The sequence below is a fragment of the Natrix helvetica genome (genome assembly GCF_964273705.1).
Source record: "Natrix helvetica genome assembly, chromosome: 11".
Taxonomy (NCBI): domain Eukaryota; kingdom Metazoa; phylum Chordata; class Lepidosauria; order Squamata; family Natricidae; genus Natrix; species Natrix helvetica.
In genome coordinates this window covers 6063261-6193919 of record NC_138562.1, presented here as the reverse complement: position 1 = coordinate 6193919, position 130659 = coordinate 6063261, and the positions used below count along the sequence as shown (strand labels likewise).

General features: G+C 43.4%; 1 protein-coding gene across 2 annotated transcripts; it reads right to left on the bottom strand.

Annotated features, from left to right (window-relative positions):
* Positions 1-30608: 30608 nt before the first annotated feature.
* Positions 30609-129382, bottom strand: DCX (doublecortin). Of its 2 annotated transcripts, none has more exons than XM_081964026.1 (8): positions 129310-129382; positions 126848-127074; positions 125595-125985; positions 102950-103290; positions 51005-51107; positions 47999-48139; positions 36703-36797; positions 30609-31812 (listed from the first exon to the last, which is right to left on the bottom strand). In XM_081964026.1, the coding sequence occupies exons 3-8, from the start codon at positions 125956-125958 to the stop codon at positions 31756-31758; spliced, it is 1101 nt and encodes a 366-aa protein (XP_081820152.1). In that variant the 5' UTR covers positions 125959-125985; positions 126848-127074; positions 129310-129382; the 3' UTR covers positions 30609-31755. The 2 variants fall into 2 exon arrangements, with proteins under 2 accessions (XP_081820152.1, XP_081820153.1); XM_081964027.1 differs by having other exon boundaries at positions 48014-48139.
* Between the last annotated feature and the right edge of the window lie 1277 nt (positions 129383-130659).

Sequence of the window (130659 nt, the reverse complement as noted above, 5' to 3'; positions counted from 1 at the left end):
ATTATGTTTGGAGCTGCAGTGTTTCTTTCAAACTGGAGGAGGAGGAGGAGATTCTTAGTCACAATGGATTAAAAATAAGTCTGTCGGTTAGCCTGTTTTGCTGTCCACGTTAACAGAATATTACCCCAGTAAATGATTTTAATAGATTATAATAAAGATTTGCAAAAATCTATTTGTTTTCTTTTTTCCTTCCTTGTTTTGATCCTACATTTTAAACAGTCCTTCAGTTGGAATGTTCAACTAGTAAAAGCAAGAATGTGTAAATTAAGTCATGGCTACTACACAAAGGTGGTATTCAACAGGTTCTGACCAGTTCTAGAGAACCAGTAACAGAGGTTTTGAGTAGTTTGGAGAACCGGTAAATGCCGCTCTGACTGGCCCCACCCCATCTATTCTCTGCCTTCCGAGTCACAGCTGATCGCGAGGAAATGGGGATTTTGCAGTATCCTTCCCCTGGAGTGGGGAGGGAATGGAGATTTTACAGTTATCCTTCCCTTGGAGTGGGGAGGGAATGGAGATTTTGCAGTATCCTTCCCCTGGAGTGGGGAGGGAATGGGGATTTTACAGTTATCCTTCCCTTGGAATGGGGAGGGAATGGGGATTTTGCAGTATCCTTCCCCTGGAGTGGGGAGGGAATGGAGATTTTGCAGGATCCTTCCCCTGGAGTGGGGAGGGAATGGGGATTTTGCAGTATCCTTCCCTTGGAGTGGGGAGGGAATGGAGATTTTACAGTATCCTTCCCCTGGAGTGGGGAGGGAATGGAGATTTTACAGTTATCCTTCCCTTGGAGTGGGGAGGGAATGGAGATTTTACAGTATCCTTCCCCTGGAGTGGGGAGGGAATGGGGATTTTGCAGTATCCTTCTCCTGGAGTGGGGAGTGAATGGGGATTTTGCAGTATCCTTCCCCTGGAGTGGGGAGGGAATGGAGATTTTGCAGGATCCTTCCCCTGGAGTGGGGAGGGAATGGGGATTTTGCAGTATCCTTCTCCTGGAGTGGGGAGTGAATGGGGATTTTGCAGTATCCTTCCCTTGGAGTGGGGAGGGAATGGAGATTTTACAGTATCCTTCCCCTGGAGTGGGGAGGGAATGGAGATTTTACAGTTATCCTTCCCTTGGAGTGGGGAGGGAATGGAGATTTTACAGTATCCTTCCCCTGGAGTGGGGAGGGAATGGGGATTTTACAGTTATCCTTCCCTTGGAATGGGGAGGGAATGGGGATTTTGCAGTATCCTTCCCCTGGAGTGGGGAGGGAATGGAGATTTTGCAGGATCCTTCCCCTGGAGTGGGGAGGGAATGGGGATTTTGCAGTATCCTTCTCCTGGAGTGGGGAGTGAATGGGGATTTTGCGGTATCCTTCCCCTGGAGTGGGGAGTGAATGGAGATTTTGTAGTATCCTTCTCCTGGAGTGGGGAGGGAATGGGGTTTTTGCAGTATCCTTCCTCTGGAGTGGGGAGGGAACGGAGATTTTGCAGTATCCTTCCCCTGGAGTGGGGAGGGAATGGAAATTTTGCAGTATCCTTCTCCTGGAGTGGGGAGTGAATGGGGATTTTGCGGTATCCTTCCCCTGGAGTGGGGAGGGAATGGAGATTTTGCAGTATCCTTCCCCTGGATTAGGGAGGGAATAGGGATTTTGCGGTATCCTTCCCCTGGATTGGGGAGGGAATGGGGTTTTTGCAGTATCCTTCCTCTGGAGTGGGGAGGGAATGGAGATTTTGCAGTATCCTTCCCCTGGAGTGGGGAGGGAATGGGGATTTTGCAGTATCCTTCCCCTGGAGTGAGGAGGGAATGGGGAGGAAATGGGGATTTGCAGTAATCTTCCCCTGCCATGCCCACAAAGCCACGCCCACCAAGCCAGGTTACGCCTACCAAGCCATGCCACAGAACCTGTAGTAAAAAAAAATTGAATCCCACCACTGATACCATGTGATATAACCAGTTGTGTTTATGCATTATGCTTGCTCAGTTTAGGCTTCCTGCCTTCAATCCATCTTGGTCTTTATGAGGGCGTTCTGAAGCATCTGAGAGAAATGGAACTTCTTCCTTCTTATAACACGGTTGTACTCCTACAACACAGTTTGATTTTAAAATCTTAACTGATGCATTGCCAACACATGAAAAAAAATGTTTAGCGTTAACTGGGGTTGTTTGCTTGGATTTTTGCTGTTTTTATGCATTTGTGTCTGAATATATAGGGTGAACCCAGGAGAAAGAGTTAATTTAATGACCAGGTAACTTACCTTGCATGAACTTCCTGATGGCTCTCTCTCTCTCTCTCTGATGCAGTATTCTATTCCTTCTTGGTGATTTTTCTCCTCTTAAGGAGGCAGAATGGGGGTGGGGACAGAGGTGGTATTCAACTATATGGTATTCGGGCTAACTCTAGTGAACAGAAGGACCAGAGGTGGCATGATAGCAGTGCCAGGCCTGCATCCATCTTTTCTTTTGGATCTTTGGCGTGCCACACTTTCTATTATTCTGCCATGCATTTTCTATTGTGGGAAAATGGGAGGGGGCACTGTGGGATGTAGCCTTAACAAAATTCTTTCTAGAAAGCCAAGGTCATCCTTTGTCTTTGCACCTCTGCACCTGACCCGAGCTGGATGGGTGGAACTGCCAGCATGGCAGTGGAAGGTTGGACCATGGGATGGACTTGTGGGTGTGGGGATGCAAGATCTTGAACTTTCAACTGGGTGGGGAAAACCGGGAAGCTTTCAGATTCGGGTTTTCCCAGATGTGCCAACGTGGCTCTCTTCATAAATTGAAACTTTGAGCAATACTTTGCCTTGGACTCTGATTTACTTTTGGATGCTATTTGGAACCCTGACAAGCAGTCTTCCAATATTTGAGGGGCTGCAAAAAAAAGTGGGGATCAACCTATTTTCCAAAGCACTCGAAGGCCAACGATGGATGGAAACTGATCAAGGAGAGATTTAACCTAGAAAGAAGAAGAAATTTCTGACAGTGAGAGCAAACAACCAGTGGAATAGCTTGCCTCCAGAAGTTGTGGGTGCTTCAGCACTGGAGATTTCTAAGAAGAGGCTGGACTGCCATCTGTCAGAAATGGTGTAGGGTCTCCTGCTTGGGCAAGGGGTTGGACTAGATGACCTACAAGGTGCTTTCCAACTCTATTTTCTATACTATCCTATAACCAATGGAGCAGCTTGCCTCCAGAAGTTGTGGGTGCTCCATCCCTGAAGGCTTTTAAGAAGAAAGTGGACAGCCACTTGTCTGGGATAGTATACGGTCTCCTGCTTGAGCAGGGGGTTGGACTAGATGACCTACAAGGTCCCTTCCAGCTCTGTTATTCTAAGTAGTGGGTATAAAATGGAAGAGTCGCTACAAAGGCAGTGCTTATGTTATATGTAGAGAGCACTGGTTTCTCCGAGATTAGTTAGATGCAAAGGCTGCCCCCCCTCCCCCTAAAAAGAGACGGAGAATTATGGGGCTAGAGAAAACTCCCAGCAGGCTGTGTTATGTGGGAATGACTGGATCAGCAGTTTTGCTCCATCTTGTCAGAATGGGCTGGCTCCAGGGACTGATTTGCAAATCAGCTGAAGCTTTGGAAGGGTGATTAGAAACAGCCTGGCCCCCAGACCCTTGAAGTGGCTGCTGCCGTGCTGCTTAATCCCATTGACCTACTGGAGATGCATTCGAAGGACAGAACAAGTCAGGGAATTGCTGCGGATCCTTCCCTTTGTCGTTGCCTGCTTGGAGAAAGCAGATAAGCTGCCAATGACAGAAATAAGGAGGAGAGTTCCAAAAGGGTCAACACTGGAGCTCGGTCTGGGGATTACAGGCCTTTGCAAGTCTTCAACAGGCTCTCCGTTGCTCCATTTCAGGCATTTTTTATATGGAAGGGTTGCATTGATCAGTGCCAAGGTCTTGTATCCATACAGTGCCATGGGGTGGGTGGGTGGGGGGGAGTGGGTTCTTTAGGTGCCTGAAAACTGAACCAGTTAATGTAACTTTGAAAGTGTTTTTTCCCCCCCAAATTATAAATTACTAGTCGGTTGGATACCCGTGCTTCGCTATGGAACTATGTGATTGGGCTTGACAAATTGACAGTTAAAGCTTGAACATTAATGAATAGTTACTGTTGGTTCTCCTCTCCCCTTCTCTTCCTCAGATTTGCCCCATTGATTCTCTCCTATCCCCTTTTCTCCCTTTCAGGTGGGGAGAGGAAGTATAATGTCTAACTCCTTAGCATCAGAGCATTTTTCAGGTGGGGAAGGGGAGGAGAATGTCTAAAGCCCCAGCCTGGAGGCCAGATGAATCATGCACTGGCCACGCCCACACCCATGGCAGTTGGAACAGAGTTCTTTTCAGGTGGGGAGGGGGAGTAGAGCATCTAACTCCTTAGCTTCAGAGTGTGTTAATAATAATATAAGAAATACTAATGATCTGATGGTCATTTTGAAAAATCCTTTCTTAGCAAGCATCTAGAGGCCAAGAGGAACATATGTATGTGCCAGATTTCAAGTTTGTAGGCTTTACGGTTCTGGAGATTTCATAATGATGCATGAGTGGTATTTCGTTTTTATATATATATAGATTTTCCTTGAAAAGGCAACATTGCAATGATATTTTTGCACCAATCAAAGGTAATATTTGTAAATCAGGGCTGAATTGTGGGGTCCTTGTGGTCTCTGGGCATGGTTGTTTTCTTGAAGATGTTTTATTACCAAACTAGATAATATTGTCAGTGCAAGGAGGAGGAGGAGCAGGAGGAAGACTGTGGGATCCTTGGTGCTCTCTGAGTTTGGTTGTTTTCTTGCAGATGTTTCATGATCCAACTAGGCAACATCATCAGTACTGGAAGGGAGGGGTTTGCTCTCCATCTATCTACAAGTTGCTGGTTTTATCAGTGTTGGTGGGAGTAGTGTTGGTAGTTCCTTCATTAGGCTGTTGCTTACTGTTTGTCTGAGTTGGTAGTTCATTCAAGGAACTGCCACTTGTATATAAACAGAGAGCAAACCCCACTCCCTTTTAGAACTGATGATGTTACCTAGTTGGGTTATGAGATGTCTGCAAGAAAACAATGAAGCCCAGAGAGCACAAATGACCTACATATTTTGCAGTATTCCTTATACAGCTTATTGGTACATGCTTTCGCCAAATAAGAATTTATACCTTATCCTGTCTTATGGCTCCTAGGATTTCCAAGGACATATTCTCCTCCTGCCAGAATCCATTCCCCCTTGGTGTGTGTTTGTGTGTGTGTGTGTGTGTGTGTGTGTGTGTTTTCTTGCTCACTGGCAAATATATATATATATAACAAGGCAGCAAACAGAACACTAGGTAGAGGGTCAGTTTTTGCATTCTGCAATTAGCCAGCAACAATGAGGAAAGGAGCACTGGTCATCTCAAGATGATCTTCAAAAGCCAGAAAGGAAGGATGTTTGTTGGATGGCATGAGTTCAGTTATAATAATTTGGAGTTGAGAATGCGGCTGGCAGAAGTGGTATTCAGCAGGTTCTGACCGGTTCTGGAGAACCAGTAGCGGAAATTTTGAGTAGTTCGGAGAATCGGTAAATACCACCTCTGACTGGCCCCGCCCCCATCTATTCTCTGCCTCCTGAGTCCCAGCTGATCGGGAGGGAATGGGGATTTTGCAGTATCCTTCCCCTGCCACACCCACTAAGCCATGCTCACCAAGCCATGACAAACCACACCCACAGAACTGCTAATAAAAAAATGTGAATCCCACCACTGACGGCTGGGTAGAAGTATACTCAAACAGAGCATCCTTTCCAGTTTAAACATTCTTATTGAGTTATAAATTATTGTAAAATACAAAAGTAAATAAAAAAGCAGTGAGGAGGAAAAGGGGGAAGAGAAGTGCGGAAGGATAAGAAAAAAAGAAAAGAAAAAGAAACATTGACTTCCAACACTCTCTGTTGGCAGTAAAACCAGGCATCCTTCAGATATAAGGAATTTAATTCTCAAATTTCTCAGCACGGACGATGATATTTGAAGCATTCTGGAGTTGAAATCACCCTGGTGGGTTGGAAAAGATGGTGTCATCTCATCCATGTGCAGCTAACTTGTGTAGTGCTGTTCTTTTCATCACTTATTTAATATCTTCCAGGGGAAGAAGATCCAGCTGGAGAAAGGAATGAGGTTTTCAAGGACAGAATACAGATAAGACTGGAGATGCAGAAGAGAGTCGAATAACAGAATTGGAAGGGGCTTCTAACTCTGCTTTCTAGTGCAACCCCCTGTGGGAGCAGAAGATTCTATATCCGTGATGGCGAATGTATGGCACATGTGCCAGAGATGGCAAGCACCTCTCTGTAGGCAATGTGCCATCTCCAGCTGCTCTTCTGATTTCTGGTGCGCACATGGGCATCGGCCAGCTGGTCTTCATGGGCACCAGAGCACCAGAATATGGCCTGAAAAGGGGCACAAAACAGGCCATTTTGGGGTCATTTTCAGACCATTTTTCAGGCTGTTTTTGGGCTGAAAATGGCCTGAAAACAGAGCAAAGACAGCCTGAAAATGGTCTGAAAAATGGCCTAAAACAGCCCAAAAACAGGCATGCGCACACCAGCCAACTGGTCTTTGGGTTTTCAGGTCTCTGGCGCATGCACACACAAATACATGTGCATGTACATGCATTCCAGTTTGGGCACTTCGTGCCCAAAAATTCATCATCACTGTTCTGTATCATTCCAGACAAATGGCTGCTCAGTCCCTTCATAAAAGCCTCCAGTGTTGGGGCTTTCACAACTTCTGGAGGCAACTTCTGTTCCACTGATTAATTGTTCTAACTGTCAGGAAATTTCTCCTTCCTTCTAGGTTGCTTCTCTCCTTGATTAGTTTCCATCCTTTGCCCCAGGTGCTTTGGAGAATAGCTTCTTTGTGACAGCCCTTCAAATATTGGAACAGTGTTATCATGACATCCCCTAGTCCTTTTCTTTGTTAGGCCAGGCATGCCAGATCATTCCTTGCAGGATTTAGCTTTCATTCTTTTTATTCTTTCAGCTTAGGGAGACTCTCATGATTCTCCATACGCCATTGTCTCTTTAGTCTTGTCAGTGTCTGTCTTTCTTTGTCTGTCTCTCTCTCTCTCTCTCTGCGTCCAAGCTGATTTTCCCTGCTATTTTCCCCTCATCTATAGCCAGTGGTGGGATTCAGCCAGTTCGCACCTATTTGAGAGAACCGGTTGTTAACTTTCTAAGCAGTTTGGTTTTTGGAAGAAATCTCCTATTGTTTTTTCCCACTTTACAGGGCTAATCCTGTAAGGAAGGCAGGAAGGAAACATTCTGGTGTTGTTTCTAGCCTAATCTTTATTGCCCTGATGACAGAAACTGCCTCTCCGGTTAACCCTGATTACACTGTAACAGCAGTTGAGTTGGCTACGCCCACCCAGTCACATGACCACTGAGCCATGCCTACCCAGCTGGTCATTAGGGCAGAGAATCGGTTGTTAAATTATTTGAATCCCACCACTGTCTATATCCTTCCTTCCTTCCTTCCTTCCTTCCTTCCTTCCTTCCTTCCTTCCTTCCTTCCTTCCTTCCTTCCTTCCTTCCTTCCTTTTGGCTCAGTATTCCTCAGTCCTGTCCTATACTCCACATAACGTTGCTTGTCCAGAAAGGATGGGTATGTATGGATGCACAAGGCGTACAAATGTTATGTGCAATTTCTATTTGAAATGAAAAGAAAATAGATTTCTGGAATGATTTGGAAGTGCCAAGGCAAACAGAGATGGAAGTAGGAGAGGAAGAGACGCTGCTTTCATTTGAGCTTTCAAAAAGGAATAGCTGGGCAGCAGGAAGCGGTTATGAAATTAAATATTGTATGAAGTGGTTTCCAACGTAAGCAAACAATGCATTTCTATTCATTCAGCCTCCAGGTAGTCCTCGGCTTACGACCACAATGGGAACCAGAATTGCCATTGCTTAGCAAAGTGGTTGCCGAGTGAGGCAGGCCCAATTTTATGACCATTTTTGCTACAGTTGTAAAACAAATCACTGCAGTGGCCATTATGCGAATTCTGCTTCCCCCATTGAATTTGCTTGTCAGAAGATGATTGGGAAAGTTGCAGATGGGTATCACATCACCCTGGGATGCTGCAACTGTCAGTTGCCAAGCAATCAAATCTTAATCACATGTTCTGACCCCCCTTCTTCCCTCGCCCACACAGAACACGCTCCGGAACAATGCTACTTTAACAGGATTTATTGCACAGACAGACAGACAGATCCTTGGCAGTAAACCACCACGACAAGGCTCACAGACACGAGACATGATAGCAGCTGTCCAGCATGCTACGTTTCCAAGACCGAACTTCTTGAATAATTCCTTTGTTGACTACTGCAAAGGGCGTATGCTCAGTCAATCCTTTTATAGCCTGAAGGGGAGTCTACTTATCAGCAGCTGAGAGCCCTTACCGCCGATAACTGTGCCCTTGCTCTCTGCGTCTGTGGGCGCGGCGGTAACGAGCATCTAAGAACTCCCTGCTGATGTCTGAGTCACTGTCCCGTGACTCCTCCCCACTGCTCCAAGGCATGGCATCAGGAGCCCCCCTCCTTCGGCTCTCACCGCTGCTCCATACCTCAGGCGCCTCCTGGTGGCCGACCAGACTCTCAGATCCCTGCTCAGAGTCAGAACCCTGCCCAAGGTCCTCCTCATTCTCCAGAGCCGACTCATAGGGACCCTCACTCTCGGAGTCTGGTGGCAGCTCCAACGGCTCCTGCTGGGCCACAACAATCACATGACCATGAGGATACAGCACCAGTTGTAAGTGTGAGGACCAGTCATAATTCACTTTTTTCAATGCTGTTATAACTTTGAATGGTCGCTGAATGAATCATTGTGGGCTGAGAACTACCTGTACCTTGGTTCATAACACTGCTACAGCTGAAGCCTTGATTTTGTTACATGTGTGTTGTGGTCCAGCAGGATCCGGTTGAGCTGCTGATGGACTCGGATAGCGAGGGATCATTTGAGTCTGCCCTGGACAATATGGAGGACCCTGTGCAGGGTTCAGACTCAGAGCAGGGACCAGAGGGGTTGGTTGGCCACCAGGAGGCTCCTGAGGCATGGAGCAGTGGGGAGGATCAAAGGCAGTTTGTCCCTGATGCTAGATTGAGAAGGGCTGAGAAATGGAAGCAGCAACTCCATAGGCAGACTCGCAGAAGATGATTAAGCACAGGTGGTTGTGGATTGGCCCCTCCCAAGAGAGCTTATAGGTGAGGCATTGGGAGGGGACATTTGCAAGAAACAACCATTCGAATCAGCAGTGAAGAAAATCCATGTATTGTAGCTGTTTCTGTTCGTTGGGACTCTCTGGGTTGTTTTTCTTGAACGTGAATTGTCTGGGCCCTCAGCCAAAGGATTTGTTATCTCAACAAATTAAATAGTGGTAAACAGCCAAGCCTGTGTTCTGGTCTATTCACAGGTGTGGAGAGGGGGGTCAGAACACATGTGTAAGTGCTGACTGTTATGCGGTGAGTGTCTAACTTCTCTGTCTATACAACATTAAGACTTGTGGACTTCAACTCTCAAAATTCTATGCTGGCTGGGGAATTAGAATATAGAATATGGAATTACAGAGTTGGAATAGACCTTGGAGGTCTTCTAGTCCAACCCCCTGCTCAGGCAGGAAACCCTACATCACTTCGGACAAATGGTTATCCAACATCTTAAAACATTCAGTGTTGGGGCTTTCACAACTTCTGGAGACAAGCTGTTCCACTGATTAATTGTTCTAACTGTCAGGAAATTTCTCCTCAGTTCTAAGTTGCTTCTCTCCTTGATTAGTTTCCACCCATTGCTTCTTGTCCTACCCTCGGGTGCTTTGGAGAATAGTTTGACTCCCTTTTCTTTGTGGCAGCCTCTGAGATATTGGAACACTGTTATCATGTCTCTCCTAGTCCTTCTTTTCATTAAACTAGACATACCCAGTTCCTGCAATTCTGGGAGGTGAAGTCCACAAGTCTTAAAGATGCCAAGGTTAGACATTCCTGCAATACATCTTATTATACATGCTATACATCGTACTTTCATTCTCTTTTTTCCCCAGCCTTGTCAGATAATAAGTCTGTTTTTTAGTCTTTTTGTCCAGCAACTGATTCCTTTTGGAGCTACACCATCTTTACAATTATAATAGGATTGAAGCAATTTCACATACCTCAGTTGTCAGATAGGATGAGTTTTCTGCAGACGAATGTTTATGCTTTGGATTCAAGAGTAAAGAAGAAATACAAACTAGATTCCATATGTTTCATGTTTGATAAAGAAGCTAGCCCAAGAATAAAGACACAAATGAAGAAAACCCCATGCAGTGATTTTGTGATGAGCAGAGCTAATTAATGCCCTTCATTCCTAAGAGACTGCAACATTTGTTATGGTTTAAGGGGTTAAACTAAGGCTAGATGGCAGATGGGATTTGAAATAGATGGGGAAAATTATGCAGTGCAAAGAGAATTGATGAAAATTAATGCATTAATCATGCCAACAAGGAAATGTATTAAATCATAGGAATATTCAAATATCCAAAGGAGATTCTTGTAGTTGATGAAAAGTTAAAAAAAACACACCTTCATGGGAATGGAATCATAGGCTGTTAGTTCAACAATTTATGCCAAAATCGGACCATGTGCATTTCAAACTAATACGAAGTGAGAATACAGGTAGTCCTCAACTTATAATGGTTTGTTTAGTGCCCATTCGAAGTTACAACTGCGCTGAAAAAAATGACATGACTATTTTTCACACTTATGACCATTGCAACATCGCCATGCTCTCATGATCATTAAAAGTTGGATGTTTGGCAACTGATTCATATTTATGACAGTTGCAATGTTCCAGGGTCGTATGATTACTGTCAGCCCTGGAGCAGAGAGGGGTTCCTACTGGTTTCGACCAGTTCGGCCGAGTAGATAGTAACTCGGCCTACACCCACCCCCACACCCGAATCAGTTCATCTTGTTTTTTGCTTGCGCAGAAGCATTTTTTTAGTACTGTGCATGTGCGCATAGCGCACATCAAGTGCACACACATGCAAAATGTGTCCCCTGAGTGAACCAGCAGTAGCAACAGCTGGAACCCACCCCTGCCCTGGAGGCCATCTTTTCTTTTGGATCTTCAGGACTGCCACACTTGGTGCTGTGGGAAACTGGGAGGAGGGTTTGCATGGAGTTGGTAGAGGTTTTTAGCCATAACAACATTCTTTTCCCTGGGAGTCAAGGACATTTCAACCTGCACCTGGAATGGCACGACTGGGAGGCATCTCCAGTTGAGCAGTGGATTGATTGGACCATGTGATGGACATGTGGATGCAGCAGGTGTGGGTTCCTGCCAGTTCTAACCTCTTCTATAGAAGAGGTTCCACAAATCTACAGTGCCGTTTAGAACAGGTTCCAGCTCCCTCCCCCCATCCGTCCGCACATCATCAAGCTGAAGAGCGAGAGGAGGAATTCTGGGAGTTGGAAGTCCACAAGTCTTAAAGCTGTCAAGTTTGAACACCCCTGGAGTTTTTTCTCTCTAAAGGGTTAGGGGTGCAAGGGTCTTGTAACTTAACAGCTTTAAGACTTGACACTTCAATGTCAGAGTTCCTGAGCCAACATGACTGGAGGAGGAATTCTGGGAGTTGAAGTCCACAAGTCTTAAAGCTGTCAAGTTTGAACACCCCTGGGGTTTTTTTTCTAAAGGGTTAGGGGTGCAAGGGTCTTGTAACTTGACAGCTTTAAGACTTGCATGCTTCAAATGCCAGAATTTCTGAGCCAACATGATTGGAGGAGGAATTCTGGGAGTTGAGGTCCACAAGTCTTAAAGCTGTCAAGTTTGAACACCTCTGTGGGTTTTTTCCCCAAAGGGTTAGGGGTGCAAGGGTCTTGTAACTTGACAGCTTTAAGACTTGCGTGCTTCAAATGCCAGAGTTTCTGAGCCAACATTTTGGTTGCTAAGCAAGAGCGTTGTTAAATGAATTTCACCACATTTTACAAGTTAGCCACGCCCACCCAGTCACATGACTGCCAAGCCACTCCCACCCGGTCACATGGCTGACAAGCCACTCCCACCCGGTCACATGGCTGGCAAGCCACTCCCACAAAGCAGGCCACACCTATAGAAGAGGTTCTAAAAAAATTTGAAACCCACCACTGGGGTGCAGGGGGAGCGACTTCAACTTTCCTTTGGGTGGGGAAAACCCAGAAGTTTTCAGATTCGGATTTTCCCAGATGTGCCAAAATGACATCTCTAATAAAATGGAACTTTGAGGAACTGCCTGCCTTGGAGTTTTCTTTGGTTGGGGGTGTTACTTGGAACCCTGACAATCCCCTTTTGTGATCTTTAGACAAGCAAAGCCAATGGGGAAGCCAGATCTACCTTACAACCGTGTTGTTAACAACTGCAGAAATTCACTTAAGAACAGCGGCAAGAAAAGTCGCAAAATGGGGCAAGCATCCATCTCGCTTAGCAACATAAACTTTGGGCTCACTTGTGGTCATGAGTATAATCTTTGAACCCTGATGATTCAAAGCCTGATATTTATATGGGAATGTATATCTTGCAAACTTAGCTTTATTTTATTATTTGTTTTGCATGTACCTTGTTTCCCTGAAAATAAAACCTCCCTGGATAATAAGCCCAATCCAGCTTTTGACCGCATGTGCTAAAATAAGCCCTCCCCAAAAATATTGCAACACAGCAGCAGCCATGAGGTGACCATGCTCGCCACCTCCCGCACCTCAAAAAGAATAAGACCTCCCCGAAAATAAAGCCAAGCGCTTATATCAGGGTTCACAAGAAAATAAGACCCTGTCTTATTTAGGGAAGCACGGTATGTGTTTATCAAATTTTAAGCCATCCATCTTGCTGAAGATGATTCTAGGTGGCTTGCAGACATTGAATAAAATATGCTAAAACATTATAACAATAAATATGGATCTTAAATTTAAATATCTATTTTACATTCTTCTCCTTGGGGTTGTGGTATTATCTTAGTAAAAAGAAAACATATTTTTTTTGTTCCGTGTGTCATTGGGATTTCTTGCCAATTGGGGAAAAAGGCATAATTTAGATGTAGGCTAGGAAAAAGATTTGCTAGCAGACATTTTCTTCGGTTGAAGCCTTTATCTTTATCTTATCTTAGAACTGAGGAGAAATTTCCTGACAGTTAAAAAAATTAATCAGTGGAACTCCAGAAGTAGTGAATGCTCCAACACTGGAAATCTTTAAGAAGATGTTGGATAGACATTTGTCTGGAATGGTATAGGGTTTCCTGCCTAGGCAGGAGGTTGGACTAGAAGACCTCCAAGATCCCTTCCAACTCTGCTCTTATATTGTATTGTATTTCCTCTTCTTTTTCTTACAGAAAAGCTTCAATGTATTTTCCCAATATAACTTTGAAATGTTAGCATAGTTTGAAAATAGTATTTGGTCATTGTTTAGACAGCTGCAAAGTTATTTCCCTCTCCTTATGTATTCAGTTTGATCATCTATCAAGGGGTACAATCATAAAAGTTTTTAACTAGGAATAAGGAACATGTGAGTGGTGTATTTCATCAGGAACGTTGTCTCTGTCTTCAGACAAGTAGAAGAGTGTTCAGGTATTCTAAGAGACAGAACCAGACTTAAAAAGCATCAAGGGATGAGCTAAAACTTTTGAGGAACAGGGAAAAATGAGATAGTAGCAGGTGGTATGTTTGGAAGAGCCAAGATTTTGAAACGAGGTGTGCTGGGAGATAAGACTGAAGGTGTAATAAAGGAAGTCACGAAGATCTTTAAAGAAATGGTCAAAGTGGTAAGCTGGTTCATAGATATAAAGGCATGAGGGGAACATGATGACAGTGACAGGTGAAGTGACCTATTTTGGTAGTACAGGTAGTCCTCAACCTACCCTGTTTCCCTAAAAATAAGACCTCCCCAGATAATAAGCCCAATCGGGCTTTTGAGTGCATGCGCTAAAATAAGCCCTCTCTTGAAAATAAGCCCTCCCAGAAAATATTGCAACACAGCAGCAGCCATGGGGTAACCATGCTCACCGCCTCCTGCACCTCAAAAACAATAAGACCTCCCCCAAAATAAGGCCAAGTGCTTATTTCGGGGTCAAAAGAAAATAAGATCCTGTCTAATTTTGAGGGAAACACTGTACGGCCATAACTGAGTCCAAAATTTATGTAGCAAGGTGAGAAATGTGTTTAGTGAGTTTTGCCCCATTTTACAACTTTCCTTGCCACATTTGTTTTGCCCCACCTCTGACTGGCCCCACCCCCATCTATTCTCTGCCTCCCGAGTCCCAGCTGATCGGGAGGGAATGGGGATTTTGCAGTATCCTTCCCCTGGAATGGGGATTTTTCAGTATCCTTCCCCTGGAGTGTGGAGGGAATGGGGATTTTGCAGTATCCTTCCCCTGGAATGGGGATTTTTCAGTATCCTTCCCCTGGAGTGGGGTGGGAATGGGGATTTTACAGTAACCTTCCCCTGGAGTGGGGTGGGAATGGGAATTTTGCAGTAACCTTCCCCTGGATGGGGAGGGAATGGGAATTTTGCAGTATCCTTCCCCTGGAATGGGGAGGGAATGGGGATTTTTCAGTATCCTTCCCCTGGAGTGGGGTGGGAATGGAGATTTTGCAGTATCCTTCCCCTGGAATGGAGAGGGAATGGGGATTTTTCAGTATCCTTCCCCTGGAGTGGGGTGGGAATGGGGATTCTGCAGTAACCTTCCCCTGGATGGACAGGAAATGGGGATTTTGCAGTAACCTTTCCCTGGAGTGGGGAGGGAATGGAGATTTTACAGCATCCTTCCCCTGCCATGCCCACAAAGCCATGCCACGCTTGCCAAGCCATGCCCACAGAACCGGAAGTAAAAACTTTTGAATCCCACCACTGGTTAGAATTACCAAGAGGAAAGATTGCATCTGTTCAAAGTTTAAAAGGAGAAGCAGCAAATAAATTACAGGGATAAATAAGGGAGAAGAATCCAGGTTGTTGTCTGAGTTTTTGTTGGTTTGTGTTTTTTATTAAAATAAAATGCCGTTTTCTCCTCTTCGGCATTTACCTCCGACGAGATCTTAAATATTTCTGAGATAGTAGCAAAGATGAAAGCCTTGTCTTCTGGCTATGAGAGTTTGATCCTATGATTTATGACCCAACGTCCTTGACAAATAAAATGCTAAGTTTTCATTCAGAAGTAGAATCTCGCCTAGATTATATAAACTCTACTATCAAGTGTTCAGATAGTAATGCAGTAATGTAACCAGCCAGTTGATGTGGATCAATAAACAGAAAAATAAAGAGCACAATTTACATCTGTTCTCTGTGTTCCCAGCAGTTACAACACACTTACAAAGGGTCTTCTAAAATCCTTTAACCTTGCAGGTTCTTCTAAATCTTCATAGCTAATAAGTGGACCAATTTATCTTCCGTAAAGGAGTTAAAAATCCAATTTTAAAATTGCTTCATTGTGTGGTTGTGATTATATCGTGCAGTGAAAATCAATTAATTGGAGTGAAATCAATTAATTTAAAAACAGCTGAGACCAGCACTTTAGAGACTGGGGAAACCCAATGAGAGTCTGGAAAGGCCCTATAATTTGCTTGTCTACCTGTAAAGTGCTGCCTTCCTATTTTATTGTTGTTAAAACGGTGGCACTCGATGGGGGGAAGGGAGTAAGCTGCATAATCACAACTCCATGAGAAATCAAGAACTCAAGGCTCAACAGAGCCTCCATTGGTTTTCTTCTACGTTTGTCTGAAATGTTATTGTTAACTCAATGGATTATGATCAGTCACTTCTTGATTCTCCTTTCTTAGGTGGAAGCCATTTCCACTTATCTCTGTATCACAATCTAAGCAGGAGAAACAACAGAGCCAGATAGGTAGACATTTCCAGGCTTCTCTGCACCTGGACAATTTTTCATTTACCTTTCTGGCCAAAAGCTCACTTGAAACCATCCCAGAGATTCTTCCCTGCAGATTTTGGCTGACCTCAAATTGATTTCTCTTTACTCCTCAATCTTTCTGGCCAGATAGTCTTGGAGAGGAGAAGTAAACACATCTGGAAAACAGAATGGCTACCAAAAAAAAGGGTAGTCAGATGGAGTGTGATCCCTTGGAGACTCACTTAACAACCATTACAAGTTACAACATAACAAGTGGGCTCAATTACTGTCATAAATTGAGGACTCCTTGTACCTACAACCAGTATGCAGCAATTGGAAGAGCTGGATTCAGATCCATATGTAGCCAGGCAGCTCTTGATGTAGCTGCGTGGACAAACATTTCAGCTATGAGTACATGCCTTCTTGATAATGCCAGACTACCAAAAATCTAAACAGGGTGAGTACTTAGATCCGTGATAGTGAAGCTACAGCACATGTGCCCAAAGTGGCACACGAAGCCACGTCGCCCGGCGCACGTGGCCTTGCCTGTTTCTCTTCCGGGTTTCTGGTGTGCATATGTGCGTGATGAACAGCTGTCCTTTGTGCATGGGGCAGTGCCGAAAACCGATGTGTGCATGCATGCCAGTCAGCTGATTGTCGGGTGTGCAAGTGCACCAGAACCCGGAAGTTGTGCTTTTCCGGAGCGTGATCCCTTTGCGTGCACAGAGGTGCTGAAAATCGGCCTGTGCATGCATGCTGATTGTTGGGTGTGCATGTGTGCTAGAACCCAGAGGTTTGGCTTTTCAGAAAAGTGGCCCTGACGAGCATGCGCACACGTGCGACGTTTCCATATGAACTTTTGGGTACTCAAGTGTCAAAAAGGTTCGCCCGCACTGACTTAGATGGTGGAGCATCCACAAATCCCAGGGATCTGAACTAGAGCAGGAAAATGAAAAGATCTCAGAAAGACTGCATGGAAAGCTATGTTGCTGCCAAGAAAATTGTGTCCCTGTGGCCTTCGGGAGCTGCACTCACTGCGAAGGAGCTTTTACCTTCTAACCTCAAGAACCAGCATCATCACTTGAGCCAGATTAGGCAATAAATGATGAAAAAGATCTTGGAATGAATCTGAGGTTAATTATAATTTTCTCTAGGCTTCAGAGCGGAGCTTATTAGGTAATGATCTGATAATGCACAAAACTATGACGATGAATCTTTTGCGCTCCATGTGTGAAAAATTTGGAATAGGTCTAACTTGAATTGCTGGTATGTCACACATGCACATCGGTGATGGGATTCATTTTTCTTTACTACCGGTTCTGTGGGCATGGCTTGGTGGGCGTGGCAGGGGAAGGATACTGCAAAATCGCCATTCCCTCCCCACTCCAGGGGAAGGATACTGTACAATCTCCATTCCTCCCCACTCTGGATAGCACAAGGCCTCCATTTATGAAGTGGCTTCAGAGAATGCTCTTCTGTTGTCTCTACTGCCCCTGAAAACTGTGAAAGCATGTCATATTCATGCACAATTTTCGGAGGCTCCAGAGACTCGATAACATGGCCCTCGTGCACGACTTCTGGAGAATCTTGCGTCTGCATTCACCTCATTTTCCTTGGCGTCTGTGGCCTCCAAAAATCGTATGAATGGAGTATGCTTTCAAAAATGGATACTAGGTGTTGGTGACACGCCAGTTTGTAGTGTGCCACCTTTGACACGCATGTCATAGGCAGAAAGCATTTACATTTTAATTACTCAGCTTAACTTCCTTTGGCAGCTGACTATTTTAGCAGCATATTTAGTAAAAAGCGAAAGATGGATACAAATTGAAGCAAATTCAGAGAATATAGAATGGGACTCATGTGAGACTCTTTTAGCTTCTTGGACAATCGCCACATCTAAATGCATTACATTGTTTGTGAATATTTCCCACTTGTGAGGCTGAATTTTTACTTATTTAGTCCAGTTTCATTTTACACATCATGACATCCACTTCTGGGGATGACCAACATCTCTACTGTATCCCCTTATACCAGTGGTGGGAGTCATTTTTTTTTTACTACCGGTTCTGTGGATATGGCTTGGTGGGCGTGGCAGGGGAAGGATACTGCAAAATCCTCATTCCCTCCCCACTCCAGGGGAAGGTTACTACAAAATCCCCATTCCCTCCCAATCAGCTGGGACTCGGGAGGCAGAGAATAGATGGGGGCAGAGCCAGTCAGAGGTGGTATTTAATGGTTCTCCGAACTACTCAAAATGTCCGCTACCGGTTCTCCAGAACTGGTCAGAGTTTGCTGATTACCACCTCTGCCTTATACTCTTGGAACTCCAGTTACAAAAACAAGCTGCCCCCTACCCAAAAGCTTTGCCCACTTCTTTCTGAAAGCCCCACCAACGGAACATAAAAAGACACTCTTTCGGTCCACCACATCTTTCTTCACCTAAGTATTGAAACCAAATTTTATTTTGGAAGATGACATTACACACACGTTGCCAATGTACATTGAGATGGGAGGGGGGAGGAAAACAATGCATAACAAATATTGAGAGCAAAGCTATCGCGTATACAAATTATTCTTGCTGCGTGTTACGGACCTCATCTGGTCGGGATTGGGTGGAGAGGAACAACGGGTGATTAAAAACAGTTCACACTATTTCACCATTGGAAAACCAAGAGCTTGAAAACATCAGGCCTCCAAACAGGGCCTTCCCAGTGGAGAGAAAAAGAGACTCAGAAAAGGTAAGTCTTCTGGGGTACGTCCATCCAGTTTGCTTTCTTTTCACTCAAAGTCACTGATTCGCAAGTTCTCGAGTTCTTAGTCTCTGCAGACTCTTTTCTGGAGTCAACCCAGGAACTATGCTGCCTTCAATTGTAAACGATCACACTTCTTCGCTTGTGGTCATCGTCAGAAGAGGGAGCCATTAGGACAGAACGCAACACTTCTCCATTGGAACCTGGTACCATCAGGCCCCCTCTCTACCCCATTTCAAATATTCAGAGTGGGGGGGGGGAAAGGGAAGTTCTTGACATTATATACATTTTCTCCTTTAAAAAAGTACAAAAAACCCTGAATGGCATTGGGCATAATGCTCCGGGAACACATTTGTGAGGTCTGTTGCCGTAAACAGACAAAGAAATCAAGGCAAGTTATTCTTAGGAGCAAGACATTGAATTGTACAATACAACTGTAATGAAACACCTTCCCACAATCAGTGCTTATTCAGGTTTTGTCCTCTTGCTATATTCCAAGTATATACCAATAACTGGGGGGAAAAAAAACCCACAAGAATGCAAAACACGGAAGGACAGAGAGAAGCCAAGAATGGGCAAAAGAAATGATTTAAGGCATGAGATGTCAATACCATGCGTTTACTTTCAAACTCTTCTTCGCTAGCCATCTAAAATGTCTAAAAACTACCACAACTATTTTGACGTTCTGTCAGCTAAGTAGCCTAATTCTACCTTTAGCCATGGAATCGAAGCTTTAAAAAAAATAATCCCCCCTCCCCCCCACCCAGATCTCGATAAAAATGCTTTCTGTACAAGTTGAATGGCCAAAACAAAAACAAAAAACGATGGACGGACTGCTAACTGACTTGCCATGAATTTAGAATGCGTTATGGGCTCAGAGCATGTACCTTGAGAAGAGAGTGGATTCATTGGTTTAAAGCTGCAATGTTTTACAAGGCAATAACAGCTGAGAATAGTTTGGGATGGAAACTCTAATTATTGTTCCTCGTGTAGAAAATGTCAACATCCCCAAGCAGGACATCCTCAATAGAAGTGAAATTACCTGATTGACACCAAAGAGACTTTAAAAGACAGACTTCAAAAGAATTCCCTTTTGCTTAAGTCTTCATAAGACTGGAGTCAGATTAAGGACATACAGGAGTTCATGAAAAGCAATGTCCTAGTCAAAAATAATAATAATAATCATATTGCTATGCTTGCTCAAAGAGTTTTCTGGAAGGTTCTTCCTCCATGCAGCTAGAATTATGGAGCAGTGTTATGGATGGGAACACGTTGGGGCAGGAAGAACATTTGTAATTTGAATGGCACAGCAGATCGTGGGTCATCATAAGCCTTGTAAAAATGCTATTCCGTCTCTTCTGTTACTATTTGTACAGGTGGGCCAAAAGTCCAGATAGTGCTACAAACAGACAAACCTGGCCACCTTCTTGGCTTTCTCTGAATTCCTGCTTCCTATGGACAACCCAATGGTGGAGATGTCATGGGAGAACACACTAAGACTGTGATGGTGAACCTATGACATACGTGTCAGAGGTGGCACACAAAGCCCTGTCTCTGGGCACAAGCGCCGTCAGCAGCTTCTCTTCTGGTTTCTGGTCCTTGCGAGTGCCGGAAAACGGCCTGAAAAATGCCCCCCACAACAGGCATGCACGCGCAGGCCAGTTGGCCAGTGTGCATGCCGGAAACCCGAAGATCAACTGGCTGACGCACGCATGCACACTGGCCAGCTGGCCTTTGGGTTTCTGGCGCTCCAGCGTGAGCACATGGGCACATGGGCACATACCTTCCAGTTTGGGCGCTCAGTGCCGAAAAGGTTCGCCATCACTGGACTAAGAGCTCATGATTGTGAGCAGGAAGTGGTCCAGAGCAAGCTGGCTTAGCAAGGCAGAGACGTGGGCTGCTGTCACAACTATCTGAAGCATCGGCCATGATCAACTTCCTGGCCCCTCCACTTTGATTGCCACATGGCCAATCCATGTTAATGTCCTTTATGTCAAGTTTTCCAGGGCACCCAAAACGCTGCTGCCTATTTTACAATCATTTGTCTCTCTGTAGCAACACGACAATGAGCTATTTTGGTTGGAAAAGGGGTTGTGGGAAGCTTGGGGAACTTCTCAAAAGGGGCATCTGCCCTGGGAGGCTGGGTTTCAGAAAAGCAAAGATGGCTGTCATAATTATGCGATGGAAACTACAGCCTGCAACACGTGTACAAAGGCCGAGGACCACGATGGCAAACTTATGGCACGTGTGCCAAAGGTGGCACGCAGAGCCCTCTCTGTGGGGACGTGTGCTCTTGCCAGCTGGTCTTTGCAGGCACTGGAGTGCTGGAAAAGGGCCTGAAAACAGCCCAAAAACGCCCCGCAAAACAGACCATTTTATGGGCCATTTTTCGGCCCCAAAACACCCCAGAAAGTGGCCAAACAACAGGCATGTGCACATCAGCCAGCTGGTCTTTGGGTTTCCGGTGCATGAGCATGCACATACGTTCCTGTTTGGGCACTCGGTGCCGAAAAGTTTCGCCATCACTGGCCTAGGATTTCGGTCAAATGTTTGAGACTGCCATCTTGATTCTTTTTTTAACCCTCTGCAGATGCTCCCGATATGGGTCAACCTGGTTTCATGATGCAGCTTCCCTTGAATTTCACCCAGTGCTGATCACTAGAAGGGGGAATTGTTGCAAAGATGTAAAACATGTTGAAATTTACTGAGAGAGAGATTATTTGTGTTGGATGCAGGTGAAAAAAAAGTGTCCAGCTTTTTTATAAAATCCTTCAACTGTACTGACTGACAGAGGGGTTATGAAAATATAAGATGGATTTGTTAGAGAAAGATTTTTTTTTAAAAAAAAACAACCCTTAATTTAATTAATTCATCCTCTTTACAATGACTCATTCTTTAAATATGTCATTCAAAACGAAACAAAAACTAAAGTATCAACCCTGTAAAAATCAACAGTTCATACAAAGGACCTGTTTTTAAAGATTCTGTACAGAAAGTTTAAAGTATGCCAGCTAAACTTTAAACCTTACCTTGCTTCTTCTTCTTCTTTTTTTTTTTACTTTTTAAAATTCTTGTGTTTATTTTTTTCCCCCCACTTCATTCCCACTCAACACAGAAAGGTTATAGAAGAAAATACGTTATGACGTCCTGGTTATATTATATTGCAGCTTTCTTTCACAAATGAAGCAAATCATACACAATCAGCTCAGGAAACTCAAGATATTAAATTACTGTCTGGTTTTAGTTCCCGACAGTCTTCAGGCCACAGTTTATTTTGCAAAAGAGCAGTAAAGACAGAGATGCATCTCAAAAAAGAAAGAAAGAAAAAGGAATGAATGCTCATGCAGATGCCATTCAGAGAGTTTTATAATTCAGTGTGTTTTCGCTCTGTCACTTACTAAGGATTAAGAAAATTGGCTGGGTGGCATTCACCCATCTGATGTCTCTACACACTTCGACTTTTTATAAGGTAATAGGTCGGTGATGGCTAACCTTTTTGTAAAGGTGTGCCAAAACTGTCTGTGTGCAAGCTATCATGCGTGCATGCGTGCCCATCCATATGTGCATGCACGAGCTACCCCCACCGCACATGCAGAAGCGGTCCCTGTGCAGGGTGGTGGTGGGATTTTCACCTTCCCCAGGTTCTGGAGGCTTTCCTGAAGCCCGGGGATGGCAAAAAACAGGCCCAATGGGACTACCGGAAGTTCGTTCCTGAATTTCCGGCTGGGCTGTTGGGCGTGTTTTGCACCCTCTCTAGGCTCCGGAAGCCTGGGGAGGGTGAAAACAGCCTCCCCTGGCCCTCCAAAAACAGCTGGCCTGCACACACTTGCATGCGGGTGCTGAGGGCTGCCAAGGGCTGCCCTACTGGCAAATATGGCTCCATGTGACACCTGTGGCACCTGTGCCATAGGTTCGCCATCACAGTAATAGGTTATGTAGGAAAAAGAAGACCCAGGTTGAGACCTGGATTTAGGACAGAGATGGCATTGGTCAGGATTTGGATGAAGATAGTGCAGTTCTCAGTGGCTGTTATCCTTCTGGACAAGCTGCAGAGACTGGATGTTGAAGACACAGTTGAGGTCCTTCCTCAACAGACAATTCCAGAAGGGAGAGATCAGTTTTTGTGGCTCCTCCCCTGTGGGGGTCTATAAAGTTGAGTTATCTCCTCCCACTATGAACACTTATAGAAGCTGTTAGGGAGGTCATTTGGGAGTTTGGGGTCTGGAATCATCAAGAGGCTGATGATACTCAACAGTACATTGTGACCTTGGGCTGTATTGACCATGCTGTTCAAGTGTTGTCCTGATGGCTAAGGAGTTGTGAAGTTCTGGATCTAAGAGATCAGCCTTAACTTGAACTCTAGCAAGGCAGACCACGTTGCTCGAACACTGGAGTTCCTCTATGATCTTTTGTCTTAATTCTGGGAAAGTTGCACACCTCCTGAGGGAACAGATCCACAACTTGAGGACCTTTCAACTTCTCTTTCTGGATTTGCAAAGGAAGGACCCTAGCCAGGGAGGATTTTGCTCAGTTTCAGCTGGTGCACCAATTGCAGCCTCACTTCAGATAGGAAGATCTCACCATGTGCCCTCATCAGTATCCACAGCACTAGACTACTGCAATAGATTCTACATAGGGCGGCCTGGAAAGACTATTTAGAAGCTTCCATTGGGGCATACAGGGGCTAAACCTGCTTTTCAAGTGTTCACTGCCTTCCTATCAAATTCTGGGTCTTATTTAAATGCTGGTATTCACCTATAAAAGCCCTTTATAGCTTGGCACATTGATGATGCTGGGAGAAATAGCTGGCTGGCTCCAGTTTTGGGAAGTTTGAGGGCAGAGAATGCGGAAGCTTTGTTTTTTAATTAGAATGTTTTTTGTCTACAACACTATCTGCCTTCTGTGGGGAAAAAAAACGAAGACAGATTTTTTCCAGAGATCTCTTGGGATCTGACACCTTATATGATTTTTAGGGGTTTCTTTTAAGGTATTTATAAGACGTTTTCAATGGGGACGTAGTAGCTTGGTGGCTAAAACACTGAGCTTGTCTATCAGAAAGGTCGGCAGTTTGGCTGTTTGAATCCCTAGTGCTGCGTAATGGAGTGAGCTCCCGTTACCTGTCCCAGCTTCTGCCAACCTAGCAGTTCGAAAGCACGTAAAAATACAAGTAGAAAAATAGGAACCACCTTTGGTGGGAAGGTAACAGCCTTCCATGCGCCTTCGGCATTGAGTCATGCTGGTCACATGACTAGAGAGACATCTTTGGACAGCGGTGGCTCTTTGAAACGGAGATAAGCACCGCCCCCTAGAGATGGGAATGACTAGTACATATGTGTGAGGGGAACCTTTACCTTCATGACATTTTTGTTTGGTGTTACTGCGTTGTTTATTGTTATGAGGTGGCAGGGATAGAAAACTGATCAATTCATAAATGAATAAATGACAAATTTGATAGAGAGGAGAAGGAGTCTCCTCTCCTACAGAAGATGACATTCAATAAGAATCTCAAGGGGACAGATTTTTAAGGTAACAGTGAGAAATAAAGTTGTAATCATTTAATGAGAAACATGATTTACAAGTCTGACAGTTGAAATATATGACATGGAACAAGGGTGAATATGCATAGATGTTATTCCTTCAGGATAAGGAGTGTTACTGAATGCAAGACACACTCTCCAGTCCATTGTCCTGACACTTTTCCTTAACAATCAGTTAATTTCCATGAGTCCTTTTAAGACAATTTTAAGCAATTAGTTTCCATGAATTCCATTTAAAAATGTGTTTCAGAGAAGCATTAAAATCTTCTTAATTTATTGGATTATCTGGCAAAAACCAAGCTACAGGTGCCAAGGCAGAAAAAGCTAACAGTTGTGAAAATGACCAAGAATCTATGAAATTGACTATATTGGATTTTTGATTAAGATCACCTTGTGACATGGCCTAGAGAGCTGTTTTCTCAACTTTGTCAACTTGAAGATGTGTGGATTTCAACTTTCAGAATTTCCCAGGCTGCAATCTCACAGTACGCACCCCATATATAATTTGCATCATGAGTTGATAATTGGTAGGGATGAATAAGAATTCTTATTTCTGACAAAATCTGTTTCAGGAAGAAATAAGGTAAAGGAAAAGGTTCCCCTCACACATATGTTCTAGTGGTTCCTGACTCTAGGGGGTGGTGTTCATATCCATTTCAAAGTCGAAGAGCCAGCGCTGTCCGAAGACATCTCTGTGGTCAAGTGGCCAGCATGACTAAACGTTGAAGGTGCACAGAACGCTGTTATCTTCCCACCAAAGGTGGTTCCTATTTTTCTACTTGCATTTTTTACGTGCTTTCGAATTGGTAAGTTGGCAGAATACGTAATGGGAGCTTACGTATTACACAGTGCTAGGGATTCGAACCGCCGAACTGCTGACTTTCTGATCGACAAGCTCAACATCTTAGCCACTGAGCCACTGCGTCCCATCAAGAAGAAATAGGTGATATTAAAGATGGGATGACACATAGAAGAAGAGATGAGGGGATCAGAAGTTACATTGGTATTCTAAATTTGCTGGGTTTGTCCTGGGCAGTGGGATTATGTATCTTTGTATTGTCCTTGTTAGCTGTAAGCTTGACAAGAGCAGTGATACCAAATAGTTCTAGTATATGTTTGATCCCAGAGCTTCCATATCTAAACAATATAGGAACCTGGATGTTTGCGAAGGAAATTAAATAACTTTGATCAAAAGGTCAATTTGCCAGATGCTGTTAACTGCTATGACTTATTGTATAAGAACGATCTTTTTTCTATTGGAAAATATTCACGTTAGTAGCCAAAAAGAAGAAATGGAACTCTTGTGGTCTATGCTTCCATCGAAGAGGTACTATCCCGAAAGAAACTTGAGAGTATTTTTCTAGAGGCAGACAGCTTTGATTCTTTTTAGCATATTTTAAAGACTTACATGAAATTATTCTAGAACCGAAGCTTTTTTCAATCCATCCAACCTTTGCATCTTTAAGGTGTGAACTTCAAGTTGAAGTAACATCTCTCAGAAACTTTTCCCAACATTTACCACAGATCAGTGGTGTAATTCAATTTTTTTACTACCGGTTCTATGGGCGTGGCTTTATGGGCATGGCATGGCTTTGTGGGCGTGGCAGGGGAAGGACACTGCAAAATTCCCATTCCCTCTCTACTCCTGGGGAAAGGTTACTGCAAAATCCCCAATCCCTCCCCACTCAACTAACCTGCTTTCCAGCTCGGTTCTCCTGTTCAGAGCAACAAAACAAGATCAGCTGGGAGGAAGCAGGGGCGGGGCCAGCCTATTTGCCAGTTCTCCGAACTACTCAAAATTTCCGCTACCCGTTCTCCAGAACCTGTCAGAACTGGCTGAACAGCCACCTCTGCCACAGATCTGCTCTTTCAAGTCATCCATAATCTGTCCTCAAGACAGCTGCCTCACCTTTGCTTCCCAAAACTAGGAGAAATTCACAGTGGTCTCTACAACATTCCCTTCATAATTCATGAGCTTCTAAGATTACAAGGATCTTCTTCATGACCGACAGACATTTTTGCATGTATATTGACATCGGCAGCTGCCTGTGCAAAACAAAAAGCATGGGACTGTAATTCAGGGCTCCTCCCACCCCCATAAAAATGGTCCTCTGCAGTGAGAAAACTTACATTTATGGGTTGGATAGCAATAGGGATGTGAAAGACATTAACAGTGGTCATGGATAGTTACATCAAGAGGGAATGGATAAGAGTAAAGTTGCAGGCACCTGTGAAGGGCTAAAGAACTATATGGGGCCCAGGTGTGCAATTTGGCTATTGCTGCCTTCTAAATCTTCCTTCTACACCCTGATCCTGCATCTGCTCAAGTGCAAGAGTTTTTTAAAAAAGAAAGCATACATAGTTTCCTAGAGCTAGAGCAGGGATGTATTGGAGAAAGACTGTCCCAGTCAGGAGGAGGGATCAAGCCGGGAATTAGTCTGGAATTGTTACATATCCATAAGAGGGAAAGGTCCATCCCCACCCTACCCCTTCGATTGCCTTTGAATCTTATCTAGTTTTTCCAGGCGAAAAGCTTCTAGTTTAGGAAGATTCCTGTGGAATAGGCACAGAGCAATGAAGTAGCTAGTTTGAACTCTACTTGTGTGGCTCTTGGTGGATGGTGCCTGACAGGATGGGATGTAGCCTCAAGGTCACAAGTTGCAGCATCACCTTTCTGTGGTCCTTGAATTCCTTCCGGGAATACAGGAAGCTGCTATTTTGAAAGGGGAAGCAATAAACACTGTCGTGGAAATCCTACCATAGGCATATAAGGGCCAAACAAAAATTAAATAATTGACCTCTCTGCCTCCCCCCCCCCAAAAAAAACATCAACACATGCTCACATGTGTGATACAGTGGTCCATCTACTGTGTGGCCCTCGGCCCTTCCCTCCTTAAGTGCCACTCCTGGCCACTCAACTTTTGAACTTGAGTATTGAAAACTGCTGTTAGAGTCCGTCACTGCTTCTGTCTTTCATAATACAATCAGTTTGTATAAAATACCGTATTTTCGGAGTATAAGACGCACCTTCCCCCCCCTAAAAGAGCGTGGAAATGTTGGTGTGTCTTATACACCGAATACAGCCATTTTTGGCCTCCCGAAGCCCTACCCCTGCATTTCATTTTTGTGAAAAATGGGTGAGAAACAGGCCGTTTTTTGCAAAAAATGGAGCTGTTTTTTCCTTCCTCCAGTCCCCAGAAGTACTCTGCAGGCTTCAGCAGGGCAGGGGGAAGGGAAAAATGGCCCTGTTTTTGCAAAAAACAGGGCCTTTTTGCCTTCCCCCAGCCCCGCTGAAGCCTGCATAGTGCTCCTGGGGGCCAGGGAGGACAAAACCTTTTTTTCCTACTTACCTCTTTGAAATCGTGGTGTGTCTTATACACCTGTGTGTCTTATAGTCCGAAAAATACGATCGGTGGCATCTGTTTGCGCTAATGAATGAGCTGTAAGAGAAAAGCACTGTAGCCTCTAGTGTTGTTGGGTTTTTTTTTTTTTTGATGAGTTTGGAGCTGAACACACCTAGCATGGTACATATGGCTATTTGGCATGCATTTTAATTTATTTATTTTCTACAAAGAATCATGCAACATCCACTACATAGGCAGTTTTAACATCTGACATAGTCACTGATTTCTACCTACAGTTCAAGAACACTTACCTGAAAGATTCTTCTAAAACCTGGGAGTCTTGTTCTTTACCCTGTTTCACTTCTGCAAGTTTTGAATGGCTCCCCCTGCCCCTCCCCTGTTCCTTTTCTAGAAAGAAGAACCTTCCCTTTCCATTGACTAGGCCTCTGGTTTTCTGAAAGCTGGTTTTCTGAATGCTTGCCAAAGCTGAATCTCACCGTTTCTGAATTCAGAAGTAACGCACAGCATGGCACAGCTCAAGCAACAACATTCCTGTGAGATCAGTCTTTCGGACATGCCATTATTAAGTGCAATAAAAATGAAAGCCCCAAAATTGGAATTTTTGCAAAGACGTTCAGCTATAGCATGTTAAACCATGATCAAGAATCACGACTGGAATGGACCAAAATTCTATCCAGTTTCCAGCTGTCAAAATGCCCAGGTTGTTTGTCTAAAGGAACTTCTTCAATTCTCTTTGGGATTTCAGAGAACTGGAAGTCTGAAGTAGATCAGCTGGGGTAAACGGATCTAGTTTATCATTCTATCTATGAGCTTCTCAAGCTGAAGATATATATGGTGGCTTCTCCTTTAATATGTGTTCCCAGCATTTTATACAAAGGACAATGCTACTTCAGAGTTTCCATTGGCAGATAGAAACAGTCTACGTTTGTCCTCTCTGTGCAATCAAGAAAGAGTAAAGTTAACATTCAAAAGACTCTACAGTACTACTACCAAGGATAGGCTTAATGCTAGGGCATTGCCCAAGAAGAGCAATCAAAATAGATCAACCATCTACAGATGTATTTTGCATGGGTATGTGTTTGTGTATGTGTGTAAGAGAGAGAAAAAGGGAGGGAGAGGGTCTGTTCTCCATGCCTCAGTTTTGATGGAGATCATTGCTTCTTGTCTATTAAAACCAGGAAATATTGGGTTGAAGGCATCAAGATTTTTGGACTCTTGACCAAAAAAAGACAGTGCTGTCAAGAAGCATCATCACCTTTAGCGGAAAAGGATCACTCAGTTTCAGTTTCCAGAATTATAGCTCCTCTGATCACACCCAACTGGCAACGTGAGAACAGCCCTTCAAGCGGGGGAGAAAAGAGAGAGCAGAAGATCAAAACCGGAGCAAAGTGAATTCGTGGCAAAAAAAAAAAAGTGTATCTCCAAATTGACACATGTTCCTGTTTAAGCAACTCACAATGGAGGTCGCCTTTTTCACCATGATTCAGAATCTCAGGAGGGACAGAGTCACCATTGCCAGATCTGGGGGGGGGGGGGAGAGATCAGTTCCTGTTTCGGGTGTTGACCACAGTCAAAGCTCGCAGTGTGAGCATTGATTGGTTGTGGTGGTTCAGGGCTGCTTGGCTGTCTGTAGAAAGAAGCCCTTTCAGGCCACCCAAGAAGCCTTCCCTGAACTCAACAAATCCCACCCCTTCCAAAGCTATGAAGTACTTTTCCACCAAATATGTCTTTTACGGCATTAACAAAATGACTTGCCTGCCAACCCAGCCACCCTTCCCGTGAGGTAGAGAAGTATTCCTGTCCCTATTTTGACAGATAAGGTAAATTGAGGCACCAAGAAATTAAGAGACCTGCTCCAATTTATACACTAGATCTGCTGGGGGTGGGGGTGGGTGGGGGTCAAACACACCATGGGAAATTCTCCTGTAGATCTTCTTCTGTGCTTTGTCCTCAAGGTCAGCCTTCCCCATGGCCATCTGACTGTGATCCTACAAGGAAAATGGTTCTCCCAAACCAACATTTAGTGGATGCATCGGGCCAAACAACAACATCGGGGAACAGGGAATTCTAGACACTGCTTTGGCTAGCAATGGCTTCAGTCTTACTTGTCTTTGTGGTGCAGGATTGGGGTTAACTACAGGCCACTCCATCCTCTGACACCTTCTCTGCAACGATAACATCACCTCACTCACGTTGTCACCCTAACTCAAAGCGTGCTAGTGGTGCAATGATCTGAACTGGTGGGTTAAGAGAAACGTCATTTTAAGAAATGGGGATTTCTCCCTCACCCCACACTAGGTGAGAAAGGAAGTGAGCGAAGTAGCCACCTTGAAAGCATTTAAAATCGTGCCTGTTCAGCTCACCTTTCCGTATTATGCAAGTGGCCCAATGCAGCTTTTCCAGTCGAAACGAAAGAACAAACTCTTATCATACACATTCAAAATTCAAAAAGGGGGGTTTGCCACCACCCCCACACACCCCCACCCTCAAAAAGCAGAACACCTCACATGGAAAGATCCGAGAATTTAAAAATAAAAATAAAATAAATCAAAGCACTTATTTTGATGAATCGGGAACAGGGGGGGGGGGGACACACTATCCAGCACCGATTTTTAAAAAAAGGCATCGGAAAAACGGTCAGCCCTGTATCAAACATTGCATTTACCATTACGAAAAAAAGGGGGGAAAGCTTGCTTATGCTTTGCATTCTGTTCTAATGGGCTGTTTTTGTAGAAAAGAGGACTCGAAAGTAGTCTCCTGGCCTTAATTGGGATTCTTGAACATGCCGAAAATGGCAAGATAAAATCCAGCATGTTGCACAGGGGTAGGAGGGGTGTGGCTGGAGGCAAAAACAAAACAAAACCAAAATCAACTCGGTGCCCCTCCATTGAAACCCAACCTGCTTTGAGGCGCTTTGTGCCTGCAACACACAGAAAAGGCAAGTCGAGGCTCCAATCCAATGATATGGGGAGAGCAGACATCTTGACTTTTGTTTTATTCTTCTGGGGAGGGGCCTAATGTTACAAACCCCTTCAAAATACTCACTGGATGAGTAACAGCCCACCTCCCCAATGCAACCAATCATGATGCCAGCCCTGGTTTTATTTTTATTTTTTTTTCCTATTTCAGATGCCAAATTTGGCCGCAACTTCTAAAACGTTTCACTGCGCATAACATTTTTCTATACTTTTCTTTTTTCTATTTTTTAAGCAAAATCGAGTCACCAGTTTTTACTTTTCTTAAAAAAGAAAGAAAGAAGGAAAGAAAGAAAGAAGCCTGAAGAATTGCTTCTCTACTACCTAGCTAAAGTCATTTCTCCATTATAAAATTGTACTGATTTCATATTAACAACAGCAATCGCAGTAGTTGTAGGAACAGAGAAGTGTTAGGAACCTGAAAACAAAACCTTCACAGTATTTTCACTGTTGGCTATTTGCAAGGCATTAAAAATCTTCCAGAGATCAAGAGATACCACACAGCACTTCCAGTAACTTCATATCAACCAAATCATTTTTTTTATTGCCACTACTTTTTTTTTTTAAAAAAACAACCCACTGCAGTGAGAAGATCCTGACCTTAAAGGTCCTGCAGCAAAACTACCATAAATAGCTTTTTGCTCATTTATTTGTGGGGCATGCTGTGATATATTGACCTTATTACCATCATGGATTTAGCCCTTGGTGGCTGTGAGCATAAATCAAGTAGAGTTAATAGGAAAGTATTAAATTTAACACAGTAGGATTGAAGGGAACAAAGCTACTTTGGTAAAGTTGCTGGTAACTAGGAATATCTGAAAAAACATCCTGGTGGGAAAAGTTGACGTTTAGGGGCAATGTTGCCAAAATCTGCTAATGGAATATCTTGACATGGAATCTTTTGAAAAGACTGTCCTTTTTTCCCCTACATCGACAGCCAATCCTGATGTCCTTGCAGCCAGGACAAAGAGAGAGAATAGAAAGTCGTAAGATCACGATTGTTCTACTTCACCTCCGGCTCCAAAACCCACCAGGAATAACCGTTTTAACTTGGAGGGCAAAGTTCTGCAAGTGGTTGGTATCCCTTTACCTCTGCTCCGTTGCAAGTGTCAGTTTTGTAACACAGAGGAGAACTCATAGGAGGGGAAACAAGAAAGCAAAGCGAAAAAGAAAGCATAACCATAAGTTTTGTGTCCTTGGATTGATTGCGAGCACCAGTGACCTCCGTTCGGCAAAAGTACTGCTCTGCCTTTAAAACAGAGCGTGTACTACAGAGACGGGGAATTGGGTTTCCTTTACATGGAGTCTCCAAGAGAATCAGAGTCATCCAAGGATAGAGGCAGGTACAGGTCCTGTAAGAAGAGAGGGACAAGCGTTAAATCCCACAATTAGCCCGGGTGGCATCAAGAGGAAGGAAACAACAGCAGACGGAAACTTCCTTTGCATGGATGAAAAGCTGGCATGGGACAGAATAACAGAGTTGGAAGGGACCTCGGAGGTCATCTAGGCCAATCCCCTGCACTAGCAGGAGTGTCTATACCAGTGATGGCGAACCTATGGCATGCGTGTCAGGGCATGCGAGGTGCTGCCCTGTTAGCTGGCCAGCGCGCATGTGCTGTGTTCACCCTTTTTTAAAGCCATTTTTCGCCCTCCCCAGGCTCCAGAGGCTTTATAGGAGCCTGGGGAGGGCAAAAACAGCCTCCCCTGCCCCCCCTGGAGGCCTTCCGGAGGCTTCATGAGCTTCCCTAAAGCCTCCGTCGTGCAAAAAACCGCCCCTACGGGCAAACCAGAAATTCAGGAAAGGACTTCCGGTTTGCTCGGAGGGTCTTTTTGAGCACTCCGAAGGCTTCAGGGAAGCCTCCTGAAGGTCCCTGAAGCCTTCGGAGTGCTTAAAATGACCCTCCAAGCTCGGAGGATCATTTTGACTGCTTCGGAGGCTTCAGGGAAGCCTCCTGAAGGTCGCTGAAGCCTCCGGAGGGCTTCCGGGGGGGCGGGGGAGGCAGTTTTCGCCCTCCCCATGCTCCTATAAAGCCTCTGGAGCCTGGGGAGGGCGAAAAAAGCATGCAAAAATGGGGGGGGGTCGCGCCTGTAGTGCGCGCATGTGACTGGGGGGTTGTCGTGCATTGCATTATGGGTGCAGCACGCCTGCAAACGACCCCCCTGCGCTCCCCCCACTTATGGCACGCGAGCCAAAAAAGGTTCGCCATCGCTGGTCTATACCCTCTCAGACAAAGGGCTGTCCAGTCCCTTCTTGAAAACCTCTGCTGATGGGGCACTCACACCATTAGGAAATCCCTCCTTCATTCTAGGTGCTTCTCAACATTTCTGAAGGTATCAATGCAGAGACGCTGCGCTGATGGAATCCCCTTCACCGTATCAAAACTAGACTATTTCTGAAGCTGATCTTTTATACAACCTAATGATGAAGGTTTTCCAAATGTCAACTTCATATATTCTATGCTGAGAGGCATGCATTTCCACTTGGCATGCAACGAATCTGAAATTTTGTTCATGTGCAATAGGGAACGCAGATAATCGTCAACCTATGACCACAATTGAGCCCAGAATTTATGTTGCTAAGTAAGATGTTTGTTAAGTAAGTTTTGCCCCATTTTATGACCTTCCTCGCCACAATTATTAAGTGAATCACTGCAGTTGTTCAATGATTATTACGGTTAAGTCATTTGGCTTCCCCCCTTGACTTTGCTTGTCAGAAGGTTGCAAGAAGGGACCACGTGACTCTGGGACACTGCAGCCGTCATAAATAGGAAGCAGCTGCCAAGCATCTGAATTTTGATTACGTGACCATGGGGATGCCGCAATGGTCATAAGTGTGAAAAATGGTCATAAATCACTTTCTTCAGTGCCATTGTAACTTCTAGTCCAATCCCCTGTTCAAGCAAGCGACCTATACGGTTTCAGACAAAATGCTTCTCCAATTACCGTATTTTTCAAAGAATAAGCCGCACCGGAGTATAAGAGGCACCAAGGTTTTGAAGAGGCAAATAAAAGAAGCACCGAGAGCTCAAATACAGGTAAGGAGGGCAGGCGGGCCCTCCGGAGCACCGTACCGGAACGGTACCCAGTGCTCCCGGCAGGCACCAGTCCGCTTGTATCGGGGCGTACCGCCTGCAACCCACCACTGGTGCCCACATGTGTACTTGTGTGTGTGAGGAGAGAAAGGACGTGGGAATTTAGAGGATGTTAACAGTAAAACCGAAACAACTCTTACTAGCAGTCCTGACCAGCAGTGGGTTTCAGTTATTCTTTATTATTATTAAAAGAGTTTTTATTAAAGATTTTTACCTTTAAAAACAGAGAGAAAACCACAACAAAAAAGGAAGAAAAAACAAGACAAACATAACAATATAAAGTAGTTATACAGCCCTCCGTATCGGCATTCATGTTTAGCCTTTGTAATTCGCCATTAATGCTACATTGCCTTCCTATCGATTTTAACTCCTGTACTCATGTAATAACAATAGTACTAACACTTGTATTAATATTAATTGTTCATATCACCATTATAATTACATTGTAGTCAATACTTTAAGTTTGATAGTAATTAGTAACTTTGGTTAATTTTTATTCAATACTAGTTTAGAAAAAAAAACCACAAAGACTTCAATTTCCTGTTTTGGTTTCTGTTTTCTAGCTACTTATAAATTCTACTCTATATTTTATAGAATTCTGATTCTTCTCTTTCTCTTAATTCCATGGTTTCACTTATTCTTATCACCGGTTCGCCTCGTACACACATGCTCGCTTCGTGTGGGCCTCCATGGTTCGTGCATGTGCCCGGCCTTCTGTGCATGTGCTTTGCTCATGTGTGCACCTTCCGTGCATGTGCCTGGCCTCAAAAATGTGGTTAAATAGAATGGTGGGCCCACCCGTGCTCTCCGCTACCGGTTCGTCTCAACCACTTCGAACCGGCTGCATACCACCTCTGGTCCTGACCCAGAAAACAACAGCACCAACAAAATGTAATTCTAGAGTACAGATAGTCCTCGATTTACAACAGTTCATTTAGTGACCACAACGGCAGTAAAAAAAGTGACTTATGACCATTTTTCACCCTTACAACCATTGCCGTATCCTGGAGTCACGTGATTTCCTTTTGCAGGCCTTCTGACAAGCGAAGTCCATGGGGAAGCCAGATTCACTTCACAACCGTGTTACTAACTTAACCACTGCAGCAATTCACTTCACACTTGTGCCAAGAAAGATCGTGAAATGGGGCAAAACTCATTTAACGATTTTCTCACTTAGCAACCGAAATGTTGGGCTCGATTGTAGTTTTAAGTTGAGGGCCACCTGTACAGCTTGCAGAGGCAACATTAGCTTCAGGGCCATTTTAAAAGCACATCCAGCCCAGTGGCGAAATTCAATTTTTTTTACTACCGGTTCTGTGGGCGTGGCTTGGTGGGCGTTGTGTGGGTTGGTGGGCATGGCAGGGGAAGGATACTGCAAAATCTCCATTTCCACCACAGAGGTGGCATTTTCTAGTTCTCCGGATGCTCAAATTTTCCGCTACCAGTTCTACGAAGTACTCAAAAGTTCCGCTACCAGTTCTACGAAGTACTCAAAAGTTCCGCTACCAGTTCTACGAACTACTCAAAAGTTCAGCTACCAGTTCTACGTACTACTCAAAATTTCCGCTACCGGTTCTACGTACTACTCAAAATTTCTGCTACCGGTTCTACGAACTACTCAAAATTTCTGCTACTGGTTCTACGAACTACTCAAAATTTCCGCTACCGGTTCTCCAGAACCTATCAGGACCTGCTGGATTTCAACCCTGATCCAGCCGCTGTCTTAGGACTTGTTTCCTACAATATCTCCCATTCTTTGAGGTCTTGCCAGGGACAAAGCTCCTGAGAGTTAAGATTTCTGACAGTTCTATATGCAAACTCATTCGAGTGACCTTCAGCCAGACTCTCTCTCTCTCAACTCACTCTACCAGTAATGGTATTCTATTCTCTTCACTACCGGTTCGGTAGCGGGAGCGCAAGCGCTGTGATGACATTAGGGGTGGGTGGGCGGAGCCTTGTGCCGCTGCCACTACCGGTTCGCGTGAACCAGTGTGAACCGGCAGCACACCCCCTCTGCGCTCTACCCCCTATATTTGTTGTTGTTGGGAGGCTGAAAAAGAGGAAGAAGGAATGCAATTCCCCTTGTCTTGGATTCCTGGAAAAAAGTGGGAAAAATGATGTTAACAAATAAATAAGTAAAGGACTGGCACAGTTGGGAAAGACAACATGGCTTCTGAGTTGCTAAATGATCGGAAGTCCTATTTGAGGTAGAAGCTTTCTTCTACCCTCACAGAGATCACCTCAACACAGTTTCATAGAAGATAGAATAAACAGGGTTGGAGGGGAAGTTGGAGGTCTTCTAGTCCAACCTCCTCCTCTAGCAGGAGATCCTATATTAGCAGCCCCCAACCAGTGTGGAACTGGTTCCACGGAGAAAGGTTTTTCCATGGGCTGGAGGGGGCATGGTTTTGCATGCTGCCTGCATCCCTTGGATGCGGCTTCACTCATTTGCATGGACTACTGTACTTTTTGGAGTTTAAGACACACCAGACTCACCAAGATTTTGAAGAGGTAATTTAAAAAGGGTGGGGGATTTTGCCCTCTCTGGCCCGCAGGAGCACTCTGCAGGCCTCCCAAACCTTCTGTATGACCTGTTTTGGGGAAAAATGGAGCATGCAGAGAGTTTTGGAAGCCTGCAAAATGCTCCTGGGGGCCGAGGAGGGCAAAAATAAGATGTGGGGGGGGGGGTTTGGGCCCATTCTTTGCAAAAATGATTTGTTCAGAGAGTTTGGGAGGCCTGTAGAGCACTCCTGGGGGCTGGCGAGGGCAAAAATGAGTAGAAAACAGCCCATTTTTCACAAAAACAGGCCTGTTTTTTGCAAAAACAACAACAACAACGGGGTGTGCAGAGATTTTGGAAGATCTGCAAAATGTTCCTGGGGGCTTGGGAGGGCAAAAACACCCCCGTTTTTGTGAAAAATGGGCCCCTTTTCACTCATTTTTGCCCTTCCCAGCCCCCAGGAGCAATCTACAGGCCTCCCAAACCCAAGTTTCACGTGGCCAAAAATGCTATATTCAATGTATAAGAAACACCCAGATTTTCACCCTCTTTTTTGGGGGAAAAAGATACGTCTTATACTCCAAAAACCGGTAACTTCAACACTGTAAACTGCTGGAAGGAGGTTTAGTAAGGTATAAGAAACGTAATACCTTGTGCTTACGGAGGCTTCCTGGACTAGTAGGTGTAGAGATTGGGGATTGCTTTGATTTCGGTGTGGAAAGCTGGCTGCTTGATGTTCCATTTGCTGTCAGGGAAGAAAAGGAAAAACACTCATGAAGAAAGATCAACATTTTTTTTAAAAAAAAAACCTCAATTACATTCTAGTTTGTGAAATCTATAGCTGGCAAACAATGAATTGGATGGTTTCACTTTTCTGGCTTCATAAGTATTATAGGGCAATTCTGCATATCGTTTCTCTGCTATGCAGTATTATACTAATACTCTGAATTTGCCGATTAGCCAGAAAAACAGTAGGAAAAAGATAGAGGTGGAAGGCTAGGTGAATAATTTCAAATACAGGTAGTTCTTGACTTAACCACCACATTTGAGCCCAAAATTTATGTTGCTAAGCAAGACAGCTGTTAAGTGTGTTTGGCCCAGTGGTTGGTTTCAAAAATTTTTAGAGCCTCTTCTATAGGTGTGCCCTGCTTTGTGGGAGTGGCTTGCTGGCCATGTGACTGGGTGGGAGAGGCTTGCTGGCCATGTGACTGGGTGGGCGTGGCCAACTTGTAAAATGTGGTGAAACTCACTTAACAACGCTCTTGCTTAGCAACCAAAATGTTGGCTCAGAAACTCTGGCATTTCAGGCACGCAAGTCTTAAAGCTGTCAAGTTACAAGCCCCTTGCACCCCTACGCCCTTAGGAAAAAAAACCCAGGGGTGTTCAAACTTGACAGCTTTAAGACTTGTGGACTTAAACTCCCAGAATTCCTCCTCCAGTCATGTTGGCTCAGGAACTGGCATTGAAGTGTACAAATCTTAAAGCTGTCAAGTTACAAGACCCTCGCACCCCCAACCCTTTAGAAAAAAACCCAAGGGGTGTTCAAACTTGACAGCTTTAAGACTTGTAGACTTCAACCCCCAGAATTCCTCCTCTAGTCATGTTGGCCCAGGGACTCTGGCATTTGAAGCACGCAAGTCTTAAAGCTGTCAAGTTACAAGACCCTTGTACCCCTAACCCTTTAGAAAAAAAAAACCCCATAGGAGTGTTCAAACCTGACAGCTTTAAGACTTGTGGACTTCAACTCCCAGAATTCCCCCTCTCGCTCTTCATCTTGATGATGTGTGGACGGGGAGGGGGGAAGGGGGGGAGGCAGCTGGAACTGGTTCCAAATGGCACTGTAGGTTTGTGGAACCACTTCTATAGAAAAGGTTAGAACTGGCAGGAACCCACCCCTGGTTTGGCCCCATTATATGACCTTTCTTGCCACAGTTGTTAAGCAAATCTCTGCACCTGTTAAAAGAATCACTTGGTTGTTAAGCAAATCTGGCATCCCCATCGACTTTGCTTAACAGGTCGCAAAAGATGATATCATATGAGCGGGACGCCAGTTGCCAAGTGTTCAAATTTTGATCATGTGACCATGGGGATGCAACGGTTGTAACTGTGAAAAAATGGTCTAAAGTTCCTTTTTTTTTTAGTGCCACTGCAATTTTGAATGGTCACTTAAACAAATGGTTGTAAGTCAAGGACCACCTGTAATATCTTGTAAAGAGGAAGACAGATAACTGGAATTACAGAAAAAAATGCCATTTTTTTTTCTTTTTAATCTAGCCCTGAGATCACGCTAAACTAAAATGATTAATGGTTAAGTTTGATTGACTTAATAACTAATATGTGAATTATTTCCCAATGTCTCTATTTCAGTTTTATAAGCTGTTTAAAATGCTCTCAACATTCGACTTCTTTGAATCACTTGCAATTTTTTGTTATTAAGATAAAGGTAAAGGTTCCCTTCACACGTATATGCTAGTAGTTGTTCCTGACTCTAGGGGGCGGTGCTCATCTCCGTTTCAAAGCTAAAGAACCAGCGCTGTCCGAAGACGTCTCTGGGGTCATGTGGCTGGCATGACTAAATGCCGACGGCGCATGGAACCCTGTTCCCTTCCCACCAAAGGTGGTCCCTATTATTCTACTTGCATTGTTTACATGCTTTCGAACTACTAGGTTGACAGAAGCTGAGACAAAAAATGGAAGCTCATTCCGCTACATGGCACTAAGGATCCAAACCGCTGAACTGCCGACCTTTCTGATCGACAAGCTCAGCATCTTAGCCACTGAGCCACCGCCTCCCTCATTTTTTGTTATTGTTTTTGTTATTATGATGCCTTATAAAAGAAGGCTATGAACCATCTCCAACCAATTCCTGGATTCCATTTTGCTTTCTTAAATCTGATTAAAGCATGAAATGGAAGGAAGGAGGGACGGAAGGCTACGCCTGCTTTTTTCTTGACAGAAATCCACGAGGTATAAATCTAGCAGGGCTTAATTGCTTCATGAACTCCATTAGAGAAGCGCATAAATTTAAATGCCAGGCCTCACATATTGTGCCTGCTGTTGTTGTTCTCCATGGAAACTGTTCATCGCTCTGCAGTTTAGAGAAAAGAAACTCAGTCTAAGCTAGAACTGCAGACTGTAATAATAATTTATACGAGAGCAGCACAGCCCATCAAATGTAGCCAGGAATCCTGCGTAAGCATTTCCGTATAATAAAGATTTATCTTTCAAAAAATCTTTGGGCTTATTGTGGTTCATGGTGAGGCTTGACAATTGTATTTGATGGACTGGTTCTGGTAGGGCCAATTACTGAACTTTAACTGAATGAGAATCAACAGCCTGGTGCTTTCTTGATGTGAGAAAAGCCAGATGTTTCAATATTTGCTGATGAATTTTCTTCCAAGATCATTAAGGAAACGGGCATTTTGCAAAAGGATAAATCAGTTGGTTTCTGTTTGTATGGGTGTACATTTTTTTTTCCAAATTGGAGTCAGGGAGTTCAGAATCTCAGCCTATAGTGCCCTTGTTGCAGAAAATGACAGGCTTAGACTTCTCAGGATACAGGAAAAGTTTATTTGGCAGCCAGGTGCAGAAACGTTAGCCCATGGCTAACATTGCAAATTCTGAACAATCTTTATTATTGATGCACGCATTCTTATACATTCTCAAAGACAGTGTAACACGGAAACACTTAACTCATTTCTTATTGGTTACCTTGAGGAGAAAGCCTTATAAGGAGATGGGGGTCTTACTTCTCCTTTTGTTACAGGTATGGGCTACGTGCCATTAACGAACTTTATTTGAACCTTGTGGTTTTGGACTTTTGACATAGGGACATTTGCTGGAACAAGTTGTGGTTGAAGGCTGATGACATTTTCCTGTCCCTTTAAGCAAGCTTCCAACTGTCCCTTTTATGCCACGTCTTCATTCTTATATTTTAATCCATATTTTATTCTACTTTACCCTGATTGCAAACCTATGGCACGCATGCCATAGGTGGCACATGAAGCCCTGTCTGGGGCACATGAGCCGTTGCCCCAGTTCAGCTTCACCGTGCATGCCTGCCTGCCTCCCGCCAACCAAATGATTTTCGGATCTCTGCCGGACATGCGGGAGACACATGTGCATGTGTGGGGGAGGGCAGGGGGGTCAGGCACGCATGCATGAGGGTGGGGGAGCACAGGGGGGAGCGGCACCCCCCACAGCCCATTTTTGGTCCCAGGAGAACTTCAGGAAGGCCTGCTAGGTCCGAAATGGGACACGGAGTGGGGTCGCACGCATGCGTGGCAGGGAGCAGGGGGGAGATCATCACACACGCATGCATAAGGGGTGGGGCGCATTGTATTACGGGTGTGGGCACATACACACACGCTTTAGCACAGATGCTCTTTTGGCACGCAAGGACAAAAAGGATAGCCATCACTGCTATAGCGGTATGTGGGAATAACCATGAGAGACAGAAGGAAGAGATGCAGCTTAGACATTTGTCATAAAAAAGATATCTCAGCCCATGAAAGGAAAAGGGATGTGGGAAGCATCTAACTCTAACCCTCCCAAGTTTTCTGGAATGTAACAAGTAAAGGAGGGAGAAGTGCTTTGGGACTGCTGTTGTAACCTTACAATGAACGTAATGCGAGGACTCATGGTTCATGCTTTGGGTCTGTATTATCTCAAAGGGCTGACACAGGCTAATAACTGCTGAAATTAGCACGTTCATCATTCTCCATCACTACAATTCATAGTAAGGTGGAGGGAAAGCAAACACATACTACAATCTCTATTTGCCATTAATCTCTGCAAATGCATTATTATGGTGTTCTCTTGGCAGCCGACTGCGATGGCTAGTTCTTGTCTCCTGTGGTTTTCTTTTTATTAACTTCACACTCTAGCCTCTGGTTCTGGAATTCCCAGTGATAAGAAATAAGAGTTGGAAGGGATCTTGGAGGTATTCTAGTCCAACCCCTTGTCAAGCAGGGGGCCTATTCCATTTCAGACAAGTGGCTGTTCAGTCTCTTCTTGAAAGCCTCCAGAGATGGAATAGCTACAACTTCTGAAGGCGAGCCATTCCACTGGTTGATTGTTCTCTCAATTGTTAATTATTAGGAAATTTCTCCTTAGTTCTAGTTTACTTCTCTCCTTGATTAGCTTCCATCCATTGCTTCTTGTCTTCCCTCTTGGTGCTTTGAAAAATGGGTCTTCTTTGTGGCAGCCCCTCAAATATTGGAACATTTGGATGATTTCCCCTCCAATTGCTGGATTAGCTTTTTAGATCAGCCAGTTTGAGGCTGCCATCTGTGGGGACAAGTCAAAGCATCCTATATGGTGTTTCCAAATGGAATAATTGCGGTTTTATTCATTGCATCCTCATTTAGCATTAATATCCCACCCCTTGCACAAGTGTCTCTTTGAATTTATTATGGTGGAGGTTTTTGTATAGTTGCAAATCTTAGCATTGTGGAGTTGAAAGGGATCACATCTTAAAGTTGCCAGTTTGAAAAATGCTGGTCTAATGGGTTTTCTTGCAAAGTTCTTAAGATGTGCAGACTTCAAATCCCACAATTCTCCAGCCAGCATGAATTAAAGTCTGCCCATCTGAAAGTTGCCAAGTTTGAAAAACATTGGACTACGTGATCTTTTGATCTCCTCAAAATCCATGATCCAATAATTGCATCTGATTGCCATTGGTATTACTTTATAATTGATACTTGCTGGAGACTGTGTCTGGCATGTTTAAATCATCATTTACATGATCAGTTTTATTACACGTCATATTTTTCAGGGAAAACTCAACAACTTATAATAATTTGGGTAAATTCTATGCTTTTTCTTGGGGAGCGTAGTCTTTTGAGCTTTCCCAGGGAATCTGGAATTTGTCACTTTGCTTGGAAAAAAGGCCATGCGGCAGAAGTCACGTTGAGTCATCAGAAGAAATTCTATGCCGAAGGAAGATGGAGGTTTTTTTAAAAAAAAATCACATTAGCATCACACTAGTGCTGTTCATTGATCCAAGTTATTAAAAGGCCAATCAATTTAAGCCTCTTAACTTTTGACTTCTGTCTTCTGGTACTCTTTGCCAAAGAAGCAGCTGTGTAGTTTAATGTTACTTATTTATTTTGCGGGGGGGGGGGAATACAAACACTCTTGTGGTTACATGAAGCTTTTTGTGCATCACAATCCACTTCTCTAGAGAGAATAACCTGCATTTACTTCTTCCTTGCCAGGCGTGAAAGACCAGATCCATACCGGATGGTTCAATTAAGCTGATTTATTGCTGAAAGCCTACGCACAAGAATCTTCTCAGCTAGTGGTCAGCACCTGGTTAGAGTTGGATAAGAGTTAACAACACTCAAGGGGAGTTAGACTGAATTTGCTTGTCCTACATAGGGATTCTACATAGGAATTCTAGAGGGATGCGGTGGCTCAGTGGCTAAGACGCTGAGCTTGTCGATCAGAAAGATCAGTAGTTCGGCGGTTCGAATCCCTAGTGCCGTGTAATGGAGTGAGCTCCCGTGACTTGTCCCAGCTTCTGCCAACTTAGCAGTTCGAAAGCACATAAAAATGCAAGTAGAAAAACAAGAATCACCTTTGGTGGGAAGGGAGCAGGCTTCCATGTTCCTTCGGCGTTGAATAATGCTGGCCACATGACCATGGAGACATCTTGGGACAGTGCTGGCTCTTCGGCTTTGAAATGGAAATGAGCACCATCCTCCTAAAGTCAGGAACGACTAGCACATATGTGCGAGGGGAATCTTTACCTTTACCTAGGGATTCTAGGCTAATCCCGCTTTTCACTCTGCCCCCAAGTTCTGCTATTCCTTCTACATTCCTCAATTCTTAGCTGTCGTTAATTAATTAATTGATGGTTGAAAATGAGTGTATAAGCTGCATGGTCTTTTTTTCTATTGTAATATTTTATTATTATTATTTTGATCAATTGTGCAAGTACAGTAATGTTAGTCAAGGAATTTGAATGGATGCTTGGATGTTATCCAAGCAGAATTATATTTGAATTCAGTCATCCTTGGTTCATAATCCAAACAAACGGATTTAATATTATGAGAGCAAACTTCTACCCATGCAATTGGATTTCTCCTATACTCAAAACGACACTATAGAGCACTGCACATCAAAACAACTAGACACAAGAAGAGTTTTTCCCAAACGCCATCACTCTGCTAAACAAATAATTCCCTCACCACTATCAAAGCATTCACTAAGGCTGCATTACTATTACTATTAGTCTTCTCATCGTTCCTATCACCCATCTCCTCCCACTTATGACTGCAGGACTGTGCTGCTTGTATCCTTACAATTTATAAGGATATTGATTGTTTCCTGATTGCTTATTTGTACCCCATGACTATCATTAAGTATTGTACCTTAGGATTCTTGACGAATGTATCTTGTCTTTTTATGTACACTGAGAGCATCTGCACCAAAGACAAATTCCTTGTGTGCCCAATCACACTTGGCCAATAAAGAATTCTATTCTATTCCATTCTATTCTATTCTATTCTATTCTATTCTATTCTATTCTATTCTGTAACATCAGTGCTTAAAATAGTTGAAGATTCCTCTTCCAATCAATAATGAATGAGCAATCCTCAGCGTAAATTCTAGATCTTTATTTGAATGACCTAGATGTTCCACCTTGCTCCAAGCTAATCCAACTTTCCTCTTTCTAGTCTTTGCAAAAAGCTACCAAAGTCACATGGTAGGAAGACACTTAATTTCTAAACTTGCTTACTTTTTAGAAAGGAAGTACCTATTTTAATTTTAAGAAATCTCTTACCATATTACCAGACCCTCCAAGCATGGTGGCACAGCCGCATTCTTAGGTCCTTCCTAAAGGCCAGATCTTTGGGGTCGATCTAAATTCTGGAAGAACTATGTTCCAAAAGATTGCTGCCATTTTCCTGAATCTTGTCAGATTCCTTAATAGACGAGACCCATAATAATCTCTTCTGCAGGATCTAATGGTCTAGATAGATGTACCCAAGGATAGGTAGTTTTTCAAATATCCCTTATGCCTCACCTCTTTACTACTGGTTCTGTGGGCGTGGCTTGGTGGGCATGATGTGGTGTGGCTTGGTGGACATGGCAGAGGAAGGATACTGTAAAATTTCCATTTCCTCCCAATCAGCTGGGACTTGGGAGGCAGAGAATAGATGGGGCGGAGCCAATCAGAAGTGGTATTTACCGATTCTCCAAAACTACTCAAAATTTCCACTACAGTTTCTCCAGAACTTGTCAGAACCTGCTGAATATCACCTCTGATACAGTCCTGGTATTGCAGACTATGTGCTCTATTCTTTCTGTTTGCCCAAATTCACTGGCACGGAGGATGTTATCTAGTTGGGTAATGAAACTTCTGCAAGAAAACTACCAAGCTGAGAGGGCACCAAGGATGCCTCATTTCAATCCTGAACTAGAAACATGATCTTCTACGCATCTCACTGTAAAGCTTCTCCAGATAACATAGTCTCTGTTTCTTCCATAGGGTCCCAATCAGAGTTGGTATTCAGCCAGTTCTGACAGGTTCTGGAGAACCAGCAGTGGAAATTTTGAGTAGTTTGGAGAACCGGCAAATAGGCTGGCCGCGCCCCTGCTGCCTCCCACCTGATCTTCTTTTGTTGCCCTGAACAGGAGAACGTAGCTGGAAAGCAGGTTAGTAGGGTGGGAAGGGAATGGCGATTTTGCAGTATCCTTCCCCTGCCACTCCCACAAAGCCACAACATGCCCAAAAAGCCATGCCCACTGAACCGCTAGTAAAAGTTTTTGAATCTCATCACTGGTCCTAATCATCTCCCACCTTGGTAAAAAAAATAATGGAGGCCTACAAGGAAGATTAACGCTACTTTGCAGCTGTGTCAGTTCCGCTGAACTACTGCCAACAATTGGTGTGACAAACCAGAGAGATGGACATTTTTGTCTATTAAGGTGTTTTTTTTTTGCCCAGCTCAGAGGTGAAAACAAACAGTGCATTGTCGTTGTTAATTTCTTGCCTCATGTGAGCCTCTTCAGCTACTTGACTTTGCCTGAACACAAAATACCCTTCTTTGTCTATAGGAGATTGAATAATACTTTCTATTGTTGGCAGATTGATCAGCCCACTCTTAAACTAGAAACTGCACCAAGCATGTTATCTTGCCCGGTTTTCTCTGAATATATCAGAGATGGGGGGAAAAAAAGAATCAATTCCTTCCCATTGTGAAAGGAAAATTCCAATAGGAAACAAAGGCAACAACACAAGCAAAAATTCTTACTTTTAAGAGCAGAGGTTTATTGTTTCTAATAATTTGGAACATTAGAAATGAATAGATATAAAAGATATAATAGCAGTAACGCATTGCATTATCATATTAATGCCAATGAGATATAACAAGTCCTACAAGGACTGCTATAAACCAAAGAGCTCCGAGCCGATCTTGAACTAAAAAGTGAAAAAAAAGCTTCCAACGATTGTGCGGCTCATAGCTGAGCTGAGCGATCCTCAGAAGCTTTTTATTACTACCGGTTGACAGAACCAACGGCAATTGTCCCTACCGGTTCGTGCGAACCGTTGCGAACCGGTAGCATTTCGCTCCCACCCCTCGGTTTCTACCCATTGCTTCTTGTTCTGCCTTCAGATGCTTTGGAGAATCTTCTCTGTGACAGCTCCTCAAGTATTGGAAAACTGCTATCACATCATCCCTGGTCCTTCTCTTCATTCGACTAGACATACCTAGTTCCCTCCATCCTTTAACATACGGTTTAGCCTTCAGACCTTTTTATCATCTTCGTTGCTCTAACCACATACATGGTTCACAATTGACTGTCACTATCTGTGAACACCTGTGTACATTACTTTCAATTCCTCGTTTCCAACAGTTTCATTCTTCCTGTTTTAAACGGGAATCCATACAAATGCATATTTTAGAAAAACATATTTCACAGTTAGCAACGGTTCAGCAGGATTATAAATATTTCTGGTAAATTTTGAAATCATCCTAGCTGAAAACTTTGGTTCATATCTCTTTCTTCTGGAGCCTTCTATTATCCATAGGACTTATTGAATCTAATAGATCAATAGGCTATGTTTCTTGATTCTCACACCATCATAGGATGGGAACGAGCAAGAAAGATTCCCATTATTGTTTGGAGGTAGCAGCTGTTCCTTCTCTTCTAAAAGATGCTTCCTTTCTTTTTAAAAAATAAATAAAATTAGAGGTTTTTTTTAAAAAAAACCAATAAATTTTAAATAAATAAAAAATAAAGAGATAAAAACTAACAAAAACTAATAATTAAAATAGAGGGGGAAAATAAGGAATGAAAATGAAAGCAAAGCAGAAAGAAAAGGAGAAGAAATGAGTATTAGATATGTTTGCCATCTTGAGTTATTACTTGTAAAGTAATAAAGGTAGGATAAAAATCTAGTAAATAAAATAAATAATAAATTAATAAAAGAAAGAAAAAGAAATATAAAAATGACTTCCAACTCTCTTTTGCAACAGATAGCAGAATGAATTCATATTAACCTCTTACTCTATGTTTACAACACAACTTTCATTTTTTCTATTACATACTATCGGTATTTTTTTCTAATTATCAAATAAAATCCATGTATCATAATTTCATTTTTTCTGACACACACGCACACACACACACACACACACACACACACACACACACTGCAGAAGGGCTTCTGATCATCATTGAAATTAATCGATGTCTTTTCTGGAATCAAAGCTGTCTATTGCACATCTCACCCAGTTCCAAGAATTTCATCAAACTGTAGAATAACTATGATTTCCTACTCAAACTGTGATATATTATAACACAGCATTGTTGCGGGGCTATTGTGAAGAACAAAGCAACTAAACAAGCACAAAGACTTTGTGCTCCCTCCCTCCATAAGAATCCCATTGAAATCCTCTTTTCCTTTGTAGAAAAACTGAAGCCACATTTTTATCGAATCAAATGAGAAATGCCAGGGGAAAAGATTCATAATATTGGGCTCCAATTTTAAGGAAGTGCTAGTCAAAGTTTTGAAGCGCATAAGCCAGGGGTGTTAAACTCAATTTCATTGAGGGCCATATCAGGGCTGTGGTTGACCTTGGGATGGGTGGGTGGGTGTGGCTGATTGGGTGGGCGTGGCCAACTGGGTGGGCATGGCCAGCTTGACACCACTCCCCAAATTGCTGGCATGTTTCCTCTTCGCAATGAGTATACCAGGACGGCCCCGTAGGCCAGGTACGACCACATCCTGGGCCGGATCTGGCCCACAGGCCTTGAGTTTGACACCCCTGGCATAACCAGTTTGTGAACTGAAGAAGCTTCTTGGGTGAAAAGCAAAATGTTTTTAAGGAAAAACAAAGTCCAGCTGCCTTTTGAAAAAGCACCTTTGGGTCAACCAGCTGTGTTTCGTGGTTAAGGCAGCAGGCTAGAAACCGGGAGTGTGTGAGTTCTAGTCCTGCCTTAGCCATGACAGTCAACAGGGTGACCTTGAGCCAGTCCCACTCTTTCAGCCCAGTCCATCTCACATTTCGTTGCTGTGGGGAGGAAGTTAGACATGTTGACCGCCTTGAGTTATTTGCAAAAATAACAAAGTCAGGATGCAACGAAATAAATAGTTTAAAATAGTCTTTCTTCTGGAATGCAGATGACACAACTAATGGCAATAAACTGCAGTAGCAGCTACCGCTACTGTCTTAGTCAATCACTTCACTCCGTTCTCCAAGCCTAATCCGGTGAGTTAGAGTTTGGATGGACATCATCGGCAAGATTAGCCAGCATGGGGACAGAAGGCAGCAGAAATAAGCAAAGACCAGGTTATTTCATGGACTCTTCCATAGCATTGGAATTGGTCAGTCTCCAATCCAAGAGGGACATGTTTCTCAATTAAGTTAATTTATCCCCTAGATCCATGAGGAGCTCATGTTTATTGGTTGGAAGAGAACAATCACTCACCATCCTGAAGGTTACCTGAATCAGCTGGTGATTTGCTCCGGCGCAATGGAGCTGGGCTTTTTGCAGCGCTCTTCTGTGGGGTTGGAGATGACTTGCTTCCTGGGGTGGTAGGCGGGGGGTTTGCTTTCATTACTCGACACTCTGTAAGGGAAACAATAAACAGAACACACTCACAAGAGCCTGGCAAACGTGATGCTTTTTGGAACTGAACACCTATATCCATGATGGTGAACCTGTGGCACAACCACTGCCAGCTGCTCCACAGGCTTCTGATGCGCAGATGCGCGCAGATGTCCTAGCTAGTCTTAACGGGTGCAGGAGCCCCAGGAAACAGCCTGAAAATGGCCTGAAAAACACCCCCCAAAATGGCCTGAAAACCAGGCCTTTTTGGAGCCATTTTCAAGGCTGTTTTCTGGGCTGTTTTTTGGACCATTCTTGGCCTGAAAATGCCCAGAAAACAGCCCCAAAACAGCCTGAAAACTTCATAGAAAACGGCCAGAAAACAGGCATCTGTGCACCAGCCAGATGGTCTTTGCATTTCCAGTCCTGGGTGGGTGGGTGGGTGGGTGGATGGATGGATGGATGCATAGATGCATGGAAGGAAGGAAGGATCGATGGGATAGATACAGTAGATAGATAGATGATAGATAGATAGATAGATAGATAGATAGATAGATAGATAGATGATAGATAGATATAGATAGAGATGGATGGATGGAAGGAAGGAAGGAAGGAAGGAAGGAAGGAAGGAAGGAAGGATAGAGATAGAGATAGATGGATGGATGGATGGATGGATGGAAGGAAGGAAGGAAGGAAGGAAGGAAGGAAGGAAAGATGATAGATAGATAGATAGATAGATAGATAGATAGATAGATATGGATGGATGGATGGATGGATGGATGGATGGATGGAAGGAAGGAAGGAAGGAAGGATAGATGGCTGGAAGGAAGGAATAGATGATAGATAGATAGATAGATAGATAGATAGATAGATAGATAGATAGATAGATAGATAGATAGATAGATAGATATAGAAGCTGTGGAGGAACTTCAATTCCTATGTAGCATAGAAACTGATACAGAAAGATGTGACATTCACTCTCCCAAACACTCCAAAACATTTGGAAGATAATAAAAAGAGAGGAAAACCAGGTGAAAGAGATCCAGATAATGATAATTTCTTGCAAACGGGGACAATTCCCACAAAAACAAGGATGTCTGTCATAGTCTGGAGAAGCAATCTGCCATGAACAACAATCTTGCTTAGTTCTTACAAGGTATTAAACGTCTTTAATAGATTCCAAATGAATCAGGGTTTCTTAGCCCAGAGATGGCAGGAGGGGCAAATGTGTGAAGTCTTACACAACTGCCAGGTTTTCTCTAAAGGGAAACTAATAAGCAGATTTATAGAGGGGACAGTGTGGCAAGAAGCCAAAAAGACTTTGATGAGATTTACAATCTTCTTGTGAAACAGAAAACATTATTTCTTGTCTGCCTTCAGGTGCTTTGGAACATAGATTGACCCCCCTCTTCCTTGTGGCAGCACCTCAAAAACTGGAAGACTGTTATCATGACGCTCTAGTCCCGTGAGGTCGCATGTCACAGGTGGAACGCAGAGCCCTCTCTGAGGGGCACATGAGCCATCACCCCAGCTCACCTCCACCGTGCATGTGTGCAAGCCTCCTGCTGGCCAGCTGGTTTTGGGGTCTCTGCCATGCATGCATGGGGGGGCGCATGTGGGAGACACACATGCATGTGGGGGGTCACGCATACATGCGTGGGGGGTGGGAAACATGCATGTGTGTGTGTCATGCGTGCATTGCATTATTTCAGCACCCAGTTTCTATAGACTAGCTGTAACTGTCCTTCATATGTTTTAGTCTCCAGGCCTTTAATACCTTAGTTGCTCTTCTTTGCACTTTTTCCAAAGTCTCAACATCCTTTTTGTAGTGTGGTGGACAAAATTGGACACAATATTCCAGGTGCGGTCTTACTAAGGTTTTATAAAGCAGTACTAAGACCTCACAGGAATTTCAATTGGGTTCCAATTATGGTGGTTGGGATCCAGTGAGATGCATAAAATGCAACCTGAATTCTATTGTGAGTCTAAGCAATTTTATTGCATATAAAATGTCTAATACAAATGCAAGATAACTCCCAATTTAGTCAGAAGATACCCTTCCCCTTTAAAATAATAATAATAATAATAATAATAATAATAATAATAATAATAATAATAATAACAACAACAACAACAACAACAACAATAACAACAACAACAACCACATACTCAGCTGCTGTAAAAAAATCGAGCAGACTGACTATAAAATACGTCACAATTCAGTGGCACAAATGATCCACTGGAATTTGTGCAAAAATTATAATATTAAAACAGCAACAAACTGGTGGGAACATAAGCCTGAAAAAGTCATCGAGGGTCAGATGGTCAAGATCTTGTGGGATTTTCGCATACAAACGGATAAAATACTGGTGCATAATACACCAGACATCACACTGGTTGAGAAAAAGAAGGTTACAATCATAGACATCGCAATACCAGGTGATAGCAGGGTCGAGGAGAAGGAATATGAAAAAATCGCGAAATACCACGACTTAAAAATCGAAATCCAACGATTATGGCACAAACCAGCAGTGGTAATTCCAGTGGTAATCGGCACACTGGGTGCTATTCCAAAAGCACTGGAATTACATTTAAAACAGTTAAAAATTGACAAAATCACCATCAGACAAATGCAAAAGGCCGCACTGCTTGGATCCGCACACATATTACGAAAATACGTTACGACGTCCTAGGCCCCTGGGTGGGGCCCGACTAGTAATTAATGCCAAATCCGGCGAAACAACTGGCCGCTGTGATACAATTCTGTTGATGCAACAACAACAACAACAACAACAATAATAATAATAACAACAACAACAACAACAACAACAACAACAATAATAATAATAATAATAATAATAATAATAATAGTGGAAGAGATTTTACCATTTTCATCCAGAGAAAAGTCATCCTGGGCATAGCGGAATTTTTCTGGGCCACAAGCGATAAATACATCATCATCACCAAAGAAATCATGAAGGCAAGTTACCTATCGAAAAAAGAAAGTCATTGGTTTAGCGTGAGTTGGCAGCATTCATTTTATGGCTCAGATTTCTTGGAAACATTAAACTGTTTCTCTCTCTCTACCTCCGGTATCTCTATTTCCCTTTACACAAACTACAACACAAAATGTAATGTCGACTTGGCATAAAAAGAGTCGTCCATCATTTAAAAGGGCGGTGGGAGATCAATTACTTTGAAATAATGCAATGGTATGTTAAGCTTTCTGTTTTACAGGTTCTATTTCATGCCAAATGAATAACCGGGCAATTTCTTCGCATTGGCTTCATTTTACCAGTTCCTGATTGTTTATGGGATTGCAAAACTACCAACGCTCTCTGGGCAGGTTGCAAGAGTAGAACCTGACATTTTAGATCAGATGGCATTAAAATGGAATATGCACGTCTAATAGAATAAAGCCACTTTATTGAATCTTCGGGTATGGGGGAATCTCATCCTTGGTCTTATCTCATCCTGCTCTCTACTAGAAGAGAAGATGAGATCGTTGATAGTCTATCCTCAGAGTCAACTTGAGTCTGATGACCTTGACTCCCCATGTCTGAAAGGCCTACACCAGAAACCAAGACCGATGAACCAAGTTGTCTCAGAGGATAAAGCCACTTCACTGAATCTTCTGGTACAGGAATCTCCCTCTTGGTCCATCTCATTCTGCTCTCCACTAGAGAAGAGGAAGAGATAGTTGATAGTCCAGTCCTCAGAGGCAACTTGAATCTGGTGATCTTGACTCTCCAGGCCTACACCAGAAACCAAGACTGATGCACCAAGTTTCCTTTGAAGACATAGGTGGCTCATGCTTGAGGCTCAATGGAGAAGTAAGTCCTTCTTGTTAGTAATAGGCAGGAAGAATTCAAAAATAATGTAGTCTCAAATCTCTGACCTACTTGACATTTAAGCCAGCCTATGGTTCTAGAAGTTCTAACTTAAGACCCAGAGTTTCTCCTAAAGGTAAAGGTTCCTCTCGCACATATGTGCTAGTCGTTCCTGACTCTAGGGAGCAGTGCTCATATCCGTTTCAAAGCCTAAGAGCCAGCGCTGTCCAAAGGAGTCTCTGTGGTCATGTGGCCGGCATGACTGAACAACAAAGATGCATGGAATGCTGCTACCTTCCCACCAAAGGTGGTTCCTATTTTTCTACTCGCATTTTTCGAATCACCGAACTGTTGACCTTTCTGATTGACAAGCTCAGGGTCTTAGTCACTGAGCCACCGCGTCCCTAGAGTTTCTCCTAGGCCAGCAGTGGCGAACCTTTTTTGGCTTGCGTGCCAAAAGTGGGGGGAGCGCAGGGGGGTTATGGTGGGCATGCCACACCCATAATGCAATGCACAACCCCCAGCGCGCATGCGTTCATGACAGTGCTCCCGCCCATTTTTGCATGCTTTTTTCGCCCTCCCCAAGCTCCAGAGGCTTTATAGGAGCCTGGGGAGGGCGAAAACAGCCTCCCCTGTCCCCCCCAGAGGCCCTCCGGAGGCTTCAGCAGCTTCCCTGAAGCCCCCGGAGCACAAAAAAACGCCCCTACGGGCAAACCAGAAGTTTGGGAATGAACTTCCAGTTTGCTCGTAGGACCGGTTTAAGCCCTCCAGAGCCTTGAGGAACCTTCAGGAGGGCTTAAACTGGCCCTTAAACTGGAAGGCTCCAGAGCCTTCCCTGAAGGCTCTGGAGGACTTAAATTGGCACTATGAGCAAACCGGAAGTCCATTCCTGAGGACGAAAAACAGTCCTATAAAGCCTCTGGAGGCTGGGGAGCGCGAAAAATGGCCTCAAAAAAAGGCTAAAGTCAGCTGGCCAGTGCACACATACGCGCTGGCCAGCTGACAGGGCAATGCCTCGCGTTCCCTGACAAATGGCTCCGTGTGCCACCTGTCACCATCCCGGTCCTAGGCAGAATTAAAATACCACATAACAAAACAATTTTACTTTCCCTGCTTCATGCAGTGGAGCAACAAAGATGAGGAGTATAATAAATAAGAAAACAAGAAATATTCCTGTAAGCTTCTTGACAAGTACAGCCATGACAACTTAATTTTAACTTGTAAACTATCACTTACAATTACACGGTGACAAGAAAACTACAGTCCTGGAAATAAGCATTTCACAGTCATTCCTGCCACCTCTCTTTAGGAACTTAAAATATTAAGGTGTCTCGGAACTAGAAACATGCAGCGAAATAAGACCGTAAAACAGGGAATTCCCTTAGAAGATGTTTCCAGATGTCTTTGTTGTTGTGAAACACTTTGACCATAAATTTGCTAGAAATATCACAGAGTTCAACATTTATTAATTTAATGATATGTTATTGTTTGGCTGGCCTTCCTGTGCATCCCTTGGCCCACAAAGGTGATCAAGAAGCGTATATAAAACCAGATGTATTGCTGGCAGGCAAAAATCACAAAATTCTTACTTATTTTGTCCAAATGGAAATGGCAGTTATACTCAGAATAGGAGTATAGTGGTAGGATTCAGCCGGTTTGCATCTATTGGGGAGAACCGGTTGTTAACTTTCTAAGCAGTTCGGAGAACCGGTGGTTGGAAGAAATCTTCTTTTGTTTTTTCCCACTTTACAGGGCTAATCCTGTAAGGAAGGCAGGAAGGAAGGAAACATTCTGGTGTTGTTTCCAGCCTAATCTTTATTGCCCTGATTACAGAAACTGCTTCTCCGGTTAACCCTGATTACATTGTAACAGCTAAGACCCATCAACATGAGTGACGTTGAGTTGGCCACGCCCACCCAGTCACATGACCACCTATCGACACCTACCCAGCTGGTCATTAGGGCAGAGAACTGGTTGTTAAATTATTTGAATCCCAACACTGGTTGGACACCACCTCTGGACACCATCAAAGCCAACAGCAGTCAGAGCATTAAAAAAACAACAACTGAAACCACTGCATAAGATCAGAATATGTGAGGAGAGGAAACCCATAGAATTGCTGAAAATTGGACACAGTTGAACAATTAGCATATATCAGCTGTCACAAGTTAGACCATTAGCAAAGAAAGACTCTCCGACTCCTGGTCATAGAAAGTGCACTTTACTAGAGCCCAGCAGTTATAGAGTAGCAAAGCCGAGTCTGGCATTTCACGCCCAAAGAGTGTAGTTAACATTTCCCTTTGGGTCTTATTTCCCCCCTTCCTTGGTTACGGTTGAGTGTCCAATAGAATTCATATTAATTATTTTGGTAACAGGCCCCAGCTGCACAACTTGTTTCCCCAAAAATAAAACAGGGTGTTATTTTCTTTTGACCCCCCCCCGAAATAAATCCTTGGCCTTATTTTTGGGGAGGTCTTATTATTTTTGAGGTACAAGAGGCAGTGGGCGAGGTCACCTCATGGCTGCTGCTGTGTTGTGATATTTTCAGAGAGAACTTATTTTTGGTGGAGGGCTTATTTTAGGGCATGCGCTCAAAAGCCCGATTGGGCTTATTATCTGGGGAGGCCTTATTTTCGGGGAAAATAGGGTAGGCTTGAAGGTGTTGCATTCCATTGGATGACCTTTCAGCAGGTTGCAGCTCTTACAGGATGGCATGATGATCTTCCCTTTCCTTTCCTCTATCCTGCCCCCTTCTATCCCACCCTGCAATTTCCTCCCCCCACCCCCATTTCTTAAGAGAGCTAAGCAGGGACGGTGCAGCAGGACGGCAGCTCTGAACGGTTGGCTGGAGTATCATGGGGCAATGACCAACTTCTCAAACAAATCTGAGAGTGAGATTCTTTAAAAGGAATAACTACAGGTAGTCCTCAACTTACAACACTTCATTTAATGACCATTCAAAGTTACAGCAGCATTGGAAAAAAGTGACTTATGACCATTTTTCACACTTACGACTGTTGCAACATCCCCAAGGTCATGTGATTTATATTTGGTTGCTTGACAACTGACTCGCACTTATGACCGTTGTAGTATCCTGGGGTCATGCAAACCTCTTTTGCGACCTTCTGACAAGCAAAGTCAATGGGGAAACCAGGTTCACTTAATAACCAGGTTACTAATTTAACAACTGCAGTGATTCACTTAAGAAATGTCTACAGACTTTACTTCTCTAAAGACCTGTAGCCAACAAAAAATGAAATTCACAGCTCCCTTTCTCAGAACGAGAGCACCAACCAATCGCAAAATCTGGAAGGTTGGGAGGCTGGAAGAGCATACTAGAAGGAGACCATGGGAAACCACTTTTGAATTTTTACCAAGGAAACATGCCTATGTCTATGTGGTCATTAGGAGTGAAGCTCAGGTTGAAATTTAATATCCTCCCACAATCCATGCCAGTTCTATATTGAGCCTAATAAATACTTTACTTCTAAAATAGCTGACACTCTTTAAAAGACGGGGATCCAGTTTGTGTTCGTATTAATCAGTTCTAATTATACAGAGCAATTTGTCCGGAAATAGAATTCTCAGGGGAAAAACTAGCAAAAGTACCTCCAAAAAGACATGCAATACTTCATTAATGGTTCTAAATGCTTCTTTGTGCTGGTAGCAATCATGGCCAGGAAAGAGAACAGCTGATTTTCAAAAAGTGAGATAACTGACACAGCAGAGAGAAAAGTTGCAAAATTTATTGGCTGCATTTCCCCACCAAACAGTCAATGGTTTGTTTGTCCAGTTTTTATTGTATAAAAAAGCACAATAGGTGGTATTCATATATTCTGGTAAGCAGTGAGCCTGAGTTTGTAAATTACAGACAAGTTGGTTGCAGAGAAGCTATGTCCCAAAATCACATTATGAATAAAGTAAGCCTGCATGAGTAAATAAAAAAAGGAAGGGAATGGGGTAGAGTGGAGTGGAATGGAATAGAACAGAATAGAATAGAATAATGAACAGGATAGAAAATGGAATGGAATAGAATAGAATAGGGAGCAGAATAGAATAGAACAAATAACAGGATAGAAAATGGAATGGAATAGAATAGAGAACAAAATAGAATAGAATAAAGAACAGGATAGAAAATGGAATGGAATAGTCTAGAATAGGGAACAAAATAGAATAGAATAAAGAATAGGATAGAAAATGGAATGGAATGGAATAGAATAGAATAAAATAAAGAACAGGATAGAAAATGGAATGGAATAAAATAGAAAAGGGAATAGAATAGAATAAAGAATAGGATAGAAAATGGAATGGAATAGAATAGAATAGAATAAAAAATAGGATAGAAAATGGAATGGAATAGAATAGAATAGAATAGAATAAAGAATAGGATAGAAAATAGAATGGAATGGAATGGAATAGAATAGAATAAGGAATAGGGTAGAAAATGGAATGGAATGGAATGGCATAGAATAGAACAGAACAGAATAGAATAGAATAGAATAGAACAGAATACTGTATCTTTGTAAGAGTGATGGGGCACACAAGGAATTTGTTTCCAATGCATAAGCTCTCAACATATACAGTACGAAAGCCACAAAGTGATAAATCATAAATCAATAAGATACGATCACAAACCATGAGATACAACTAACAGACAGGTGATAGTCAAAAGATACCAAAAGGAGTAAGTAATAGGAAAGATGAGAAGAATAATAGTAATACAGTCCTACTACATGGTAGATATCCTTAGGCATAAGACAGTGCTGTGGGAATTATGCAATAGCTTTTAATTAAGTAAATGGGCAATGAGATAGACTTGAGTCACAGTTATCTGGATTCACACACTGTGTTAAGCCAGAAACAAAATCTGGGACTTACTCATTGAGATGATGAATTGGGTGAGGCCAAATCTAAGCAAATCATGCTATAGCTTCATAAACTCTGCCAGTGTGATTTTTGCACTTCACAGCAACTTTAAGGCAGAGGTTGATGGGTTCCCTCAAGAGGCATATTGTGTGTTCCAATTCCACCACCTTACATTTTGTATTTATATGTACATAGGACATGGAGATCTTTTGCAATGGAGGTGCTTCTTCCTTAGCCCAGCTCATATACTATGCATAAAACTGTTGACATATGCAAACGGTGGAAAATAAGATGAATTTTGCATAGACATTTGGCAAACATCATATGGCACCTCTGTGGTTTTATTTCTCATGTGAGCATTCTCCATAATTTGCAAAGCGTGAAGCTCTGCAGATATTTGGCTAGCTTTCTCTTTGTTTAGACAGAAGGTTTTTTTTATTTAAAAAAAACCTCACTACATTTATTCTCGTATTTTTGGATATTTTATTTCCATTATAGCATCGCTTTTCCTGTACATAATCTATTTGGTTTAGTTCTCAAATCAAATGTTATATTGACTTATTGTTATTTATTTATTTAGCATAGGATGAGGGAATGACATAAGAGAAGGAAACATACACAGATCACATCATGTTATACAAAACCTCTATGGCAGTCATGGTGAACCTTTTTTTCCTCTGGTGCGCCCGCTCGCATGCCCACCGACATAATTTAATGCCCCTCATGCTGTGCCCCCTGCGCATGCATGCATGACCCCCCCACACACTGCCCTACGCATGTGTGCACAGCTTTCTTGGAGCCTGGGGAGGGTGAAAACGGCCTCCCCTGCCCCACCTGGAGGCACTTCGGAGGCTGGAAACGGCCCATTTTCTGACTTCTGGTGGGCCCGGTAGGTCTGTTTTTCAGCCTCCCAAGACTCCAGAGGCTTTTTAGGAGCCTGGGGAGGGCGAAAAATGGCTCAACACGCAAACCAGAAGTTTGGGAATGGATGTCCGGGTTGCCTCTTGTGATGTTTTTCTCCCTCCGGACGGTGAAAACAGTCCAACGTGCAAACTGGAAGTCTGTTCCCAAACTTTCGGTTTGTGCATTGGGCGGTTTCTTTGCCCTCCAGAGATCAGAGATGAACAATCTTTGGGGAAGGATGTTGGAAGAGGTGAACATAATGAATGGAGGGATAAGTTAAATGGGCATAATCATATCAGAATAACAGAACAACAGAATTGGAAGGGAACTTGGAGATCTTCTAGTCCAAACGCCTGCTCAAGCGGGAAACCCTGTACCATTTCAAATGAATTATGTCCAAACTCTTCTTAAAAACCACCAGTGTTGGAGCACCCACAATTTATGGAGGCAAGTCATTCGACTGATTAATTGTTGAATTGTTGGTTCTCCCCTTGATTCCATCCATCGCTTCTTGTCCTGCCCTCTGGTGCTTTAGAGAATAGGTTGACCCACTCTCCTTTGGGCGAAGGAGTCTTCCTTCTTTCCTTTCTTTCCTTCCTCCCTCCCTCGCAACCATCTGGACCAGTCTTCGAAGTTTTCTTGATAAGTCCCCAAAGTGCTTTTTCCAAAAGACAACTGGATTTTCTTCATCGTTTTCACTGAAAATATTGCGCTTCTCTCATCCAAGAAGCGTCTCCAAATTGGCCTTCTGGAAAAAGCACTTTTGGGACATCTATGACCTGGTTGATTGAGAATCTCCATAGAAACTTTTCCTGACAAGGTTTTTCAGAAGTGGTTTGCCCTTGCTTTCTTCTTCCCAGGGTTGAGAAAAAAGAACCACTAGACTCTAGTCATCCAACTGGCTTCATGCCCAAGGCAGAACTGTAACACAGTCTTCTGATTTCTAGCCTGGTGCCATAACCACCAGTTCAAATTGTCTCTTACTTTGCCTTTGAGTCATTCTTGATTCCTAATGACTACATGAACAAATCCCTGCAGTTTTCTTGGCAAGGTTTTTCTCAGAAGCGACTTGCCATTTGCTCCTTCCCAGGGCTGAGAGAGAGGGACTGGCCCAAGCCACCTAGCTGGCATTGTGTTTAAGGTGGGACTATAGTATAGCATAGCCTTTATTGTCATTGTACAAAATAAATACAACGAAATTGGTTTTAGCCTCACTGGTGCAATCCATGATAACAAATACAAACAACATAAATAGTATAAAGAATAATCCCAATACAAGTAATTAGGGGAAAAGAAATAAAGAGGCAGAAAGAAAAAGAAAAAAACTAGTCATACATTTCTCTGTGTGTGTGTGTGTGTGTGTGTGGAGTGATTGTGGTTGTGTTTAATAGTATGACAGCCCAAGGATAGAAACTATTTTTAAACCTATTTGTTCAACTGACTATACTTTGATGTCTTCTGCCCGATGGTAGAAGTGCGAAGAGACACCGACCAGGGTGTGAATTATCTCTGAGTAGCTTCCTTACTCTGCTAAAGCAGCGAGACCTGGTGATGTCATCTAGTGGTGTCAGAGGGCAACCAATGGTTTCTTGTGCTGAATTGATCACTCTCTGTATTGCCTTCCTGTCTGCGCAATTAAACCAGCGTACCATACTGTAATGCAATATGTGAGACACTTTCTATTGTGGACCAATAGAAAGAGGCCATCAGCCATTGTTCCACCTGATTTTTTTCACAAGACTCTAAGGAAATGAAGTCTCTGTTGGGCCTTGCCAACAGAACTACAACTATGGTCTCCCAGTTTCTAGACTGATGCTATAACCAATAAACCAAACTGGCTGTCATGGAGAAGGATGGAGAGAATGTTTTCTTTTTCAGATTTTCTTTTATCTAGCTACAAATTGTACCCTTCTTTTATAGCGGTTCTACCTTGGAGAGATCTCACTTGGAGTCGCTATCTTCACTTTTTTCTGAAATGTTCACACCAATATTGTGGGAAGCTGTGATTCCTGTTCTCAAAAAATTGACCCATGGAGTTTTAGAGAGAGTTTTATGTGGCCTACTCTTGCTTTAGTTCAAGATCTGTGTTATTACAATTATTTATTGTCCTCCAATAAACTCTATTTATTTACCAAAATTTAAGGCAGTGTTTGGCAGTCTTAAACTCAGCAGCTTTAAGGTGTGTGGACTTCAATTCTCTGAATTCCTTAGCTTCTGGGAGGTGAGGTCTATGCATCTTAAACAGTGGTGGAATTCAAAAGGTTTTGTGGGCGTGGCTTGGCGGGCATGGTGTGGCTTGGTGGATGTGGCTTGGTGGGCATGGCAGGGGAAGGATACTGCAAAATCTCCATTCCCTCCCCACTCCAGGGGAAGGATACTGCAAAATCTCCATTCCCTCCCCACTCCAGGGGAAGGATACTGCAAAATCTCCATTCCCTCCCCACTCTAGGGGAAGGATACTGCAAAATCCCCATTCCCTCCCCACTCCAGGGGAAGGATACTGCAAAATCCCCATTCCCTCCCCACTCCAGGGGAAGGATACTGCAAAATCCCCATTCCCTCCCCACTCCAGGGGAAGGATACTGCAAAATCCCCATTCCCTCCCCACTCCAGGGGAAGGATACTGCAAAATCCCCATTCCCTCCCCACTCCAGTGGAAGGATACTGCAAAATCCCCATTCCCTCCCCACTCCAGGGGAAGGATACTGCAAAATCCCCATTCCCTCCCAATCATCTGATACTCAGGAGGCAGAGAATAGATGGGGGTGGGGCCAGTCAGAGGTGGTATTTTCCAGTTCTCCGAACTACTCAACTGGTCAGAACTTCCTGGATACGACCTCTGGTCTATACATCTTAAAGCTGCCAAGGTTGAAAAACACTCATTTTTAAGGAGCAACTGAATCTCAAATGAGTTTGGAATTTAACCATCTGTTTAAAAGCACTAGAACAATAAAATAAAAGAAGAAAAGGAGGGGTGTCCAGAAAAAAGGGAACCAGAGAAATAAGCAGAGTTTCAGTGTTTTGGGGAACCTCTTTAGGATGGGATCCCTTTCATTTTTTTTTTTTTATTTGGAATGGAACGTGAGTTGAGCTTGACTTTCAGATAAAATTGCCGGGATTGCTTGCTAGATGCTAAAGTAGTTATGCTTAGAGGGGAGTGGTATTTCTCAGTGGAAGAATGCCCCCCAGGCCTTGAGGCATTGGTATTAAGATGCCCTTTCAATATTTTCATAAAACACGTTGCTGAGCATTGGATAATGAGCACTGCCAAATTACCCAAGTGTTCCTCTAGAAGAAAGAAATGAACAGATGGAGGCTGTGGAAGAGAAGATGGCAGCAAGTAGTACCAACAAATTATCTGTAAGATCATAAAAATATGTTTGGGAGACTGCGAAAATTAAGGCCACTTGCAATCCTTCTTACATGCTCTTTTTATTAACAGAAAAACCAAGGTGGAAGGAACATTGGAGGTCTTCTAATTTAACCTCCGATCAACCATACCAGATAAATCATTGTCTAGGCTCTTCTTAAAAATCCCCAGTGTAGAACACATACAACTTCAGGGAGAGGTGGAACTGGTTAATTGGTCTCACTGTTAGTAAATCCTCCTTAGTTCTAGGTTACTTCTCTCCTTGATTAGTCTCCATCCATTGCTTTTGTCCTGCCTTCTGGTGCTTTGGAAAATAAGGGGGCCCCCTTCTTCTTTGTGTCAGCCCCTCAAATATTGGGAGACTGCTATCATGTCACCCCTAGTCAGAGGTGGTATTCAGCAGGTTCTGACCAGTTCTGGAGAACTGGTAGCAGAAATTATGAGTAGTTCAGAGAACCGGTAAATACCACCTCTGGCTGGCCCCGCCCCCATCTATTCTCTGCCTCCCGAGTCCCAGATGATCGGGAGGGAATGGGGATTTTGCAGTATCCTTCCCCTGGAGTGGGGAGGGAATGGGGATTTTGCAGTATCCTTCCCCTGGAGTGGGGAGGGAATGGGGATTTTGCAGTATCCTTTTCCTGGAGTGGGGAGGGAATGGGGATTTTGCAGTATCCTTCCCCTGCCACGCCCACCAAGCCATGCCACACCCACCAAGTCTCGCCCACAGAACTGGTAGTAAAAATTTTGAATCCCACCACTGCCCCTAGACCTTTTCAATAGACTAGACATACCCAATTCCTGTAACCATTCTTTGTACGTTTTTGCCTCCAGCTTCCTAATCATTTTTGTTGCACTTGATGAAGTTTATGAAGATTGTTCCTGATTTAATCCTCATAATTACAGCCCTGAAGATAATCACCCAATGAGCTGCTTGCATCTAGGACTTCCCTGCTGTACCGGGAAGGCAAACCATTCTTTTAAATACAAATGGGTGTCAACATTGCAGTTGGTTAAGATTGCAAATAGAAATCAACCCAAAAGTGTGTTTCTGAAGACTACTCAGAAAACATTTTTGGACACTCAAAAAAGTGTGCAAAAAAAATTTCTGGGTCTGTCATTTCCAGCCTATCTGAGAATAAACTAATATTAAAATACTCATGACTGGGAGAGACATGGGAACAAGGTCAGCCAATGAATAGGCATAGCAACTAAATCAGCCAATGGGAGCTTAAACAGATCTGAGTCTGTGCAGAGAATTGAAACAGAAACTTAAGCAGTCTGCTGCTCTGAGAAGTAAACTAGCAGTCTGTCTGGGCTTGTCTGCTGAAATGAAGCTAACTTCTTGTGCTTGCCTATAACTCTCCTGCCTTGCATTTAGCTGGAAGAACCACCTGTTGGTATTGTACATTTATTCATTTATTCTTATGTATATAAAGAAGTTAATGAACCCTGCTGCATCAGTTATCTGTGTGTGCTTCTGAATTTGAATTTATGCAACAAACTCTGACAGTTAATGTTGCTCTTGGAAGGCTATAACCTTCCAGCTGTGCATCAGCTTGAATTAAAATAGCACACACTTGGCCATTAGGCAAATTGCACCCAATATTAACATTAAGTTGGAAGTGAATATGTTTGGGGAAATGTTGGTACCTCCAATACTTGAGGAAGCCAATTAGTCTCAAGCTGAGATGCTTTTTTATTCATATGAATAATGTATTTGCAGCCAGGGGGTGTCAGGGGTTGCATTATTAACCTCTGTTAGAGAAAAGATTCATTGGTCTACAGTCAACAGCTCTGCAATAGTTGCCTCAAGGTGTCGTAAGTATCAACAGTACAGACCTTCAAATTTCTAGGTTGTATCATATCTCAACACCTAAAATGGACACCTAACATCAACAATGTCATCAAAAAAGCACAACAAAGAATGTTCTTTCTGCGCCAACTCAGGAAGCTCAAACTGCCCAAGGAGCTGCTGATACAGTTCTACAGAGGAATTACTGAGTCTGTCATTTGCACCTCTGTAACTGTCTGATGTGGCTCTGCAACCCAACAAGGCAGACACGGACTTCAGAGGAGAATCAGAACTGCAGAAAAAACAATTACTGCCAACCTGCCTTCCATTGAGGACCTGTACACTGCACGAGTCAAAAAGAGGGGCGTGAAAATATTTACAGACCCCTCGGATCCTGGACATACCATATGTTTCGGAGTATAAGACACACCTTTTTTCCTCAAAAAGAGGCTGAAAATCTGAGTGAGTCTTATACATCAAATACAGCATTTTTTTGCCTCCTGAAGCCCCGCCCATTCACAAAAATGGCCGTGTATACCCTCATGGAGGCTTTCAGAGAGCTCCTGGGGAGGGCAGAAATGAGCATAAAATGGGCCGTCTTTTGCCCCCCCCCCCAGCCCCTAGCAACACCCTATAAGCCTCCATAAGGCTATGCATGCAATTCTTTTGACAAAAAACGGGCTCGTTTTTGTGAAAAAGGGCCATTTATGCTAGATTTTGCCCCCCCCAGGAGCACTCTGCAAGCCCCCCAAGGCTATTCATGCCTTTTATTTGAAAAAAAAGGGCCGTTTTTGCGAAAAACGGCCCAGTTTGGGGAGGTTTGCAGAGTGCAAAATCTTTTTTTTCCCCTTTTGGAAAGCTCTTTAGTTAGAGTGATTGATGAGAATTAGATTGATCAAGTGCTGTACCAGCAGAAACGAAGTCTTAGGTGCTGCAAGTTGTCAGCAATTTCCTTCTCCAGCACATGGATAAATACACGTGGAAACATCTACCTACCTACCTACCTACCTACCTACCTACCTACCTACCTACCTACCTACCTACCTACCTTCTCTCTCTCTCTCTCTCTCTCTCTCTCTCTCTCTCCCTACCTACTGTATTTCTCTCTCTCTCTCCATCTACCTACCTACCTACTCTCTCTCTCCCTACCTAACGTATTTCTCTTTCTCTCTCTCTCCCCCCTCCCTCCCTCTATCTACCTACCTACTCTCTCTCTCTCCCTCCTATCTACTGTATTTCTCTCTCTCCCCCTCTATCTACCTACTTACTTTTTTAAAAAAATTGCCTCTTCAAAACCTTGGTGCGTCTTATACTCTGAAAAATAGGGTAGATTGTTTCAACTTCTACCCTCAAAATGACACTATAGAGCACTGCACATCAAGACAACTAGACACGAACATTTTTTTCCCTGAATGCTATCACTCGGCTACACAAATAAGTCCCTCACTATTGTCAAACTATTCACTAAGGCTGCATCATTATTACTATTAGTCTTCTCATCATTCCTATCATCCATCTTCTCCCACTTATGACTGCAGGAATGTAACTTTGTGCTATATGGATATTGATTGTTTCCTGATTGCTTATTTGTACCCTGTGACTATCATTAAGTGTTGAACCTTACGATTCTTGACGAATGTATCTTGTCTTTTTATGTCCACTGAGAGCATCTGCACCAAAGACAAATTCCTTGTGTGCCCAATCACACTTGGCCAATAAAGAATTCTATTCTATTCTATTCTATTCTATTCTATTCTATTCTATTCTATTCTGTAACATCAGTGCTTAAAATAGTTGAAGATTCCTCTTCCAATCAATAATGAATGAGCAATCCTCAGTGTAAATTCTAGATCTCTATTTGAACTACCTAGAATCTAGGTAGGTCCTAGATGTTCCACCTTGCTCCAAGCTAATCCAATTTTCCTCTTTCCAGTCTTTAGAAAAAGCTACCAAAGTCACATGGTAGGAAAACACTTAATTTCTAAACTTGCTTGCTTTTTAGAAAGGAAGTACCTATTTTAATTTTAAGAAATCTCTTACCATATTACCAGACCCTCCAAGCACGGTGGCACAGCCACATTCTTAGGTCCTTCCTAAAGGCCAGATCTTTGGGGTTGATCTAAATTCTGGAAGAACTATGTTCCAAAAGATTGGTGCCATTTTCCTGAATCTTGTCAGATTCCTTAATAGACGAGACCCATAATATATCTCTTCTGCGGGATCTAATGGGCTAGGTAGATGTACCCAAGGATTGGTAGTTTTTCAAATATCCCGTATGCCTCATCTCTTGTTTTTTTGTTTTGTTTTTTTCGAACAATTCACATATCAGTAGAGTTCCCTATGCTGTTTGAGAGTAAACATCTTAAATGAGTTACATGCTGAATGGAGGATTTCTTATTCCTAGATATCCTAGAACAAGGAATCACCAAGAATACTTCCACCAACACTGGCAAGGCAAGCCACTGTATATAAAGAGGGGGTAAACCCCCACTGTCTTGTAGCACTGATGATATCACCTAATTGGATAATGAAACATCTGTAAGAAAACAACCAAGCTCAGAAATTGCCAAGGACCCTACAGTCCTAGGATCTTCCAGCAACTGATGTTACTGGGTGAACTTGAATTCTACTAGGGATGCAACTGAGAAGTTTACGAAGTGACTTAATGATGTATGTGTTATATCATTTAACTACCCATACTTCACATCGAAACTATGTGATTGGGCTATGCAGGAAAAATTCAGTTCACAATCCGTTGGCTCATTGGTGGTGGTGATTGAAACACATACGGGAATGTCTCTCCTGCCGCATTGAGTCTGAAAGTAGTTCCATAGGTGGAAGGCGTAGATATTTTGGTAAGGTATCAACGTTTAATAATGTAAGGAACCCAGACCATTCCTGAGTGAAGGAGTGTAACGTCTGCCAGTTTGAACTGAGGTAACGGAATTTGAGGCAAGTTGGAACAGAGTTCTTTTCAGGTGGGGAAGGGGAGTAGAATGCCTAACTCCTTGGCATCAGAACATGTTAATCTGTATATATTAAATACTGTATAAGAAACACTAATGATCTGATGGACATTTTGAAAAACACTTTCTTAGCGGGGCACCTAGAAGCCAAGAGGAACATACGTGCTAAATTTCAAGTTTGTAGGCTTTACGGTTCTGGAGATTTTGTGATGATGCGTGAATGGTATTTCACTTTTATATATATACAGATTCAAAATGCTTGGCAATATTTGGGATCTCTCCCTTCTTTGCCTGAAAATCCTACCCTTATGGGTAGGATCCTACCCATACCATTTTTGCAAACACCATTTTTGCACCATGAGAAGAAAAAACACAGCTTCCTTTCTTCTCTCTTTTCATCCTATACACCTGAACCATGTCTGCTTAGGACACTATATTTCTTACATTAAATGCACAAAAAGATGCCACGGTCTTCCCTTAAAATACTCCATCCTCTACACTTTTCCATGCCTTCTTTCATCTTATTCCTATCTTAAAAGACATATCAAGTTATAGATACTCCCACGGTGGGGATCACGAGAAAGCATGATCACTGAAGCTCAATGTAGCAAGCAAAATCTGGAATGCTTAATTTCTTTCCCCCTGAATTGTAACCATCAGCTTGTCTCTAGACTATAAATATCCTTGCTACCCTTGTTTTACTCACTGTTAAAGCTGGAAATGGATGTCAGGAAGCCTTTAAATATTAGATAAGAGCCAGCTAGTAGAACAGTCTAATTAAAACACACAGCTTTTATTGCCTTCATATATTTTTACAGCCATTACTAGGGGTCAGAGTGAGGGCCCGTCACTTGCTATTTCCTTCCGAAAGATGCTTTTGTGTATTTTTACTTGCTAAATCAGATTTTTATGAATACGTATATAAAAAATGCTAGGCTAATCACTTTAAATATGCTTAGGCAAAGGTAAGGGTAAAGGTTCCCCTTGCACATATGTGCTAGTCATTCTCGACTCTAGGGGGCGGTGTTCATCTCTGTTTCAAAGCCAAAGAGCCAGCGCTGTCTGAAGACGTCTCTGTGGTCATGTGGTCGGCATGACTAAACACCGAGGGAGCCCGGAACGCTGTTCCCTTCCCACCAAAGGTGGTTCCTATTTATCTACTTGCACTTTTACATGCTTTTGAACTGCTAGGTTGGCAGAAGGTGGGACATGTAAAGGGAGCTCACTCCGTTACGCGGCGCTAGGAATTCGAACCGCTGAACTGTCAACCTTCTGATCTACAAGCTCAGTGTCTTAGCCACTGTGTCCCTTTTAAGCTATTAGTTAGGGATATGCTATTTTTTTTCCATCACAAAGCAAGTTCTACCTATAGATGACATTACACAAAAGGATACTAGAGTAGCACGAAAAGATCTGGAAAAGACTGCAAAATATCAGAACTTTATAATTTAAAAATGAACATTATGGACTGAATAAGCAGAGGTTTCAGGGTTCCTTGGTGCTCTCTGAGCTTGGTTGTTTTCTTGCAGACCTTCCCTTACTCCAGGGGTGTCCAAACTTGGCAACTTTAAGACTTGTGGACTTCAACTCCCAGAATTCCCCAGCCAGCTGGCTGGGGAATTCTGGGAGTTGAAGTCCACAAGTCTTAAAGTTGCCAAGTTTGGATACCCCTGCCTTACTCAAACTAGGTAACATCATCACGGCTAGTTAAATGTCTGCAAGAAAACAACGAAGCTCAGAGAGCATTAAGGACCCCTCCTTTTAATCCTGAGCTACAAATATTTTCCTTTATCGATAAGCAGAGGTTTCCCCCATGATTATTGGTGCATTTGGAGTTATAATAATCAAATCGTCAAAACAGACAAAATTAAAATTATTTGACCTCACACTGTTGAACAGATACTGGTCTAGATGTCATCCCTGGGAGCCATATTTTCCTTAGAGCTTCAGAGCTGCCCCAATTACTACCCTGGGAAAATGGGAGGGGGGATTACAAGGAGTTGGTGGAGATATATAGCCATAACAACATTCTTTTCTCTGAGAGTCAAGGATGTTCAGCCTGCAGCTGGAAGGCAGTGACTGGGGATTGTCTCCAGTTGGGATGAGGAGTTGATTGGACCGTGTGATGGAATTGTGGGTGCAGGGCAGGTATGAAATGCTACCGGTTCGCCTGAACTGGTAGTAAAAAATACTAAAAAATGTTTTTTTTAAAAAAACACACGTTCCGAAGATCGCATGTCGAACAGCTGAGCCTTGGAACTTTAAAAAAAAAACTTTTTAAGCATTTCTTTTTACTACGGGTTCTCTGGAAATGCAGCGGGGGGGGGGGAGTCCCATTTTGCTCCCAGCAGGCTTCCCTCAAGTCTGCTATGCCAAAAACGGGAGGGTGGGGGGTGCTGAGAAAGAAAGGAAGGAAGGAGAAAGAACAAAAAAGAAAGAAAGGGAGGTAGGGAAAAAGGAGAGGAAGGAAGGACTACAAACCTGGCACTAGGAGCAGCTTCAGAGGATAATCCAGGGCTGGAAGGGACTGGAGGTCATCTAGTCCAACTCTACTCCAGCAGGACATTGTGAGTTTCTGTTGTTTGATTCCCCAGTTACATGACTGCAACGCCCACCCAGTCACATGACCCCAACAAGTCACGCCCACCAAGCTACGCCCACAGAACTGGTAGTAAAAAAAAATTGATTTCACCACTGGTGCACCACTGATGGGTCTTTGATTTTCTTTTGTGTGGGGAAACCCTGGAACTTTCAGATTTGGGTTTTCCCAGATGTGCCAATATGACATCTCTAATAAAGTGGAAGGTTGAGGAATTGCTAGCTTCTGAGTCTTCTTTAATTGGGGGTGTTACTTGGAACCCTGACATTAGAATTGATTTTGATCCTTAATTTTAAAAAAACAGCTTTGCTTGGAACCAGGATTACAGAGGTAACCACCGAAGTGTTAGATACTTGTTCTAACTACAGTGGTTTCCACCAAGGTCCTCTGTTCCGGCGGAAACAGAGGTTTAATCCTATTGGTCGAAGGGTCTGACAGCCCCCTATAAAAGGGCTGCTGTCAGACTCAACCTTCGCTGGATTGTTCTCACTTGTTGTACTTAATAAAGAGCTGTTGTTACTGTTAAGCCTGTGTGTGCCTATCCATTACCCAATTTAACAAAAAGTACTTGGATTATGGAAAATTTAGGATAAAGCTTGAGTTGACCATAGATTATCAATATTTCCTGTGTATTTACTGGAAGAGAGAGACTATACAAAAGCACAAAGTCAACACTTGCCCTCATTATCACACATTCTCCATGGATTTATTTGGCTTCAACGGTTCAGAATTTCGTAGCTGCACTGTTAATGAGCACCTGCCAACATGAACAGATGACATTGGAGCTCCAGACTCTTCACTGGCTGCCAACTAGCATCTCTCGACAATTCCACATGCTGGTTTGGAAAGCCATCCATGGCTTGGCATCAGAAAACATGTAGGATCACCTTCTCCACTCAATTTCAGCCTGCCTGATTTGGACACCCCAGGAGAACTTGCTTATGAACCCATAAGGCAGGGGTGAAATTCAGCAGGTTCTGACCAGTTCTAGAGAACTGGTAGTGAAAATTTTGAGTAGTTCAGAGGACCAAAAAATACCACCTCTAGTTGGCTACAGAGTGGGGTGAGAATGGAGATTTTGCAATATCCTTCTCCCAGGAGTGGAGAGAGAATGGGGATTTTGCAATATCCTTCCCCCAGGAGTGGAGAGAGAATGGAGATTTTGCCATATCCTTCCCCCAGGAGTGGGGAGGGAATGGAGATTTTGCAGTGTCCTTCACCTGCCACGCCCACCAAGCCATGCCTACAGAACCGGTAATAAAAAAAAATGAATTTCACCCCTGCCACAAGGGGCTGAGGCTGGTAGGCATGACTTTTTTGGGCGTGCATCTGCTCTTCACCACCATTCCATTAACTTTCCCCAAGCTATTAAAAAACTGAATTATATCAGGGAGCCCTTTGGGAGGATGAACTGACCCCTTTGGGCAGACGGATCGATGGTTATGTCACTTTTGATTAATTCTTTTTATATTCTTTCACTGTGCTGTTTTATTGCTTTTCTCTTGATGTATGTGAACTGCCAAGGTTTTTTGTTTTTATTGCACCAGAGTAAAAAATCTGATCAATAAAGGGGTTTGGCTGAAGCTGCCATTGTTAAAGTGTTCAGTTCAGAAGGTTCTTGGGTTTGTGTGAGTGAAGCACTGCAAATTCTTGGAGGCCTTGGCTACATAAAAGAACGCTCTCTCCGGGATTGTAGGATCCTTATGATTTCTGAGGGAACAAATGAGGTTTTGAGGATGTATATTGCTTTGACCGGCCTTACAATATGCAGGCAAAATCTTAACTGAAAATAAATAAATAAAGGAATTCAAGAAAAGAAACGTAAAAGTGATGTGAAATATAGTTAGGAGCAGGCTGTTTGGCAGCAAGCCTCCAAGCATAGGAGTAATTGGACAAGAGCGAGTAGTTCATCCCAGTCTCAAAGAAAGTGTCGAGAAACTTGAACAAAACTTCTTTGAGTTTGGAAAGACACTTGAAAAGGTTTGGCAAGACTATTGTGGATGAGCAAATGGTTCTTTAAAAAGTGGCAAACATTGTCATCAATTTATATGCAACGACTGCAGTCATATGCAGGGCTAGCCGATCTATGTGCATTGGTTTGAATAATCGTGATCATGAGGTGATGCTTGCAAATATTTTCTGCACAGAAGCTTGTTTTCAGAATAATTGCACAATGGTATCGTTACAAAAAGATTCCCTTGAAAACCTGGATGACAGCATTAAAAAAGTGGCAAATCAGGTGCTGGAAAAATAGAACAATTAATCAGTAGAACAGAAATTGCCTCCAGAAGTTCTAGGTTTTAGGCTGCATCAACAGAGGGATAGAATCAAGATCAGGTGAAGTGTTAATACCACTTTATAATGCCTTGGTAAGGCCACACTTGGAATACTGCATCCAGTTTTGGTCGCCATGATATAAAAAAGATGTGGAGACTCTAGAAAGAGTGCAGAGAAGAGCAACAAAGATGATTAGGGGACTGGAGAGTAAAACATATGAAGAACGGTTGCAGGAACTGGGTATGTTTAGCTTAAGAGAAAGAAGGACTAGGGGAGACATGATAGCAGTGTTCCAATATCTCAGGGGCTGCCACAAAGAAGAGGGAGTCAAACTATTCTCCAAGACATTTGAGGGTAGAACAAGAAGCAATGGGTGGAAACTAATCAAGGAGAGAAGCAACTTAGAACTGAGAAGAAATTTCCTGACAGTTAGAACAATTAATCAGTGGAACATCTTGCCTCCAGAAGTTGTGAATGCCCCGTCACTGGAAGTCTTTAAGAAGATGTTGGATAGCCATTTGTCTGAAACGGTATACGGTTTCCTGCCTAGGCAGGGGGTTGGACTAGAAGACCTCCAAGGTCCCTTCCAACTCTGCTATTGTATTGTATTGTAACTTATATTTGTTTGCACCCCCTAAATAGGACTTTCTGAAAGCTGAAAAATATTACTAGAGCCAGAGAACAGACTAACTGGATCCTCGGGTATATTCTTAGATCTGACACAAAACGCATGATTACACCGTTTCATATTTTACAGATCAATAAAGGGGCTATCTCACTATGATATAATTTAAAAGAGAATTTTTACAAAATGATGCACAGTTGGTATATGACTCCCAAAAAATTATGTAGAGTGTATAAAGGTGCTTTAGTTTGATGTTGAAAATGTGGACGGTGTGAAAAGTCATTTTATCATGCTTGGTGAACTTGTAAGAAAGCCAGAAAATGTTAGATTTAAATACACACAATGCTGCAATTTATTTTTTAAAAAAGACTAATATTTAACTGAAACTAGAACTATTTTATTGGGATTAATGGAAAGAAAATTAAAATTGGAGGATAATTGTTGTATATGATTACTCCTGCAACACTATTATTGTACTGCTAACCAGAGCATACAAAACATTTGCTGGACCAATTCTCGAATACAGCTCATCTGTCTGGAACCCGCACTGCATATCGGACATTAATACAATCGAGCGAGTCCAGAGATATTTCATGAGAAGAGTCCTCCACTCCTCTGCTCGTAACAGAATCCCCTGTGCCACCAGGCTTGAAATTTTGGGCTTAGACAACTTAGAACTATGCCACCTTCGGTCTGACCTAAGCGTAGTACATCAAATTATCCACTACAATGTCCTACCTGTCAATGACTACTTCAGCTTCAACCACAACAATACACAAGCACACGATACAAACTCAAGGTAAACAGCTCCAAACTCGACTGCAGAAAATACAACTTCAGCAACAGAGTGGTCAATGCCTGGAATGCACTACCTGACTCTGTGGTTTCTTCCCCAAACCCCCAAAACTTTAACCTTAGACTGTCTCCTGTTGACCTCACCCCATTCCCAAGAGGTCTTTAAGGGGTGTGCATAAGCGCACCACCATGCCTGCCATCCCTGTCCTACTGTCCCCATTTATTTGTATCCATTTCCTGTGTTCAAAATCATGTTTATACTTTATATCTGTTATCTAATACATGTTTGGCAAAATAAAATAAATAAATAAGTAAATAACATTATATGTGCCAAAATGGAAAGATTTTAAAATACTCACAGTGGAGGAATGGTTGGCGAGGTGGAAGAGATGGCAAAATTAACTTTAGGGAAAGATTAACATTTATTCATTTTTTGCTGTAAAAAGAAAAAAAAATCAACTGCTGATTTATGGATTTGATTATTAGAAAGGGCCAATTATGAGGAAGTTATGATGTAACTTCAGAGAGGGTGAGATTATGGGGATTTTGCAGTAGCCTTCCCCTGGAGTGGGGAGGGAATGGAGATTTTACAGTATCCTTCCCCTGCCACGCCCACCAAGCCACACCTACAGAACCTGTACTAAAATGTTTTGGATCCCACCACTGGTTCCTCCACTATAGAGGAGGAAGAGAGACAAGGAGGAGGAGAGTCACAAGTGACCTCAGAATAGTTGTTCTAAAATTAGATGTGAATCCTCCTCCTCCTCCTTGTCTCTCTCCTTCCCCTTCTCCTTCTTGTCTCTCTTCTCCTTCTTCTTCCCATCTTTCTCCTCCTCTTCCTCCCCTCACATGATTTGCTTTGAGCCATTTCTTCCTACTCAGTGACCAATCTTTATAACTGAGCCATCTCAATTGGCTGGTTGATTTGAGAAATTGGCTATACAGTTGTATATTTTTTTCTTGAGTAAAGTGGAGTTACCCAGCCAGCCGTCTACTTGGCAGAAGGGAGGGGGGGTGGATTTTGTGCATTGTTTTGTAAAGTTATACAACATTCAGTTGCATTAGTTGGTTTTCCTTACAACCATTAAAACTATAGATAAGGCATGCCCACAATCTAGTAGGCATTGGTTGGTTGCTTAGAAGTACAACTCAGTACTACAGAGTCGTGTGAAAGAAGGACCTCAGATTCTCAAGCATAACTTTAAAGGACCATCTGACTCCTTCGCTTCGTATTAAGACCCAAACCTCTACTTTCTGCTTACATAAATGCTGCAGAAGGAAACAAATGGTGCGCAGGCTTTAACTGCCCAACATAAGCCAGTGTGAATGTTATCTGCTATGAAATTCTTCCATGTTTTCATATGCTAGGTACCAGAAAATAACATTTGGAGAGGATCTAACATCTATTTAGCAACCCAAGGGATAAGAGCAGAGGCAGATGGAATCAATGAGCCCCTCCTTTTAGGCAATTTCTGCACTAGCAATTTGTAGCCTTTTCTAGTCTCATCCAAAAATTGTTCCATCAAAATAATATTGATGAGAAAGGGTTTTATATCACTTTGGGGATTGCTGGGGGTTTCTATGAAGTCATTAGTGGGAAAATGACCAACCAAGAAGAAGAAACCAGATGTAGTAATAACAATTGTGCAGTTTGTGTAATGTTTAGAAATGCCTCTTCACCAAATCAACATGTTTTAAATGCAACACCCATCCTACAGCTTCACTCGTTTTTCACACAGGGAGTGCCATTGCCTATGCTAGTCTGATCCCTGTAGGTACCAATGCTGCATGGCATATGAATATCTTTTCCAAGATCTGAGCAACTTTCAGAGTCAATACATTCAGAGTCAAAACTTCTGTGTGATTAGTAAAGGGTAGCTTCTGAGTTCAGCAGAGAATAAAACAATCCAATATGGTTAGCTATACTGATCCCCACGGCACAGATAACAAGATAATCCAGTTCAAGAGAATAAGGTTTTAGTTCCTGGGAGTTTGGTTGTTTATGTAAGGAACATCTTTCTTTCTTTCTTTCTTTCTTTCTTTCTTTCTTTCTTTCTTTCTTTCTTTCTTTCTTTCTTTCTTTCTTTCTTTCCTTCCTTCCTTCCTTCCTTCCTATCTATCTATCTATCTATCTATCATCTATCTATCTATCTATCATCTATCTATCTATCTATCTATCTATCTATCTATCTATCTACCTACCTACCTACCTACCTACCTATCCACCCACCCAGTTATCTAGAGCCAGCGCTGTCCGAAGACATCTCTGTGGTCATGTGGCCAGCATGACTAAACGCTGAAGGCACACGGAACGCTGTTACCTTCCCACCAAAGGTGGTTCCTATTTTTCTACTTGCATTTTATACCTGCTTTCGAACTGCTAAGTTGGCAGAAGCTGGGACAAGTAACGTGAGCTTACTCCGTTATGCGGCGCTAAGGATTCGAACTGCCGAACTGCTGACCTTTCTGATCGACAAGCTCAGCGTCTTAGCCGCTGAGTCCCTATATAAATTATTACATACATATAAATTATTAGATAAATGCTCGTAAGTGCGGCCTCTATTAAGGGGAGACTTCAGGGTGGTAAAATCACCTCACTGAAAGTTTAGAGACCAGATCTTTAGATTCTGATCTATTCCATTCCTTAATAGAGATTATTTAGCAGCCCAAAATTACTCTGCATTTTTTCCTCATTTGTTTTGATGGAAGGAATTTGCTTTCAACATTTCTTCCAAAAGAGAATACAATACGTATAATGAACACATTATATGAACTCAATTATCCTTTGAAATTTGAAAATTTCTACATTTGGAATAGACTTCTTCAGTCGTAAATGTTTATCCTTCTACTAGCGTTAGGAACACATAAATCAGTTGTAAATAGCTCTCGCCGCCTCTCTCCCTCCAATACAGCCCTCAATAGAGCCTTCCCCAGACTCCAGGACTGGCCCATGTTCCTCCCCAACCTCCACACTGTCTGAATCTGATGTTCCACTGGCAGCCACAACACCTAGCTGAAGCTTAGCTTGAAGGAAAACATGGCAACATTGCGATGTGATGTCTGTTCACAGATAGCCACTGTACTAAGAATAGACCGGATGGCAAGAGATGGAGGCAAGGGAAGAAACTGTTATCTTCTGCTGTTATCTATCCATTGGAAACCTTGCACGTGCAATTTTTCATATTTTCAGCCGGGGGAGGGAGTGCAAATGATGAAATGTAGCATTATTGACATCATCAGGCCCACGTTATGGCTTCCACATCAACACCACGTGTCAGGAAACAAGTATGTGAAGTTAGTTTTTATTAATTAATAATTAATATTTTATCTTTGTTGTTTGTTGCGGTCTGACTCTTCAGGACCCTAAGAAACACGACAGGTCGGGCTCCCCCGTGCTCCCTTGTCTCCCAGAGTTTTGCCTAAATTCATGTTCATATTTTCTCAGCATTAATCAATTCATATGATACATTTATTTTATATAATTGTGCCAATAATAAATTAATTAAATTTCAATCATTTTGTTGGTGGGTGGAGAGCCCATTGGGATCTACGCTAAGGCCACGGTCCTTAAACAGACTTAAACAGGACCGAAATATGAGTAAACCTGCAGAGAATTGCACCATCCCTCCTTTGAAAATAAAAATGCCTGACTGCACCCCAAATATGACACATTTGCAAGTTGCTTCTCTCCTACTGCAAATGCAGTTTTGGTTCACCCTGATCTAGTTATTCCCTTAGGACAAAGAAGAACTGTTTGAAAAGCCTGTGACAGCCATTTGCGGGTCAGAGAAAATCCACATCACTTTGCACTTGCAAGGTATCCGAGCCCTTTTCAGCACCTTGGACAAATGGATGCATCCCATTCCTTTGGTCACACGTCACGACAATCCTTTGCTGGCCCTGTAAGCTCATGGAATAGAATAGAATAGAATAGAATAGAATAGAATAGAATAGAATAATTATTCTCTCAGGAAATTTCTCCTCAATTCTAAGTTGCTTCTCTTCTTGCTTAATTTCCACTCATTGCTTCTTGTTCTACCTTTAGGTGCCTTGGAGAATAGCTTGACTCCCTCTTCTTTGTGGCAACCCCTGAGATATTGGAACACTGCTATCATGTCTCCCCTAGTCCTTCTTTTCATTAACTAGACATACCCAGTTCCTGCAACCGTTCTTCATATGTTTTAGCCTCCAGTCCCCTAATCCTCTTGGTTGCTCTTCTCTGCACTCTTTCTAGAGTCTCCACATCTCTTTTACATTGTGGTGACCAAAACTGGATGCTGTATTCCAAGTGTGGCCTTACCAAGGCATTATAAAGTGGTACGAACACTTCACGTAATCTTGATTCTATCTCTCTGTTTATGCAGCCTAGAACTGTGTTGGCTTTATTGGCAGCTGCTGCACATGACTGGCTCATATTTAAGTGATTGTCCAAGATCCCTCTCACAGTTACTACTATTGAGCAAGGTACCACCTGTACTATACCTGTGCATTTTGGTTTTTTTGCCTAAATGTAGAACCTTACTTTTTTCACCCTTGAATTTCATTTTGTTAGATAGCGCCCAATGTTCAAGATCCTTCTGTATCTTCTGGAGTGTTGGCTATTCCTGCCAGTTTGGTGTCAAAATCCTTCTGTAATCTTTGGGGAAATGGTTGAAGTCCTCTTGTTCTGTTAGATCAGGCTGAAGTATGACTTTGCTCATGCCCTATAAATAGAATTTTCAGCTAGAAAATGCAGCAGCAAATCAGGGGCACTGAATATTAAGAAAATGAAATGATAGCTCCAGAGGAAAAATGTCCCTGCAAAAAATGAAAATAAAAAATAGATCCCAACAGACTCATTGCATTTGACATCTTTTCTTTTCCAAGGAGAAGAGAGTTTCAGCCAAAGTCGAATGCTGGAAGCAATTATTGTATAAGTCAGAGTGTGGCTCAAACATTTGGGGGAGGATCATAAGCTAGCTGGAGTTGTGCCACCATTGTTAAAAATCCTTTCAGGATTGCACAAGCAAAAGGGAACACGGTTCAAACTTGTCAGGCTTCATTAAAAATTACAATTATCACTTATTATCTTTATCATTGATTGATGAGTGAAATTATCTATAAAAAATCAGTGTGGAATTTACTTCTAGCCCTGACCTAGCTCTAGTGATATTCATTTTATTTATATTTCATTTCGGGGACTCTCAGTGTTGCAAAATTTAAAAACTCCCACTCTTCTTTTCTGGTACAAATGAATCTCACAATTCCTAAACAAAACTGCATTGCAAAGCTAACAAAAATATAGGTAAAGATAAAGGTTCCCCTCATACATATGTCCCGACTCTAGGGGACGGTGCTCATCTCCGTTTCAAAGCTGAAGAGCCAGCGCTGTCCAAAGACGTCTCCGAGGTCATGTGGCCAGCATGACTCAACGCCAAAGGCGCACGGAACTCTGTTACCTTCCCCACGAAAGTTGGTTCCTCTTTTTCTACTTGCATTTTTTACCTGCTTTCGAACTGCTAGGTTGGAAGAAGCTGGGACAAGTAACAGGAGCTCACTCCATTATGCATAGTGGTGGGTTGCAAATATTTTTACTACTGGTTCGGGCACGCTCCCATGCACTCCCGCACAATGCTTCTGCATGTGTGCAGAAGCATCAGGCGGATGGGCGGGGCCTCCTGCTGCCGCTACTACCGGTTTGGCTGAACTGGGCCGAATCAGGAGCAACCAACCACTGGTTATGCGGCACTAGGGATTCGAACCACCTTTCTGATTGACAAGCTCAGTGTCTTAGCCACTGAGCCACCACGTTCCTTGAGCTACCACAAAAATATAGAAAATGCCTAAATCTATTAATTATGTCTGCTTTCTTTTATTGGACTCCTATGTCTGAAATACTCTACCTTCTAAATCCATTTAAACCCAAATTATTGGGATTTTTTTTAAAAAAGACCTTAACTCTGATAATAAAAAGAATAGAATAATGTTTTCTTTGTTTCAACCTTTATTCATTTCCCCTGGTAGGATAAATCCGGAACCATCTGCTTGAGTACAGGTGAATTAGAATATCTTGTTGCCTGCGGGAATAACAGCATTCTTTTGTGGACTCTGAAGACAAGGCTAGAAGAAGAGGGCTCCTACCCAAACGTAAACGTAAAGGTTCCCCTTGCACATATGTGCTAATCGTTCCCAACTCTAGGGGGCGGTGCTCATCTCTGTTTCAAAGCTGAAGAGCCAGCGCTGTCCAAATACGTCTCTGTGGTCATCTGGCCGGCATGACTAAACACTGAAGGCACACAAAATGCTTTTACCTTCCCACCAAAGGTGGTTCCTATGTTTCTACTTGCATTTTTTCGTGCTTTCGAACTGCTACGTTGGCAGAAGCTGGGACAAGTAACGGGAGCTCACTCCGTTATGCAGTGCTAGGGATTCGAACTGCTGAATTGCCAACTTTTCTGATCAGAAAGCTCAGCCTCTTAGCCACCCCGATACAATTTTCTCTTTTACAACTGCTTGACAAAACCTACAAGTTTGGAAGATGGAAGCCATGTTCTTTCTGTAGAAGACTTCTGATAATTCTCCATTTGATCGCATGGCATGTGAGCTGAACATCTCTTTCAACTGACTGCCTGAGCTTCTGTAACTAAGTTAGGAGCAAACTCTTTGTTTAAGCAATTACTGCAGTGCAGAAGAAAATTGAAGCTCATTGGGCTACAGACAGGCAGCTCGATGGAGTAAATGGGGAAGAGTTGCCAAATGTCTGTTTGGGGATTTGTTTATTTGTTCTGCAAGCTGAAAGACTTTCTTTCTCTCCATAATTTATTCCCTTGTCATTGGCTGCTATTTGGGGCTTCAAATAGATAGTTGCCAAATTGGGATAACTGGACAGATGGATAAATGAGTCTGCGTATGATCTAGGGTGTGTGTTCACACATATCTATACTTACACACAAACACGGAAACACCCTCGCACCTATTTCATTTATAAGTGCTGTTTTCCACTTGTAACACAATTTTCTATAATAGCACACTCTCTATGGCCAAGGTCTTTTAATGGTTTCATTTTCTATACAGTGTTTCTATTACCCATGTTGAGAGAATCTAAATTGAAGCAATTTCTCACCTGCAAAATATCTCCAGGCAAGGTGTAAATTGCTTACCTGGTATTTTTTGGGGGGGTAGGAGGGGAGAACATTATTGATAGTTTGTAAGAAGGATGGATGGATAGATGGGTGGATGGACAGATGGATGGATAAGGATCATCATTTTTGATGCATATTAAGCAATAGTTTTCAGATTTTTAGGTGAGATTTGGTTACCTTGCCTGTTCCATTCCATGCAGTGCCTTCATAAAACTTACGAAAACTTTTCAGGACCAAGAACAGTTCCCGTTTGAGATAGTGGAATGACCTTGGAAGAAACTGAGTTGGGAGAATCTTCCTTTTCTCTGAAAACATCTTGTATATGGGTGTCCAACCTTGGCAACTTTAAGACTTATGGACGTCAATTGCTGGCTGGGAATTGCCAAGGTTGGACACCCTGCTCTAGTAGCATACTTATTTCATTGACCAGATTATGAAGTTGAGTTCGTGACCCACTAAGAGGTTTGTTCTAATGAGCGTGGCATCCTATGATAATCATAACACTATGTGAAGAAGAAGCTAGATTGGACTTTGATCCTAAGATGGACACTTTTCGTGTTCAACAACAGTTGATATTTATGGCTGAGAGGAAATTGATACAGTAACTTTTTATTTTTAGAGAAATATGGAGAGAACTGTAATCCCTTTTATTGGGCTTTCCTGAAAGAGTGAGTCAAGCTATTACTCACACAACTATCCAATAGAAAAGAATATTAGTAGCTCAGGGTTAAACTGTGGGGTCCTTGCCAAATAATATGAATATCAAGTTCTTCTCAAGCTTTCTGATATATGTAGGCTTGTCACAAACATTACAGCCAAGTTTGGGCTATCTGATCCCTATTAAAATGTTTTCCAATCATATCTTAAGTTTATTTCTGCAAGCGTTGACAGAGAGACTTAATCTATGACTTTGAACTTGACTTCTCTGTTTTAAGTTTCATACTGAGGTATGTTTGATTGGATCTAAATCAGCTAAATGGAACAAATATATCAATCAAATCACCAGAAGGGACAAAAAAAGCCATTCATGACTTCTACTGCACAGATTATCTAAACAATGTTTCATCAAACTCCACTGCTTTTAAATCAGCCTGCAAAAGATGGATTTGCCATCCCTCAATTATCAAGACAAATAATGATATCCTGAATTTCATTTTCCTGACTTACCCACCACTTTGCAAAATTTGATTTGGGGGGGGGGGGGGCAGTGGATTTTGACACAAAAGAAGCACAGGGCATATAAATTTAGACAGACACACACACACACACACACACACACAGAGAGAGAGAGAGAGAGAGAGAGCAGGAGAGAGAGTAATTTGGGCATTAAGATTTGTTTTTTGAGGGACATTTCAGGCCAATCAATGGGTTGAAGGCAGAATGGAGGCTCCAGCAAGAATGAGGTGGGTGTGGGTGTGTGATGATGGCTAACATCAAAAGAGGTTTGCAGTAAGAAAGATTTTTAAAAAAAGCCATTGGAGCAGATTTGGCAGCAGAAATAATGAACTACTTCTTTAGAATTCTGTCCAAGAAATAGTCCAGCTACAAAGACTAGAAATGATGAATTGACATGAAGTTCCAGTTTGGAGGAAATTCTCACAAAGTCCCCTGTTATTATTACAAGGAACCCAAAGGACTCAAGTAATGGAAGTGTTTAGATGTCAGAACCTACAGTTTGGCCAACATCTATTTTTGTGAAGCCAAGATAATTGATGGAAGGGACGCTGGAGTCTGAATAGTATAGTATAGTCATTGTTATTGTCATTGTACAAAATAAATACAATGAAATTGAGTACTCAGATGTCTGCTGGCTGGGTCTCTCAACATGGCGCCTCATTTGTCATATGCCTAGATATGGTCATTTAGGTGCCCACAAGCCTCCATAGCCCAACTGATTTGAATTTATGTTGATTTTGGATTAAAACCAACAAAAAAAGGGACATGGTAAGTGTTAAGTAATTAAGCTCCCCGTTAGGAGAGCGAGTATGCAGAGAAACGTAATGAGAGTGATATGGAATAACACGGACAAATCAGCATACAGAGACACTGAATAGTTTAAATATATAGTAGTTTACTATGTAGAAATATAGAAGTATTCAGAGTCCGGTGAACAGTCCAAGTCATACACGGTTCAGTAATTCAGTTATCAAAATAGTCAGTCTAGCACACAAAATATAGCTAACAGTAGCAAACCACAATACTTCACAATACACCGACCAGCGTCCAACAAAACAGAGAGCTAACAGCCATTCTGGCAACCTCTTATGGCTGCTTGAGGTAACAAACCAATTACATCTCTTAAGCATTTAAAGTAACAGTAACATTTGTAACAATCATAGCTTATATACATTGGCAAGCCAAGCCTAGGGTTACATCCCTAACAGTAAGCAAAGTGCAAGTCTTAAAGCATTATATGTATTCCAGAGATGACAAACCCCACCCCAATTGTTTGCAATTTAAAAATGTTGGTATCTTGTCTGACAATGACCCCATTTGCCACCCCCACCTCCACCCCCCAAAATTAAAGCCAGTGTGGTAGCGACCATCTTGGCAACTAGAAGGAATAGCATGGAACAATTTTATCTCTTCATCTTCAGGTCTATGGGTGTTTGGTGATTGGCCACATCCTCCATTTTGTGAAATGGCATTTGACTTTTCTGAATTCCAAATATGGCTATTCAGGACCTCTAAGATAGAGGAACTGCGGGGGAAGTACCCTTTGTGCAATTCTGGTGAGTTCCTATCATTTAGTGTAGATATTGTTAGGTTAAATGGACAAACAAGCTGATTCATTGTAAAGATATGTTGTATGCTTTTGTGTTGAATCACATTTACCAGCATTATCACTTTTCTGCTGGCAAGTCTGAACTGGATCTGACTCTAAAGTGATTCATATGACAAGCCAGGTGTCAGGGTTCCAAACTGCATCCAAAATTAAATCAGAGTCCGAGGCAAAGGATTTCTCAAAGTTCCAATCTATTAAGAGAGCCATGTTGGCACATCTGGGAAAACCTGAATATGAAAGCTTCCTGGTTTCCCCCACCCAGTTGAAAGTTCAAGATCTTGCCCCCACACCCACAAGTCCGTCACATGGTCCAATCTCCCACTGCCATGCTGGCAATTCCACCCATCCAATTCCGGTCACGTGCAGAGGTGCAAAGACAAAGGATGACCTTGGCTTTCTAGAAAGGATTTTTTTAAAAAAACAATTTTTATTTGTTTTTGAACAAGGACAAACAAACATAAAAATAAAAAAAAACATCTTCCATTACAAATTGTAGAAAGTGTGTCAGTTGGTTACAGTATTTCCATGCATCTCTTCCATAGTCACCACCTCTTTTCCTATCAAATCGCATATTTTAAATTCACCTATATTCATGTATATCACAAATATTATATCTCAACCTTAATTTGACTATAATTGTTTTTACATCCTTTTATATATAATATTCAAAATCTAGAATAGGATTATATAATAACATTCATCAACCTGTATCTTTCCAATAATAGTACGGTCTTATATATCTTGCCATTTGTAGCATTGATGTTCTAGTTACTTTCTTAATAAATCTTATATAAACTTCTCTTGGCAGCATGTTGTTCCTTTCGTATCTCATAAAAGCTTGAAACCCTGAACACCTGTTCTTTCCATCAGCTTATCTTTGTTTATCGCTAATGCTTCTGACAAGATTTCTCTCCTTGTCTCTGTCAATTTTTCTCTCTTTTCTTCTTCTGTGCTTTGAAGTCTGGGGTAGAGTTCCGATTCATCTATCTTCCCTATCCATATTCCGCTCTTGCCATTACCAACCACACTCAGTTTGTTGTCAGTATCCACAGTTTTCTTATCTCTTTGCTCATTTTTTTCTTCCATCTTTTGAACTCTGTCCTCCACTTCCTTCATTTGGTAAACATTCTCAGTTTCTACATCAGAAACAGGATAATACACTAAGTTCAATGCAGATCAATCTCGCCGCCTACAGTCTTCTGTCTTCAATCTTAACTTAATTTTTTTTCTAGGGTAGCCTCTTCCTCTAATAATAACATTTCCTCATCTATTCGACACACTTTCACTTTCCGCTTTCTTCCCGTTCTGGAGCTGTCCCAACTTCAGCAGCTTCATTAGCTGCGTTTCTGTCGCCGGAAAAAAAAGGCTATTCCTGGATCTTTCAGGGACTTTGCGGTGTCCCTGAGATCAGCAGGAGGTGCCCTTCTCAATCACCATCTCTACGGGACAGTTTAGGTCCAAATAGACCATCCAGTGGCAGACATTTGACTGCGATCTCGGAGCACCAAGATTGCACATTGTGCCGTCGCGACGTCAGCTCTCTTCTCCAGGATTTTGTTATGGCTACATATTATCTAACTCCATACAATCCCCCATCCCACTTTCCCACAATAGAAAATGCATAGTAGAATAATAGAAAGTGTGGCAGGCCAAAGATCCAAAAGAAAAGATGGCTGCAGGCCTGACACCAGGTTTTCTCCCTACCAGTCTGGAAATGTCTTTCTCTGTTCCAAATGCCATGATCCCGTCTTCCTCTGGTGAGAAGGACCAGAAGGATCAGGAGGAGACATCTCAAGAGCCAAATTCAGTCTTTCCAGACCTGAGAAATAATGCTGAGAAAGCAATTGGCTTCACACCATTCCTGGAGCCCTGGATTCTAACCATCCCCCAGGGACTTCATTTAGACTCTAAGAACATTATTAGCTAAACCTAGAATGTCTAACAATGCCTGCCTATGGTAAGGGAAGGTCAAACCAGACTAAACTTCATGGTAGCAACTTGTTGAGAAGAAGCAGGCTGTAACACTATTGATCTATGATAGTTCTCCTGTTCAGCTTACTTGAATGTTTATAGCTCAAAAATCGCTTATTTTGTTTCGGCCTTATCTCTTGACTTTCAAACGTCTTTAATCCTTTTGATACTTGTCCTCCAGTAAACTGACTTGTGTGTACTTAACTTGGAGTGGATTTATTGCAATAATATCTGAGATATTATTGCAATAAATCCACTCCAAGTAAGAGATAAGTGTTACTGGTCAGGAGGCTGGAGATTAAACCAGGTTTTTTTTTTTTTAAAAAAATCAAGGTCTGTATGAAATACCTAAACTCAAGCTCAAATTTTCTCTTTCTTTCTTTCTTTCTTTCTTTCTTTCTTTCTTTCTTTCTTTCTTTCTTTCTTTCTTCTTTCTTTCTTCTTTCTTTTTTCTTCCTTCCTTTCTTCCTTCTTTCTTTCTTTCTGTCTTTTTTCTTTCTTTCTTTTCTTCATTCACTCACTCACTCACTCACTCCCTTCTATTTAACTCTTTTTTCCTTCCTTAACAGATTTAACAGTAACAGAGTTGGAAGGGACCTTATAGGTCATCTAGTCCAACCCTCAACTCAAGCAGGAGACCCTACACCATTTCTGACAAATGGCAGCCCAGTCTCTTCTTGAAAGTCTCAAGTGACAAAGCTTCCACAACTTCCAAAGGCAACTTCTGTTCCATGGGTTGATTGTTCTCACTGTCAGAAAGTTCCTCCTTATTTCTAGGTTGAATCTCTCCTTGGTCAGTTTCCATCCATTATTCCTTGTCTGGCCTTCAGGTGCTTTGGAAAACAGCTTGACCCCCTCCTCTCTGTGGCAGCCCCTCAAATATTAGAACATTACTATCATGTCTCCCCTAGTCCTTCTCTTCTCTTTCCTTCCTTCCTCCTTTCCTCCCTCTTCAGAACTATCACTACTAACTCCAGCATAGGAAATATAAACCTGGTACATATAGTTCCTCACTTGCAACCATTCATTTAGAGACCATTCAAACTTATTATGGCACTGAAAAAAAGTGACTTATGACCATTTCCAGACTTACAACCATTGTGGCATGCTGTGGTCATGTAATCAAAATTTGGATGCTTGCCAACCGGCATGTATTTATGACAGTGCTGTGGTTGTGTGATCACTTTTTGCGACCATCTGACAAGCAAAGTCAATAGGAAAGCCAGGTTCATTTGACAAATGCATTAGTAACTTAACAACTACAGTGATTCACTTAACTGTGGCAAGAAAGGTCATAAAACAGGGCAAAACTCACTTAACAATTGTCATGCTTAGCAAGGGAAATGTTGAGCTCAAGTATGGTTTTAAGTCTAGCATTGCCCTAGACAGCAAACTAAAAAGCAGAGACATCACCCTGGCAACAAAAGTGCATATAGTCAAGGTTTTGGTTTTCCCAGTTGCAATGGATGGCTGTGAAAGTTGGACCATAAGAAAGGCTGAGTGCCAAAGAATGGAGGCCTTTGAACTCTGGTGTTGGAGAAGACTCCTGCGAGTCCCTTGGACTACGGGGCCATCCAACCGGTCAGTCCTAGAGGAGATCCACCCTGACTGCTCTTTAGAAGGCCAGATCCTGAAGATGAAACTCAAAGACTTTGGCCACCTAATGAGAAGGAAGGACTCTTTGGAGAAGAGCCTAATGCTGGGAAAGATTGAGGGCAAAAGAAGAAGGGACAACAGAGAAGGAGGTGGCTGGATGGAGTCACCGAAGCAGCTCAATGGACTCCAGAGGATGGTAGAGTACAGGAAGGCCTGGAGGAACGTTGTACATGGGGTTGTGATGGGTCGATCATGACTTTACAATTAGCAACAACAAGTCAAGCATTACCTGTTTTATCATGACCCTAACATACATAGAACAATGATGCTAGCTGTTCAATCGTGTCCAATTCTTAGTGATTCTCTCCATATATACTGTCCCTGTACACCTTCTTTCAATGTTTTATGCTCTACCTAGTGTCAACCTGGATAGTGTCTACCCATCGTTTTTTTTTTGGCAGCCTTGTTTCCTTTTACCTCTGACTGTTCTGAGCATAACTGCCTTTTCTAGTGAGTTTGAGCACATGACATGACCAAAATAAATAAGGTGGAACTTTGTGATTTTGCCTTCCAGCGATACGTCTTGTTTAGTACGCTCTGGTACTTGCTTATTGTTACCTTTGCTGTCCAAGTAATGCCCAGGAGATTACTCCAGCAACAAAGACTGGAACAAGTTGATTTTTTTCTTGTCTATTTTTTTCATGTCCAACTTTCCCAACTATACAACTCTGCACACCATATATAGGATGAAAACCACCCACATATAAAATAATGTATCAGTAAACACACACCAGGCGAGGGATAAACAACTCAAAACTTTTTTAAAATGGCAAGGTTTTTATCAGACAGTTTAGGCTGCCATCTTGACATTTTTGACTTGTTGGGGGTTCATGTAAAAACATGGGCTACACTAATTCAGTTTAGGAAATAATGGAATTGTAACTACTAAATCTTTAACTGAGCTGGTAAGATATGCTAAGCAAATCCAGCGACGGTCTAAATCCAAGCAATAAATTGATTATCTGAAAATCCTTGCAGGTACATAAAAAAATTGCACTAGCCTCAGAAGGGGTTCAATGAGAGAATTCATGTCCCAAAGAAGGCACCTACTTAATGGTGAGAACCATCAGATCTTCGCAGAGATAGTATTCAGCAGGTTCTGACCAGTTCTGGAGAACCAGTAGCGAAAATTTTGAGTAGTTCGGAGAAAGGGTAAATGCTACCTCTGACTGGCCCTGCCCCCATCTCTTCTCTGCCTCCTGAATCCCAGCTGATCGGGAGGAAATGGAGTGAAGAGGCAATGGGGATTTTGCAGTATTCTTCCCCTGGAGTGGGGAGGAAATGGAGATTTTGCAGTATCCTTCCCCTGGAGTGGGGAGGGAATGGAGATTTTGCAGTATCCTTCCCCTGGACTGGGGAGGGAATGGGGATTTTGCAGTATTCTTCCCCTGGGGTGGGGAGGGAATGGAGATTTTGCAGTATCCTTCCCCTGGACTGGGGAGGGAATGGGGATTTTGCAGTATCCTTCCCCTGGAGTGGGGAGGGAATGGAGATTTTGCAGTATCCTTCCCCTGGACTGGGGAGGGAATGGGGATTTTGCAGTATTCTTCCCCTGGGGTGGGGAGGGAATGGAGATTTTGCAGTATCCTTCCCCTGGACTGGGGAGGGAATGGAGATTTTGCAGTATCCTTCCCCTGGACTGGGGAGGGAATGGGGATTTTGCAGTATTCTTCCCCTGGGATGGGGAGGGAATGGAGATTTTGCAGTATCCTTCCCCTGGAGTGGGGAGGGAATGGAGATTTTGCAGTATCCTTCCCCTGGAGTGGGGTGGGAATGGAGATTTTGCAGTATCCTTCCCCTGGAGTGGGGAGGGAATGGAGATTTTGCAGTATCCTTCCCCTGGAGTGGGGAGGGAATGGAGATTTTGCAGTATCCTTCCCCTGGAGTGGGGAGGGAATGGAGATTTTGCAGTATCCTTCCCCTGGACTGGGGAGGGAATGGGGATTTTGCAGTATTCTTCCCCTGGGGTGGGGAGGGAATGGAGATTTTGCAGTATCCTTCCCCTGGACTGGGGAGGGAATGGGGATTTTGCAGTATCCTTCCCCTGGAGTGGGGAGGGAATGGAGATTTTGCAGTATCCTTCCCCTGGACTGGGGAGGGAATGGGGATTTTGCAGTATTCTTCCCCTGGGGTGGGGAGGGAATGGAGATTTTGCAGTATCCTTCCCCTGGACTGGGGAGGGAATGGAGATTTTGCAGTATCCTTCCCCTGGACTGGGGAGGGAATGGGGATTTTGCAGTATTCTTCCCCTGGGATGGGGAGGGAATGGAGATTTTGCAGTATCCTTCCCCTGGAGTGGGGAGGGAATGGAGATTTTGCAGTATCCTTCCCCTGGAGTGGGGTGGGAATGGAGATTTTGCAGTATCCTTCCCCTGGAGTGGGGAGGGAATGGAGATTTTGCAGTATCCTTCCCCTGGAGTGGGGAGGGAATGGAGATTTTGCAGTATCCTTCCCCTGGAGTGGGGAGGGAATGGAGATTTTGCAGTATCCTTCCCCTGGAGTGGGGAGGGAATGGAGATTTTGCAGTATCCTTCCCCTGGAGTGGGGAGGGAATGGAGATTTTGCAGTATCCTTCCCCTGGAGTGGGGAGGGAATGGAGATTTTGCAGTATCCTTCCCCTGGAGTGGGGAGGGAATGGAGATTTTGCAGTATCCTTCCCCTGGAGTGGGGAGGGAATGGAGATTTTGCAGTATCCTTCCCCTGGAGTGGGGAGGGAATGGAGATGGTTGTTAGTTGCAAAGTCATGTCCGACCCATCGCGACCCCATGGATGACGTTCCTCCAGGCCTTCCTGTCCACTACCATCCTCTGGAGTCCATTAAATTCACACCAACTGCTACGGTGACTCCATCCAGCCATCTCCTTCTCTGTCATCCCCTTCTTCTTTTGCCCTCAATCTTTCCCAGCATGAGGCTCTTCTCCAGGGAGTCCTTCCTTCTCATTAGGTGGCCAAAGTATTTGAGTTTCCTCTTCAGTATCTGGCCTTCTAAAGAGTAGTCAGAGTTGATCTCATCTAGGACTGACTGGTTTGACCACCTTGCAGTCCAAGGGACTCGCAGGAGTCTTCTCCAGCACCAGAGTTCAAAGGCCTCCATTCTTTGGTGCTCAACATTCCTTATGGTCCAACTTTCACAGCCATCCATTGCAACTGGGAAAACCCATCGCCTTGGCTATACACACTTTTGTTGTCAGGGTCTCAGCTTTTAAGTCTGCTGTCTAATTTTGCCATAGCTTTCCTGCCCAGGAGCAAGCGTCTTTTAATTTCTTGGCTGCCGTCCCCATCTGCGGTGATCCTGGAGCCCAGGAAAATAAAATCTGTCACTACCTCCATTTCTTCCCCATCTACTTGCCAAGAATTGAGAGGGCCGTTGTATATTGTATGTTGTATCAGGATTGGTGCCTGGATGTACCCATTCCCAGGTACCCAGTGCCTCTGCTTGACATCTAGGCAATCAACCTAGGATCCTTCTCTTAAGACAGAAAGTTGCTGGGTGGTTTACATCACACCGTTTGACAAAGGAAGACAAGAGAGATGCTGCCTTTGCTCCTTTTGACTCATGAGTGGAATACTGACTGCATTTGTTAACAACGCAGAGACACAAGCTTTGCCCTTGGATTGGGATAAGCCCCTCCCCCCAAACTGGCAACGGCTCAATCCTGTTGCAGAGTCTAGGACCACCAACAAAGGGAATAAGAGCCTGGTATCCTGCCAGTTGCCCTTTAACTGCTCTACCTTCAGCCATACAAAGCCAAGTTGCATGCAATTCCCCCATTTTTTAGCCAGAAAAGAGATTTTAAGGAAGGAGGAAAGAGGAGAATTGAGCTTCTGCTGGTCTTTCATCTTGGGGAGATGCTTAATACTGACTGAGCTCCTGGAAATGGTGAAAGTGAGAAAAAGGCAAGTGCTAATTCTGCACAGCTGCTTGGAAATGGCAGGACCAGCCTCCCCAGACAGCTTCTTTGTGCTCCAAGAACTGTCACCTAGCAATTCGCCCCTGCAGCTGCCAGATTGCACAATGGGGGGTGGGGGTGGGGGGGAGGATCCTCAACCTCCATCAAAAGCCAGAAGTTAGGGAAAAGGAACAGAGGAAATGAAGCAAGGCATTAAATCAGCTGGATAATTTTTATTCCAGGATCTTGATATTGCCTTGGATGGAAATAATGTGGAGGGTCTATGCTTCTCAAGACAGAGACAACCTTCTCGATGCTCCGAGACTGCGGCCGATACTTTTGCCGCAGGGTGGTCCAATCGGACCTAAACCGTCCTGCAGAGACGGTGAACAGAAAGAATACGTCTTGATCTCAGGGACATTGCAAAGTTCCTGATCCATCCAAGAGAAGTTCTTCAAGCTGGCGACAAAAAATGTGTTCTGTTCATTTTGAAAATTTTAAAAAAATATATCTAAAAAAAAAGATAGAGACAACCTCCACAATATTGGATTGGGAACCTCAGCTTGGAGAGTCTGCAGCAGTGGCAATAATATCCTTACAAAAGTTTAATTAAATACAGTTAAATAATGGTTCTCATACATACAATGCATCATGTTGCATCACACACACACACACACACACACACACACTCACACATTCTGTTTCCCTGAAAATAAGCTGTTCCGAGATGATAAGCCCAATTGGGCTTTTGAGCGTATGCGCTAAAATAAGCCCTCCCCCGAAAATAAGCCCTCGCCAAAAAATATTTAAATGCATGCACAGCCAGTCCCCACCATTTCCTCTGGCTGCTTGCCGCTCAAACAACACGAGGTGAGGAGGTGAGGACAGAGAGGGGGAGGGAGGGGGAAAATGCCCCATGCACCTCACATGCCCTTACCTAATGGCCTCTCCCTAAGTTGACCAGACATCCCACTTTTGGCGGGACAGTCCCGATTTTTAACAATTTGTACCGCGTCCCGCGGCGTTTTTAAAAAGTCCTGATTTTTTTAAAGAATGCGCCAAAAGCGGGACGTCTGGTCACCTTAGGTTAGAATTAGCACGGGCGCTGGGGTGGGGATGGCGGCAGGAGCTTATGCGGCACAGCTAGTCTCCTAGGACCTCCTAGGGGCCGGCTGCACCGCTCAAATTACCATCAGTCACCCCATATTCAGCAAAGCAAGCACGGGGAAGTCCTTTGCAGGCGGCTAGAACTGGCCGCCTGCAAAGGCCCTCCACAGACTTGCTTTGATGAGCACGGGGCGACTGATAGTAGTTTGCATAGTCTGAGGTGAAGCCGCCAAAGCCCCCGCCGCCATCGGAATAACTGCTGCTGCCCCCTCCTCCTCCTCCAACAGCACTGCTGGATTTGCTGCCCAGTGCTGCAGCTGAGGTGAAGCCGCCAAAACTCCCACCGGTGCCCCCGCCCATGGCAGTGGCAGCGGTGCCTCCCCCTCCACTTGGAGCACCTGAGCTGGGCCCCACATTACCCCTGCCGTCTCCTCCTCTGCCGCCATGCTTTTGAGGAGCCATGAGGCCTTTTTTCCCCTGGCGGAGCGGGAGCTGTACGGCAGGTGCGAACCGACCAAGGGAGGGGAAAAGGGTGCCGGAGCCCTGGCAAAGGTGAGGTAGTGAGGAGGAACCTGACGGAGGCGCTATCACAGGAGCCAGTAGGAAGGTGGCGGAGGGGGCAGGAGCAGGAAAAGTAAGGTTTCATGGCTCCTCAAAAGCACAGTGGTGGAGGAAGAGGCGGCAGGGATAACGTGAGGCCCAGCTCAGGTGCTTCGAGCGGAGGGGAAGGCACCGCCACTGCTGCTAAGGGTGGGGGCACTGGCAGGAGCTTTGGCGGCTTCACCTCAGCCGTAGCACCGGGCAGCAAATGCGGTGGTGCTGTTGGAGGAGAAGGCGGCAGCAGTTATTCTGGTGGCGGCAGGGGCTCATTGGCATCTTTAGCAGTGGCCCTACCCTCAGTGAAAAAAACGAAGATGGAGCAGATCCAGGCTGATGACTTCGTCGCAGCTGCCAGGTCTGGATGGAGGTAGCCAGAGGGGCGCCGACGCGAAAGAGCAACATGACTTGAGGAATTCTGGGAGTTGAAGTCCACAAGTCTTAAAAGTTGTCAAGTTAGAACATCCCTGGGTTTTTTTCTAAAGGGTTAGGGGTGCAAGGGTCTTGTAACTTGACAGCTTTAAGACTTGCGTGCTTCAAATGCCAGAGTTCCTGAGCCAACATGACTGGAGGAGGAATTCTGGGAGTTGAAGTCCACAAGTCTTAAAATCTGTCAAGTTTGAACATCCCTGGGTTTTTTTCTAAAGGGTTAGGGGTGCAAAGGTCTTGTAACTTGACAGCTTTAAGATGGCTCAAAAAATGCCCAAAACCCAGGGCGTTTTTAGGGAGTTTTCGAGGGTGATTTCAGGCTGTTTTCTGGACCAAAAATGGCCTGAAAACAGTCCAAAAAATGGTAAAAAAATGGCATGTGCATGCCAGCCAGTTGGTCTTTGGGCTTCCGGCACTCCAGTGTATGCAGATGCATGCACATTCTGGTCTGGGCACTCAGTGCCGAAAAGATTCGTTATCACTGCACTGCATTCTTACTGGTATTTTTTTCTTTAGCAGTGGCTCATAATCATTCACCACGGGGATCATAAACTCCAGGGATGAAAACGTGATTCCAGGCTTTTTATAATGATGCCCCCTCCCCCCCATGGATTATTGGGACAGGGAAAACACCATTGGAACTTCTAAAATAGGCCCTCGCCCAAATCCTTTACAACCTGAGCAAGAATGGAAATTCAGAGAGCCATCTATCTACGTGATGTGTCACAACCCCTTTTGTATCATTCTGCTGCCTGCTGTTTTTCATTTTTAAAACGTTCAATCATTTCATTTCACAGGCTCAACCACAGTTTCAAACTGGGAAACTATTAGCATCTTAGAGCAAGTCACATCCCCAAATGCCGGAGAATGACTGGAAGGTTGGCATTCAGACAAATCAGGGATAAGCCCCATTTTCACACCATTCAAAAGAAACAATAAAGAACCTAACAGGGAAACGAGAAGAGTAGATCCCCTCTTGCAGCCAGATAAGCAGGGATTAATGCCAAATAAACAATCAAGCAGAAAACAATACTCTAATCAAGGACCACCAAGGAGGGAGCCGTATCCCCAACAGTGGTAGGGCAAGCCATTATATTTAAACAGGCAGCAAACCTCACGCCCATTCACATTGATGATGTTATCTAGGTGGGTAATGAAACATCCACAAACAAACAATCAAGCTGAAATTTCCACAGAGAGAGAGGGGGGGGGGAGAGGAAGAGAAGGAAGGAAGGAGAAAATTGATAGGGGGAAAAAACTAGGAAACAGTAACCAACAAAATATGGTATACATAGAAAATGATTCAGCCTAATTTTTGCATATGTCATGACTATATGAAATAATATTGATAAATCTTTCCATGTAATTAATAAAAGAGCCAAGTTTAAGAATATAAAACAAATACATGGATGGTATGAGATTGCCTGTGGGACTTTGCAATCCCGAAAAATAATTTATTTTGCCCCTGGCATCCATAATTATTCGTGTAATGGTAAATTCCAACTTTGGGGTATAAAACAGAGATACGTAAACACATTTTAAACCTACATTTATTTTTGTAACACCATAGTAACCAACTTAAAGATATGAAAATGAACCTTAGCAGTGGTGAGATAATCCCAAACCATCACTTCCAATTTAATGGATTTATGAGATAAGACCTTTTAGAAACTGAATCTGAGCTGTCATATAAATATCAGAAAACATCTTTTGTTAAATGCATCTCAGCTTAAATTTATAAGAAATATTCATTGTATTCTTTAATATATTTAGACATTGACTTGTTAATATGGGATAAAGGTAAAGGCAAAGATTCCCCTCACACATATGTATTAGTCGTTCCCAACTCTAGAGGGCGATGCTCATCTCCATTTCAAAGCCAAAGAGCCAGTGCTGTCCGAAGACGTCTCCATGGTCATGTGGCCAGCATGACTCAATGCCGAAGGTGCACAGAATGCCGTTACCTTCCCACCAAAGGTGGTCTCTATTATTCTACTTGCATTTTTACGTGCTTTCGAACTTCTAGGTTGGCAGAAGCTGGGACAAGTAATGGGAGCTCACTCCATTATGCGGCGCTAGGGATTCGAACCGCCGAACTGCCGACCTTTCTGATCAACAAGCTCAGCGTCTTAGCCACTGAGCCACTTGAGTATAGGATACTCAAGCCTTTTTTGAATTGCCAACAATAAAGCCTCCTAATTGCCATGTCCCCAAGATTATTTAGCTCACTCAGTGCAGCAACAAACAATTGGATCTGGACTGAAAATATCTGGAAGTTTGCTAGATGGCACTAAAGAAAGCATTCCATACCTCTTTGCTCTCATTTAACCACCTCGGAAGGATGGAAGGATGAATCAACCTTGAGCCGGTGAGATTTGAACTGCTGAACTGCAGCAAGCAGTCAGCTGAGGTAGCCTGCAGGTTTCTTTCATTTCTTTTTCTCTTTATGACTTGCAAAATATAACAAGAAATCAGACAGTCTCTGATGATTACAAAGGCTCTAATGCAAAGCCCCAAAGAACAATGAAAAAGAGAGAGGAAAAATGAAAGAGCATATTAATGTCAATGTGCAACGGCATGTGGAAAAGACCTTGGAAGATAGACTGATGAGATGCTGCCAAGGAGCATAAGAGGTTATAATTAACTATAACATGTTAACTATATGATATTAACTATAACATCTATTCTATTGCAACTCTATTATGATGATTTTTGTAATGGCTTTGTATAATATTTTAACATATACTGTATTACCCTGTATACATGTATCACATACATGTATATGCTAACCCTAACTCTCAGAATTCCTCAGAGTTCTGGGAATGCTGTCTGGGGAATTCTGCGGGTGTAAGCAGAGGTGGGCTTCAAAACTTTTAGCAAGGGGTTCTCTGCCCGCTTGCTGGGTGGGAGTGGCCTAGTCGGCCTCCTGCAACATGGTGAGGGGATGTTTTTGCCCTCCCAGGCTACAGAGGCTTTCATTGAGCCTCCGGGAGGGCGAAAACAGCCTCCCCAGGCTCTGGAGGTGCTCTGGAGGCCAGATTCCCAAACATTTTTCGCCCTCCCTGAGCCTCCGTGTGTGGCCTGCACTTACCTGCATCCAAAACAGGCCGCGTGGGGACTCCTGGGAGGCGTGAGGCAGGATGGGCAGGGCCAGCCAGGAGTGTGATTTGGATGTTCTCCAAACTGCACAGAATCTTAGCTAGAGGTTCTCCCAAATCGCTACAAATCCCCAGCAGCCCACCCTTGGGTGTAAGTCCACAAGTCTTAAAGCTGCCAAGTTTGGAGACTCCTGTGCTAAATAAATAAATAAACGGGAGGATAAGAGACAGCATAGCCCACAGCTGCACAGTGGGAGAAGCAGGACACTCAGGGAGAACCCTTCCCTAGGCTATTAGGCTCTAAAGGTGGGAGATTTGTACTTTTAGGCTTGCAGGATTCTGTTTATGTAGCTTTACAATAAAGTAGAATTAGGTTATCGGGTCATGTTTCCTGTCTGGTCCACCTGTTAAAGCTGAAAGCATAACTTAGAGTGCTAAATAGCAAAAGAGCCTGCTTAGCACACGCAGCTGATTGTTGCTTGGATCGGCCTCCCGACGATCAGCTGTTTCAGACTGCAGGGATTGCCATAGACTATTGCAGTCTCCACACGCACCATTTTCAGCCTCCGCGTGCCCCATTTTCTGCCCATTCTGGGCAGCAGGGATCAGAATGGGCAGAAAATTGGGTGCACGGAGGCCGAAAACAGGGTGCGCAGCGGTGGCAATAGGCAATGGCCCCTGCAGCCTGAAACAGCTGATGGTTGGGAGGGCGATCTAACCAACAATCAGCTGCTTGTGCTAATCAAGCTGTGCTGAAGCTGAAACAGGCTGTTTGCTGCAAGGAGGCAAATTGCTAGGAGACAGAGACCAAAGGGTGGGGGCTGGCAGGTGGGCGGGACTACATTCGGTGTATAAGATGCACCCAAACTTTCACCCTCCTATACTCCGAAAAATACGATAAGTCTTTCCCTTAAAATATAATAGCTCGGGAGAGAAATTTGTTTCCCCATGGGCAGAAAGCTTTGCTCTATATTGGCGTTGGTTTGTTCTCCGACCTCGCTGTGTGGTTTCTGAACATTTCATCACCAGCCTAGGTAACATCATCAGTGGGGACTTCAATTGAAGCGTCTTGCTTCAGTTCTCCTCCACTTTTATTGATCTTCGGTGCTCACGTGGTCAGTTGGTCATGTGGAGAACTGAAACAAGACCCATTAACTGAAGTCTTGCTGATGATGTTACCTACCGTGGTGATGAAATGTTCGGAAGCTAAACAGTAGACTCGGAGAACAAACGACCGCCAACATCTACCATTCGGGCTACAAATATTTTCTACCATGTCAACTTTGCTCTATTCCACATCCTGGCCAGGGGTGGGCTTCAAATTTTTTTAGCAAGGGGTTCTCTGCCTGGTTTCTGGATGGACATGGCCTTGGTGGGGATGCCCTCATCAGCCTCCTGCACCACGATAGGGGGTGTTCTGACCCCCTCCTCTTGTATAACAAGTCACTCCGACACAAAGACTCTTCCAGAGATGTTTATTGACATACAGGTTCAACCTTGGCAGCTATCCAGCCTGCCAAGGTCAAGATAGCACTCTGGGCAGCAATCCAGCTACCAAGCTCCAGATAATCACCTTAGCAGCACTCCTGCCTGCCAAGATCCAGGGAACAGATTGGCAGCAATCCAGGTAAACCCTTTGGCAGCAATCCAGCCTGCCAAAGTGCGACACAGATCTGAGCTTCTCCAACTCCAATGATCAGTTGATTCCTGCAAAGGGTGTGTCCACAAGCAGTCCCTTTATAGTCTGGAGAGGAGTCTAATTATCAGCAGCTGAGAGCAATTACCTCCTGTAATTGCTCAATTGCTCCTTACGCCAGGAAGCACGTTGGTAACGAGCATCTAATAGCTTACTGCTGATGTCTGACTCACTGTCCTGTGACTCCTCCCCACTGCTCCAAGGCATGACATCAGGAGCCCCCTTCCTTTGGCTTTCACCACTGCTCCATGCCTCAGGCGCCTCCTGGTGGCCAACCAGCCTCTCTGCGCCCTGCTCAGAGTCGGAACCCTGTCCAGGGTCCTCCACATCCTCCTGAGCCGACTCAGAGGGACCCTCGCTGTCGTAGTCTGGTGGCAACTCCAACGGCTCCTACTGGGCCACAACGGGGGGGGGGGGGTGTTTTTGCCCTCACAGGGCTCTGGAGGCTGTCTTTGAGACTCCGGGAGGGCGAAAACAGCGTCCCCAGGCTCCGGAGGCTGCCTAGAGGCTGGAAACAGGCCTATTTCTGGCCTTCCTGAATTTCCAATATGCCCATTTTTCACCCTCCTCAAGCTTCAGTGCATACCCTGCACTTTCCTGCATCCAAAATGGGCTGTATGGAGACTCCTGGGAGGGGTGAGGTGGGCGCAGCCAGGAGTGGGATTTGGGGGTTCTCTGAACTGCACAGAATCTTAGCTAGAGGTTCTCCCGATCCCCTGAGAACCCCCAGCAGCCTTGATCCTGGCTTATCAGCTCCAGCCACTTTAGCAAATCCCAAAGGTGGCTTAATTGCTTTGCACTTCCCGTTCCTAGGAACCATTCAGATTTTTAAAAAAATATATAAAACCAAACAAATTCATAGAATAAGAGCTAATGACAAGGACAGAGTAAGATATAAGCATCGACCCCCCACTTTCTGTTGGTTTCGAATTGGAGCAAGGAGATTTTTGTTACTGCATTATCTGTGACAGCTTAAGGAGAAACAGTGATTAAATTACTACACTCTTTGCTTTTTTTAGTCTTAACTTTTGAATTAGGGTGAAAATTATCTTCTCTTGGCTTTTTCGGACTGAAAAGCAGAATCTGCAGCACAGAGAAGCTGCCCGAGCTAAAGCTTCTGGTTTGGGGCTTCAGGGAGATATAACATTTGAGTCAAAGAAGAGGCAACTTCTAAAATAAGAATGGTTTGGAATTTTGCTTTTAGCAGTTTCTGGAGATGTCGTTTTGCTTATTTCTTGAGTTGATTCAAACTGAAGCAAGGATTAGTGTCCCATGTCCTGTGTTGCCTTATCCACGTGCCGAATTTATTTTACATTTCTGCTTAAAGAAAATGGAATTTTGGCAGGAGTGAGGAGGAGTTCACTGACGAAATATCTATACACTACTAAAGCTGCCATTTTGTTTGTCTGTTTGTACCTTCATGTTAGCCCAAATGGTGCATTGCATTGCAACAATTTTTGAATTAAGGTACCTAAAATCTGCTAACTTAAAAATGCATAAACAAATCCAGGACCTATTAGAGGTGTGGAATTGAAATTTCAAGGATTTTCAGATCAGTTTTATTCGCAAAGTTGTGACTCTTGCGGTATCTCTGTGACCACGTTATTTTGATTTCCAATGTTCTCTGGGTAGCTTCTAAGAGGCAAAGTCATTGGGGAAGCCAGCAGGAAGTCGGAGATCGCTCCTGCTGCTTTTTTGCTTGTCTGCAGTCCTTCTGTTTATTTGTTTGGGTAAGTAAATATTGACTTATTGTTGAAGTTCATGTAGAGCACGGTGACTCACTTGATTAGGATGCTGCATTGGAGGTTAGCGAGTCAATGTTTGAGACCCAGGTGCTGCTGTGAGGCAAGGTGAGCTCCCATCCTTCGCTCCAGCTCCTGCCAGGGACATGAAAGGAGCTCCCAACTGGGTATCCCCCAGGCAACAGTGATGCCCCTAACTAATCCTTTCAACCTAGAAATGCCTTGGTGCTTCCGACATGAGAGTGATGCAATGCGATTGAAGTTGCACTACTATTATTTTTCTACCTATGATCAATACTCTTCTTAGATGATCAGTGCAGGGATTCAAAATTTTTTACTACCAGTTCTGTGGGCATGGCTTGGTGGGCGTGGCAGGGGAAGGCAAACACAAGCAGTTAGCTTCACTTCAGCAGACAAGCCCAGACAGACTGCTAGTTTACTTCTCAGAGCAGCAGACTGCTTAGGTTTCTGTTTCAATTCTCTGCACAGACTCAGATCTGTTTAAGCTCCCATTGGCTGACCTTGTTCCCATGTCTCTCCTAGTCATGAATATTCTAACATTTTAGTCAAATCTCTGTCTCAACATGGAGAAGAAAACAGATTGCTTATGATTCCTTCTATTCTGAACTCAACATGGAAACAAACAGCTTTATCAGGACTGGGGTGTCATTTCAGTGCTTATTTGGGGGGTGGATGAAACGACCAACCTTTGTGATATTAATTAAATGTCTACCTTTATTTCCTGATAAATATTTGTTGTAACTCAAAAAATGCCTGTCACATAATCTCTACGGTCAAAATACAACATCAACCAAAGTGCCTTTGTTACGTTGGCCATTTTCAACGTTCTTGGCTTAAAACAGCAATACTCACACACAACTCTTTGTGACCTGTGTGTAGATATTTAAAGGAGCCCTTGTGACTCATTAATTTCTGATCCTTGCCAGTATATTTTAGGAGCTGCCATGTGCTATAAATAAGTGCTCTGATGTGCAAACTCTTCTGAGAGTATGTTTGAAATTTCAAGCCACAGGTTGTTTCTCAATGAAGTACATGTGAAATGCATCAGCCATCTATTCTCTTTCTCCTCTTGCCCCTGGTTAGGAATCTTTTAGTATCGACTGACATAAAATAGTGCAATAAACACCATTTTGATGCAGAGTTCATTCATGTGGAAGCTCAGTTCTGTTTTACCTCAGGATTTCAAACCTTCTGAGGTTTGACCCTCCCCCCAGTTTTCCTCACACACACAATCAGTATTTAATGCTCCCCCTGAGCAGTCTTCATTTTTATTTCCCCATCATCTCTGTTTTAACACTTATCCCATGATGCTTTAAAACCTTCACATTGTTCATTGATCCAAAGATATTTAAGGTAATCCCTTAAGCAAGCCAGGAAATGACCTACCCAAAAAATGTTTCTGTTTGTCATTCGTTGGGGTTTCTTCAGCAATCTTCAGCTATTCCAATCAGATGTCCCTTCCTTTCTCTTTCCCTTCCCTTCCCACTCCTTCTAACAACAAGACAGACACAGACTTCAGAGGAGAATCAGAACTGCAGAAAAAAACAATTAGTACCAACCTGCCTTCCATTGAGGACCTGTACACTGCATGAGTCAGAAAGTGGGCTGTGAAAATATTTACAGACCCCTTGCATCCTGGACATCAATTGTTTCAACTCCTACCCTCAAAACAACGCTATAGAGCACTGCACACCAAGACAACTAGACACAAGGACAGGTTTTCCCCGAACGCCATCACTCTGCTAAACAAATAATTCCCTCACCATTGTCAAACTATTCACTAAGGCTGCATTAAGATTTCTATTAGTCTTCTCATCGTTCTTATCACCCATCTCCTCCCACTTATGAATGCAGTGTAATTATGTGGCCACCATGACTATATGCCGAGGTACACAGAACGCTGTTCCATTCCCAGCAAAGTGGTACTTATTAATCTACTCGCATAGGCTTGCTTTCGAAAGGAGCTGGAGCAAGGAACGGGAGCTCACCCTGTTGTGCAGCGCTCGAGTCTCGAACCCAGGCTGCCAGCTTTCCAGCTGACAAGCTCACTGTCTTTAACTGTTGAGAGACCAAAACAAGAACAAACTGCTTGCACAGAGCTGTCTTTTGAGGAATATTCCTAGTGATTAGAATCCCAGCCATTTTGCACCTGCTATTCTCCGAACATTGGCTGCCCTTCTCTCCGTGATGCAAACTGTAGTGACAATTTAGTTCCTGCTGCCACTGGCGTGACAAGTCGGGGAGCAGATGGTGGCCACTTTAGCAGGCTAATTTTGAGCTTCGTTGGACATTCACTTAGTCATGATGGCTTCTTGTATCCAAAAAAACGGACATCAGAGAAAACAAGGGTAAGAGATCTATTGATTGTAAAGGGCAGGAGAAAGGAATTGGTGGAAAGGATTACAGTTTCAAATTTGGGAGTACGTGGATTTGAATAAGGATAGCTTGGCTTTTGAATTATTTAATGAATTACCCCCACATTTGATTGTTGAAGGCATCATTCCTTGGGTGAACGGGCAGGTTTTCAGCAGAGAGACAGGAGAGAGGATTTTCAAGCAATTTGGCTCAACATTCTTGAATTATTTAGGTTATAATTACATATTTACAAGCTGCCCTTTCCTTCCTCTCTTTCTTTTTATTTATACCTAGTATTGTTTCAGTGCTGTTTCTCTCCCCCCCCCCCTTAAAATAGATTTAAGCTTTTGCAGTACCTAAAAATATTGAAATGACTATATATATGGAGTTGTATTTTCCTCCCTTCTTCTTTACGTTTAAATGAATAGTTTGAATCAATGCGCCAATGTTACTTATTTCCCAGTGCATTTATAATGCAGGAGGAAGTTCTGGGTGATTTTATGGTTTTAGAATTAAGTCATAGAAGGTACTTCCCCACAGATCATGTTAAATCATAAGCCACGATTTACTAACATGATGTCCAGGTTCACATAACCACAACAGATCACATTAGTCTAAGTGTAATCTCATACACCACTCAAGAGAAGCTAATCTGGATTATAGAAATTTCAGATGACCCAAATCAAGACCTCTATCAGTCAGAGTAAGAAATCAAATTTTGTTTAGAGACACAAAAGAAGAAAAAGACTCTCCTGAAAGGAACTTATGAATTTAAGAAGTCTAATTTCTGGATTCTAGACTCCAGATTAAGATGAGGTGGATTCTAAATGTCAGCCTATAAACCACCACGTTAAAGCATTTTTTCATCTTTTGATCCAAGATGACACCGACAATGGCTGCCTTGGTGAAATCCCTATAATTCCATTAAAACATTAGAGAGGGTCCAGAGGTACTGTATTTTACAAGAAGAGTACTCAGCTCCTCTGCTAGCAATAACATTCCATATACCACCAGGAATTTTGAAATTTTAGGCCTGGATAACCTTGAACTATGCCATCTACATTCCGACCTGAGTTTAGTGCGCAAGATGATCTGCCATAAAGTCCTACCTATTAATGACTACTTTTATTTCAACTGCAATAACACGAGGGCTATCAATAGATACAAACCTGATGGCAGGAAAAACTATTTCAGCAATAGAATAGTAAATGAGTGGAACACCCTACTCGATCCTGTTGTTGGTTCCTCTAACCCCCATACCTTTTACCTTAAGCTGTCTACCGTGGACCTTACACATTTCTTAAGAGGTCCCTAAGGGGGCGTGCATAAGCCCACCAGCGTGCCTACCAACCCTGTCCTACTGTCCCATTTATATGTACTATTTTTATGTGTCTATGGCTATGTTTTTGTTTGCTTAATTCTGTTAAACAACTAATTCTCTCATCACTGTCAAACTATTCACTAAGGCTGCATTACAATTACTATTAATCTTCTCATCGTTCCTATCACCCATCACCTCCCACTTATGACTGTAACTTTGTTGCTTGTATCCTTACGATGTATATTGATATTGATTGTTTCCTGTTTGCTTATTTGTACCCTGTGACTATCATTAAGTGTTGTACCGTATGATTTTTGATGAATGTATCTTGTCTTTTTATGTACACTGAGAGCTCCTGCACCGAAGACAAATTCCTTGTGTGTCCAGTCACATTTGGGCCATAAAAAATTCTATTTCTATTCTATTCTATTCTATTCTATTCTATTCTACTCTACTCTACTCTACTTTACTCTATATTCTACTCCTATTCCTATTCCTATTCTATTCTATTCTATTCTTCTATTCTATTCTATTCTACTCTACTTTATATTCTATTCCTACTCCTACTCCTACTCCTATTCTATTCTATTCTACTCTACTTTATTCTATATTCTATTCTACTCTACTCTACTCTACTCTTTTCTATTCTATTCTATTCTACTCTACTCTACTCTATATTCTATTCCTACTCCTACTCCTACTCCTATTCTATTCTATTCTACTCTACTTTATTCTATATTCTATTCTATTCTACTCTATTCTACTCTATTCTATTCTATTCTATTCTATTCTACTCTATATTCTATTCTATTCTATTCTATTCTATTCTATTCTATTCTCTATTCTATTCTATATGCACCACAGACAAATTCCTTGTGTGTCCAATCACACTTGGCCAATAAAGAATTCAATTCTCTTCCACATAAACTTATGGCTTGACCATAACTGGAACCAGTTTACCAAAAGGTTGCTATGTCCTTGTTTGTCCCACTGCTGAGCAGAAGGTTTAAAGGCCTTACCTGCTTCCCATCCAGTGTATACAGCTTTTTAACGACTCCAGTTTCCAGCTTTATGGCTTCGGTAATGTCAGTGAGCACCTGCTCAAAAGAATGAGCTGTTTTCTTATTCAGGAGCACGCGCACCGCCTTCCTTGGCTTCACTCCACTCCGGATGATGGTCACCAACTTGGGACGCACAAAATCCTTGTTCTCCTTCGCCTGGGCACTGTTGCTACTGGCCAGGGACTGAGGAGCTTTCATGTTGGCAGAGGTTTTCACATTGACTGACCAGTTTGGGTTGACATTCTTGGTATACTCCACTTTCTTAAAGAAGTTGTCTGATGAACATACATAGCTTTCTCCTGTGAAGAACAGAAAATGTAGGGATATTTATCAAGGGCAGAAGCAAGCTCTTTTCAGCAGGAAGGATAGTCATAGAGGTTTGGACATCTCTAAAGAGAGAGGTCAAATGTGGAATGCAGGTGGCTTCTGAAAGACCATCTTTTCTGTTACCTATCCATCCATCCATCTCTATCATCTTCTCCATCTGAGTCTATCTGGCCACCAAGAGTTAGCATTCCCTGTTTGAATACATCTAATGAAAACACATGTATATGTTTATTTGTTTATTTACTTGATTTATGTGGTCACCCAGCTCAACAGAGTAACTCTGGACATCTAACAGTACATCGAAACATACCTACAGCACAACACAAAAATAAAGCCAATATCTCAATACTCAGAGAAAGTTAGTTCGTCTCCCATCTCTCAGATTTTTACAATTGGTTGGTTGGTTGGTTGATTGATTCATTGATTCCAAGATGAAAGAAACATGTGCTAACTATCCTGTCTTTCATGATGCAACTTTTCCTCCAGTGGTCTGCAATTCCTCTGCTTTTTTCTATACTTTCATTAATTCTCAAGGGAAATCACGAGAGAGAAAAATGTTTCCCATGGGTATAATTTCCCAGAAGGAGTAGTACACTCATTGCTTTCTGGAGAAATAGTGGAAGGGTTTTTGCTTCCCCTGCAGACCCTGGAAAAAATGAGCCCAACGTTTCTGTTGCTAAGTGAGAAAGTTGTTAAGTGAGTTTTGCCCCATTTTATTACATTTCTTGCAACAAATGTTAAGTGACTCACTGCAGTTGTTAAGTTAGGAACATGGTTGTTAAATGAATCATACAACCCCGGGAAACCGCAATGGTCATAAATATGAGTCAGTTGCCAAGTATGTGAATTTTGATCATGTGACCATGGAGATGTTACAATGGTTATGTGCAGTGGTGGGATTCAAATGATTTAACAACTGGTTCTCTACCCGAATTACCAGCTGGGTAGGCATGGCTCAGTGGCCATGTGACTGTGTGGCCGTGGCCAACTCAACGTCACTCAGGTCGATGGGCGCTTTGCCTTGGCTGTTACAATGTAACAAGGGTTAACCAGAGAGGCAGTTTCTGTAAGCAGGGCAATAAAGATTCATCTGGAAACAACGCCAGAATGTTTCCTTCCTGCCTTCCTTACAGGATTAGCCCTGTAAAGTGGGAAAAAACAATAGATTTCTTCCAACAACTGGTTCTCCAAACTGCTTAGAAAGTTAACAACCGGTTCTCCCCAATAGATGCGAACCGGCTGAATCCCACCACTGGTTATGTGGAAAAAAAAGTCATGTCGCTTTTTCCCATGCCATTGTGACTTCAAAGTCCACAAGTCTCCAAGTTGCCAAGTTTGGAGACCCGTGAGCTAGAAAAAAGAATCTTAAACTAAATGTGCAAGAGGAAAAACAATGAGGCTAAATTTGCTGCTCTGAAAGAACAATTTCCTGGAACCTAGCCATTTTCAAAGGGCTGTGCTTATATTATACTGAAACCACTAAAAGAGAAAGGATCTAAAGGCAGCTGCAGTGGAAGAGTCTTGTCAAGTAACACAACTGCTGTCATGGATGTAATTAATTTTTGACATTGCAATGTATCTAACAAACCCAACCTTATGTCTACTCATTACAGGAGGAAGAGAGACAATTTTAGAACAACGTCTAGCCAGAATCTTTTCACTCCCATCTCCCCAATCAAGCACTATAATCTGTAAACTGCCAACACAAAGGTGGCAATCAAAGTTCTGATTGCTGAAATAATTCTACATATAGTTAACAGGAAGAATTATCGCTTGTCGCCCTTTGTAGTGCATGTATCTCCACATCTCTGTCTCCACAGTTGCTATCTCCAGCAATTCTGTCTCTCAGTGGCATTTCATCTGATATTCATCTCGTTTCCTGACTTTGCTTTTAATAAGGAAAAGGTAAAGATTCCCCCCGCACATATGTGCTAAATCGTTCCCAAATCTAGAGGGATGAACGGTGCTCATCTCCGTTTCAAAACCGAAGAGCCAGCGCTGTCCGAAGACGTCTCTGTGGCCATGTGGCTGGCATTTTACATGCTTTCAAACTGCTAGGTTGGCAAAAGCTAGGACAAGTAACGGGAGTTCACTCCGTTATGTGGTGCTAGGGATTCGAAAAATAGAACTAGGGGGTATATGATAGCAATGTTCCAATATTTGAGGGACTCCTGCATTGTTAATTGGTAACAATTAACCATTGGAACAGCTTGTCTTCAGAAGTTATGGGTGGTCCATCACTGGAGGCTTTCAAAAAGAGATTGGACAATCATTTATGTGAAATGGTATAGGATTTCCTTCCTGAGCAGGGAGTAGGACTAGAAGACCTCTAAGGTCCCTTCCAACTCTGTTATTCTGCTAACATAAATTATTAAGAGATTTATTGGTCATTTATCTGCTCCATGTCCCAGACTGAAATGACATCTTCAAAATAAGTACTATATTATATTTATAACTTTTCATCCAGGAGCTCAAGATAGCTTTCAAAACTTGCTAGCAATTTCATCGAAGCGACCTCAACAACAATTGACAAGAATACAGTAAACATTCAGATTTTGGCATGTTCCCAAGCTACAGAGAAAGGATGCAGGATTTCCTCCCATTTTTGACCGAGCAATGACCGAGCTTCAGGGTTTGCGTGATTCTTTACCCAACAGTTGAACACTCAATAAATTGTCAAGGAGAACTGATAGGTTGTGGCAAGAGCCCGATAGATTTTAATCAGGGATACGTTTGTTGGGCAATTTAATCCATTGCCCAGAGAAGTCCTTCTCCAAAGAGCATTTGGAGATGGTGAATTTCTGTGTCATGTTTCTGCTCTATATCAGGATATGTGAATGATTGATGTGGTTGAACATTCACTCTGCTTCAGCTATGTCCAGCTTGTTGAAGGCTGGGGGTGACAACACTCAAAGTGGAATGCATGCAGGATAGGAAAGAACCAAATTCTAGAAAAACCATGTTAAGTTGTTGGCTGTGCCTTCTTTCTTTATATTTACCATCATTGTTTGACAAGGCAGTGCTGTGAGGCCTCCTGACTTGCCAAACATTCGTTGTGAAAGTAAGGGAGAAGGAAAGCACATTTTCATATCTCAGAAGACATTAAGAAAAGGGATGTCAACCCCTCAAAGGAAAGTTACAGAATTATAGAATCATAGTTGGAAGGGACCTTGGAAAATCTTCTACTCAGAACTCCTGCTTAAGCAGGAGACTCTAGTCTAGTCTATACTATTTCAGACAAATTGCTGTCCAATCTTTTCTGAAGAACCTCTGGTGATGGAGCACCTCTGGAGGCAAGTAGTTCCATTGATTGATTGTTCTCGGTGACAAGAAATTCCTCCTTAATTCTAAGTTGCTTCTCTCTTGGATAAATTTCCAGCTATTAATTCTTGTCATGCCCTCAAGTGCTTTGGAGAATAGGTTGACTCCCTGTTCTCTATGATAGCCCCTCAAATATTGGAAGACTGTTATCATGTCACCCCTTGTCCTTCTTTTTGTTAGATTAGATATGCCCACTTCCTGCCAACCTTGGTATCTTTCTAAATAGAACACAGAATAATTGAGTTGGAAGGGACCTTGGAAGACTTTTAGTCCAACTCCCCGATTTCCGTCTAGAATGACTTGGGATTCTGGGAGAAATATTTGGAGTATCTTCTCTTCCTCTGACTTGTCTCCTAATTCTAAAATCATACCTAGCATTTGGCTTCTTCACATTCCACTTTTTAGACCACTTTGGACATCATGGTTTGCTATTTTTCTGTTTAAAGAACACAGTAATAACAGCAGAGACCTTCAAATTTCTAAGTTCTATCATATCTCAACACCTAAAATGGACACCTAACATCAAAAAGGTCATCAAAAAAGCACAGCAAAGAATGTTCTTTCTGCGCCAACTCAGGAAGCTCAAACTGCTCAAGGAGCTCCTGATTCTGTTCTACAGAGGAATCATTGAGTCTGTCATGTGCACCTCTGTAACTGTCTGGTTGGCTCTGCAACCCAACTAGACAGACGGAGACTTCAGAGGAGAATCAGAACTGCAGAAAAAACAATGACTGCCAACCTGCCTTCCATTGAGGACCTGTACACTGCACGAGTCAAAAAGAGGGCCGTGAAAATATTTACAGACCCCTCACATCCTGGATGTAAATTGTTTCAACTCCTACTCTCCAAACAATGCTAAAGAGCCAGGATGGCGAACCTATGGCACGTGTGCCACAGCTGGCATTTTGTCCTCAGTTGATTGTAAAATTCTCAAAAAAAGAGCTTTCTTTGTTCTCCATATGGTAAGAATTCCAGTATTTCTGCAAGGAAAGCTCTAAAAATCTTCCTGGAAACGGGAGTTTATAATGACCTCTCTTTTGATACTTCAGCATTAATACCAATTTCACCTCAAGTGAAGAATATGAAACACAGATGTAATTTAATTTCATCTCCTTCTTCTCTCCCCCTTGCCATTCGGTTTAATCAAGCATAAAACAGGAAGATATATTTGCTGGCATTTTTCTCTTCCCCTTTTCTCTCTCTCTCTCGGTCCCTCCTTGAAGAGATGGAAAGGCAGCACATTTTTAATAAGACAACAAGAAAATGCTGATTAATTTCATTATTTTAGCTTTGATTTCAGAACAGGGATGTGAAAAGATGAGGCTGTGTGTATTTCAAATTACTTTCGCTAGTCAATTGCCTTGAGAGCTTTCTGCGGTAGGAAATGGATTCGGGCAGTATAAATAAATCAATACATCTGTCATCGTGGCATACATGAGGGATATGCAAATTATCAGTGTAGGAGAAGCAGCAGTGATACAGGTGGCTGCAAATGGATGGCAAATATTTCCTTAAACGGACAAAGGAACCTGCATTCTCACCGATCCAATCGAGTGATATTTACAGCAAGAACTAATCCTATCTTATGAGCGGTCAAGAGGCTGAGATTCTTAGAATATCACAGTATGTAATACTAGAAATCTAGCCCAAGGGTTTTGGTACAAATGAGCACAAATCAATCACTAAAATTAATTAATTAATTAGTACTAATTAATTTGGTACAAGAAGAGATTAGGCGAAACGCGGCTCAAAAACAGTAACCGTAAGAGAGACCTTGGAGTCCTAATGGACAATCACTTAAACATAAGCTAGCAGTGTGCCAGGAGGAGCAGCAGCCAAAAATACTAATATAATCCTTGGCTGTATAAACAGAGGCATAGAATCAAAATCATGTGAAGGATTCATACTGATTTATCAATCCTTAGTACAGCCACACTTGGAATCCTGCATCCAGTTTTGGTCACCACATTAAAAAAAAAAAAGATGTTGAGACTTTGGAAGAAATGAAGACAAGAGCAATTAGGATGATTAAAGGCCTGGAGACTAAAACATGTGAAGAACGGTTGAATACGGCTAGTCTATAGAAAAGAAGGACTAGGGAGGCATGATAGAATCATTCCAGTATTTGAGGGGCTGCCACAAAGAAAGAGGGAGTCAACTTATTTCTCAAAGCACCAGAAGGCAAGAAACAATGGTTGGAATCTAAGCAAAGACAGAAGCAACCTGGAACTAAGGAGAAACTTCCTAACAGCGAGGGCAATTAACCAGTGGAACGGCTTAGCTTTAGAAGTTGTGGGTGCTGGAAGTTTGTAAGAAAAGACTGGGCAACCACCGATAAGAAATGGTATAGGGCCATGATGGCAAATCTATGGCATACGCAACACAGGTGGCACACAGAGCCCTCTCTGCAGGCATGCGAGCTCTTGCCCCAACTCAGCACCACCGCAAATGCGTGTGCATCTCCCACGGACACACTTTTGACACACGGTGACAAAAAGGTTAGCCATCTGTAGTGTTATGATAAGTAATAACTGGATATGAATATTGAAATGGTACCCATGAAAGGAAGATTAGAAACCCTTTTGGATTATATATAAAGGTTAATAAAAAAAAAGAATTAAGTTAGATTCAGTTAAGTCTTGATTATTAAGGGGGGAAATGATATGATGCAGGATATAGTCAAATAAAGGAGGGATAATGATAACGTATATGCAGGTATGGGTACAACATAAGGAAACTGGATGTAAATTGTAAGCAATGATTTGGAAAGAAGGATTAGAAAACTTTGTTATTAAATATTATGGATGTTTAGCTAGAATAGGACATAAGGATTCAGTGTCATTGGAGGATATTAGAAATAGTAAATGAAATGCCAGTATGTGGTTATGTATTAAATCTTGGTATATTTTATAATGAAGGACGTTTAAACATTTATAATCAAATGAAAATGGAGGTATGATGACGGTAACATGTATAAATATCTAAGTTAAAATACTTGAGTTAATATGAATTATGCTTGATGACTGTGGAAGAGATGCACGAAAGTCTTTTGTAACCAACTGACACACTTTCTACAGTATGCAAAAAAGGAAGATTTTGTGTTTGTTTTGAAAATTAAAAAAAACAAAAACCTTTTATTTAAAATAAAAGGTTAGCCATCACTGGATCTGCTGCTTGAGAAGAGGGTTGGACTATAAGACCTCCAAGGTCCCTTCTAGCTCTATTCTGATTGATTGGTTATTCCAAGTAATAATAATAATAATTTATTAATTTTCTAGACCGCCCCTCTTCCCGAAGGGACTCGGGGCGGTGTACAGGAATAAATTTAAAAACATACAAACAATCATATACATAGCTAAAAATCAAATTAAACAACCCCTGTACAAATTTATAAAAATTAAAAACATTAAAAACAGACCCTAAAAAATTTAGAAATAAAACTGAGGTGGGAAGATGGAATTAGGCCAAGCCGGCTAGCTGGAATAGGTGGGTTTTAAGTTTCTGACGGAAGGAGCGGAGATGCGTAGTCATTCTAATGTCGGGGGGAAGGTCATTCCAGAGGGTCGGGCCCATCACAGAGAAGGCCCTTCCCCTAGGCGCCGCCCGCTGGCACAGCCTAGTGGACGGCACCCGGAGGAGTCCCTCTCTGTGTGAGCGAATCGGCCGAAGGGATGTATGGGACAGGATACGATCCCGCAAATAACTAGGTCCTGTGCCATGGAGCGCCTTAAAAATGATGATCAACACCTTGAAACGCACCCGAAAAGCCACAGGCAGCCAGTGTAGCCCGCGCAGGAGAGGTGTTACGTGGGAGTAGCCAGAGACTCCCGAGACTGCCCACGCGGCCGCATTCTGAACCAGCTGCAGCCTTCGGGTGCATCTCAAGGGGAGCCCCATGTAGAGAGCGTTACAGTAGTCTAGCCGGGACGTCACAAGTGCATGAGTGACTGTGCGAAGGGCGCTCTGGTCCAATAGGGGACGCAATTGGCGCACCAGGCGAACCTGGTGGAACGCCCCCCTGGCCACGGCTGTCACATGGTCATCCATGGACAGCCGGGTATCCAGAAGGACGCCCAAATTGCATACCCGATCCACGGGGGCCAGACGTTCGCCCCCAATGGCCAGTGATGGAGTAAGCTGGTTGAACCGGGGCGCCGGTAGCCACAGCCACTCAGTCTTGGACGGGTTGAGCTTGAGTCTACTTTACACAACCACAATATTCAGATCGCCCTTGACTTACAACCATTCATTTAAGGACCATTCAAAGTTACAACCTGACTGGGAAAAAATGATTTGTGGTTAGTTTCCACACTTAGGACCAATTGCAGCATCCCCACAGTCACATGATCAAACAAAAATCAAGGACCACCTACATTCTCCCAAGCTTTCCTTGTACTGTCACAATGCACTGAAAGGTGTACATCTTCTAAATCAGTGGTTCTCAACCTGTGGGTTGGGACCCCTTTGGGGGTCGAATGACCCTTTCACAGGGGTCACCTAAGACCATCGGAAAATGCATATTTTTGATGGTCTAGGAACCGAGACACCAATTTTATAGTTGGGGATCACCACAACATGAGGAACTTGTATTAAAGGGTTGCGGCGTTGGGAAGGTTGAGAACCGCTGTTCTAAATCATTTAATCGGCTCCCTCTTGTTAAGCATGTAATGTGAACTCTACTGGACCAGTCTATGGCCGGGGTTGGGGGGGGGGCAGGAAGGGGGGAATCCATAATTTGAGATTAGCTTCAAATTCACATCCTCCATTTTTAATTATGGGTTTCAAGTACAGGAAACATCTTTGCACTTTTTAAAAAAAAAATAGAAACCAAACTTTCCCACTATACGTGACCTCAAGAATACAATAGTGTGATTTCCTGATATTTTGAGGTTGGAAAAACGTGAAAGCTAAGTTAAGTCTTAAAAGAGGTTTGACATAAGTTAAAGAACACGAATCTTCTCTCCTCCATCGCCTACCCGCCTAAAAAGGAAGAGAGAGAAAAGTGTGTTTGGCTTATGACCGACTCACAGAAGTCTTCAGTTAAAAATATTAATTACAATTATGAAAAGTTTATCAATTTCTGATTTTCTGAATTTTGTACTGAACTTCAGAGACAGGTATTTTAGGATGATGCTGAATTTAGCCCAGCTGTCTTCTATGATTATTTTGAGAATATTAAGGAATACTGTTCCTTAAACTAACTTCCTCAAATAAAGCCATTTGTGTATAATGGAATAATCAATGTGAACTGTTTCTCTTTGTGTATTTCATTTTGGCCTACTTACCTATGATACCCTGCTGATTCCTCAGCCAAGGATTAATCAAGGCTTCAGCTCAAATTGGCTAAGCACTGCCATCTGTATTTCAGCTATGAAATGATGATAGTTTCACTGCCAGGAAATTATAGCTCACCTCTAAATCCATACCTAGTCTTACATCATAACATATTTCTTTAGGCACCTCTCAACCCGTAACTAATGTGGGGTAGAGTCGGGGTGACTTGGATGGAGCTGAGCACTTACTGGCCGGATGCCCTTCCTGATGCCACGTGGAGTTTGCAGCAGACATTTTTTTCTTTGGAAAAGAAAAAATGTTTCTCTGGAGAGAGAAACATCTGCCGCTACCAAGGATTGAACTCTCAACCTTCCCAACGGGAGGTGATTAGCTTCACCGCTAGGCCACCACGACCATTTCCTTGAGTTTGCTTACCTGATTGTGTCAACACAGTAAATTGTGGTTTATTTATGGTTAATCAAACTAGTATTGTATGAACATTATGAGTGATGTGGGTTAAGCAGATGTTGTTTTGTCAAAGGTATAAAAATATGGAATGCTCCCCAAATTTGTGTATTACTAGGCATCAACCAAGTACCTTCTTAAGATGTACGATGTTCCGAGTAACACAGTTTTTTGTAGTTCCACTGGTGTTGTTGCAGGAAACTGCAATTTATTGATGTATTTTGTAAAATTCTTGGAGATGGTACCAAGTGGTGGCAATGGGTATCACTGTTACATGTTTCATCCATAATCGAGTAGGTTGCGATATTTTGTGATTTTTTTTCCCCAGTTCTTTTTCTTCAACTCTGGCATGTCGCGGTACAGCGACATCAATAAATTGTACACTTAGGTTTTCGACAACTGTGATATCTGGTGTGTTGTATTCCAAATGATGATCCATCTGTATTTGAAAGTCCCACAAGATCTTCACCTTTTCATTTTCTACAACTTTTTCCACTTTATGTTCCCATGACTTTTTGGTAAGTCGTATTTTTTACATAATGACCAGTGGATTAATTTAGCAACTCGGTCGTGTCTAGCTTTGCAATCAGTTTGTGCGATTTTGCTGCATTCACATATTAAATGTGAAACAGTTTCGACTTTGTTATTGCAAAGTCGGCAGTTTGGGTTGTCAGTGGATTTTTGTATCTTCGCTTTCATGACATTAGTTTGTAGTGATTTTCCTTGAGCAGCAAGTATTAAACCTTCCGTTTCTTTCTTGATGATTCCTGTCTTAAGCCATGACCATGTCAAGTTGTTATCACATTTTCCTTCAATGTTTCTCAAGTGCTGTCCATGCAAAGCTTTGGTTTTCCATCAATTTAATCTGCCATCCAGCTGTTTTTCCTTATATCCTGTTTTTGTTTCTGTTGTTTTTATAATGTTCTCTTTTTATTATTATTATTATCTCTTTAATTCATTAAACATGAAACTCAGTCAACTGAACATTTAAAAATGCATCGCAAATACCACTGACTGGTGCTAATAGTTGATACAGGTTGCTGCTTCTTGTCCTGCCTTCAGATGCTCTTGAGAATAGCTTGACACCCTCTTCTTTGTGGCAGCCCCTTAGACATTGAAACACTGCTATCATGTCCTTCTTTTCATTAAACTAAACCAATGATGGCAAACCTTTTATCCACCGAGTGCCCAAACTGTGTGTGCACATGCCCAAACGGAAAGGTGTGTGCATGTGCAGCGGACACCCGAAGACTATCTGGCTGGCAGGGGGCATCCCAACACCGGCAGCGCAGCAAGAGGTAACATCAGTGGTGGGTTTCTGCCAATTCGTACCGGCTCGGGAGAACTGGATGGTGAAACTTACCGATCCGGTGAGAGGAGGTTCGACCGGTGGACCCAGAAGTAACTTCCGGAACGCCTGTCCCGGCCCTGTCACTTGCTCACTCACCCCCACCCATCTGGAAGCTGCTCCATTGCTCGCTCACCCCTCGCCTGTCCGCACTATCCTAGCCCAATTCGGTGTCAAGTCCCATACCTGGGAGTGGAGGTGGTGAACGGAGAAGCATGGAGAGGTCCAGTGGCACCATCCACCAGACAACAGCAGTAGCAAGCTCAGGAGTTTTCTCCTGGATTCCTCTCTGTCCTGCCTCTTCCGATCTCCCAAAGTTCTTTCTCCATCATATGATAGCTTTCTACTGGATTCCCCTCTGTCTTGCCTCCTCCGATCTCCCAAAGTTCGTTTTCCAGCATGTGATAGCTTTCTACTGGATTCCTCTCTGTCCTGCCTCCTCCGATCTCCCTAATTTTGGCCCTTAATCCTCCAGTTGTCTATTTTTGGGAGGTTTTCCCCTCCCCCCCACTCCTTCATAGGAGTCCCAAAAATTTTTGCCACATGGCTTGGGTGGTGGTGGTCATGTGACTGAGTGTGCATGAGTGATGTCAAGTTGGCCATACCCGCCCGGTCACATGACTGCCAAGCCACACCCACAAAATAGGCCACACCCACAGAATAGGTTCTAAAAAAATTTGAAACCCACCACTGGGTAAGATCTTTTTCTTCCATGAGCTTCTGTTTCATCGTTTGCAGGGAAAGAGAAGCTTACGAAAGAAATGCTACGGAGATCTGACCTGGGGCGATGGCACATGTGCCTGTGTGCCACCTGTGGCACACATGTCATAGGTTGGCCATCACGGAACTAGACATATCCAATTCCTGCACCATTCTTCATATGTTGCTCTATTGTGCTCTATTGCATTTTTATTGTTGAAACTCCAGCAGAGTGAGGGAGAATACACTCCACTTTTTAAGCCTGAAATCCACATTATTATATATACTTGTTCTTGTTTTTGTTGAGCTTTGGGTCAAAAATCTTTGGCAGATTTCCCTCCCATCAAATCTTTTCTCCTTGCTTTCCTGCATACACCTAGCCCCTAACTATGGAAAGTAGCCTTCTGATATGAGTTATGTATCTCAGTGTAACTACTAAATCAGGTAGCATTGCTGGTAATATATTATAAAGGGCAGCTGATTAATGTCTTCCTTTATTTCAAGTTCACCTCCAGCACACATTAAAATGCATGGCTCAAAATCTAGTCAAAACCACTTTGCATTGTTAAATTAAACCCACACACTTCCCCAAGGCTTAGTAGAAAAGTTTTAGTAAGCTTACTGCATATGGGAGCCCAATCTGTGGTTGAAGAGCTGCTTGAATGGGAGATTTATTTTAAATACATAATTATTTATTTAAATGATTTTATTTATTAATCTTTTATGTCACCCGCCTCTTTCTTGTAAGAGATTGTGGGTGGCTTTATTAATAAATAAATATATTCTAACACTGTATTTCCACTCAATTGTTTTGTAATGTGATTAGGGTAGAATAGAAGGTGACACTGCTCATTGGTTCTTACCTGATACGCTCATTTTCTGGTAGAGTAGAGACAGCAGCCAGACTGGGTATGCTGCATCCATTAACCAATCGGACTGAGTCTACACTTATGATGTCATTGGGCCCTTGTGGCTCCTCCCCAGTTTCAGATGAAGGAAAACTTAGACTCAAGTGAGAATTGTGAGCAAAAAGTGAAAGTCCATAGTCCCTGTATCTCTCTCCTCCGCACAAGGAATTCCCTCGCGTGACCCATACCAAGGCGGGGCTGGCTGCTGTCTCTACTCTACCAGAAAATGAGCGTATCAGGTAAGAATCAACACCCATTTTCCTGTGATCGTAGAGACAGCAGCCAGACTGGGATGTACCAAAGACTGGCCTGTCCACTAGGGTGGGAAATTGTAAAAAAGGTCCGTTAGGGCACAAGCGCTTGTTGTAGCACCCTGCGCCCAAAAGCCACGTCAGCCAACGCGTACTTGTCCAACTTGTAATGACGTATGAAGACTGTGGGAGATGCCCAGGTGGCTGCCCGGCAGATTTCTTCCAAGGTGGCTTGTGTGGACTAAGCCGCAGATGTCGCAGCACTGCACGTAGAGTGAGCTGTAACGTTTGCAGGGACTTGTATGGATTGAAGTTCATAAGACAGTTTAATACAGGCTCTTATCCAGTGCCCCAAACTAGACGATGAAGCCTTGGTACCCAAGGAGGCCTGGCGAAAGGAGATGAAGAGAGCTTCTGAGTGGCGGAAAGAGGCGGTGCAGTCGATGTAGATCTTGAGGGCCCCGACGTACGTCAAGAGTGTGCCACTTGTGCTCCCTCTCGTGATGGGGAGACAGACAGAAATCAGGTAAGGTCAACTCCTGACCTCCTTCGGTGGAAACAGCTATTGACCTTCAGTATGAATATCGGGTCCAGTATTAAGACAACTCGGTCTGGATGGAACACGCACAAGTCATGCCTGACTGAAGGAGCAGCCAAATCAGAAAGACGTCTGGCTGAGTTTACAGCCACCAAAAACAGCATTTTAAAGGACAACAGTTTCAAAGAAGTGGATCTCATAGGTTCAAAGGGCGCGGAAATCAAAGCCACCAGGACATGAGGCAAGTCTCAAGTCGGATATCTATGTATGGCAGGGGGATGCAGGTTGGACGCTCCACGGAGAAATCTCCGGATCAAGGGGTGAGAAGGCAGATGTTCGGATGCCAGGCCATCCAGAACAGAGGCCAGAGCGGCCACCTATCGATGTAGCGTGTTAGGGGTCAGTCCCTGATCAAGCCCCCTCTGCAGGAAGTCCAATATCTGCGGAATGGGTGCCCTAAGTGGGTCAACAGTCTGGTTGGAACACCACAGAGCAAAAGTCTGCCATGTGGCATCATAAATGCGGTTAGTAGAACTTCTGCGTGATGCCTGAATGGTAGCAATGACGTCGAGGGAGGTGTTATCGGCTGTTAAGGCTTGCCGCTCAATCGCCATGCGGTTAACTGCAGCCACTGGGGGTCGGGATGACAAACTGACCCTTGGTGTAGAGACAGGAGAGACCGTGGGATTTGCCATGGGGTGGAGATTGACAGAGTCACTAGATCGGCATACCAAGGTCGGGGTGGCCAATTCGGCGCTAGCAGCAACACTTCTGCCTCCTGCTCTAGCATTTTTTGAATTACCCTCTGAATGAGGGGAAGGGGAGGAAATGCGTACAGGAGACCCTTGGGCCACTGGCAGCTGAGAGCATCTACTCCTTCTGCCATGGGGTCCATGAACCTCGAGTAATACCTGGGTACCTAGTTGTTGTCTGCCGACGCGAACAGGTCTAGGACTGGGAGGCCGAACCGTAGTGTCAGTCGATGGAAGAGGCTCGGATGGATGGTCCACTCTGCCTGATCTATCGTTGTCCAGCTCAGCCAGTCTGCTTGGACGTTGGAGACACCTGAGATGTGTTCTACCTTGAGAAATGACAGGTGAGATTCCACCCACTGGCACAACAGGTTAGATTCCTGCATCAGGGACCAGGAAAGAGTTCCCCCCTTTCTGTTTATGGGTGTCTTGATCGTGGTATTGTCTGTGAGGACTAAAATGTGACGGGCCTGAACCGTGTGGTGGAAGTGTCTGAGGGTGAGGCGAACCGCTCACAATTCTGGATATATATATTCTGGATATATATTTAATTTCTTTTTAACTTTTCGGGATGTGTGTTTTTTAATGTACGCCGCCCTGAGTCCTTTGGGAGAAAGGCGGCATATAAATCCAATAAAAACAAAACAAACAAACAAATTCTAGCCAATTTATGCTGTTTTGGCTCTCTTCGAGGGACCACTCACCCTGAGCCACTAGGTCCTGCATGTGTGCCGCCCATCCTGTCCTTGCATCCTTCATAAGTGTGAGACAGCACAGCTCTCTGAACAAGGTCCCTTGCAAAATCGCCGGGGATTGCCACCATTTGAGAGTGTAATACCTGTCTGGGAAGGGGGACCCTGAGAGGAGAGCTGCTCCTGTCAGCCTTTTGATGTGGAAGCATGAACCATTGAAGGCTCCTGCTGTGAAACCTCGCCCATGGGACAATCCCGAAGCAGGATACCATCTTGCCCAAGACTTGGGAGAGAAGAAGAAGGGATGCCTTGCGTAGATGTAGCACCTTCCTGACAAGTTCCCTCAGACTGAGAATGCGGTTGTTGGATAGGAACACCACTCTGCCATGGTGTCTATCAAGACCCTGAGGTGGAGAAGGCGAGTGCTGGGAATGAGGTGACTCTTTTTGTGATTCATCTCGAACCCGTGATTCTGCAAGGTGTGAATGGTGATCTCTTTCTGCCTGAATCAGAGACCTGGACAACGAAAGGATGTCATCCAGGTAACAGAGAATCCGAACTGGGGATGACCTGATGTGGGTGGCCAGTGCTGCCAGTACTTTTGTGAATACCCTGGGGGCAGAGGGTAGACCTAACGGAAGAGCTCGGTACTGGAAGTGCCTCCCCCCATAGAAGAAGCGGAGATATTTTCGGTGGTCTATGAAGATGGGGATATGAAGGTAAGCTTTGGTCAAGTGTACCGACGTGAGGAAGTTGCCTTTCCTGACCGCTTGGAGGATGGCGTGCAGAGAATGCATTTTGAACCACTGACGTTTCAAAACATTTTTAGATCTAAAATTGCTCTCCATCCCCTGGAATTCTTCGGTACCATAAACAGGTGGGAATAAAAACCCTGCCCTTCCTGATGGGGAGAAACCGGTTGGATGACCCGGATCTCCAACAGGTGCTGAATGGCCTGTTCCATCAGTGCCCACTTCCGAGGACACCGAGAGACCGGGCATGGCACGAAGTGTTCCTGGGGGATGGAGAGGAATTCTAGCATGAGACCAAATTTGACAGTTTTGAGTACCCAATTGTCTGTTGTGGTCTCTCCCCAGCGGTGGGCAAAGAACACCAGGTGGCCTTCCATTGGAAGAGAGTCCAGATAGTCATTTCCTACATGAGAAATGGCGGTTGCCTCCTCCACGGTAAGATTTCTTGGAGGGGAAATGCTGTGTGTTTCTACTGGACCTGTCCTGGTGAGATACCTGTCTGGGAGTATAGGATTGGTGTTGTGGACAAGGGAAGGAAGGTCCTCCATCCGCCGGTCGAAAGGGCAACCTCCTATAGAAGGGAGTGGGCCGACTGTCCTGTTTCTTGTAGATGGATGAAAGCTTGTCTTTAGATTCCATGAGGTACAGGTCTAAGGGATTACCAAGTAATTGGGTGCCACTGAATGGGGAGGCTGCTAGGCGCCACTTGGTACGGACATCTGCCTGCCATGGCTTGAGCCAAGGCAGACACCTGCCACGACTGAAGAGGCCATTGCTTTAGAAGCGAATCTAGCAGCATTATGGGAAGAATCAGCCGCAAATTCAACTGCTGCCCTGATCTTGTTGAGATCCCTATGTGATCTAGTGTCAGTAGAAGCGATGCACTCCTGAATCTGTTCAATCCAAACCAAGGCTGCCCTGGAGAAAAAGGAAGTGGCCGTAGAGGCCCTAACAGCCCAGGCCTCAGCCTGATAGTTTTTGACTAAGGTTTGAGCTGACCTTTTCTCCTCAGGCTTGAGAACCTCCTCAGGGGCTCTAGAGACCACTTTAGGTGAAGACAGGGCTGCAACCGGTGCGTCCATTGGGAGAGTCTCGAAGAACTTGGTGAGGTCTGGTGCAATGTTGTAGAGACATTTGTCAAGGTGGGCCCGTGCCTGGAGACTCCCACTGCTTCTGGATGACATTCAGGAATATCTTGGGAACATCTTTGTCCACTGTGGGTTCAATTAATGGGGTACTGGTACCCTCAGTTGAATCCGGTTCTGCCAGTTTATCCTGTGAAGTAGAAGCTGAAGCAGAAGATGGTAAGTTAGAAGCTTTAATGGCCTTAAGTAGAAGGGATTTGAAATAATCGGTTTTGAATAATCCGGTAAAGGCAGGGGTATCTGGGGTGACCACCTCGTCATCTGACAGGTCTGAGTCCGGCAGGTTATCTTGCTCCCCACCAATTGAGGCCTGAGAAGTAGAGGCAGAGGGATCAGGTTGCTGAGCTGCAGTAGAAGATTTATGCTTATGGCCATGTGATGGAGCAGGTTGGGGTTGCTGTTGTAGGCCAGCAGCCATGACCTGTTTAATGGTTTCAGCAATGATGGTTGCCATATCAGCAGGAGAGGTGTACATGGTGTGTGTGTGGGGGGACAGAGCCATGTGTAACCAGGAGGGAAGACTGTTCAAAGGTGCGCTCCCTATTGAGAGGAACATCAAAGAAATTGCCTCTGTTTTCAGGTTCCATCGAAGACAAGGAATCCAAAGGAGACAATTCCCCTTCTGAATAGGCCAGGGGGCGGTCAGGGCCCATGGGAGGCAAGACAGGTGGAGCTGGGGATGCCACTTGGTGATCCTGAGAGGGAGGGAGGGAGGGAGGGCTGGGCAGTTAGAATATATTGTTGTTTTTGGGCCCCCTGAAATTCTTTCTCAAGGGCCTTCTACCTGCCCTCTTCTGCCCTGGTAGTCGCTTTAGAGACCTTGGGGTTTACTCCTGAGGAAGGGGCCTCTTTGGCTTGCCTCTTCCTGCTGCTCTTTGCCCCTGATGGCCCTGCCTTATCTAATCCTGCATTTGTATCCATAGCTGGATCAGCTATTTCCCCAAACATAAGTCAACACCCCAATAAGATAAGCAATGGTCTCACCCGTTTGCTGGCCAGGCGCCCCTGATCCGGTCCACCTGGCGTGATCCTGCATTGCTGGGCACTCCAAACAGCTGCTGTAGAGTTTGCGCCTTTTTTAAAGCATCCAAAATGGCCGACTTTTTTTCTGAGGCTTTTCTGAACCTCAAAATGGCCACCGCTATCTTCGCGGGCTTTTCCGACCTGAAAAATGGCCACCGATACTAAGTGTGGCCAGGCAATCTTCAGAATGGCCACCGGACTCGCCTGGAACCGCTGCGTGCGAAACGGCTGTGGAGCCATAGCTCGTAAGCTGGCCGATCTGATTGCAAGACAGGCTTCCTGAGTGAACTTGTGGCCGCAGGCAATCTATCATCTATCTATCTATCTATCTATCTATCTATCTATCTATCTATCTATCTATCTATCTATCTTATCTATCATCTATCTATCTATCTATCTATCTATCTATCTATCATCTATCTATCTATCTATCTATCTATCTATCTATCTATCTATCTATCTATCTATCATCTATCCTATCATCTATACCTATCCATCAATCACCTATCTTCTACTACCCTGTTTTTCCTAAAATACGACCTACCCTGAAAGTAAGCCCTAGCTTGGTTTTCACATACGCACCCAATATAAGCCCTATCCCAAAGATAAGCCCTAATTAAGACCACGCCCACTCCAGGGTGCACTGGTAAAAATTAAGCTAGGGCTGGTTGTGGGTGGATCTGCCCTACTACTTACCTTCGGACAGTTGCAGCCAGGCCTCGCATACCCAGACACCTACCTCACCAGCCCATTTCCTCTGCAGCAGGCAAGGCAACAAGGCTTTCCTAAAGGCCTCTGCAGTAGATAACAGAGCTCTGGATCGATCAGGAGCTCTATTATCGACTACAGAGAGCTTCAAGAAAGCTTTACTAGCTGTATAAGAAGTTTCTGAAGGTCTCTGACAGCAAAAAGGAGACCAGGGGCAATGCGCACAAATGAGGTGGGTCAGTGGATGACATCCCACTCCCCCCACAAAAAAAAGACCTGGTATATTTTTGGTGGCAACAAAAATAGAAGACAGAGTTTTATTTTTGGGAAAACATGGTCTATTACTCCCGAAATACCGTCGATCAGCTGTTCTAGGTGGTGAGGATTGCCGCTGCCTATCGCCACTGATTAGCGGATTGCCAATCAGAACAGCATCAGAATTGGTGGTATTCCGGGAGGCCGATCCAACTGCCAATCAGCTGCTCAGCAGCGATGGTTCCAGCATTCTCCGGTGGCAGTGAACAGTGGCAGTGGTGACAGGCAGAGAATACTGTCGCCATACCAACCCCCCCTCCCCCTGCTGCAATATATAAGATGCACAGACATTTCCACCCCCTTTCTGGGGGGGGGGGGAAGTGTGTCTTATAGCGTGAAAAATATGGTACTTCCTTTGTGGTTACATAGGGATTCTAGGCTGATCCCTCTCTTGACTCCACCCCCAGATTCTGCCACTCCTTCCCCTACATACACAGGCAGTGAATTGAGATACAGTTGGGGCTCTTACTGAACACCTCTCTCCTTAAGGTTAGCTAGGATTTGCTCCAGCTGCGCATAGATTTCGCCCATCACATCCTTTTCCATCTTTTTCAAAGTCATTTGTGAAGCTCTAAATGGGTTACTTTATTTCCTGATACTTCCTTAGTTCAAAAATAGCACTTTTTAGGAAATATCCTACAATTGGCCATATTCACACAACATACTTACCCACATCTTGGGTTTGCACGGTAGCTGAACCATCAACTAACCCAGCTAGGCTCAATTTTGTTTGATTATTTACCTACCTACCTATCTACTACCTACCTACCTACCTACTTATTTACTTACTTACTGATTTATATTTTTTTATTTCTTAACCAACCAAATTTGTACCGCACCGTAATCCAGCAGGAGAAATAAACCAAGGTTAAAACTAACTAAGCTTAGCAACTTAAGCACAGGCAGCCTGTAGGTTTGGATCGAGCTGGCGAGATTGTGTGAAGCGAAGGCAGGCATAGGCTAAGACTAATATCTCATCAAAGCATGGAAGCGTGTGTGTGAAATGAAACCATTCGGCCTTCAGCAAGATGAAGACAAAGGACCCCATTCATGAAAACAAAGAAGGTTCCATTCTCCATTAACTCTGGTGGAAGCCCTTTACTTCCTGTCGAACAAAATCCCACGTGAGAAGCGGGTAACAAAGCAGTTCTGGTGGCTTGCAGATAACCATGATGTCACCCTTTTCAATTCTCACTCTGGGTGAGTTTTCAAGGAGAATGACATCATTCAAAATGGTAGCCTCTGGTACAAGAGGCAAAGAGTCTTGGGAGCCTGGCAGGCTCAGGGGAGCCCCTAGCAGAAGAAGCCCTGTGATTAAGTCCACCTTGCAACTCCAGAAACATAATGACGGAAGCCCAGCTACGCCCTGAAGGATAGAAAGCTGCAAATCCAGATGTACCCACTGCCATCCAAGCAAAGTTTAAAACCTAGGTGAAGATCATCTCGATAGTCTCTTCACATTTTATCAGCCCTTCCAACAGAGGCAAGATTTCTTTTCTCTCTCTCTCTCTCTCCCTCCCTCTCCAAATCTCACTGGGCAGATCTTCCTTCCAGCCTTGACATGTAACGTTGCAAAGATATAAAATTGATTGGATCCATATGGAAAGCTCTCCTCCCCGAGAAGACTGCATCCATTGCCAGCTTTCTTTCTCTCCGGCAGGCCAATTACAACAGCCATCCTCCCTCCCTCCCTCTCTCCCAGCTCAGAAGAGTTTGGAGCCCCCTCCCTCCCTCCCTCAAAAGACACCCCTTCCCCCAGGAGCAAACCAAAGTGACACCCCCCCCTCAGAGCTTGCATTTTGGAGACACACAGAGCACATCCACTCCAGACAAAGAGACACACCCTGCAGGCTGCCTCCCAGATGAACGTTTAAAACAAATGCCTCTGATCAAAAGATTTAAAAAGATTTTTTTAAAAAAAACCTTTAAGCTGAAAGTGCATAAGGCTCGGCAAGTCTTTTTTTTATTATTATGATTACAAAAAAGAAGAAATAAAGGTGGGGTTTTTCCCCCTTCATTGTTACTGCAGCAAAGAAAAGAATTCTGCTTTTTCATTAGGGATAGAAGAAGAAGAAGAAAACAGCACATTCTAGCGCAAATTTCTTTCCAAAGCAGTGATGACATCAGCATTATATTTCATTCCCCACCGCTGTTTTGGGCTAATCTCGCAAGCTTTAAGGCAAGCTGCTTTTAGCTTTGTTGCCTTTCCATACTGCACCATCGGTGTTCTCAGAACCCCGTCGGCTGGTGAGTGACGAATAACCCAGGCAAAAAGTGCACAAATCGAACAGATTGCATTCACACACGCTGAAGCATTTCTGCAGGATGCAGGCAGAGCGTACACGCCTTCAGCCAGTCACACCCACTGCAAAACATTTGCTCAAAGCGTTCATGCTCACCGAGAACAGCTACTTTACCACATAATGCATAGAAAGGATGCTTAAATGCTAAGGCTCCCTAAAGGGTGTTGAGGACATTAGAAGACATAAGTCTTAAAGCAGACTTCCAACCTCCTGCATCCATAATGCTCAGATATATTGCAAAAACTGTAATAGTAGACCTAATCTAGAAGGCAACGCAGCCTGTCTAGAAACTCATAATCTGCAAAGATATTGTAGACAGGATCATTTAGAGACACAGATGCTCCAAAGTTAGGGAGCTAAACCCCCTAAATGTAATTCGTGGGTCCACAGATGGGTACCCGTATCTCCTCCTTAGGCAAGTCAACGAATGGTCCACCGAGACTCCTTCTCTGCAAGCCCACCAGAATGCCTGTCACTACAGAGAGGCAGAAAATGTACAAGACATGACATCAGCCCACCCGGCTAAATGAGCAGACATCCCACTTCCAGTGCAAGTTATGGAAACATGTGCACAAATAGACGCCCACCATCTGGACTGAGATCATTCAATTACACCCCTTTCTAGATTCGCATCCACGCTGCCAGCCCAGCGATGTATTTTAAACTCCGGGGGGAAGAAATCCAGGTTTAAAACAGGGTGGATTAGAACGTCTAATCTTCTAATAAGGGTTTATTTCTTCCTCTTGCTGCAGGGATTGCAATTAGGTGGGCAGGAGGACCACTGAGAAATGCGCAAGAGAGATCCCCATTTACTGAAAGGATTTCGGAGGGGTTGACTAAGACGAAGTCACAACCAGAACAAATGATGATCAAGCTAGATTAGATCCTTTCCGGTGGACAAGATGACCAACCCCCCCATAATCCCCGGTCATCTTGCCCATGGTGTCTGAGAATTATGGGAATTGTATTCCAAGAAAGCAGGCTTGAGAGGGCTGGGCTGGACAGTGTACAGTTTGAGGGGTGAGGATCACACTTGATTCTTACGTACAGTCAAGTCCAAAAATAAGACACAGTTGCACTTGCTTTGATAAATAAATTGGACTGAATTATATCTGGGTGGCATGGATCCTGCCCAGGACTTAATCGTTTCCACAAACTATCACATTGCACATTAAAATTTGGTGACAACTTTTAGATGACTGCAGTGGGTCGCATCAAAATTTCCAGATACTTGCAGTGAATCTAGAATACGGAGATCCCAATGATATAGAGCAGTGTTTCTCAACCTTGGCAACTTGATGATGGGTGGACTTCCATTCCCAGAATTCCCCAGCCAGCATGCTGGTCAATTCCTTCTTCCCTTTCCTTCCAGCTTTCTCAGCATTAGAGCCTTCCCCAGAGATTGCCTTAATGTTGCTTACTCTGAAATTAAATTTCAAGGTGAGTATTCTCAGCAACTTTAAGAAGCATGGACTTTAACTCCAGCATGCTGGCTGGGAAATTCTGGGAGTTGAGATCCACCTTCATCTTCAGGTTGCCGATGTTGAAGAACACTGGTGTAGAGTATTATATGCATCCATCCGAGGATTAAATACAAACTTTGACAAACTTTTGGACAACCCCGCCCCCCCAGAGATAAATTATTCCCATCACTGAAATTCATAGTTTTAATTTTAGCACCCTGAATCAGGAACAAAGTGTCATCTTCCATGGGGTGGAACGTGGGCCATTCCTCATCTTTCCACCCTTCCTGGAGCTACTCTACAGTGCTGTCTTTCTTACCTTCTTCCAGTTCATCCATGCTGCCAATCTTTCTGTTGCCATCAATGGTGTAAATGTAGCGAACTCCCTGAGGCAGATTAATGTTATCAGACAGAGAACGGGTCAGGTCAGCAAGCAAGGCATCGAAGCTTCGGAAGCGGTCACTGGAGACGGCGTAAACAATCCCCTTGAAATAACGGTCCCCGTTGCGGTAGAAACGCACTTTCTTTGCCTTCTTCTCATTGCTCAGCGCCTGTAAGGTCCTGGTGCGGTAGAAACTACAGTGGGCGCTGTGAGTGGGACTTGGCAGGCCGTTCATTCGGGAGCCACGCATGTTTCTGGACGCCTTATCTCTTTCGTCAAAGTGTCCAAAATCAAGTTCCATTGCTCGGTGACCCCTAAAGTTGTGAAGCTGAGGCAGAAGAAGAAGGAAAAGAATGGAAGCAAAGAGGAAACAAATGTAATAACCACCACCACCACCACAATAACAACAATAATAATTGCCTTGGGTGCAATCCCCAAAACAACTGGAGCGCCACTTGAACACCATTGGCATTGACAAATTGGCTATCAGTCAATTGCAAATGGTGGATTTACTGGGAACTGCTTCCATCCTGTGATGACATCTGTAACACCATCAAATATCCACATCTGCCTATCCCAGGTACTTGGTAAGGACTCGATAGGTAAACAAAAATGCCAAACCCAGTCTGAAACATCTGGCTGACTAATAATAATAATAATAATAAGGAGGAGGAGGAGGAGGAGGAGGAGGAGGAGGAGGAAGAAGAAGAAGAAGAAGAAGAAGAAGAAGAAGAAGAAGAAGAAGAAGAAGAAGAAGAAGAAGAAGAAGAAGAAGAAGAAGAAGAAGAAGAAGAAGAAGAAGAAGAAGAAGCAGCAGCAGCAGCAGCGGAGCAATACCTAAAGGGCTACCTCGCTATTTGGAAATTCTAAATTTACCTGACTTGAACATTCTGATTCTACAAAAAACCACCCTACTTGGAACAACTTATATCCTCCGATGTTACCTTAACAGTTCCTAGGTCCTTGGTTAGGACTCGAGCTGTTGAGCTACCAACCCACCCCAAAGGCTGTGAATCTCACCAAAGATTAAATAATAATAATAATAACAATAATAATAATAATAATAATAATAATGATGATGATGATGATGTGTTCACTTGATTGAGTTTCATGTTTAATGAATAAAAGAAATAATAATAGTAATAATAACAACAACCTTACTCAGAACTGCCTATATACTCAGACATTACCTTAACAGCTGTTAGGTGCTTGATTAGGATTTGAACTGTTAAGTTTTTACCAGTCCCAGGCCGTAAATCAAATTGAAGATTAAATCAATAATGATGATGATGATGATGATGCAAAAATTACTGGGAACACTAAATCGACAAAGTTCTTGAAAATGAACAGGTCAAGATCTTGTGGGAGTTTCGAATCCAAACAGACAGACATCTGGCCCACAACACACCTGGTGTCACTATTATGGAAAAGAAAAGAAAAACTCTGGTTCATTGATATTGCAATACCAGGTGATACACAAATTGGAGAGAAACCACTAGAAAAAAATAACAAAATACTGTAAGTTGAAGTTGAGCAATTGTGGAGGAAGAAATCAATGGTTGTACCAATAGTAACAGGCGCCCTTGGAGCAATACCCAAAGGGCTGTCTAGATACATGGAAATGTTGGACTTATCAGACCTGAATATCCTGACTTTGCAAAAAAAAACCACCCCAAAAACGACCTTACTCGGAACTGCTTACATACTCAGACGCTACCTTAATAGCTCTTACGTTCTTGGCTTTTTTTCTCCAGTCCCAGACTAAATCAAATTGAAGGTTACATCTTTAATAATTAATAATAATAATAATTAATGATGATGATGCAATGAGACAACGCAGCCTTTGGAGAAAGAAAGCTGATGATACAGAACTTGGATTTAGGCCCCTTGAAAGGAAGGAAGGAAGGAAGGAAGGAAGGAAGGAAGGAAGGAAGGAAGGAAGGAAGGATGGATGGAAGAAATGGAACACCTGGGTTTTCCTTCTCTTGGAAGGCTACCAGGGAAGACTTTACCATATGTGCGTGAGTGAGCTGTTGGGAGCATTTGGGAGGGAAGGAGCCTCCTACGCAATACAATCAATCGAGATTGATTCTTTCTAAGAATAATTTTCACCCCCACCTCCCCATCTTTTTGGATAACTCTCTTTCCAGAGCAGCTTATAAGCAAAAAAAAAAAAAGAGAGAGAGAGAGAGAGAGAAGGGGGGGGGGGGGAGCCAGGAAAGAGCATTTCCCTGAGCCTTGTGCACTCTCTACAGAAATCAGTTCTGTGTATCAGGAGCAGCAAAACCTTTTATGGACACTGCTGGGAGACGGATCTGTGAACAGCTGTAAGGAGTGAGCAGAAGTTCACTGCAGTTTAGATGGTGCTGTGGACTGGGGGTGGGGGGTAGGGTATGGGTGGAAAAGAAAGGAAAGAAAGAAGACATACCTCCCATGGAAGGAAGCATGGAAGTGACAATGCCCTAGAGTTACATGCCCGACAAACCAAAGAACCAAAGACATCATCTGTCACGCAGTCAACATGGCCAAGGGTGACTGGAGTGACCAAGCTAGGAGCCCCTTTTAAACAGGAGTGTGAATCATCAGTAAGTCTCTTCTCCGCCCGTATAGCAACATTTTCTTTGTGAGCAGCTGGTTTCAGAAGCCAGCCAGCCAGCACCCCCTCCCGTTCTCCCCACTCCTTCCCTTGGCTCCTACGTCCCTCCTAAGCCATCAATCAATTTTGAGGGTTATTCTCAACCGCCCAGGAGATAACATGGAAGGGTGGGAAGGAGTTAATAGGGGAACAGCAGTGAGGAAGTTAGTGTGGAAGAAAAAGCATTGTTTCCACTTGAAATGCAATTCGAAGGTCAATGAATCAGGAAGACTTTTGACATTCCCCTTTCACCCCCGCCCCCTTCTTACCGGTAAAATGAAGTGACTTTTAATTGCCGAAGGCACCTCCTAGACATATTCCTGTCACACCCCTGCAAGTGGCATCTTTCATTGTTTGGAGCCAGAGCAAGGGACGAGAGGCTTAGCTTAAATTTGTGCGGCAGAGGAGTGACGGGAATGGCAGAAAGACCAAGATGCTAGGAATCTCCTCCTTTTGCAGTTTAAAACTTGGCATGCAAACCCAAGCTGTGTCCATAACGGGGGGGGGGGGAGAGAGGAAGGATGCAAGCTGTGGCTACCATTAGCCTTCACACAATTAGCATGCAAGTCACATCTCCACCACAGGAACAGGGCGAAACATGCTCTATGCAATCAGGGACAAATCTTGAGCAAAAGCGATGGCTTCCCAGCCACTTCCTATCATCTCTGGCCGAGTCCCAACCCACCATTCATTTTCTATGGGGCGATAATGACCGGTCCCTGACCTTCGTATTGTCACCCCGGAGCTGCAGAGGGAGTTTTCCCAGCCTCTTTTCCTTCCGTCCAATTGCAGACTCCACTCCTGCCTGTTCCTTCCTACTCAAGTCGGCGTGTACAATGGAATTGCACCAAAAGCCAACTTTTTTCCCAGGAAAAAAAAAAGGGGGGAAAGGCGAAGTCCAACGGCTGAGTGGTGGGCTAAGAAGGCACCCCTGGCTCCAAAAGGTTCATCCTGTCCTTCTTTTGGCACCTGACATCTGTTACTCGCCCTGCTTGGGAAAAGTCAGTCTTCACTTACCGTTTTTTTTTTCAGCTCACAGGGCGGAGATGCTGAGAGAAAGAAACCCAGCTACACTCTGCCTTTGTTGTCTGTGCTCCAAGCAAGGAATTCCTGCCCGTTTGGCCAAGATTCCTGCTAGGTCCTAGTGCCTTTTGCATACATGGGCTTTGCACGCCCATGCACACAGCGAGATGTGCAGACCCCCTTCTGAAACATGAAGTGCCTTGGCTTGGCTTCACCCTCAGGACCAATTTCCTAGCAAAGATTCCCCCTTCCCACCTTTTGAAAGAGAAAACGGTAGCCTGGTGTGTGATTTCAATGTTCCTAGGAAGCCACAGAGTGGGATGAAGAGCCATATTTGGGGAGGCATTGTCTGTGCTTTTCCAAGGAAAATCTCCCATTGTCTACAGTTCCTCTAATGCTCTTCCCAGCCCAGCTGAAAACGGGCATGGTTTGATTTATGGCACGGCATTAAGACTTCGGCACACGCGGCACAAAAGTGGGGGAGTGCTAGCTAGACGCCTATGAAAATCACGTCTGCCTTGTGGATTCAAGAGGGGTGAGGCTTTAGGCAAGCAAGGTGGTGTAAATCAACACGTCCTTCTTATGATCACACACCATGATTCTCCAAACCTCAGCATCAAAAGCTAAGGCACTCTGATAGGCATAACCAGGACCTTGATCAGGGGCAGGGATTTAACCCAGTGGTGGGATTCAAATAATTTAACAACCAATTCTCTGCCCTAATGACCATCTGGGTAGGCGTGACTCAGTGGTCATGTGACTGTGTGAGTGTGGCCAACTCAGTGTCACTCACATCGATGGGCGCTTCGCCTTAGCTGTGACAGTGTCCTAAGGGTTAACTGGAGAGGCAGTTTCTGTAAGCAGGGCAATAAAGATGAGGCTAGAAACAACACCAGAATGTTTCCTCCCTGCCTTCCTTTCAGGATTAGCCCTGTGAAGTGGAAAAAAAACAATAGGAGATTTCTTCCAACAACCGGTTCTCCGAACTGCTTAGAAGGTTAACAACCAGTTCTCCCAAATAGGTGCACACTGGCTGAATCCCACTACTGGTTTAATCTCAAGCCACCTGGGTGGAGCTACACCTATTCTTAATTTAGAAGGATTTCATTCTGACTTTGATTCCAGATGCCCTAAACTACATCCATAACAGGAGTGAAATTCAGCAGGTTCTGGAGAACCGGTAGCGGAAATGTTGAGTAGTTTGAAGAACCGGCAAATACCACCTGTGGCTGGCCCCAGAGTGGGGTGGGAATGTGGATTTTGCAGTATCCTTCCCCTGCCACGCCCACCAAGCTATGCCCACAGTACCGGTGGTAAAAAAAAATGAATTTCACCACTGATCCA

Coding starts and splice junctions, on each gene's coding strand:
- DCX (XM_081964026.1), bottom strand. CDS start 125,958: ATGGAACTTGATTTTGGACACTTTGACGAAAGAGATAAGGCGTCCAGA. Junction 103,291..125,594: donor CATGGATGAACTGGAAGAAG/GTAAGAAAGACA, acceptor TGTTCTTCACAG/GAGAAAGCTATGTATGTTCA. Junction 36,798..47,998: donor TTCAGGTAACCTTCAGGATG/GTGAGTGATTGT, acceptor CTTCCCTGACAG/CAAATGGAACATCAAGCAGC.